Raw genomic sequence first — 144,179 nt, forward strand, 5'->3', positions numbered from 1 at the left:
TTTATAATTGTTTAAGTGAATTTATCAATCAAAATCCAAAGGAATATTGGAAAATTTTAAAATCTCTTAAGGTTAAAACAGAAAAAGATGAAGAAGTTTTAATAAAACGTTTTCAAAATCAAGGTAAACCTTCATCTATAGATAATGCTTTTATGATAGACATTGAAGCACAATTAAAGCTATTAGAAAATAATATAGACTTCAAAGCTTCAATATCTTGTTCAGAAGTAAATCAGGTAATCAGAGGACTAAAACTTCAAAAGTCTGCTGGACCAGATATAATTGTAAATGAAATAATCAAAACCTCAAATCAAGTAATAATGAAGTCAATTGTTAAAATATTTAATTTAATTCTAAAAACGGGTATATACCCAAAATCATGGAAGGACTCATATATAATCGCACTTCATAAGAAGGGAGACAAATCTGCTCCCAATAATTACAGAGGTATATCTTAAATCATTAATCTTACTAAAATATTCAATACTGTACTCAATAATATACTAATCACAAGTGTGGATAAACAGCTGAATAACTGTCAATTTGGCTTCAGAGAAAATCACAGAACTGCTGACAATATTTTCATATTAAAATCTTTTAATTGATAAATATATACACAAAAATAACATAAAATCTATGCATGCTTCATTGACTTAAGAAAGGCATTTGACTCTGTATGGAGGACAGCCCTTCTATATAAATTATGCAAAATGGGAGTGGGAAAGTCTTTTTACATATAGAGTAATAAAACAACAATATTTAAATACAAAATCCTCTTTAAAATATAAAAATCACATTTCTGACTATTTTGACACTAGAGGTGCAAAACAAGGGGACTCATTAAGTCCTAATTTGTTCAACATTTTTATAAATGGTATCACTAAAGGTTTGAAAGATGACAACTCAAGTCCATTTGAGCTTATAAATAGTAAACTAGGCTCCCTCTTGTTTGCTGATGATCTGCTTTTACTATCAGAATCTAAAAAGGGTCTCCAAAATAGTCTTAATAAAGTTTCCACGTTTTGTGAAAACTGGCAGCTTTCTCTAAACATAAATAAAACAAAAAGTATGGTCTTTTCAACAACAAACCAAAAGCCTGAAAAATACATATATGTAAAAAGAAAAAAAAATAGAGAATGTTTTGGAATATCCTTACTTGGGTCTGCTGATTAAATCAAATAGTAATCTCTATCATAGTATAGCTGAATTAACAAAAAAGGCAAAAAAGGTTTTGTTTTCTATTAAAACATATATACTAATTATCTTTGCAGCCTTCCTACAGTGAGACCTATATTGACTTATAATTCTGAAATAACATATTTAAACTCATACATAACGTATTTCAAAGCTAAAAAAAGACGGCTTTGGTTTCTGGAAAAATTGTGGACCCATTTAATTTTATTGACAAGACTCCAATAGAAAACTTGCATCTTGGTTATTGCAAGTTTACCCTTGGCACTAACAATAGTGTCTCAAATTTTTGTACAAGGAACGAATTTGGAAGACTGCCTATTGAATGTCATATAAAAACCCTAACTATAATTATATTTAGCAAGGCTGTTCACCTCAAATTTGAATCCCTTATTACATGAATCTTTTCAATTTACTAAAACTTTGGATTCTAGTGGCTCATGGTTCACTTTTGCAAAAGATATTCTTTCTGAATCTAACATTGATATAGATAGACTAAAATCCTGTGATCATTTAAAACAATTAAAAAATCATAAAAGCTATATTAAACCCCAAATAAACTCATACTACAACAACCTGTTGATGGCTAAGTTAAAATCTATTGATGGTAAAAGTAAATTAAGCTTTTTATAAAGGACTTGAGCCTAATCTATTGATCAAACCTTACCTCTCTAACCCAAACTTTGAATTTAGAAATCACTTAGAATCAGTGACCATTCATTATTAATTGAAAAGGGAAGGCATTTTAAAAATCCTCGCGAAGAGAGACTTTGCAAAAAATGCAAAGTACTAGATGATGAGAAACATTTCTTAATACATTGTTCCCATAATTCAAATATTAGATTAACATATTTTGATTGCATTAACAGAGAAAGTAATTCATTTGCTAATCTCACGGACAATGACAAAGTTATATATATACTTAACCCATCAACACCAACACAAGTGAATAGACAAGAATCCTTTATAAAAAAAATCAATGGAACTGCATGAGGACAGGGGACCCTTTAATATTTACCGGAATTTGTGTATATATATTGAGTTACTTAGATATTGTCTTTATTTGTTTTGTTGTAATATATGTCACAAACTGTAAACTTTATATGGCAATACAACTTCAACGGAGTGAATGGAATTGAATTGAATAAATGTTGGTCAGCGATGTTATTCGAAATAGAATTTTACTAACACATTTACGATTTTCAGTGGCGGATCCAGAACTTTTCCTAAGGGGGCCCCGCTGACTGACCAAAAAAAAAAAGGAGTGCTCCAGTCATGCTTCATTGATTCCATATATAATCAACCCAATTTTCCCACGAATCCCTGGATCCGCCTATGCTGCTTGTGCTTGGACACGGACTAAAAAGTGTCAGTGTCAAAAATTGGAAGTTTGCCGTGATTAGATACGTCGTTATATTTTTTGTAATTAGTTTATGCATAGAAAAAGTGGATAGAAAAAGGGAATAATATACTATATAATTCTTTTAAGTTACTTTTTATGCTCAGTATGCTCCCCCACGAAATTGACCGGTCATTATTTTCTAATTCATGACGGGGGCTTGACAGGGGGTAAGTTTCTCCCTGCTCCCGCCCTTCTTCTCCCTTCTCCAAGCCTCTTTTTCCCTTTAATCGGAAATAGTCCTGTCAAGGACGGCAGTAAAAATCGTGAATGTATGACCCCAGCCTGAGACTACTATGTTATAGTAGTCTCAGCCCCAGCTTAACTCTGATGCACACCGTTTCTCGATGATTTTTTTAAAAGTATAAATCCAAAGTAAAGTAACACAGGCAGGATAATGTGAGAAAATACGGGGAACTTTTGTGACACTATTAGTGCAGTTTCGTAAGAAACCAATTCGTTTTAATGGTTGCAGAAAAACGCTGCTTGCAAAATAGAAAAATAAAATTCTTTTGGAAAATAATACGAATATCAAAGATATATATATACATAGTTCAAGAATTAACAAATAAGAATAATAAAATTGTCCTTGAACTTGGTTATTTTGGCGCACAACTTTCCCTTTATGTTCCAAGTGTAAAATTGAAAATGAAAAAGAGGAATGTGTCCAAGAGACAACGATGCCGACCATAAAACAGACAACAGCAGAAGGTCACCTATATATATATAGGTCTTCAATGCAGCGAGAATTTCCCGCACCCGGAGGCGGCCTTCAGCTGGCCACTGAACAAATATATACTAGTATTAGTTCAGTAATAATGGACGTCATAATAAACTCCATATAACAAAGAAACTTAAATTATACATCATATATACAAGACTATAACCAGTTTTGGAATATTTTTGGACTGAACAGAAAATATGGTTCCGGAATCTTGTAAACAGTTTTAAATGTGCACCCGTTGGGTTGAAATAAAAAAAAAATCCGACCACGTTACATATTTTTCTTTCAATTCCTTTTTTTCAAAAACAGGGCAATGCTTTGAAAATTTTAGGGGGTGCACGCCAGTCACGCCCCGCCTAAATCCGCCCCTGTAATGCTTTGTAAAATAGAACAAAATGATCATAAAGGTTAACGCTTATCATATATTTTGGTCACTCAACAAAATGCTGCGAGCATACTGTTTTACTCGTGTCAATTTTTCCGCTCGTCCACCACTTAAGGAGACTCACGGGTATAAGATTTAAAAAAAAATTAACACTTATTTTTCCGTACAAATTGTTTAAATCACCTTTAGTAGTTCTTACTTTATCATATTATACAAAAATCATTTTGCACTTACATTTAGGGCTTTCCGTTTTTAGATTTCCTCTGAGTTTGTTTTTTTCTTTTTACTTTTTCTTAGCACTTTCTTGAATCTTTTGACTCAGTTAACTCATTTAGATAATTGTTTTCCTGCTAAAATAATTCAAATACATACATATTTTTCTCCTTTTGACCCCCCTTCTCTCCTTTCTCCCTTTTCCCGCCCCTCCTCTCCCTTATCCCCTCTCTCCCATGCTCCCAATACCCTGTCCAGGCCCTCATCCTTTTTTTGCTGCTCGAACGGTTATCATTTTGCTCACTAAACCCCTGTTGGAAACATGTACATATAGTCTTCAAGTCAGTGTCACAGAAATCCAATCCTGGCCTCATACCACAAGCTTTCTTCCCATTGGTTACAATGCATTTTTTTTTGTTAAAGGTCAAATTGAATTTAAAAATTTGCACCGCCTCAAACATGAAATAAATGTAACTGCTAATTAGACCATTGTTATTTGAACACAATATGCTTGTCACAGGACAACCCATAACTGCTTTTTCTTTAGAAAGCCGTATTAAAATGTCAAATGTAGGATTTGAATCTAGAATAAATTAAAGAGGCTAGTGTCTATCCTACTTTCATTTTGGCCAAATCACAATTTTCACGTTCATTCAAGAGGGCTCAGGCCCCTCATGGGAGGGGGGGGGGTCCTAGTAATCACATAATCACCATTTTTTTGCCAATATAATCACAGAGGGGGGCAAGGGGTTTAACTGTTATGGTGTTATGGGCCATTTTAATTCTTTGTTATCTGTTATTCTGAAAATATAATTACTTTTAGCTGTTATTGTCTAATTCTTTGTTAGCTGTTATAGGACTTTTTTCTATTTTGTTATCTGTTATTGTGAGAATCTATTTGCTGTTAACTGTTATTGAAAATTTGAATGTTAGCATATTGACAGCCAATCTTCCGTAGAAATTGAAGATCATTGAAAATTGTGATTTGAATGGATAATAGTCTCATTGGCACGCTTACCACATCTTCTTGCAATGTATATCTATTGGCAATAGATATACATTGTAGTTGGGGTCTTTCTATTGGTGATACCAGGTGGCCCTGTAGTTGCAGCAGAATTTCAGTAACATACATCACATAAACATATATAAAATCAATTGGACCCAGGACCATACCAGTATATATTATTACTATCCTTTGTTATAAATTCCATTGTCTGTGAACATGTAGCATTTTGTACAAATTATAATTCACTTATAATTTGTACAACAACCTATAGTATGGATTTTGTTATAAAAAAGCATTGGTACACCCTATAGATTGTTTTATTCAATGACCACGTAATAATCTTTATGTTGTACTATTACACCACTGTCCCTGATTAGGGAAGGATTGGACACCAACTAGCATGTTAAAGTTGACGTAGTCACATTCTGTATGTGCCTATTTCCAAGTCAGGAGCCTGAATTCAGTGGTTGTAGTTTGTTACTGTGTTACTAAGTTTCTCGTTCACTTTTTTGTGGATAAATTTAACAGTTAGTTTTCTCCTTTGAATTGTTTTACATTAATAAGTGGTGTGGGTTTGAATTATTGCTTTGGGAATTAAACAACATCTTTTTCTTTTAGCATTTATATTATAAGTGCAACTCCCTCTATTTTCATTTACACGAAAGAGAACCCTGACCACCATATTTTTAAAAGCTTTTAAACTGCTTCACATGGAGAAAATTGAAGCTCAGAAACCATTGATGCAAATACAGATATGTCTTCAGTTTAATCTTTCGACAAATACCCTTTTTAAACAGCTTCTCCAATGATGTACCCAAATTTTCCATATTCTATGATTTCACATAAGATAAATGATTGGTGTTTCACTTGGTGTCATCCAAATTTTCACTATGTCCAATTTCTATTATACTATCAGAATTGTCACTTGAGTCAATTTCTATTATCAGAATAACCATAACCGGCATGCATGTTTCAGTTACATGTCCTGTCTCCACTGGTTTTGGTATTTTTGTATTTAATAAGCAAGTTTTATCATGAGGTCATTAAATAAAAAAAAATGTTTTGCATCAATGTTTTTTTTAATACTTGTATTAAAAGTATATATATTGCTTTTCAGAAAAAAAATATCTAAAAATCAAATTGATAACGAAGTCATTGAAGTGTCACTGGCTGCACTTTTTTTTCAAAAATTGAATAAAAAAACCCTAAATCATTAAAAATCTATCCCTCAAACATTTTGTCAAATGCCCTAGATAAAAATATCCCTATATCAAAAACAGAAACTAGTAATTTCGTTCAGAAAATTCTGAACATGCATATTATAACTTATTGTACAAGATACGGACAAAAATCAACCAAGGCAGAACTGCCTCGACTTTGTTTACACAAATTACAATTTTCTAGGTCCATACCACAAGTTTAATTGTAAGATCTACGAGAAATCTACTGGATTGGTCCTGAAAAGATTTATTTTCATATTTCATTTACTGTTATCTGTTATTGTCCCTTTTCAATTCTTTGTTATCTGTTTTTCACCAAATCAATTCACTGTTTTGCTGTTATGGGGACCCCCCTTGCCCCCCCTCATCACATAATCATTAAATATTTGCTTATCTTTAGTAATCAAATAATCATAAACTAAAAATACAGTCCTAGGTAATCAAATAATCATGAAATATTTGGCTTAATCATTAAAAAAACGGCCAAGTAATAGTGCGGTGACAGAAGTGTAAAAAGTCGTCTAGATCGCGAGTTTAATCTCCCCAAATAACACACGGCTAAAAATGGTCTTAACTTAAAGACAAATATGTCTTCTTTAGTTTTTGCCCTGTCGTCAGAATTTCGTACGGTCACATTTTTCTAAAAAGTCGTTTTAATGACTAGTAGTATTTTGGAGAGTTTCAACCCCCCTTTTTCAAAATGAAAAATTGTGTATGTTTGCTTACATTTAACTGAAATAGTTTTTCCTGACGCTATTTTCAGATATCGAAATATTCTATTTAGTATTTCATTTTTTTATAATCTATAAAATTTGCGAAGTTTAGACTGTTAAAAATTGAGGTAATTTTAATTGCAAATTCAGACACAAACTTTAGTTTCTTCTTCATCGTAGTAAAACAAATTATCCCATAATATTTTTAGCATATAGAATTTCATAAAACTAATCAGTGATAAAAATTTCGGAACCAAAATATGAAAAAAACCTTAAGAAATCAATGGAAAAAGAATGGAATAAAAAACTTCAATTTCAACACGGAACTTAATCACTTGCCTTCCGTCACATTTTGTGTATTAGTCAATAATTAGCTCTCAACTGATATATGATATTACTACCTTTTTGCTATTATATACATATGTTTGCACTGTTATATGCTACAATCTTTGTGTGTATGTGTTTATATTCTATGTTTTTTTGTTATAAAACATTAAATATACATTGTCAGAAAAGTCTTATTGTAAAATCCAAATAATTGACGGATAGTTTCAGTAAATATTCCGTGATATGTCAAGTCAGTTGCAACTTGCTCCATTAAGTCCAAAGAAAAGACAAACGTTGTTAAATTTTGTGCAGTGCTTAATATGCAAAGAAAAGAAAAAATGGACTGAAATTTTGAGTCAATTTACCAGTATAGGAAAGTCGATTTTTGTATCTGCATTGAATAAAAGATTAGATGAGGTGAACATCAAGATGTTTCATGCGAAAGCTGTTAATTTACAGAAGTCCGTGAAGGCTGTTTATCGTTGTTCATGCTACAAAAGTTACACAAGTAAACATAGTTGTTCCCCCTTTTAGAGCGAGGAAGCTTCTAATCTGATATTTAATGACGACATACAATTATCGGACTGTTGTCCCTCTGTTTCGGGTATGTGTACGCGTTCTAGAATGCAGTCGTTCAACTGGAGCGCTTGTATATTTTGTTGCAGCAAAACATTTTAGAAAGATCAAAAACTACTCAAGTTTGAATCAGATGAGCGTATTAAGAATGTTTTAACCGTGTCAGATAAAGTTAAAGTTAAAATAGTTTCCCGTCCATCTTTTAAACTTCAAACACTCTGTCATTTTGGTTGCATTACAAATTATTTGCTAAAGACGAAAAAAAAGCAGATATCTCAGATCACAATACTGCTTTTACTAATTTAATTTTGGCTATTGACAACGATGTAATGGTCATTCCTCATGACACCGTTACTAGATAAATATACTACTTAGTAGTAGATCTTTTCTTCCAGCTGATTCTGATTTAAAATATTCTACTTGTAAAATGCAGTCTAAACTCATTGATTTCTATAGAAATTCAGTTGGCAAACAACTTCAACAAGTTCAAGGCAAATATAACAATATTTTGTAGCAAAATAACCATTTGAGATGCCATATCAGCTGCAAGTCAATTGAAAACTGAACTCAACAATTTTTAATGTCAAATGTAATAGACACAAATAACGGACAGATATGTCATTCCGCTGCAAGTATACAATAGAAAAGACATATCTACAAACTCTACAGAAGTATACCCAACTTCGGAAGAATTGTCTCTTTCTTCTTCAATTCAGTCAATGCCTTCGTCTTTATTGCAATTAATTTTATGGTAACTCGATGAAACTGCATAGCCCAAACTATTCTCAGGAAATATCATCACAGAAATTGCTTAATTGCTAAGCAATTGTTGCGTCAACCGTTTGTGTGGCCATTTGTTTTTACTCCTTTTTCATTTCGGATTGGCTTTACAAATGTACCATGAGTTTGGTTCGAAACACCTTGTTGAAATATTGAATGCCAATGGATTTTATGCTTCTTAATAGAGTGCGACGCGATCTAATGTGTTGCCAACCATGAAATTGAGCGAAATGAAGACAGTGTGTACGTCTCATGCATAATGTTTCCCCATCATCTTTGTAGACAAGCATATGGATGTCACCTTAACCCCATTTTAGATCTCTGTTAAATCTTGGATGAATTGAAAGGGATGGTTTGAAGCTGGTATTTCTTTGGGAACAAATGTCTTCGGACTTCCAACAATACCTTGTCTGTACTTATAAGAAAATCTCAAAATAACGTGTTTGCTTTGAACAGAACCTTTCATGTGCATACCTGTGGCCATGAGTGAAATGTATAGAAATATTAAAAACATGTCTTGTGACTGTTGGTAAAAATGAAGATGATGGAGATAACGGTTGATTAGGTATATAGCTTGTTGAGCTTGTTGAACTGATACACACGGTCCCAGCCCCCGGGTTTGGGGAGTGTTGGCGTGCCCTTGAAAAAGTCAAACCCCGCCACATTTTGTTTGTGTCTGTTTCAAGTCACGAGACGGTAATGCAGTGTTTGTCGTATGTTTCTTTATACTATATTTTTTTGTTTCTTATTCATTTTGTACATTAATCAGGTCGATAGATTTTTCGTTTGTTTTACAATATTCATTTCGTGAATTGAAGACTATGCAGTATAAATTTTACTCATTGTTGAAGCCCGTACGGGACATATTGGTAATTTATGTCTCATTTGGATGGTTGCCTCATTTGCAATCATATCACGTCTTCTTTTTTTTATATGGAATACTTTTGAAGTTTGTGGTACGTTTCAAGGATAAAAAGGGGGGGGGGGGGATATAGGTACAAAAGTTATAATGTAATAGATATTAACTAGAGTAAAATACGCAACAACAGATAATACTATATTGAAGCAGTAATAATTGTGAAAAAAACCAAAAGCAACAAATAGTCTATAATAAAACATGAAGTATCCGTAATTCAATTTGAGGTCATATTTGACTGTAGGGTTCTATTGCTTTGATTTGATACCTCACCCAATATGATAGTTTAAAAAATAATTTTAAAGTAATGTCCTGCATGACACTTGATTTTTACCTGAAATTGAAAGTTTTCAAAAGGTTAAGGTGCTCTAAACATTTTATAGGTTGAAAACTTAATTTTTGAAGTTTTGTTTATAAAACGTCGTTTTATGATTTTTTTGATAAAATAAATCTTAATGATTAAGGTTTATGTATAATAACAAACATTAATAAAGCCAAAACAGTATCGTTTGTATTTATGTAGAGTTTAGAAATAGAAAAAAATGTCAAAATTGAAACCCTCCCAAATTTTTTAAGATTTTCACATTTGACCTTTGACCTCAATTTAAAAAGATTTTGACCATACCAAGTCCTGACGACAGGCATATTATTATAGTACACGATTTCCTCTTTCCAATGATATATTATATAGGTGTGTGTTCGGTGGGGAGATTAAATTAAAAAAAATCTACCTTCAGTCACCGCACTATAATCACATAATCAAAAACCCCATGAGGGCCCTCATTCAACAATTAATTTTACACATATTTTGCTTAAATATTTTAATATATATGCAACTTATAGGACAACTTAAATAGTAAACATTTCAAATAAAACAGTAGTCAGAATACTTGGCAAGAAATACCCCAGGCCACATAATAATTGGGAACTATATAGACCATGATTGCCGCTTCACATCGATTTGACATTGTCCGATAGAGGGCGTAGTAATTATTCGAGTGAACCCTCGATAATATCCAGTCTTTTCTTGCGAGATACTTGAAGGTAATGGTTGTGCCAATGACACGACCCCTCTAATAACATGAATAACGTTGTCTTCATAATAAGAAGTGAATTCCAATTGATTTCTAAACAAATAACAATGGATGTAGCAGATTTTGACAAAAAAAAACATCACCCCATTCGACATCATTCTACACGTGGACGTCCATGATTTTTTTTCAAATTTCGCTCTAGTCAAATTCGGGGGAGAAGTAAGAGAACCTTATACAGAGAGAACAATTCATCCCTCATCGCAACCAAAGATAATATTCCTTTTTACAATCAGAGGAGTAGCTAATAATCCTCAATCTTAAGGTTCATCATGACAAACGGAAAAATATGGCTGTATTAACATGCCGAAAATTACTCCGAGACTAGTACAGACTTACCTGTGAACTTGGAAATGTTTTAATGCCTGGCATCCACTAGACATAATAAAGTTGAATGCATTTTGTGTTTCAGAAAGATATTATCTTTTTGGGGTTTTGATGGGCATTTTTTTTTTCCTTCATGCAAAAGGTGTGAAAATTAACTAAGTTGTGGTACAACTATGAAATACTCCCTCAGTTAAAAAACCGGTTTGTTATTGTATTGTTTTGATTGTCATTAATTAACATGGACAATAGGTATCTTCACAACTATAGGTGAGTTGAAAGAGTTTATCTGAGTCAGATGTGAGTGGACAGTATCAAAGTAATTCAGGTGTTTGTTTATTTTTGCACCTTCTGCAGAAAGAAAAAAAATGCCCATCAAAAACCAAGAAAGATTTTATCTTTCTTAAACACAAAATGCATTTAACTAATTTATATCTAGTGGATGCTAGGTATTAAAACTTTCCAAACAGCACAGGTAATTAAGTCTACACAGGGTGGTTTTTAAGGTGAAAATAAGGCCATATTTGTCCATTAATTTTGTTATGATGAACCTTAAGGCCTGTTGGCACAAATTGTCCCAAAAGCGTTTTTTCTGTCTTGTGCGTTTTCCTCAACATACTTTCTTCTCTGTGCCGGTTAATATTGGGATTGTGGCAGTGACAGCAGTATTAAATCTGCCCGTTCTGTCAAAATAATGTGCCACTGTTTGTAGTTTGGCTTTTGTCTCTTCTGTGTTCCTGCCGTCCAGTCTTGTTAGCATAGTACATTTGTAGCTAAATTAAAGTTTCAGAACCCAACCTCTTTGGATATTTGATGTATCAATTACATGTATCTTCTCGTTCGTTTTCATAGCAGAGACACTCCTGAACAAAATGTTGAGGTGTTTCACTGGTGCTCCACAGTTGCAGGACTCTATGGAGTTGGTTTGGGCTACTTGGTTCTTGTAGTAATTGATTTCAGTATAGCTAGTTCTTAGTTGGGCAAATACACTGAAATGTCTTTTAGTTTGGAAATCATACATAATTGAGTGTTTCGTAGTTGGTATTTTTTCATAACAGTCCCTCGCAGCCTCTCTCTGCCTTAATTTTCCATCTTCTCTGTCATTTAATTCCGGTACTTTTATATGTTGCTTGTTTGACGTCCTGAAGTTTTAGGACTTTATTTTCCTCTGCCGCTGTTTTTGCAAGGATGTCCGCCTCATCATTACCAGCTATGTTGGCATGTCCTCATGTCCATGATATATTTACATTTAGTCCTTTTTGTCTAAGTTGTTCAATGTTTTCTTTTATTTCTCTTATTACGGTGATGTACAAATGTAGCTTCTTGGGGCCCAGTTCAGTGTAAGTAATTCCACGGCGGAAAGTCAGAAAAATTGTGATTTTTTTGTATTGCATTGTAAATATTTTCTGTAAATTTGTAATGCAGTATTCTAGGATGGTGAACTATGAGAATTGCTATGAGTTCTGCCAGAAGGATGGATCCTCTTTGTGCCACAGGTCTATGTAATCTTGCAGCAGGTTTAATGTGTTCAGCATAGGTAATTGCTCCTGCTCCACAGGGTCCTGGGTTCCCTAAGCAGGATCCATCTGTAAACGATATTGTTTGTTCTTGTGTGCAGTCTCCCATGAGTTGGTTAATGGTTTCCTGGCAAAGTTCTTGTTGCTCATTTGTCCTCAATTTTGAGTTGCCTAGTTGACTCCAATATGAGTCATTGAGTTTCTCCCAATCTGTAGGTAAACTCTGGTTCTATGAGATTGATGTTAATCTTTGTATGTTTTCCTTTTCTGCTGCTTGGCTATAGTGCTTTGCCCATTGGTGTTGGATACTTGTCAAATGTGTCATGTTCTTCATACCTCACAAGTTGCTGTTGGATGGGTTCCTGTGCAGATTTGGATTTAATCTTTGCTATCTCTTTAATGGCTATTTGTTCTAGCCTCAGGTCTATCATAACTCATGATTCTACTTCTAGTGCTTCTCTGTCCGATGTTGTAGGCATATCCATGCATAGAATAAGTGCTTTTTTCTGTACTCTGCCAAGTTTTTGCAGGTCTGTAAATTGGTTCTGCTATTTGCCATGCTGGACTACAATATTCCATGACCGATCGGACTAGATTGTAGTATAGTTGTAATAGCTTTTTTGACTCAAATCTCCCAGAATACATGTAGTTAAATTCCAGTTTGCTCTCTTCAATTGCATCAATGTGTTTGCTGAAGGTCATTTTCTCGTCCAGATGGTTTAGCTGTTTGCCAGAGTGTTCCGTCATCAGCAAATTGTGTGTAGTCTCCTAGAATGTCTCCCAGTAGGTGGTTGATAAAGATGTTGAATAGTGTGGGAGCCAGAATTGATCCTTGTGGTAGCCCTTAATGTATCTTTGTTTCAAATTCTTCACCTACATAGTTTTCAAAGATGCATCTTGCCATTCTGTTATTTAAGAAGTCTTAAATCCAGGCCCATGTTTTTTTCTCTACAATGTAATACCCAGATGGTGTAGTTTACTAGTAGTTACTAATAGTCCCTCTCGCCAGATTGAATCATATATGCCTTTTCAATATCAATAAGACATGCAAGTGTGATTTCTCCTTTATTGAATTTTTCTATTGTGTTCTGAATAAATCTGATCATGCAGTTTGATGTTGAGTGTTATTTTTCTGAATCCTTGTTTTTCTTCTATAAGCTTAATTCCTTCTATGAACTCTGTCAGCCTTTCAAGAACAATTCTTTCAGTAATTTTGCATATGACACTGGTTAAACTTATTGGGCGGTATGAACCGTATGATGATGGTGAGTAGTAATTGATTTTTCCTTGTTTCCTTAGGAATTTATGTTTTTTGTCTTCCATTCCTGTCGTAGCCAGCCATGTTTAAATGTGAGCTTCACCATAGTTCGTATTACTTCTATGAGGTTTTTTCCGGCAAACTTCTTGGAAGTGGCCGTCAGCTCCAGGTGATTTACCTATTTCTAGTAGGCATATTGCTGCCTCAACTTCATCTGTGGTAACCACATAATCCAATTTATGTTCTCTTTTTGTCAATCTTTTCTCTTAAGGTGGTACCTAACACTACAGGGAGATAAAGATAACTCTGTAAAATCAGCTAAACCTTTTAATTACGTTGTGATGTAAAGGGAATATTAAGCTTCTCAATGATCAAAATTAGTGTTTGTCAAACTGCTTTATAACCAGTGTAATTTTTGTGACAAAATGGTTGGTTCAAAATATTTGATTCTTTTTATATTTTTGTTAAAGGATCAAAGTAAATACTTTGTCAAAATTTTATGAAAAATAAACAAGCCAAATTAATTTTAGTGAAAGTGTTAGGTACCACCTTAAGTTCACATATTCTTTTGTATTCCTCTTGAGTCTGTTTGTAGAACTCTTTGTAAAATTCATCGGTCTTTAGATGTTTACCCTCAAAAAATGTTTTTTGAAAATTTTACTTTCCCTATAACAAATTCTTTTGTCCCTACAATGTATAATGCACATATTAACATTTACATTTGCTTTTTATTGGTTTTTGCTATTTTCTATTTTGTTTTATTTTTGTGCAACTAAGAGACAGAAAGCAGTGCCTATTCAAAACAGGAGAAAGAGGATAATTTGTTTGCGCTAATTTTTCACCTACATGTATTTTGTTCTTATAGAAAAATATTCTATTTTATTGGCGAGTTGAACACAATTTTTTTCTTTCCATTTTAGCATTACATAAAGTGGCAGCTGAGGGTGAAACAAATTATTTTTTTCTCCACAAACTGGAAACAAACTTTTTTTTCCATACCCCTCCTCCTAGAAAATCAAATGGTTGCTGCCTTACAATCTTTCCATGAGTGATTTTAGATAAATGTGTTTAATGCAAAGACCCTAGCTATAAGTCAATCAATATTAAAACCAAAATATGCAATTTTTAATGACCTTACAACAGTATCGTACTTTAAAAGACTTATAAATCAATATAAAATAAATAAAGGAACTAAAAGAGCAAAAAAAACCAAATTTCAGGGGTTCAAATTAACATTTGGTATTGGAAGGTAGTACTGTGACCTGTGACATGCCAAACTGAAAGGTCCACAACTTAAATTCTTTTATTTCTTTTAATTGAAATATTTCATAACTCAGTAAGGCCACACCAATTTAATTTCTTGTACTACATACTTTTTTATGTTTGAAAATTGACTGTCTTTGAATTCAATGGAACCCCAAATGAAAAAAAAATGATTTGGTTGAGTTTCTATTGTTAAGAATGCTTTCACGTCAAAAGTGATGTTTTAGTGTAGGCTTTTGAAAATATTACCCATAATGCATTAGATACTGAAACAACGTAGTGACAAATATTGTGTGTTGCTAAGATATTGATATATGACTATTATTTCAGAAACTTAAAAGATGCCTGAAGATTTGTTAAAACGACCAGATGTAAGTTGTTATTATTAGTTTCAAGGTTTAAACAGCTTTAATATAAACAGTAGAATTAAGTTTTATATTAACTAAAGTGTTTGTCTTGTGTCTTCATGACATTGCCAGATTTCCAAGTTTTTCTTGCTCATTATGACCATAGTAGAAAAGTATATCTTTTTTTGACAAGTGGCTTTTAAGCTCACCTTTCCAAAGGCACTTGACATCCCGCTGCTGTCCTCGTCAGTCAGGTGTAAACTATTTGAAATATTTTCCACTCTGAAAAAACTGAACCAATTCCAACATAACTTCAGCTGAATGATCCTTAGGGTATCTAGAAAACACATGGCGGCAATGGCTAAAAAAGAATATAGAGGTAAAATGCAGGTTATGGCTTACATCTCAAAAATCAAAGCATTTAAAGCAAATGTGACATTCGGGTGAAGTTCTTTCATGCATGAAACTTTTAGTTGAATCTGATAACCTATTGTTGGATTGCTGACACTGAATTGGTAATTTTAAGAAATTTTTCAGATTTTGGTTTCTTAAATATTATTAATGATAAATATAAATTGTAAACAGCAAAAATGTTCTACAAAGTGAGATCTACAAATAAGTTTATATGATCAAAATTGTCAATTGACCCTTCAAGGAATTTATTTTTAAATGGCCTTTAAAGATATTTTTCACAATTTGTTCATCCAGTTTGCTTATTTTTTTTTTTTTACTTCGAAAAATGTTCTCCTTAAATGAATCTGCTGAATCAATTTCAGCGAAACTTAATTAAATCTAGATTTTGTATTTTATTTCCTTGTACATTGTATGTCCGGAAAAAAATATTGGCAAAGTAATCATGGTTACATATGATTACAATGAATTTAAAAACAAAACATTTTGAATGATGTGAAGGAATAAACGTTCAATATAACTATCATAACAATAGCATTTTTGAGAAAGTATTTTATTTGGTTCAATTATAGAATGATAACTTCAAATTAAACTTCATCTATTTAAATAAACACCAAATTTCACTACATATATACATTACACTTAATCACCTGTAAATAATCTCTGAATTATTTTGAATTAAATTTAATTAAGAAATATCATAAAGAGTTTTTATGTTTGTCTTCTGACCTCTTTCATAATGTATATGTATTCCCAGTTGTAGTTTATGGAAGTTTAAATATGGATGAAATAAAGTTACTAGTTAAAAGTATGTTAAATTTTACTAGAAATGTTTAATCAAATTGTAAACAATATATGTAAGTACTAAACATCATTGCATTTTACATGTCCAGTTCAAATACATTTAAAAAAAATTTTGAACAACATATTTGTCCAACTTTTAATTTAGTTTGTGCTAATTAGATAAATTTTCATGTCTGATTTAACTTTTATCATATCAAGGATTTGTATAGTTAAACTATACAAATCCTTAATCCTTGATCATATATATTGCCCTACAGCTATACTCAATTGGTAATTGCAATAAAAACAAACCTTAATTAGTCTCCTACCTGTCAATTCAAAGTTGACAAAAATCACAAAAATTAACAAAAGAACAGTATTACTTGAATATAAAACAGATATAAACAAATATTAATATGAAGATCATTATAAAACGATGAATATACATGTATGTACAATATCTTTTACTAAGATAAAAGGTATATTGTATTAGATGTCTCTGCTTAGGCTAATGATGACTTTTCAATACTGCAACAGTTTATTTTTTACTGAAGTAGACATGCTTAACCCTTTAACATTCAAGGATTTTTAACCTTTTCTTCCCGAATAAAGGATATCTGTTTTCAATCAATTGCACATTTCGATAAAAAGCTCACTCAAAGGACAAGTTAGACTCATCTGATAGATAATTGACCAAGGTTTCAGGAAAACTTGATTTAAGGAAAATAATTCTTACGTTTGTCACGTGATATCTCTCAAAAGTCACGTGACTTGCTGAATTGAAAGTGACAAAAATGTACAATTCAAGTGGAAAAGCGATTTTACAGACATTTAGTGACAAAAATAGAACATAGTTTTAGTGTTAAATTAATGCATGAAGACTTTCGACAACATTATCGGTGAAAACTTTATACAGAAATGTGCAAAACCTGTCTGATTGGTAGAAATATCAAGACTCGAAACACCGAAAGTGGATTTTTTGAGAATTTTTGTCAGTCAAATAAATGGCCCAAGTTCGTGTTAAAGATGTACTATTCATAACTGCTTACAGAATGAGGCTTTAGGAAAGAATTTTGAGTAAATATTGAACGAAAATCTGGTATTATTGAGTGCCCAGGCTAAGAATGTAACAAAAACAGAGAGAGGGGAGAAAAAGGGGGGGGGGGGGGGGGGGTAAAATTTTCTTTTGGATGGAATCATGTATTTCAGTTGTCTTAATTGAAATTGAAAGTAAAGTTAAGTTAAGTTACATTTAATATAGGAATTTATTTTTTCATCCTCCGGCAGTGAGGTTTGAACACACGATCATCCGGGTGTAAGACTGTGCATCTTTCCACTGAGCCACAGAAACCATTGGAAACCTTATGAAATTAAAGCATATAAGTCACCTTCTCTGTAAGACTAGAAATTAATTTTGGGAGAACATAATCCAACTTTGTTTTCTTAAGAAGCTATTTTTTGATTTTTTGATTTTTTTTTTCAAGCAAATTTGTATGAAAGTTATTCAGAAATGTTCGTTTTTTCGTCTATATGTCACTATTTCTATACCTTAGCGATACGATATCCAACACCCTCATAACCAGACACTGAAGAAACAAAGATTTGTTATTGCTATTCCGACTTGGCTAACAATTTTTAACACATTTTAGGTGTTCTCATCTCTTTTGCTATAAAAACTGACAAAACAAAACATGAAAATTCCTTGTAATTTGAGTTTTGATTTAGTGTTATTTAATACTCTATGAATCAGATTGTTTGTATGTGTATGGGTTTTACTTACAGTTTTGATAGTATTCTTGTAAATGATCACGGCACAGTTATCAAAATTGTCATTTTAAAACAAAAAACAGCAACAATTTGTCTTGTGACATTTTGTGAAAATATTCTATTTTTAAAATTCTTGTCACTATAGGGCAAATTGACATAATGCATTGCATTGCATTTTGTTGGTTTCAGACACCTAAAATCAAGTTGGTGGTATACTGATCTTCAATTTGAGCCCACAACCACATATGTACGTCAAAAATTGTCAACAATACAAAACTTCATGCAAACTACTCCGCCACAAATTCAGCTTATCGGTCAGATTGACCGGTAGGAATGTTAAAGGGTTAAAGTAACCAAACCATTTTAGCATGTAAAAAAATTATCAAATATGAATAACAAAAGGTTCATTTAATGACCAAAAACACAATTTTAGATTTTTGTCATGGTAATCAGAATGTACAATGTAATCAAAAAGTAATCATGATTACAGGGTATTTTGAAAAGTAATTGATTAAATCAAATTACATGCAATCAGATTTTTGGCTGATTAATGATTACTCTGATTACTTGAGAAATTGTTATCAATTACAGCTGATTAACGATTACAATTACAATTACCCCAAGTCTGTAGTGCCAGTGGGGCAACCGTGTACTTTGGACACATTCTTGTTTATATATATTATGTGAAACAATATTTTCTTTTTGATATAGGTAGAGGAGGAGGAAGATTTCCAAAGATTCATGCAAAGTATTGGTAATCTAGAGAAAGAGTAGGTTTATAAATAATTTTTTGTTTGATATTATTGTACAATATTGAAAAAATAGGAATAGAGGGAAACTAAAAGGTAAACAAGCAAATTTAAAGGTGTAGGTTCATTAAGGCCCCTTTTTGGCCCCAAAATATAGTTTTACAAAATTGTGAAAATGTTATCTTTTAGCTTTTGACTGGAAAGTACAAAAACTAATTGAATCAATTGAAATAGACACTTAAGTGTTTAAAAAGTGTCCAATATCTCTCGTTAAATGAACCTCGGCCCTTACCAGACCTTCTACCTTACAGATTGCCTTTGTTTCACATAAACACACTGGAAAAGCTGTATTTCAAAACTAAATAATGATTTGGTTCCAGAAGAAAACAAAAGCACATTTATATACAAGACCATGCCAAATGAAAATCTTGTTTGGGATTCCCTGCTTGTTGAAAAAAGTCATAAAAAAAACAAACTTGCATCCAATGAGAGTCTAACGCATTCTGAACTTTTATTTTAATTTTTTTAAGTTAATTGTGCATTTGACACAGATCAAGAGCTACATTTTAACAATGTCTTCAAGATTATCAATTATCTGAGCCAACATATTACTGCAGGATAGTCGTTATACATTTAGAGTTCTTATTTACAGTACTTGTAATATGTTTTATGGTCCGCTATAATCAACGTAACAACTAACACATAATATTAACGATGCAGGCCACATATGTGACAGTTTATGTTTCAAAATCAATCTTATCAAAAGATACATGTATAAAATTTGCATACACTACAATTTAAGGTACCAATTATGAATTTAGATAATCATATACAGCAGTGTTCTCCCTAGAAATTTTGGATAGCATCACATTTTGTGTAAAAAAAAATAACGATTTCTTTTTAATGTCATTTGTTGCGTCGCGCTGATGCTCTATTTCCTTTATATGTTTTAGTTTATAATGTTCAATTCATAACTGAGAATACAATTAAACTATAACAACAAAAACAGTTGTTTCAGTTTATGTTTTCTTTATTCCTTTATAGTTACAGAATTATTTTTTTCCTCTTGTGCCAAATAAAAATAAATATGTGCTTTCAGTTACCCAACAATAAGTTAAATGAATGAATGGTTCATTATAGTGCAACCTGTATATATATATAAAACTAAATATGTAATACACAAAATTAACTATTTTTTTTATATTACATTAAGTAAAGATAAAGTAGCAAAAGTAGCCAAAAAAATGTCAATTTAAAAACTTTTTTTTATCATGTTTATGAAATTCATTGTTTCATGGTACTCAATGAATTAGTCCCTGTTGTTTCTTATCTTTACATCAAAATGAAATGTATTTTGTTATCTAAGTTATCTTGCAAATAGTCTATTAATGCGTAGTTTTCTCTATTGGTATATTTTTAGCATCACTTGGCGTCCGTCGTCTGTCGTCGTCGTAAACTATTTCAAGAATCTTCTCCTCTGAAACTACTAGGCCAAATACTTCCTAACTCTAACTGAATGTTCCTTAGGGTATCTAGTTTATAAATTGTATCCGAAGTTTTGATCTATCAACAAACATGGTCGCCATTGCTAAAAATAGAACATAGAGGTCAAATGCAGTTTTTGGCTTATATCTCAAAAACGAAAGCATTTAGAGCAAATCTGGCATCGTGTAAAAATGTTCATTAGGTGAAGATCTATCAGCCCTGAATTTTCAGATGAATCAAACAATCCATTGATGGGTTGCTGCCACTTAATTGGTAATTTTAAGGAAATTATGCAGTTTTTGGTCATTATCTTGAATATTATGATAGATAAATTTAAACTGTAAACAGCAAAAATGATCAGCAAAGTAAGATCTACAAATAAGTTAATATGACCAAAATTGTCAATTGACCCCTTAAGGGGTTAATGTCCTTAAATGACAATTTTTCACAATTTGTTCATCATATTTGCTAACTTTAAAAAATCTTCTCCTCTTAAACTACTCAACCAAATTCAACCAAACTTGAACTGAATGATCAGTAGGGTGTATAAAATAAAGTTTGTGTTTTATTTTCTATTTCGTCAAAAACATGGCCGTCATGGCTAAAAAAAGAACACAGGGTAAAATGCAGTTTTTGGCTTATATCTCAAAAACTCCAGCATTTAGAGCGAATAAGACAAGAAGTTAAAGTATTTATTAGGTCAAGGTCTACCTGTCCTGCAATTTTCAGCCGAATCTAGTAACTGGTTTTGCAGGTATAATGCCCCTGAATTGATGATTTTAAAGAAATTTTGCAGTTTTTGGTTATTATCTTGAATATTGTTATAGATACAGATAACTGTTAACAGCAAAAATGTTCAGCAAAGTAAGATCTACAAATAAGTCAAGTAAGATCTACAAATAAGTCAATTTGACCAAATTTGTCAGTTGACCCCTTTGGGAGTTATTGGCCTTTATAGTCAATTTTTAACCATTTTTTGTAAATCTTTATCTTTACAAAAATCTTCTCCTCTGGAACTACTGGGTCAAATTTTACCAAACATAGCCAGAATCATTGTTAGGCTATCTTGTGTAAAAATCGTGTTTTGTGACCTGACAAACCAACGAAGATGGCTGCTATGGCTAAAAATAGAACATAGGGGTAAAATGCAGTTTTTGGCTTATAACTCAAAAACCATAGCATTTAGAGCAAATCTGACAAGGGGTAAATTTGTTTATCTGGTCAAGATCTATCTGCCCTGAAATATTTAGATGAATCTGACAACTCTTTGCTAGGTTGCTGCCCCTAAATTGGTAATTTTAAGGAAATTTTGCTGTTATGGATTATTATCTTGAATATTATTATAGATAGAGATAAACTGTAAACAGCAATAATGTACAGCAATTTAAGTCTCAAAAATAAGTCAAAATGACCAAAATGGTCAATTTGTCACGAATAGAAGTTCCTTCATAATGTAAGTTCCAAATGGAAAAAATATTTTGGAATATAACTTCCACAGAAATAAATATTACAGTAGATATTCCTTAAGGAATAAATAGTATAGAATATTTATTCCATCAGGTACAGGTATTATGCCATTGTAACGATTGTTTATAATAAAGTTTCCGCTGGAACTTCTGTTAGGTGGAACAAATATATACGTTGACAAATTGACCCCCTAAGAAGTTATTGTCCTTTATGATCAATTTTTAACAATTTTCATAAAATTTTTACTAACATTTTCCACTGAAACTACACGGACAAGTTCATTATAGATAGAGATAATTGTAAGCAGCAAGAATGTTCAGTAAAGTAAGATGTACAAACACATCACAATCACCTGAACACAATTTTGGCATGAACTGTCTGCTTCCTTTGTTTGATTCACATATACCAAGGTGAGCGACACAGGCTCTTTAGAGCCTCTAGTTTCATTTACATCTAATACATCTAAATCAACATTGTCTGTTGTGTAATCCCTTGTCAGTAAGTGCCAAAATTATTTTGGTGTCAACTTCCTTTTACCTCTTTAATGCGAACACCTGTAAAAACCAAACAAAACGCAAAGTCTTGTGGATGTTCAGTTTGGGCAGGTGTCACTGTATATATATTAAAAAAAGATGTAGTATGATTGCCAATGAGACAACTCTCCACAAGAGACCAAAATGACACAAAGATTAACAATTATAGGTAACTGTACAGCCTTCAACAATGAGCAAAGTCCATACTGCATAAATCAGCTATAAAAGGCCCCGAAATGAAAATTTAAAGCAATTCAAACCAGAAAACTAACAGCCTTATCTATAAAAAAGAAATCAATGAAAAGCAAATAATTATGTAACACATAAACAAACGACAACCACCGAGTAAATGGCTCCTGACTTGGGACAAGCACATTCATACATAATGTGGCAGGGTTATAAACATGTAAGTGGGATCCCAACCTCCCTAATCTGGGACAGTGGTATAACAGTACAACATAAGAAGGAACTATAAAAATCAGTTGAAAAAGGCTTTACTCATCAGATGGACAAAAATACAAGCAATTTCTTTATTTCAGTAATATGTTTTAATGTCAATATGAATTACAATGTATGTTGATTTCATATTCAGAATAGAAGAAATAGATAATGAGGATCATTATAAACAAACTATTAAAGAATTAGAAGAAAAACTTAGGAAAGAACAGGTATACTTCTTATTCTATATCCTTACTAGTAAAAGATCATTGTATACTTATGTTGTATTAATAACCTTACTTTTAACTTGAAATTATAACATCCATAATATATCATTGTTTTGTGTTTTGCTGCACATGCTTGTTTTTAGCATTTAGAGTTCATAGTTAGGCTATTGAGGATCAATACTTAGTCACATTCAAAAAGAAGACGATGAATAAAGTCAACAACTTTGTTATGAAAAAGTTTCTTTTTAGCTCACCTTGCCCTTTAAAGTGAGCTTAGGCCACGGTTTTTTTATTTGTTGGTTTACAGATTTTCCCCATGAAAAAGTCTGGTCGGTCGGTCGGGAAAAAAAAGAAAAAAATATCTTTCAAGACAGAAAAAAATGCAAAATAAATATACATTTCACCTTTCTAACAAAATGTTTTTTATGCTATTTTGTCATCATTTCAAATTTAAGTTCGATGAAATATTCTTGCTCAGCTGTCATAAATAACGCATGACATTGTCTGATGATTTGCCGTAAAAAAGGGGGGTGTTCACAGACAAAGACGAAATTAAATCGTCATTTCACAAACAAGAAAACAAATTTGCGTAGCTCTTAATCAATTCCAGAAAACTTGGTGAGTTTCTTCAAAAACAAAAACTGATAAAGAAACAAATGTTAAAAACGTCGTACGAAAATAAGTTTCAACACACGTGTCAAAAATGTAATAGACTCATCCGCGGAAAAAAACGAGAATATCGGGTTATCTGGTGCCCATTCCCATTTTTATCCAAATGGACGATATTTTTTTTTTTATTATCCATGAAACAAGAAAATTCTAAATGACTTGTTGATATTCAGAACTTTTACTTCCAAGGTGCTTTCCACCTGTCCACATTTGGACAAGTCTATTTCTATGAGATTATGCATCTTACAGACTGATGACATATAAGGGAAACGAACTTATTGTGTTATTGGTTTTAAACACAGATTTCGTTCCGCAAAATTATTTGCGTAAACAACATTTCAAGGTCAGTTATAATTGATTTGTCTATTTTTAGAAACGTAAACTGGAAGTTTTATTTTTTCACAACAGAGAGTGTTATCAATCTTGTTAGTGATTCATGCATTTCATTTCATAAAAAAAGAAGAATTTAATTATTTTTTAGGGATAATGCATTTGTTTGGGTCAGCTGGAATAAAAAAGCATGGAAAGTCAATTTTTTTTTTTTCTAGGAGTCAGCAAAATCGGGTCGGCGGATCCGTAAAACAACAAATTAAAAAATCCTGGCCTTATCTCGTTTCTCAGCATTCTTATCTTATACAAAAATCTTCTCTAAAACTATTATGGGCCAAATATACCAAACTTTGTCACAATCATCATTGGGGTATATAGTTTAAATAAAATAGTTTTTGTCTGGTGATCTGGCAAACCAACCAAGATGGCCACCATGACTAAAAATAGAACAGAAGGGTACAATGTATATTTTGGCTTGAATCTCTGAAACCAAATCATTTAGAGCAATCTGACATGGAGTAAAGTTGTTTATCAGGTCAAGATCGATCTATACTGAAATTTTCAGAAGAATCAGATACTTCAGGCATCCCATTTTGGGGTTGCTGCCCCTGAATTGTTAATTTTATGAAAATTTTGCAGCTTTTGGTTACTATCTTGAATATTATTATATGGCCGTCTTAGACAGGAGGTTACTTTTTATCATATTATGGTATTCCATCTGTCATCCACAATTACAAAAAAACCGCTTTTAATAAATTTTATGAGACTTTGTTGAATTGTTTATAATCTATTGACATAAGCTCCCTTTCGATTTTTCATAAATATCAGATTTTTAGTTCTTTGTTATGAAGTTTTATCCTTAAAAAAAAAGAGGATTTTTCCCGTTTTTGAACTAAAAAATGCTTCCATCAATTTGAATGAAACTTTGGTGAATTGATTGTTTATTTCGGGGTCAGACCTATAGATATATTTTTCATAATCAAAACTGTATGACTTTTGTAGGGTTTTACCTGGCCTTTCAAAAAAATCTTGTTTCAGGGTACGGTTTTCTGCTCCGAAAAGAGCTACAGTGGCTGCAAATAAGTTTTCAATTTTCACTGCTAAAAAAACTGTTTACAGTGTTGTCTCCCCTCGAAACATGTATATTTTATATAATTTTTAAAATTATTTCAATCATACAACCTGTTTTAATTGAAAGCTAATTAACTAATTTTTACAATCAAATACAAAAAACATGATACTTTTTCACCAAGTAAGTAAATAAACAGGGGTTTCCCTCCATGGTTATTTTTAGTTGGGGAATAACCCCTAGTTTTTAGTACGAAACTGTTTATAGCACCCTATATAGCAGTTTGACAAACACCAATTTTGATCATTGAGAAGCTTGATATCCCGGTCCTACTAAAAAGCGCCCAGGAGCGCCCGAGAGCGCCCGGGAAAAGAAAAAGCGCCCGGGGAAGGAAAATTAGCGCCCGGGGGAATAAAATAATAATATTTTATAACAATATTTTTTTTCCTTAAAAAAAATCATTGCTTGTTTTGTCCTTAATATAAATTGGGATATGTACGATGCTACATCGAAAGTGTTGTTTATAACTTTTTATGATTTAAAACTAAAATTTGACAGTTTTAATGTCTATATATATGCTTATCAGGAATTTAATGCATAGTTTTGAATTAAACCAAACTCCTGCATTTTACCCACTTCATTTAACTACTGTACATGTATAGTACTGCTTTATTTGCTGATTTATTATTTTTACTCTTTTAATTTTGATTAGATAAATATTTATCTGTGAAATTTAAGTTGTTTTTTTACATTTTTGTCGAGCCTTCGACTTTAGTCGAAAAAGCGAGACTAAGCGATCCTACATTCCGTCGTCGTCGGCGGCGTCAACAAATATTCACTCTGTGGTTAAAGTTTTTGAAATTTTAATAACTTTCTTAAACTATACTGGATTTCTACCAAACTTTGACAAAAGCTTGTTTATGATCATAAGATAGTATCCAGAAGTAAATTTTGTAAAAATAAAATTCCTTTTTTTCCATATTTTACTATAAATGGACTTAGTTTTTTCTGCGGGGAAACAAAACATTCACTCTGTGGTTAAAAGTTTTTAGAATTTTAATAACTTATTCCAACTATCCTGGGTTTGTACCAAACATGGACAGAAGCTTGATTATGATCATAAGATAGTATCCAGAAGTAAATTTTGTAAAAAAAAAAATCCATTTTTTCCATATTTTACTTTTAAATGGACTTAGTTTTTCTGCGGGGAACCATTACATTCACTCTGTGGTTAAAGTTTTTAAAATTTTAATAACTTTCTTAAACTATCCTGGGTTTGTACCAAACTTGGACAGAAGCTTATTTATGATCATAAGATTGTATCCAGAAGTAAAGTTTGTAAAAAGATTACTCAGTTTTTTCTGTAATTTACTTTTAAATGGACTTAGATTTTCTTACAATCATAAAATAGTAACAAGAGGAATATTTTTATTGATTCTTTTCCTCATTATTGTTGAGCCGTTTTTTACAGCAAAAATAGGCGAGACACTGGGTTCCGCAGAACCCTTACAAATTTTTCATTTTAATATTGTTTTTGAAAAACATGTCTTTTGAAGTTTCACATTTTATAAATCTTCCGCATAAACTGTGATCTATTATTATCTGTCTTTCGAAATAGTATTCATATATTATTGTAAACTTTGAAAAATTCATACTTGTTTTAATAGTGCTTTATTTTAAATGTCTATTATCTGAATTTGCAAATTAATTGTCTAAAATTTAAAAAAAAAATCAATGTACATAACTTATTTCATCGACACAAAGTTGTGTCTGGCCAATAAAATATCTATACATTTTCCCCGGGCGCTATTTGTTCTTCCCCGGGCGCTTTTTCTTTTCCCCGGGCGCTTTTTCTTCACCCGGGCGCTCCCGGGCGCATTTTAGTAGGTCCCTGATATCCTTTTTACAACACAACTTAATTAAAACGTTTAGCTGACTTTACAGAGTTATCTCCCTGTAGTGTTAGGTACCACCTTAAGTCACCTTTTAAGTAACTGCAGAAAATGTTATCTTTTTACATTTTCTTGATAAAAAAACACTTCCAGCCATACATACCATTATGAAACTTGCTTTTTCAACATTTTTTTACAGTTTGATGAAGGTATTGAAATTTTTATGCCCCATTCAAAGCTCCAGATAAGAATTATCAAATTGGAGTTTTTACCAAACATTTTTTATTTAGAGTGAAATAGTTTTTCAATTGCATTAATAATTTCAATTCACCCCTCGGGCAAATATCAAATTGGATTGCTCACCACCATTAAGCTCCCTCAAGAATTGTTTTTTTTCATCAACACAATATTTTTGTGTTCACTCATCAACTAAAAGGAAATATATATATATATGTCTAGCGGGACGTCTGCAGTGCAGGCGATTTTGTGTCACAATATCACAGTAGCATGGGTTCGAATCCCGGCGAGGGAAGAACCAAAAATTTGCGAAAGCAAATTTACAGATCTAACATTGTTGGGTTGATGTTTAGACGAGTTATATATATATTTCTCTATTCTATGGAAATTTATCCCTTTCCCAACCCATTGTATAAAAAAAATTTAATCAACGTGTGGTTGCTGCTGATCTCAAAAGATCATTGGATGATTTTAAGGGTCATGACCTTTTTAGCTAACTGGATGAATCAAAATATGCTAACAGGTGTTAATAAAATTGACAACTTCGTGCAATGTGAAAGGCACTCGAAGGGAATTTTCAGTTAACAAAAAAGAAAATGTATTTTTTAATCATTAGAGAAACAGATTCTTACATATTTACTCGTGGATTATCCGATTTATCAAATCTCAATAGTTAAACTATAAATTTTAAAGTCCTCGCCGAGGCGGCTCGGACTTTAAAATTGATAATTTAACTATCTCGATTGGATAAATCCAATAATCCACTGGTATCAATGTAAGAATCTATATATATACTCTTAACTAATAATATAAAATGTTTTTGTCTTATTTTATTTGTACCTGGATTTACTTGTCCTTTATTAGGACATTTGGTTTCCGATGCTGACTTCATATAAGTGATTCGGCCTTTTATGTTCCATTTGATTTCATTCTGCAAGTTCTAACCCTCGTTCTTGTTCTTGTTTAGGATTGCAAACAGTCGAACGACCCCATGCTATCATCATAAATCCTCAGCTCTCAAAAAGAAGCTAAAACATGCTTCTTTTTGATAGTTTTACCAGAAATTTACTTTCTTTTAATTCATTGCTAAGTGTAATTAATGTTAAATCCCGAGTAGTACAAAAAGAATTATGACGACATGGCTAATGCAAATTTGATATAGACACATAAGATCGAAGTGTTTTCATCACCACATGAACCTTTAAGCAACGGAAAATTTCAACAGGGATCCTTTCAATTCTCTATTTTTAGAGCAAAATGGTGGGTTGAACCTGGTTTTGTGGCATGCCAAACCTCACACTTTTATGGCCATGTGAAATATAACATCAAAATGACAACACAACACCACAGGACTACAATATGAATAAATTGGAGAACACAATTGACAAAGAATCACCTGAGCAACAGCCAACAAAAGGCAACAAGTTCAAAATTTTGATACACCAGAAGTGCAAGAATGATTCTATTCATCAAACACGTACTAAGCTGTACACTGATATTTTTTTTCATAATTTTAAAACCGGATACTGAAGGAGATTTGAACCGTTTCGTAGTTGACATTAACAAAAATACGGTATCACTCTGGTCCATATGATGTGCTCTTTTTTTTCCATCATTTAAACTGCCGTTATAAAAGCATAAAATCTTTTGTAAGACCCTTATGTTTGTATCTCTTGCAAACATAGTGAGAATGAATGTTGAATAGGGTGTTTAGGGACATGCTATTTTTGGTTATTTTGAAATGGTGTTAAACAAAAACTAAACCAGAACATTTTACCAGGTTTTGGACGTTTACCTGTGTATGTAGATTCTTAATTTTTGGTCCCGTTTTCAAATTGGTTTTCATTGAGGTCCAAAGGAGCCAAAATTAAATTAAGTTTGATTTTAACCAAAATTGAATTCATGGGCTTCTTTGATATGCTGAATCTGAACATGTATTTATATTTTTAACTGGATTTTTGTGACAAAAATGTCGGTTATTGAATTGGGGATGTAGGGCAGATGGGCGGCAATCAAATGTTGTCTGTGCATTAACTCATGAACCGTTCAACCAAAGCTCTTCAAATTTAAAATGTTGTTACTGACAACTAAATGAAGGTCAAGTTCAATAATGGCGATTTTGATTTAACCGTTCAGGAGTTATGGTTCTTGAAAGATTGAAAAATGGAGTTTCCAGTCATGTCCCTGCATTTATGCATGAACTGTTCTACCAAAGCTTCCCAAATTTTAATATGTTGTTACTGATGACAAAATGGAGGTCTAGTTCAATAATGACAATTTTGACTTTTACCGTTCAGTAGTTATGGTTCTTGAAAGATTGAAAAATGGAGTTTCCAGTCTTGTCCGTGCATTTACACATGAACTGTTCTACCAAAGCTTTTAAAATTTTTAAATGTTGTTACTGATGACAAAATAGAGGTCAAGTTCAATAATGACGATTTTGACCTTTACTGTTCAGGAGTTATGGTTCTTGAAAGATTGTAAAATGGCTTTTCCATTCACGTTGTTGCATTTACTCATGAACCATTCAATCTAAGCTTTTCAAATTTTAATATGTTGATACTGATGACAAAATGGAGGTCAAATTTGATATTGACAATTTTCACTTTCACCATTCATCAGTAATGGTTCTTGTGATATTGCCAGGACACAAATAAATGTTAATAAATCCGGTTTGCTGTCGTTGTGACAGCCTCTTGTTGATTTTGGGCCCAGTTTTCAAGTTGGTCCAAATCAGGATCCAAAATTATAATATTAAGTATTGTGCAATAGCAAGAAATTTTCAATTGCACAGTATTCAGCAATAGCAAGAAATCTTCGATTGCACAGTATTGTGCAAGAGCAAGTCTTTTCAATTGCACAGTTTTGCGCAATAGCAAGAAATATATAATTGCACAGTATTGTGCAAGAGCAAGTCTTTTCAATTGCACAGTATTGCGCAATAGCAAGAAATATATAATTGCACAATATTGTGAAATAGCAAGATTTTTTTTAATTGGAGTTATCTTTCTTTGTCCAGAATAGTAGTTGAATCAACTTAAATCATTGTTTTATACAATATACTGTGGATTCACTTTTATTCGTGGTATACCAATTTTCGTGGGTCACAGCAAACCACAATTTTAAGAATTCAACGAAGAATAATCCCGATAAATGTGTATGGAGTCTGCTGTTTATTTCAGGTTATGTTATGCAGTTCTAGTAAAGTGTTGACTAGCAATACATATTGTAACATAAAACATGTGACTTTCTCTAAAACGAATCAAATTTGTTAAAATATACAAATCAATAATGTATTCCAATATTTGAGCAAAAATGTGAATAGTGGTAGATTTCTATATTTGAGCAAAATGTGAATACTGTTACATTTCAATATTTGAGCAAAATATGAATACTGTTACATTTCAATATTTAAGCAAAATGTGAATACTGTAACATTTCAATATTTGAGGAAAATGTGAATACTGTTCGTGTCACAATATTTGAGCAAAATGTGAATCCTGATGGATTTCATATTTGAACAAAAATGTGAATTAATATTGTTTCATATGCAGGATGCCTTAGACAACCATGCCAGAGTTCTGAGGGAGAAAGACAGCATGATTAAAAGACTTCAAACTAGTTTGGCAGAGAAAGAGAGAAATCTTGAGGTAATTGTTTATATGCCATGCCATGAATAGTAAGAAAAAACGATTTGGCTAAAAACAAGTTCAAAATTGATTTAATATTCCCTGTAAGTTTTTTTTTCATATAATCAAATTCACTCATTTAAGTTAACTATTAATTTTAATATTATGTGTACCAAGTATTTCATCATTTATAAACAATCATGTCTGTAATTTATTGTTATTCAATTTATTACAAATCCTGCAAACCATTGAATAAAATATTAACATACACAGTGTAACTTTTTTTTATCTAGACTTCACAGTGGAGTGTCAATTCCAGTAATGAAGAGTTAAATAGATTAAAGAAACAGTTGAAGGAGAAAGATGATTTATTGCAGGTACAGTAGTTATACTCAAATTATTGCCATTATGGTGTAAAGTTGTTAGATCAATCAGATTGGACTATATTTATTTTTTGCAAGAAATTATTTATTTCATTCTATTTCCTCCATTGTACTAGTTCTACTTGCTATTTATTTTATTCTTTTTCCTACAAGATCTACTCCCTGAGTCTTAATATTAAAGCTGACTATTTTGACTTCAAGTTGACTACAGTCTTTAATCTTCCTCATTAATTTTGCATTCTTAAAGGTAAATTATCTAATACCGAATAGATAAAGCTCTTCAATGATATTTGCCAAAAACCACACAATTCAACTGTCAAGATGGCCACAATAAAATTATTTTTTAACTAAAAAAATCTTAGGGTATGAGAACAAGCAGATAAAGTTTTCCAAAATTGTGTTATTAAATATATTTATTCCTGGATAGAATATTGTGGTGAATGTTTTGTAAGTTTCCTGAGGTGTTACCCAGAGAGTTAGTTAAAAGGGTCCTTATTTTCACCTACAGGATGTGATGTCTGAGCAGTCTAAGGCAACAGCAGCCAATGCAGAGGCTCTGAATAATCTACTGAAGAAACTGAAGTCTAAAGACGAGGACATACGAGAGTTGATGGAGAGATCTAATAAAGAAATGTCAGATCTCCATAACAAACTTCAACAGTTACAAGCAGAACTTAATAGAAAACAACTAAGTTCAAAGGTAGGTCAAGTTTTCATGAATTATTTATAAGTTTTTTCAACTGTTTGTCAATATATAACAGTCCAAAGGCATTTCATAGTTTTGTTTAGGTCTGAGAATTTTCTTTTTTTAAAGAATTTGGTATCGGCAAATGGCAGAATTGTCAAAATCTTCTAAATTTATTCACATATTGTTGAGTCTGGTTGATTTTGAGCCAGGCATTATGATATAGATACTTTTAAAGGATGACTGAATTATAAAAAAAAAAGAGACTATTATAGCAACTCAGATTTATATCTAATGATTATATAGAAATATTAGCTAATAAGTCTTGTACTAATAAAATATCAAATTTATCGAAAACTTTAAACTGATTTTGTTTTATTTAGAGTTCAGAAGACCAACTTATTGATATTGAACAGGATCACAGACAGGGCATAGACAAACTTGCTGAAGCACTTAAGGATAAGGACAAAACTATTGAGGTAAGAGGGAGAATGTAACCAAGCTTTTTAAAATTGTTTGTGTGTGAAGTTCATAAGTCGTTTTCATTTCTGTTATTTGTTGATGCCCATAGTTGTCTCATTTTGATCTGAGTCACAAACAAGTTTTCTCAAACACTGATTTGAACTGAATTGGATTGATGATTAAAAGTTTCAATATGCATCTATAGTGTACCATACCAGTTCATTTTTTTTGAAAATTGTTGAAAATATAGGGGTCGTGTATTTCAAAGATGGCTTATATCAAAATTCTTGAACATGTCCTGGATATATTAATATTAATTTGGGTTCGACGACTTACAGAAAAGAGCGACGATTTACAAAAAAGAACCGAAAAGGATATTGTTTTTTTTTGTAATAGAAGGAAATAAGCAAATTGCATTTAATCATTGAAAATTTTTTAAATCATATATAAAAAATTATGTGGAAAATTAAAGGTAGGTTCGGATGCCTATCTTATAGAATAGAAAAATAGAAAAGATTTGTTTTATTCACCAAATAAGGGCCCCTAGGAGGGCATATAGCATACAAACAATAACATATGCAATACACAGACAATAGATATGTTATATGAGTAATAAAAAAAATACTACAGGAAACACGCAAAAAAATAATAGCAATATACTATAAATCAATTAATACTAGTGTTGAGCTCCAAGTCTATTAGTGTATTTTACCTATAAAAAGAAAAACAAGAAGTATAAGTAGGTAGTGATGAGAAATATATATACACATATAAATACATTAAATTACACACAGGTTTTTTTTTAAATAAATTAATTTACTGCACGCGTTGCTGTTTTATCGTAGTTGTCCTATCAGCCAGTTTCCTTTTCCTCTGACCTTTCTTCTTTCCTTTCGACCTAGCTTTATTGACCACTTGTCTACCATCTGTTGACTTAACCAATTTGTTCTTCATACGGTATCGTTGGAACCTGGCAAAATATTTGTACCTTTCCATTAAAGTTTTGTTTGCCCAAACATGCCTGTCAATCTTATAATGTTTGTGTGTGCTCGCAAGCGTATAAGGTCCTCTCCCTATCACTGTTCACTATCGTCTGCAATAGATATACCATTTCTTCCAAAAATGCGTTGCTCCGGCGATATCTAATCTGTCCTTTCTATGCATCCCAACTCCATTTTTCATCTTTTCTGAAACTCAAAGGTTTAGTTTCAAATGCCGTGTACATAATACATGAGTTGCTTCAGGAATACTTTTGACAATGGATTTAACTAAAGATCCTTCTTGATCGGAACCAATGACCAATTCCGAGGTTTCCACGGGCAATATGCTGACATCTTATAATAAACAAACAAAATATTTTTTCGCAAGGATAAACATTTATAGAACGATAATATTTACTTTTCATTTATTTTTACTGCATATTATTAAAATCATGTAAAACGCTCAATTAAACGTTTAAACCCGATACATGTATATGGATCTTCTTTTCGGTCCTTTTCGTTTCTTTTTGGTCCTTTTCGGTTCTTTTCGGTTCTTTTCTGTAAATTTGCTCTTTTCTGTAAATCGTTGGACCGATGTTTTAGTGTTGGCTTAAGAAAAAAAAGTCTGTGTTACTATTAACATAGAGTGTATATGATTTTAATATGTTTTGCTTGTCAATTTATGCCAGAAAAGATCAGGAAAGATAATAGCAATTTCACAGGCAGTCGTATAAAATGACAACAAATAACTATAGATCTTATTATTTATGTAGACCTTGGTAGAAAGTTGGCAGGAAAAAGACAAACTAATCAAAAGATTACAGCAGGTAACTGCAGCTTCACGTGGAACTATAATGGATAATAACAGGCTTAGAGATGAGGCTGATAAACTTAGGAATCAGTTAGCTAAGAAAAAAGGTATTCACAATATAGTTTTAGTCTTAGTGGGTTTTTTAAAAGAAAAACTAAATTAAAAATGTCCTATTATAGGACTTTCATAACTGCCTATAATATTAATTAAGGTATGGGTTTTCCTCATTGTTAAAGGTTGAACAGGTTGAACTTATAATTTTTTTGATCTTCATCATTTTGATTGCTGTCTCATTGTTATATATATATAATTATATCACATTTTAAAGTAAGATTTATTTTATGGAGATCATTGATAATTTTTACCATAAAAATGAAATAGAATGTTTAACAGTTGAAAGACTTGCCATTAAATGTTATCATTGAAAGAAACTTAATCAAATACTATCATTTCACAGATGAAATTAGCGAATTAAAGCTTCAGTTAGACAGAGATGGATCAAGGAGTCCCAAAGCAGGATTTCATGTAGTCTTGGAGGAACTGAAACTTCAATTGGCAGTTAAAACAGAGGCTCTTAAAGCTGCTAAACAAACAGAAGAAGACTTCAGGGAACAAATTGTAAGTTGGAGTGAAAAACTTTGTTAAACCTATATGTGAAGCTTTAATTTTTGACAGATGGGGCATTTAGTGTAACCATTGTCTGTTGTATGTATGTCAGGACGTCCCAAAATAAGTTTGTGTTCACTTACTTAAGTTTGCCTTTACCAAATGTTAGGAAATTATACACAATGCTAATTCCCATAAATTTTATAAAACACAGTTCAAATTTGGATGGAGTCACTTTTACAGTTCTCAAGTCACAAATGTATGTCTTTATAACAGTATCAAGATCACTTTTAATTTTATTAGCAAAAAGTATGTTATCTTTCATTTTGTTTCCCATTTTATAGAATTCTTTACGAAAGCAACTTGAATCGGCTCACCAGAGTATGAAAGAGGTACACACAACAGAAAAACAAGTGTACTACATGAGAGACAACTCTGATGGAAATGGACATTCTGACCAGGTTAGAATTATCTCCCTTGGAATATGTATTTATTTATTCACTGAATAGATCTTTAAATTTGGTAGAAGATTAAAGAAATTATCCAGGATGTCAAAATATTCAATGTGTTTTTTATATATAAAAATAATGAAATTCTTAATCAACTTTCCTTGAAATATTAAGTATGGTTGAACTAAATTACAAAAAAAAAATAGGTTGTTCAAGGATGATATGTGTTTTCTTTTCACAGTACCAGGACTTCATACAAAGAGAATTGAATGAGTTGCACAGGATTCAGGAAGCTGAGAAACAAATTCTGTTGGATCTAAAGGAAAAATCAATGTTGTGAGTACTTTATTATTTTTATTGCTTTCAGACCCCTCTATAATGTAATTGTTACATATAGAGCCCATGTAAGTCAAACATATTCTTTTTGAAGGAGACAATTTTGAATTCCATATTCCCAAGACACACAACTGATAAAAAACTGATTTTATTCCTAAAAGTTTATTAACTTTCAAATAGAAAATAATATGTTTTTGACAATATTTATTATTATAATTCTTAATACTCAATGTAAATAAAAAAGTAAAACAAGATTACTGTTTGTCTAAAGGAACAAATATTCCACACACAGTACACTTAAAGGGGATTAATTATGTTGATATTTAATGGAATATTTTCATTTAAATCATAATTTGAATTAAAATATAAAATATTTTAATTAAAAATGAATTCAGCTTTGTAGTAGTCAATTCACTATTGTGAGAAATTAATTAACTGGTTTAATTAAATTTTACAATCAAAATAAAAACTGTATCACAATAATTTAACTGTTATAGAGGGGGTAGACCTGACAAACTTAAAGGGAAAGATAATTTGTCTATTTAGGAAAATAAATTATTATACTAAAATAGTTTTTAAATGCATCAATACAGGAAAATTATTTATTAAAAAGAATCAAATATTAAAACTTATGTAGATTTTAAAAGCAGCAATTTTATATTCTATAGTGAATAATTCTTAGTACCCTTCTGAAACCCCTAATGATTTATAAATGAGGGGGAAATCTAAATTTGCTATTAAGCCAAATATGTGGTGAACTGTCCATTGGTCAATAGATTTATTCCAATTTTTCTAATGCATGTCCACCTGATTGTGTCTGAGTTTATGGATAAAATCTTGAAAACTAGGAAATAAATATTTTGATAATCCAAAAATTTCTTATTGACAAATGTTTTCAACAGCTGGTATACATTTTTAGAGAAATGTATTATTTTTCAGTGAGAAATCACACAATCTAGAGGCTGAATTAGCTGCAATACAGACACTGAAAAGAGAATTAGAAGCCGGAATTCAGAGGAATAATAAACTACAGCAGCAATTGGAACAACAGAAATCCAGGTCACCCAGGAAAGGTAACTCTTCCCTTCTCGTACATTTCTGGATTGTAAAATATGTGGTTTTGAGATATTTTTATTGACAAGTTATACAGATATTTTTTTTTTGTTATTGTCGAGTTGATTTATTATATTGAGGACTGAAATTGATTTGTATTAGATGCTGGTTAAAAAAGTGGAAGAAACAGGATGTCACCGTTGATATGGTTACTGTTCATATTACTATATCTTTGATTGCTATTATATTCTTCTATGCAATTTTTATGCCTCACCTACGATATGAGAGGGGCATTATTTTTTCTGGTCTGTGCGTCCGTCTGTTTGTCCATACGTTCGTCTGTGCATCCTTCCGTACGTCCGTCTGTCCTGCTTCAGGTTTAAGTTTTTGGTCAATGAAGTTTTTGATGAAGCTGAAGTCCAATCAACTTGAAACTTAGTACACTAGTTGCTTATGATATGATCTTTCTTATTTTAAAGCTCAATAGGACTTTTGACACCAATTTCATGGTCCACTGAACATATAAAATGAAAGTGGGAGTTTCAGGTTAAAGTTTTTGGTCAAGGTAGTTTTTGATGAAGTAGAAGTCCAATCAACTTGAAACTTAGTACACATGTTCCCTGTGATATGATCTTTCTAATTTTAATGCCAAATTAATTTTTTACCCAATTTCATGGTACATTGAACATAAAAATGATAGTAGAGTGGGGCATCCGTGTACTTTGGACACATTCTTGTTATGAATACTTCAGTAGAACATAATTGTTTGATTTTTTCAAGGGAAACAGAAGACCTAATTATGTTTATTCTTCCTTGAAAGGAGTAGGTCGGGTAAGGACCGATTTTGGCCTCAAATTTCAGTTTCATCTGACGAAAGATTTTGACCACTTTTTAAACACTTACGTGTCTATTTCATTTGATTCAATTATTTTTTGTGAAAGATTTTAACTCATTTATTCATAAAAAACAATCCGATTCAAGCTAAAATATAAAAAATCTATCAAATATGCGAAAAAGTGTCACTTTTCAGATGGTTTTTGTCAAAAATGAAAGTGGCCTCATCCGTGTTCATCCTCAATCTTTATACATGTTATGTATTATCATCAAATACAACTTCCATTTCAATATTTTGGATGAACACGAATGCGGCCACTTTTGTTTTACACGGAAACCGTCTAAAATTTAACTAAAATGCTTGAATTTTGATGATTTCAGTAATTTAGCATGTCTTAATGGTGCTAGTACTCAATATATGTGCATTGTATTGCCAAAAACAGCCAATATTTATGTAGCAGAACCATTCTACTATCCAATAAATAACTAAAAGTTTACATTTTAACAATTTTGTAAAACTGCTATATTTTGGGGCGAAAAAGTGCTCTTACTGGACCTACTCCATTGAAATGAATACTGAAGGGGAACAGATTTTTTTTAATTTTTAGCTCACCTGGCCCAAAGGGCCAAGTGAGCTTTTCTCATCACTTGGCGTCCGGCGCCTGTCGTCTGGCGTCAGTAACTTTTACCAAAATCTTCTCTGAAACTACTGGGCCAAATTACACCAAACTTGGCCATAACCATCTTTGGGGTATCTAGTTTAAAAAATGTGTTCGATGACCCGGCCAACCATCCAAGATGGTCGCCATGGCTAAAATAGAACATAGGGGTAAAATGCAGTTTTTGGCTTATAACTCAAAAATGAAAGTGTTTAGAGCAAATCTGACAGGGGTAAATTTGTTAAACAGGTCAAAATCTATCTGCCCTGAAATTTTCAGATAAATCGGATAACCAATTGTTGGGTTGCTGCCCCTGAATGAGTAATTTTAAGGAAATTTTGCTGTTTTTGGTTTTTATCTTGAATATTATTATAGATAGAGATAAACTGTAAACAGCAATAATGTTTAGCAATGTAAGATTTACAAATAAGTGAACATGACTGAAATGGTCAGTTGACCCCTTTAGGAGTTATTGCCCTTTATAGTCCATTTTTAACCATTTTTCGTAAATCTTAGTTATCTTTTACAAAAATCTTCTCCTCTGAAACTACTTGGCCAAATCAATCTAATCTTGGCCACAACCATCTTTGGGGTATGTAGCTTCAAAAATGTGTCCGGTGACCTGGCCATCCAATCAATATGGCCGCCATGGCAAAAAATAGAATCTGGGGTAAAATGCAGTTTTTGGCTTATAACTCAAAAACCAAAGCATTTATAGTAAATCTGACAGGGGTAAAATTGTTTTATAGTCAATTTTTAACCATTTTTCGTAAATCTTAGTTATCTTTTACAAAAATCTTCTCCTCTGAAACTACTTGGCCAAATCAATCTAATCTTGGCCACAACCATCTTTGGGGTATGTAGTTTCAAAAATGTGTGCGGTGACCCGGCCATCCAACCAAAATGGCCGCCATGGTCGCCATGGCTAAAAATAGAACATAGGGGTAAAATGCAGTTTTTGGCTTAAAACATAAAAACCAAATCATTTAGAGTAAATCTGGAGTAAAGGTGTTTATCAGGTCAAGATTTATCTGCTCTGAAATTTTAAGATGAATGGGACAATCTGTTGTTGGGTAGCTGATCCTGAATTGTTAGTTTTAAGGAAATTTTGCTGTATTGGTTATTATCTTGAATACTATTATAGATAGAGATAAAATGTAAACAGCAATAATGTTCAGCAAAGTAAGATTTACAAATAAGTCAACGTGACTGAAATGGTCAATTGACCCCCTATGGAGTTATTGTCCTTTATATTCAATTTTTAACAATTTTTATAAAATTTGTAAACTTTTTTTTACATTTTTCACTGAAACTACTGGGCCAAGTTTAGTATAGATAGAGATAATTTTAAGCAGTGAGAATGATCAGTTAAGTAAGATATACAAACACATCACCATCACCAAAACACAATTTTGTCATGAATCCATCCCCTTCCTTTGTTTAATATTCATAAAGACCAAGGTGAGGGACACAGGCTCTTTAGAGCCTCTAGTTTTTAAATTTACAATATGTGAATATGGGAACAGTAGAACTTTTTTAATGATTTCAGGATCCAAGGATAGTTCACAGGATGACCATAGAAATAGTCCAGATATTCTCAAAAGTCTTTTGATGGAAGCTAGAGGCAGATTGCAAGCCCTAAAGGGCACACTCGAAGCTACTGAGGGCACTGTTAGACTAGCTAGAGGCAGATTGCAAGCCCTAAAGGGCACACTAGAAGCTACTGAGGGCACTGTTAGACTTCAGACCAAAAAGATGAAATATTATCGTAACTTATTAGAAGAAAATGGACTAGTATTTAAGAGTCCTCTAGGAAGTCGCTCAAACAGTGAATCAAACATTGTCATGGCTCTTGGAGGTAGAAACTTGTGTAAGAATAACCGGACTCTTTCTTACAATAACATTCCTGAATTACTGGTGGACTCACAGACAGAATCTTCAGAGTCTGATTTCTCAGAAAAATACAAAAGTTACGGAAATACAAATAATGTTTCTGAGTTGAAGGACCAGGTCAGACAATTGAAGATAGCCATGGATAAATATAAAGCTGTAATAAAATCACATATGTCACAGGTACAACTATTTATTAAGTCATTGTATTTTAAAAAAAAAGGATATGTCAATGGCACTGTGCCAAGGTTTTTTCAATTTCTAGTTGTATATGTTTAAAAGATTTAGGTTTCTAGAAAAAAAAATTGATTCAGATAAAAATTTAAAAGAGTAATATGCCTTGAACAGGGTTACTTTTTTATTTAGGTTTTGGTAAATATGGCTTCATAAATACTTTAGAATCTTATATAAATTGTAAAGAAAACAGGATTCTGAAGACACTTTTGAGTGGTTGCGAGACAAAGTGGTAAACGGTTAAAACAGCAATGTCAAGATATTTGTAGCTGTAAATTTTCAACATTAGTATCTTAATTATCATTGTGCATAATAACCTGTTTGCTTGCAAGAGGAACAAAAATGTTTTGATTATATTTTCAGTCTTAATACTTTTAAAGTATGAGAATGATGCATTGAATTAAATTAAATATTCAAACTAAAAGACCTTGTTAATAAAAGGTCTTCACCAACAATTATCTGATTTGATGTCGGGTATACTAATATAGTCCAGTCAATCTAGCACAAATTTGACCCTAACCTGAAAGTAATTGCAACAGAAGATTTGTAAGTTTTAATCTTAAGCATTATACCCCAAATATACACTGAAAAAAGTCCCATAAAACTTACTTGAGGAAGACTGAAAAAAATCACCATTTAACATTTTTGTGGAGATTTGCATTGAAAAGGGAGATAATTCTTGCAAAAAGACAGAAATATCATTTAAAATTTATACAAAATTATAACTTTACCGCTTCTATTCATCAGAATGTATTGATTCTTGATTTTGTAGCGGTCTTTAGAGTATAACAAACAATTCTAAAGGTGTTTTCATATATTTTATCAAGCTATAATCTTGATTTCGTAATTCATTAGTTGACCATTTCATACCTGTCAACTGACCCGTATTCTGCGGGTGTGACCCGAGATTTTCACAATTCTGAGGGATCACCCGGGACACCCGCCGGGTCATTGAAATAACCCGGGAATTCCGAAAATGACCCGATTTCACCCGTATTTCTTAGCCTTGAGATTGATTTCATAAGTAATATACCGGCAAATTCGTAATTTGCCCATGAACAGGAAGTTCATCTAGCTATGTAAACTGTCAAATTAAGTGACCCATTAAGTGCATGGCTTCATTTGACAGCTTTGGTGTCAAACACACTGTTCATGAACACCAATTACCTAAGCTTTAGGTCGTAAATAAATTGCACTGTAAACATAAACAAACATATTTCAACTAGTTACTTCCCCTTATTTGTCACCATTCAAAATTATTCCTTATATTTACGTTTTATGTGTGAAAAAGATTAAATCATTATAATATAAAATTCAAATACATATTGAAAAATAACTTTTCATTATTTATATACCCTTATACAATATTTTTAAAAAAGTTGAAAATTATTTTTTACATTTATACTTCCTTTACTTGTATTACTGCATTTTATCATAGTCTAATTTCCTAAAGAAATGAAAGTTGAGAGTAAAAGGCTACATAGCCAAAAGTCTCAAACTTTTTCAAAATCCACTTGAAAAATAAATTGTAGTGTTTGATGATTTCAAAAAGTAAAGAAGATTTTAAACAGTGCAATGAAATAATAATTAATAAGATTTAAAATGACTGAACCAAGTGAACATGCATTGATGTTTTGGTATCTTTGATATACATTGTAAGAAAATGTACCATAAATACTGAAATTCAGCTCGAAAAAGTTCGTACGCGTTATGACCTGAGATTTGATTCTTCAATGCAGGTCATGACCTGTATTTCATCGTCACAGGTTGACAGGTATGCCATTTATTGAATTTTTATACGACGACAAAATTTGAAAAAAATTTTGTCGTATATTGCTATCACGTTGGCGTTGGCGTTGGTATTGATTTGGGGAGTTGAGATCCCAACAGTTTAGGAATTTGGGGCCAAAAAGGGGCCCAAATAAACATTTTTCTTGGTCTTCACATTATAACTTTGTATAAGTGAATAGAAATCTATGAAATTTAAACACGAGGTTTATGACCATAAAAAGAAGGTTGGGATTGATTTTGGGAGTTTTGGTCCCAACATTTTAGGAATTTGGGCCCCAAAGGGTCCAAAATTAAACTTTGTTTGATTTCATCAAAAATTGAATCCTTGGGGTTCATTGATATGCTGAATCTAAAAATGTACTTAGATTTTTAATTATTGGCCCAGTTTTCAAGTTGGTCCAAATTGGGGTGCAAAATTAAACTTTGTTTGATTTCATCAAAAATTGAATAAATGGGGTTCTTCGATATTCCAAATCTAACTGTGTATGTAGATTCTTAATGTTTGGTCCAGTTTTCAAATTGGTCTACATTAAGGTCCAAAGGGTCCAAAATTAAACTAAGTTTGATTTTAACAAAAATTAAATTCTTTGGCTTCTTTGATATGCTTTATGTAAACATGTACTTTGATTTTTGATTATGGGCCTGGTCCAAATCAGGATTCAAAATTATCATATTAAGTATTGTGCAATAGCAAGAAATTTTCAATTGCACAGTATTGCACAATAGCAAGAAATATCTAATTGCACAATATTGTGAAATAGCAATTATTTTTTTCAATTGGAGTTATCTTTCTTTGTTTAGAAATAGTACATAGGGGTAAAATGCAGTTTTTGGCTTATAACTCAAAAACCAAAGCATTTAGAGCAAATCTGACATGAGGTAAAATTGTTCATCAGGTCAAGATCTATCTGCCCTGAAATTTTCAGATGAATCTGAAAACCCGTTGTTGGGTTGCTGCCCCTGAATTGGTAATTTTAAGGAAATTTTGCTGTTTTTGGTTATTATCTTGAATATTATTATAGATAAAGATAAACTGTAAAAATCTATAAATGTTGGCAAAGTAAGATCTACAAATAAGTCAACATGACCGAAATTATCAGTTGACCCCTTTAGGAGTTATTGCCCTTTATAGTCATGTTTTAACCATTTTTTCGTAAATCTTAGTTATTTTTTACAAAATCTTCTCCTCTGAAACTACTGGGCCAAGTTAATTATAGATAGAGATAATTGTAAGAAGCTAAAATGTTCAGTAAATTAAGATGTACAAACACATCACCATCACCAAAACACAATTTTGTCATGAATCCATATTCGTCCTTTGTTTAATATTCACATAGACCAAGGTGAGCGACACAGGCTCTTTAGAGCCTCTAGTTAGTTTTATGCGAAGCATGTTACGTCAAAAAATTTCGATTTGCTTTTCAGAATATTTTGAATACCATTTCAAACTCACATTCTCACAGTTGTGATCTTATACCAGCATTAAAAAAAATTGATTTGAATCCAATAAAATCCACACTGAAAGAAATAAAAAAAAAAACCCTGCTTGTATGCCCTTTATTTTGGTATTTTCTTCAAATCAGGAAAAAGTTCAAAGTATACATACTAATTCTTAGAATTTTGATACAGTACATTTAGAAAATTCCCCTAAATTTGGATATTATCGTTTTTGGCCATGTGATTATTATATTAATGAAAATATTATTATACTTAATCCATTGATTTCATAATGTTATACCATAATATGCTAATTTATTTCACTTGCTTGATTATTGTGCCACCTAATAAAAAGATATGAATACCTATAAATTCATGAAGAAAAAATAAAACTATAAAAAAAAAAAATCTATTTCCAGATTTAATAGCTGACTCTCCCCTGGATGTAAGACCTCAACTTTTAAATGAGAGGATCAATAATGGTATATTTATCAATATTACTTGTATTTATTACAGGCCCAGCTTAAAGTTAAAGAAGATGAAGAGGCTATGAGGAAACTGCTATCCTTAAAAGTTAAAGTGAATGTAGAACTCCAGGATAGACCTAGAGGAATGTTATTGCATACAGCACAGAGATGCCATTACATCTTTACCACAAGGGATCTCTCCATTATATTCAAGTTAGTTAATAGTCACATGATAACATATAGATACCCCTCATTTAACTTTTAAAAAAAAGGAATTTTAACAATAGTATGGATTGATCATGAATTCATAAAGGAGGATTACCTCTTTAGATCGTGTCAAAGTAGTTGTCACTTTTTTGTTCAGCCAAATTTAATCCATGATAATTGCTTTTTGTCGAGCCTTCGACTTTAGTCGAAAAAGCGAGACATAGTGATCCTACATTCCGTCGGCGGCGTCGGCGGCGGCGTCCACAAATATTCACTCTGTGGTTAAAGTTTTTGAAATTTTTATAACTTTCTTAAACTAAACTGGATTTCTACTAAACTTGGACAGAAGCTTGTTTATGTTCATAAGATAGTATGCAGGAGTAAATTTTGGAAAAAATAAATTCCATTTTTTCCGTATTTTACTTATAAATGGACTTAGTTTTTTTGCCAGGAAACATTACATTCACTCTGTGGTTAAAGTTTTTGAAATTTTAATAACTTTCTTAAACTATACTGTATTTGTACCAAACTTGGACAGAAGCTTGTTTATTATCATAAGATAGTATCCAGAAGGAAATTTTGGAAAAATAAAATTCCATTTTTTCCATATTTTACTTAAAAATGGACTTAGTTTTTCTGCCCATTCACTCCATGCACTCTGTGGTTAAAGTTTTTGAAATTTTATAACTTTCTTAAACTATCCTTTGTCTGAACCAAACTTAGACAGAAACTTGTTTATGGTCATAACATACATGACATAGTATCCAGAAGTAAATTTTGTTAACAAATAAATCCATTTTTTTGTGCATTTTACTTTTAAATGAACTTAGATTTTCTGCCAGGAAACAATGCATTCACTCTGTGGTTAAAGTTTTTAAAATTTTAATAACTTTCTTATACTTTTTTGGACCTGTACCAAACTTGGACAGAACCTTGTTTATGATCAAAAGCTAGTATCAATAAGAAAATTTTGTTAAAATTTTTAACTGTGTATCTGTATTTTACTTATAAATGGACTTAGTTTTTCTTCCAGTTTACATTACAGACAGTCTGCAGTTAAAGTTTTTAAAACATACTGTATTTTTACCAAACTTGGACAGAAACTTCTTAAAATCATAAGATAGTATCAAGAATAATATTTTTATAGATTTTATTCCTCTTTTGTTGAGTCTGTGATTAACAGCATAAGTAGGCGAGACACTGGGTTCCACGGAACCCTTACAAATTTTTTTAATGAGCTATTTTAAGATCCCAGATGTATGGACTTGATAGGGAATAATACAGAGTGTATCTATTTAATGGGAAAGTTCACTTTGCCATCATTTAAATTACCAGGCAAACAACAACTGATTCTGAGAAAAGATTATATTTAAGGGGGCTCCTGGGTATAAATGAATTTTTTTTTCTAATATAGGATTTCGCTATATTTTTTCATAAATGAACTTTATCATATACTTAAAAGAAAAATGAAATAAAAAAATGGGGTCACCGTTCATTTAAGCTAAAATCTGCCTCTGGAAAAAGCATACATATTTGTTAATGTCCTTTTTTTCTGTTGAACTAATAGGAGAAAAAGAAGAATATCGAAATAAAAAAATAACCTAATATAAGAAATCGCTTAAATTTTACAATAATTTAGTTTATGTACAGCTTATTTGAAAACAATAATAAAAAATATAGGTCACCGATGAGTAAAAAAAGATATTTCAAATTTAAGGTCAAAAAATGGCATTTTCGCACCAAAGGGAGATAATTTGGAGCTTTTTAAATTTTTAAAGTCATCTGGGGCCAAACCAAATCATTTTTGTGGGTTGTTTTTTGTACCATATTTATATAATAGTTCTTGAAAAACTGGTCATTATCGGGATATATGGACTGCCCACAGGACAGTGGTATTGACTAAGATAGTGATAATGACTGAGCCGAAGGCGAGGTCATTATCGCTGTCGCAGTCAATACCACTGTCCTACGGGCAGTCCATGTATCACGATAATGACCAGTTTTTCAAGAACTATTATGTTTATTTCATTGAGAAACCATGTTTGGGAAAATTCTCATAAATTCAAAACGCCTAAAGCGAACTCGAGTAGTTGTACGATTTCTTTAGCAAAGAGTAAAGACCAGTAGAAATAATACTGCCATCCGTTTTAGTGCATCTTTTCAGTATATAAATTCTTAACTAAGTTCTCTTTAATTTTACCATTAACGAAAACATGTATAAACAATTCAACATCTTAAATGTAATATTAAAAACAGGAACATGTTTTATAAAAGGTACATCTTTCTAAACAGAGAAACCGCGCCCCACCGGTCATTAATAGAGAAATCCCGCCCCAACTGTCATTATCAAACGGAAACCACGCCCCAACGGTCAATATCAGACGTAAACCACGCCCCACCGGTCCATATCATGTAAAAGTTCATTAACGACCGGTTTTCTGGTCCATATTGTTCTTTTAATGACCGATGGAATTTATTACTGAAGATTAATGAATGTCATGTGACCCCTTTTTATCCAATAAGAGAATCTTATTCTCAACCGATATGAAATAACATAAAGTAACAACTAATATTGTAATAAATAAAATTTGTAATGAAAAAATAAAGGTTTAATTTTTTGCTAAAATTTTTGTACCCAGGAGCCTCCTTAAGATTACATTTCTTTATTATATGAACAAAGAAACATTTGCATAAAATTGTATTATATTAAAGATTTTTTAAACTATAAAATTTTATTATAGGAATTTATGCCTTTCACTCCAGCCAGATTGTGCCCACAGAGATTTATTGTTACTATGGCAACATGAATGCGCCTGGGTATATGGACATCGTTTAGTGACAGAAGTGGATCACAAAAGATATAAACAAGCTTTTGTAAATGCTGTCAGAAAGGAATTCTCTAGTGATGAACAGGTAAGTTTGGTAGATATAATTCGCTTGATATTTCATGCACATTCTGGAAAAGATAGATTAGACCTTTAGTTTTCCTGTTTGAATGGTTTTACGCTAGTTATTTTTGGGGCCCTTTATAGCTTGCTGTTCGGTATGAGCCAAGGCTCTGTATTGAAGACTGTACTTTGATCTATAATGGTTTACTTTTACAAATTATAACTTTGATGGAGATTTGTCACATTGGAACTCTGTATATAACTTAAAATATCAATTTATGAAATCTTAAAAGTTGATCAGCCAGGAAGTCACACATGTTGACTACTAGTGGGAAACAATAAGGTAGAGGGTAGGGTCAGAAATTAAGTATTTAAACAGATTGTCATGTACATGATCTTTAGGTTGAACTTCTCAAATGATATCTAACAGGACTTGATACTAATACTTTAACTACAAAATCCATCAAATGTAATGTCACTCGAAATAATTTCAATTTATGTTTGAATTATTCAGTAAATTATATATCATGTTATTTATTTTTTAGATTCGCCTAGTGGTATCTAATAGACAGCCATTATTCAGTAACTTGATTGAACAAGACAGTGGTGTAGTTACAGCTGGTATGATTGATGCTCGACACATCTCTAACATCTCGGAGGAGGAAGCAAAGGCAGATCTTTACAAACCTAGGTTTAATATGAAAGATGTGAAAGATCTAATGATCAAAGGAGTGGAGGAATACAACAAAATACATCCCAGGATCAAGTTAGCTCTTTATAAGGTACAGATCAAAACAAATAGATAAAAAAAAACTGTTTTAGCTTTTGTTAAATCTTGATTTCTTTAGTAACTATGATAAATAAGGAAAGATGTTTTCATTCTGATTGAACTGCTAAATTAAGCAAGACTTAGTTTGCAGGGCTGTCAAGTTTTCATGAAGCAAATGCGTGAGATTTGGCAAACATTGTAAAGATTAAAGAGAAAAAACAATATAACTAAAGAAAATGCTGCCAAATAAGCATGAAAATGCATGATTATACTTTGCAGTACTGATTATATATATACTCATGAATATGTTTTCTTAATGTAGAAAATGATTTTTTAATGGTATGCCACATTAGTAGGGCTTTGATTTTTCCAAAGTGTATTTATCACAGTGTTCAATTTATTTTAATATAATTTAATTCATGTTTTTTAGACTGTTGTTGAACAAGTATGTAGATTAGCTCGTACTATAGCTTCCCCTCAAGAAAGTGCCCTCACAGTACCAGTAGTTGAGGGATGTGCTGGTCGCTGCACTGTCATTGCTAAGTTAGCCTCTCATCTCTGTGGATATACCGTGTTCCAAGTCAGTCCATGCTCTCTACAGAGTTCAGGGGAATATAAGATGGAGCAGTTCAAATCAGACTTAGTGGAGTGTTATACCAGAGCAGGTTCCAGGGTTAGTATATACTGTTTTTTAAAAGTCAGTTTGTGTTCTCCATTTAGCTCAAGGAAGTATATGATAGCACTGTTATTAAAGCCAGATTGCGTAGACATGTTTAACCAGAGCAGATTTACATTATTCTATGCTTTATACAGAGGTCTGAGATGATCGACAGAATTGTCAATGTAGAAGATCACTTATTGGAAAATTATATGCTAGCATGGAAAATATATTCTTCACTTAGTCAACATTCTTTATTGAGCTCCAAGAATGGAAGTGTGAGCATTTTAAGTCAATTTTTGTGAAAATGTTTAGCTACAGCATATTCCAAGGTGACTTAGTATGTACTAAACTATTTCAGCTTTTATTATTTTTGTTCTGTCATTTTAGTGTGAGAAGATTCTGTTACTGTTAAATGAAGAAGAGCTGATGGAAGAAGATTTCTTGGTGTTTTTGATAGAATTTATTGTCTCAGGATCTATCAGTCATTTGTTTACTTATGAAGAACAAACAACAATTATAAACTCTATAAGGACTGAAGTGACCTTAGCTGGTCTGACATACACTCAGGACACAGCTTGGAACTTCTTCCTGGATATCGTCCGAAATAACTTCTGTGTTTGTATGATTGCATGTGATGGTGGTCAACAGTTTCAAAGACGATGCAGAGAATACCCAGAATTTACTGAAAATGTTAACTTCCTGTGGTTCCCTCATTGGTCCAAGTCCAGACTCATTGAGCATGCATTGTACCATCTTAAGGGTAAGTAATGGATAGAAGATATTATGGTTTTTATGCCCCATTTGTGGCCATTATGTTTTCTGGTCTGTGTGTCTGTCTGTCCATTCGTCCGTTCCTCTATTTGTCTGTCAGTCTGTCCCTCTTCGGGTTAAAGTTTTTGGTCGAGGTAGTTTTTGATATAGTTGAAGTCCAATCAACTTAATACTTAGTAAACATGTTCCCTATGATACAATCTTTCTAATTTTAATGCCAAATTAGAGATTTTATCCCATTTTCACAGTCCACTGAACATAGATAGTCTTTTCACTTTTTCAGTTCTAATTAACTTTAATGTTTCTCCAAATTGTGCTTTGAATTTTGTCTCACCAGATTAATTGACTTGAATTGGGTTTTTTGTTGATTGCTAGTTCATGAAACAGAAAAAAAATCTTAATTTCGATTGGTTTGTTTGACAGATGTTGAATGGATGAATGATGTTCAGAGAGAGAATATAGCTCACATGATGGCTTCTATGCACCTCATCCTCAGACAACAAGATGGCGGTGAGAAAGATGCAGGGGAATACAGACATGTGACTAATACATCTTTTGAAAAGTTTGTTGAAAGGTAAATATAAGAGAATTTAAATCAGTTCAATAAACAAAGTAATATCAATAGTGCTTGTCTAATAACAAATATGGTTCATTCATATCACAAAAAATGTTCCAGTATGTAAAAGTGAAATGGATGGTTGTGACAATACAAAAATTCAATGTTAGACCAATATATTGCTTAACAGAACAAGCAGGCTGGTAGTCAATAAATTAAAACCTTAAAAAGAATTACTCTCAAAAGAATATCTTTTATATAGCTCCATAGCAAAAAAAGGCTATATTCTTGGAAAGACATGTATTATGAATTTTGGTTCTCAATGCTCTTCAACTTTGTACTTTAATTGGCCTTTTAAACTTTTTGGGATTTGAGCGTCACTTATGAGTCTTTTGTAGATGAAACGCGTGTCTGGCGTTTATACTAAATTTAGTCCTGGTATCTATGATGAGTTTATTTAAAGTGAACGAAAAATTGTTTTCTCAATCAATACAGAGGAAAATTTGAATGAATATGCATGATTGAAGCCAAAAATTGTAGAAATTTTAGAAATTATCACATTTTTGTTAATGACATATTTTCAGTTAATGACATATTTTCAGTTAATTTAATTCTCACAATCGTTGTATTTGTAGATACATCTCCTTGGCTAATACCAAACACTTTGAAATCAATGACATTAATATAGCTGTATCTAAATCATTGAAGCAGATCAAAAGTGAAAATGAGGTTGCTGTCAAATTGAGGAAACAATTGGAGCATGAAATGGTATTTCTAGAGGAAAGGAAAGCTGTAAGTTTTGCATTCATTAATTTGGTATATAAAAATCATCTGACCTGGTATTAACAAGTTCACTTTTAATTTATGATTCAGAACAATTTTGCTGTCATAAGGCTTGTAATGTATAACTGCCCATACTGTTAATTCACAAATTACTGTGAGGTTTTTATTAATATGAATAGGTGACTGGAGTATTTTAGTAAATCGACCAGCTCTCATTCTGAATTTAATACACACATATCTGTATGGAAAACTTTAAATAGTTAACCTCACAATGTTGTTAGGTCTTCAAAATTGAAATAATAGATTCACTCAATAATATATATGAATTTATCACGTATTTGTTACGAATAGGTTGGGTTTTGCATATGCAATAACCTCAAAATTGCCTGTGGCAAAAATGAGTATATTGATATAGTGCCCTGATTCCAAATGACGTCACATCATTGCGTGCTTAACAACACTTTTGTGATACAAAATTTAAGATTTTACCTGTTATGTTTTATAAAATTGTAATAATTGAACTTTGTGTTTCTATTCTGCAGAATTTAAATATGTGGTAAATAGATTATAACATGTGTTTTCCATATTGGCCCTGGTATCATCCCTCGACCCATATCTGGATGATTCCAGGACCAATATGGAAAAGGCCATGTTATAATCTATTCTTACAGTATAATTTTTCAGATGTTACCGAAAAATGTGTATTTAAATGAAAACATGATTTAAAGAAGTATATGAATAAATTTTCTTGTTTCAGAGTGCTGTGAAATTTTTATGTCAAATTGGACAAGATACAGCCATCACGGAACAACAGATCAAAGTTGTCAAAGCACAGCTGGAAAAAATATCTAAACTTAAAAAGGTCGGTACTATCAGCATTAGAATTGTATGTATTTAACCTTAGTATGTTTATGGGGGAAAGATGATACATAAATATTTTTTTAAGTTAATTAAAAATAGTTTTCTGTTCAAAAAGGATATTTATTTTAATTCTTTTTGACTCTTTGTATAGACCTATGATAGTGATTTTAAATGTGAAGTCAAACCTTGAACAAAGTTTTTCATGACCATCATTTATTTTTCTTTATGCAATTAATTACTTGGTTATAAACGCCTATCTAATGCCAATACAAACACAGACATTTATAAATGGTATATACATTCATAAGTTGTATGAATAAAGTAAAACTTCAAAATAATTGTTTTTTCTGACAACAAAAGGGGCTAAATTTAAAATAGTGTGTTGTAAATAAAGATGTCTAAATAGTATTACTACATTTTCCCTTTTTCGCTGGCTATATCTAATATATATTTTTTTTCATTTCAGTTATTACCAGAGTATCGGATAGCAGAACAGAGAGCTGTGTTTAAAACAACCCAGATTTATGGTGACACAATGAAGGAGGTAGAGAAAATGAACCTAGACAAACACAGTCTGGGAGAACTGAGAGGGAGGAGTAAATCACCTCTAGATATTGAAGATCTAATGGCAGCTGTTATTATGATATGTAAGTATTAAATTCAGTTGCCACAATTTTATCAGGCAACAAAAGGTTTTTCATAGAGAAAAAAGGAATATTGGGTATATTCATAACTCAAGATCAGTAAATGCACAGCAAAACACACACAAGCAAAGGAACAGCACTTTAATGCTGAGATTCGTCTCAAATTTTTTGATTACTTATCATATTAGCTGTCACAAAAGCTCATTATTTATCTATTTCATTGTTTATTGCAGTGAAGTCACCATCAGCTGATCTAACTTGGCAGAAAGGTGCAAAGAGACAAATGGCAAACTTAGAAAGGTAGGTATCATGTCAGATGGTGGTTATTAATTTTCTGTTACTACATGTATATAAAGCCAATAAATGAAATTATAACTTTATATTTATCACAGCCTCCTTAATTATGTTTGCCTTTCTCTTTTCCTATTTATGAAATTGTCTTGACACAACAATAAAAGCATTATGCACATGTTTTTACACAAGTCATTGTTGGGGCGCTTTTATAGCTTACTGTTCAGTCTGAGCCAAGGCTCTGTGTTGTGGACAGTACTTTGACTTATAATGGTTTTCTTTTACAAATTGAGACTTGGATTGAGAGTTGTCTCATTGGCACTCATACCACATCTTCTTGTATCTAATAATGTACAATACAAAATAATTTATAATGATATATTTTTTTTTGTAGATTCATTGATGAAATGATGGTATTTGACAAGAATCAGCTACCAGAGTCTACTTTGAATTTAGTAGAACCTTACCTGAAAAAGGCCTCATTTGACCCTGATACTCTTGAGAAAAAGACTGGAAACCCAGCTTGTGGATCACTCTGTAGATGGGTTAGAGGTGTTGTATGGTAAGTTTTAAAAAAATAATAATGACGTCTTCATGTTCATGAAAATATATCTATCGTTTTTATTATCCAATAGAAAAATAAAACAAGACCTAAACATATATAGGGCCTCGTTACTTCTGTAATCACTAGACAGTCAACACTGAGGTTGTGAGTTCAAATCCTGCTCGTGCAGATGCACTCGACTCAAATCTAAATTGATTAGGAATGTCAGTTTTCCTATCGAAGGATTTGTTTTTAGCCGGCACTCTGGCTTCCTCCACCAATAAAAGTGGCATTAAAACGCACAAAATCAAATCAAATCTAAACATATATAAACTAAAGTTTTTAGTCAAAATGTATCATTATTGTACTTTCTTGAAATAGAGTTATTTATATCAATATTGGTTTCAAATAAAGCCCCCCAAAAATCAGGAAGTCTTAAGGAATATAATTTTGTTTATCAGGTACAACAGAATGATAATATCCAAGATGGAACCACTTCATAAGAAGGTCAAGGAGACTGCACAGCAAGTCGATGATGCAGAACATAGAATGGCAAACTTAGAGAAGAAAAGAAAGGTAGGCAACTAAGTATAAATATATCTCAGAAAAACCTGAGAGAAGTAGAGAAAGGAAGGCAACTTTGTAAAAATATATATCGTAAAACCTTAAGGTGGTATGGGAGTCTAAAATAAAAATGATAGAATTTGTTCATACTTTGTCAAAATGTAGTATCTATTGATACATGTTCAAAAATATTATAAAAATGATAGGTCACCGCGCATTTTCTCAAGCTACAGGTTGTGACAAAATGACAAATTTTGTATGGATTATACAGGAAAAAACAACATTTTGTGAGAAAAAAAATAAACAAAATAATAGAATTGTAAAATAAATTAGGAAAAGATTGCTTTCAGACAATGCTTTTAGAATATCAAAAGAAAAGATAGGGTCACCGTACCTTTTTTCCGGCTAAAAGACAAAATGGAAAAATTTCATGTAGAGTCCTTCAGAAAATGCACTGTTTTAGAGTTACCTCCCCTTGAATTGCCAATTTGAAAATATTAAAAAAACAACCAAAAATAATCTACACTTGTAAAAATATTAATATTTATAAGTTATATTCTTATAAATCGGTTCTTTGAAATGAAAATTCACATTAAAAATCTGCATTCCTGCATCAAATTTTGCTAACTTGATAGAAAATATGGACTGTAGATTCTCTGTTTTTTACAATCCAAGATGGCGAAAGACACCCATACCACCTTAAGAGTAGAAAAAGAAAAGAAAAGTATATCTGGTGTATATACATACTTGACATAGTTTCATAAACCTAAGATTAGAAATTTTGTAATTTGACATCATGCTAGGGCATAGAATCTTAATCTACAACAAAAAATTTAAAGCAGAGCTCAATCTGATAGAATTTTTATAGTGTAACCAGTTTTATTAGAAACACTGAGGGGCCAATAAAAATGTCTTTTTAAGCAGGATGTTGGTATACTCATGTTTGTCCAATCACTTTGCATCCGTTGTCCCTTGTCATTAACTTTTACAACCATCCAAGATGTCCGCCACAGCTAAAAATAGAACATAGGGGTAAAATGCAGTTTTGGGCTTATAATTGAAAAACCAAAGCATTTAGAGCAAATCTGACATGGGGTAAAATAGTTCATCAGGTCAAGATCTATCTGCCCTGAAATTTTCAGATGAATCTGAAAACCCGTTGTTGGGTTGCTGCCCCTGAATTGGTAATTTTAAGGAAATTTTGCTGTTTTTGGTTATTATCTTGAATATTATTATAGATAAAGATAAACTGTAAAAATCTATAAATGTTGGCAAAGTAAGATCTACAAATAAGTCAACATGACCGAAATTATCAGTTGACCCCTTTAAGAGTTATTGCCCTTTATAGTCATGTTTTAACCATTTTTTCGTAAATCTTAGTTATTTTTTACAAAATCTTCTCCTCTGAAACTACTGGGCCAAGTTAATTATAGATAGAGATAATTGTAAGAAGCTAAAATGTTCAGTAAATTAAGATGTACAAACACATCACCATCACCAAAACACAATTTTGTCATGAATCCATATTCGTCCTTTGTTTAATATTCACATAGACCAAGGTGAGCGTTACAGGCTCTTTAGAGCCTCTAGTTAATGTGTGTATTAAATGCTCCCACTGATCCGAATAGACAGTCACGCCCTAGAGGCGTGGTTAAATACTGAAGTGCAAATAACAATTTACCTTTCAACAAGCCATCTACGAGTATTGCCACAGAACCGTGAATACACACATCGTATAAACCTAGTCATAGCAGAGATAGTAAAAGGTCAATGATAGTACACGTCCATATTGTCTTTACAGATTATTGTACTTTAATTTGTTCACCTTATCAGTCCGAAATTTGCATTTATTAAAAATAAATTTATAACTTTTTGTGTTGTCTACAAAAATAATTTGAATATATATGTTTAACATAGATAATTAATCTCACGAATGAGTACAATTGAATGTCTGTGCGTTTTATCTTCTTATTATCCGATGGTTATTAGATAAAGCATAAGTCATCGGCGCGCTTACGATTACGTTAAAATATGATTAAAAACCAAGACTTTTAATGATTGTATTTTAAATCCTGGCATGCAAAAATCAGGAGAAAACGTCATGACCTACAGGAAGTAGTCGATATTTTTTCATTAATTATTGAATTTCTCCTTTATTACTGCACATATAGCGATAAAACTTTGTGAATATATATATTATGTCATAATGAACATATTTAAACCATAAGTAAAAAATCGTGAATTTTCCCTTTAAGGTCCAAAGGGTCCAAACTTCAACTTTGCTTGATTTTGACAAAAATTGAATCCTTGGGGGTTCTTTAATATGCTGAATCTAAAAATGTACTAAGATTTTTAATTATTGGCCCAGTTTTCAAGTTGGTCCAAATCGGGGTTCAAAATCAAAAATTGAATAAATGGGGTTCTTTTATATTCCAAATCTAACTGTGTATGTAGATTCTTAATTTTTGGTCCAGTTTTCAAATTGGTCTACATTAAGGTCCAAAGGGTCCAAATCATAATGTGACATAAACCTATGTTGTGTCAACTATTTAATCACAATCCACATTTAAAGCTGTATCAAACTTAAAAGTTGTGTCCACACTTGTCCCATCTGTTCAGGGTTTTACATCTGCGGTCGTATAATGCTGCGCCCTGCGAAGCAACTGGTCTGATATTGACATGATATTTATATTTATTGCAGATGCCAGAATTGTGGGAAGACATTAACGTTGATGTTATTCTCTCACGGACAGTTGACCAGACAGGACCATGTGCCAATCACAGACCTGCAGATGATAAAAAAACTACAGTGTTACAACCTGGTAAATACTATCTTTGAGTATGAAAACAAGGCTATGTTGTATGATGGACAATGAGACAATGTTTGGTCTTAAACCTTATTGCATTCCTACAAATTTCAAAGAATATTACTATGTTAATTATAAAAGACTTAAAAACAAAGAAGGAAACACCTTGATACAAAATCAGAGTTTTTTTCTGAATTTTATTCATATTGGTGGTATAAACTTTTTGGCTTTTAGAAAAAAGGATCACTGACATTAATTCAGTTAAATTATTGTTAACATTATTGCGGCGTTTTACGTTTCGGCAAATTGGCATTACTTTTCTTCGAAAAAAAGATGACGTTTCTGGAAAAAAAAGTTTACGTTTCCGCAAACAAATATTTTACTTTTCCGGAAAAAAAGTTACTATTCTGAAAGAAAAAAATTATTACTTTTCCGCAAATAATTAAGGAATACCTATTGATTGAAAGCAAATTAAGCTATAATAAAAAATAAATATGTATTAAGTTTAAGGTCATCATTACATGTAAGTAAAATACATTATTAAAATGTATGAAAACGTATGTTCAAAGCATGCGAGTTCATAAGTCAGTTCTGGCAGACTATTTGTAGCCAACACATCGTACAAAGTTCATAGTATCACATTCACCGTTTACAAATTTTGTATTTTGTTCAGAAAGGAAGTCCATCTTCTCCTTTTCATATTTCCGAACGGGTGCTTTTACAGTTAGAGTTCTCATCTTTATGTAAGATGTTGTCTTCAGTTTCAATAACACATCAACAAAGACAAATATGGCTAGTGTAAAACTGCTCGTTCAGGTAGGCAGGAAAAGACTCAACACCATTCGTTGTTCTCTTTTCCTCAGGGTCAAAGGTGATGCCCAAATGGTTGTTGGAAATCTCAATTGCCATCTATATAAAATTCCAATATATAATCGGCAGACCTCATGCATTAATCATCAGATGGAGCATCGGCAATTAATTCAACAAAGCATTCTTCAATCATGTCAGTTGGCAAGTAACCAAACCAAAGATTTCTCAATGAAGTTTAACTCATCTTTACCGAGTCTGTAGTTATATCTAGCATCTATCTTTATTAAGAATAAAAAATAAATAATTTATCATATATGTACATTCAAATCTTCATAATTTACCAGGTAAATTTTGCGGAAATGTAATAAATACAAATTGCGGAAACGTAGTATTGTGACTTTGAAAAATTAGCGGAAATGCAATACGCCCCATTATTGGCATGCTGGTTGAAAAACAGATAATGTTAAGAAGATGAACATTGAAAAGTAACCTATTATAAATTTGCAATTCAAATTTAATTCCTAATGGAAAATACATTCATACATATTGTTGATCAAACTAAAGATTATATATTATATCATTAAACTTGAATTTAATGGTTTCAAAATTTTCTTTCTTAGTTATGATGTGTAGAAATAATTTTTTACTTGACCTTTATGCATATATTTTCAGGTAGTAGATACTCAGTAGTCAGTCGAGCAGCTTGCTTAGAACCAGAGAAAGAATATAAGATAAGAATTGAATTCAATAGTTACAAGACTAACCAGGCTACACCTGATGCAACTACACTGATCGATTCTGTAAGTATCTGGCTTTTTGGAGTTCAAAATAAAGTTCAAATTATTTTGAACTCAACATATGAAATATGTTATCAAAATCACATGCATACAGGAATCTGGTATCGCAATAATTCATAAAATTATATATCTACAAAAACTTGTTTGTCATCATCAATTTTGTTATTTGATGTCCAGATAGCAGTGAAAACACATTATTCCAGATAGACCTTTACACATTTTATTGTCCCCACTGGACAAATAATCAGAAAATTTCTAATGATGTCTTCAAACCAGAATATAAGTAAGGGAAAATTAAGTCGTAATTCCATCACTCCAACTTTAGAAAAATGGTTTAACAGTTAAAAAAAATTTAATGAAATTATTTCCAGATTTCCTCTTTAACATATTTGTTTGTTTTTGTTTACTGAAAACTAAGTGCTATTGTTATAATTGTTAATAAATTCATTGTTTTGTGATTGCAGATTGTTTTGACTCCAAACATAGATAGTATTCCAATGTTTCATGGTATTGGTTATCCAGAATACATGAAAAATGAATTTATTCGTTACCGATGTCGTGAATCTCAATTGTCAGTCTACCAGCTAGAACTCCAGGACTTCTGTAGACAGCTCACTTTCAGTATTTCTTCCATTATTCACCAGAAAGCTCTTGGTATGTTAACATTATATCAGTCTTAAAATCTGAAAAAAACATCTTCTCTGGAAACAACTTGTATTACCTTTTTAAATGAATTTTGCCGAAATCATACTCATACACCATACAACCTTTTAAGTTTGTAAATGATTTCATGGAACCCTTACAATAAAACAGTATTTTTTATTGATTATTAGGTGAGAAATATCTCCTTCTTTTATATAGGTATTATTTTCACATGGACTCAAATTTTATGGTTTATAAAAGATGAGAAGAACCAGTAGTGTAAAAGTAATATGAGGTCCCAGAAAAAGTTAAATATTGACCATTTTTCAAATGTGTTAAAAGGAAGATTGTATTTCAACAAAGGAATTATTATATTTTACAAAATCCTACTTTCAATCAATGCAATATTGTGATAATCAAATGTATAACATGAGAAATCGATTCTAATGTGTATAAATATTGTTTATTTTGATTATAGAGTGTCAATGTGATCCAATGGGATCTTTAAGTAGTGAATGTGAATATGCTGGTGGTCAGTGTAGATGTAAACCTAATGTTGTTGGTCACAGATGTAACAAGTGTGCTCCTGGTACAGATGATTTTGGACCAGATGGATGCAAACGTAAGTAATCAAAGTATTAGCAACTTCAAAACTACAGATCTTCCAACATTAATGGAAGTAGAAGTGCAATGCTTTCACTTTAAAAGTTGACAGTAGGATAGTAATTTTACTTGCAAGGAAACAACCATTAAAATTTCTGGGTAGGTTAAGGGTGACTTAATATCTTCTAAACTGATACCTGGTGAACTAGCAAGTTAAAAAAACAGGCAAGCAAGGTCCATATTGATATCATATTAGCATGTTCTCCTGATATACATGTACATATTATATTTTCTACTGGATGTTAACAACATTTTGCCCTCGATCATTATAAGATGCTATAAGTATACGGTGAACTGTATTTGGTGTGTAGAATGATTGTAAGACATGGATCACCATTGCCTTGACTATTTCCATGGAGCATTGATAAAGACTATTCTTCATTATACATGTACATGTAGTAAAACCTTGACCATGGAATACTAATCAGTGAAGTAGGCCAAACATTTAAGTGTATAATCCTTTGATTAATTGTTCAAAAACAATTTATTGAACATAAGTTGGAATACTTTCATCAATGAAACTTTCTGAAATATTATTTCTTATAGCTTGCATCTGTCATGAATATGGTGCTGTAGATAAATTCTGTGATGCCAGGACTGGACAGTGTAATTGTATAAGTTATGTTGGAAACAAGATATGTGACCAATGTCAGGCTGGATATTGGGGATTCCCTCGCTGTAGACCATGCCAATGTATTGATAGGAATGCAGATACGTGTGATGATTTAACAGGCCGATGTGATAATTGTAATGACTTCACTGCTGGTGACCAGTGTGATAAGTAAGATTTGATAAACATTCATATATAATAGTTCACCTTTATTTCCTTTTTAAGATTAAGTTAAAAATTACACCATGACAAGTTAAAGATCAAGTAATACAAGAACTGAAAGTTCAAAGACATTGAAACCTTTTCAAAAAATGAATAAGACGAATCGTAATCTGTTTACTTCTGTTTTTCATTTGAACTGTAAAAACTCTTTGTTTAACCATGTCATTTTCACTTTAAAACATTTTGGATACATCATGGAAATTTACATCTGTGTGTTTATACATTTTATTTTAACTGTGAAAAAAAAAATGATCACTTTAAAAAATTTATTGACAAACTAAATCTTACATGTTTTGCTCAAATTAATTGCAACCAACTTAAACAGGTTAACAACGAAAAATGTTTGATTGAAGCCCAGTATTCACTTTGAAACAGTGTGCCTGTACATTCTTAGGAAAATAGGTATTCAGTGTTCTACAATCTAATTAACTATTACCATACTCTAATAACATAATATCAAGGGTTTGTAGTCACATCAAAGGTCTTTATTATTTAAATCTATATACTAATGTATGTTATTAAACAAGTTATGCTGTGGAAAGGATTACATAATGGTGTGCACGTAAGGACATCTAACATATTACTTCTACTGCATGGGGTGTGTAACCAAGTATCTTATCAATGTATGGTATTATTGGTCCCTAAACAATATTTCACTTATTTTTATGCCACACTTACTTTTGTTTGGCATATCAGTTTGGTTTTGAACAGAAAGAAGAGATTGAGTTAGGAAAATTAGCCATTCCTTAAGTAGGTGAAAATGCAGCTTGATTTTATCAGTATGATTCTATGCAGTTTTTATTTACACAATCAATAATTTGAAGATTCCAAACAATAAGATTTTTTAGGGGTTGCAACGTGTATATATTTAAATGTAAAATACTTTTTATAGGTGTTTGGATGGAAACTATGGTGATCCTCGTATAAATTACGGCATACCCTGCAGACCTTGTTTATGTCCTGGAGGACCAACTAGTGATGTACAGCATGCTGATTCCTGTTATGAAGATCCAAGACAGCAGTCAGTAGTCTGTAACTGTTATCTAGGTTTCAAAGGTATAATACATTTTGCTATCTCACTACAAAACAATTTGAAATTATTTTAATCTAATACTCATGAACCAAAACTAAAGAATTATGCTATGTACCAGATTACTTTATGGCAATCGTTTTACAAACCAATGCGTTCACAGTTAATACATTTTCCTATAATTTCTTCTTGATGATACAATTATTCTAGTTCTAGTAAACAGTTTCTCAAAAATTTTAACAGTAAAAAAAGGCTAAGGGGAGTCAAAATTTGAACACTGCTAAGTTGACAACAATTTGTATATTTTCGTACAATTTCATGGCTGTCAATATTAAAAGAAGATTTGGTGAAGGCCAGTGGGACAACTCTTCACAAGAGACCAAATGACACGGAAATTAACTAACTATAGTTCACTGTACCACCTTCAACAATGAGCATAGCCCATACCGCATAGTCAGCTATAAAAGGCCCAAAATGAGAAGTGTAAAACAATTCATATGTGAAAATTAACAGCCTAATTCATGTTAAATTTTTTTAATGAAAAACAAATCTAACACACACACATCCACAACCACTGTTTACAGTACAGATCTGAAGACAAAACTGGGGTATTAACAGATTAATAGCACAGACTAGGCCTTTGACATGTAACTGACAAAAATCCTCACTCATAACAGTATATTTAGAGTGCTTTGCAACTTATCCAAATATTTGTAGGAAATGTTAAGGCCGTACTGTAGTGATAATTGATTAAATTATTTTTAGGACCAAACTACTTTGGAAATCCAAAGGATGTGAATGGTACATGTGAACTGTGTATCTGTAATAATAATATAGATCCAAACATTGGTGGAAGTTGTGACACCTCATCAGGGGAATGTCTCAAGTGCATGTTTAATACTGAAGGATTCAACTGTGAGCAGTGTAGTCCTGGTTACTATGGTGATGCAACAACCCAGAATTGTAAACGTAAGCATATGATTTCACCCTTGTTACATTATTTATTTTATATACTTTTATTTAAAGTATAAAGTATTATTTTTAAGACACAAATAATATCTTCCTATGATTTACTCCAAAACAGACATTAAAGGAGTTAAAATGGCATTTAAGCCCACATTTAATACCACAAAATATTAAAAAGTGAGTCAATAACACATTTCTGTCACATTTTTGTCGAGCCTTCGACTTTAGTCGAAAAAGCGAGACTAAGCGATCCTACATTCCGTCGTCGGCGGCGTCAACAAATATTCACTCTGTGGTTAAAGTTTTTGAAATTTTAATAACTTTCTTAAACTATACTGGATTTCTACCAAACTTTGACAGAAGCTTGTTTATGATCATTAGATAGTATCCAGAAGTAAATTTTGTAAAAATAAAATTCCATTTTTTCCGTATTTTACTATAAATGGACTTAGTTTTTCTGCGGGGAAACAAAACATTAACTCTGTGGTTAAAGTTTTTAGAATTTTAATAACTTTCTCAAACTATCCTGGGTTTGTACCAAAGTTGGACAGAAGCTTGTTTATGATCATAAGATAGTATCCAGAAGTGAATTTTGTAAAAATAAAATTCTATTTTTTCTGTATTTTACTATAAATGGACTTAGTTTTTTCTGAGGGGAAACAAAACATTCACTCTGTGGTTAAAGTTTTTAGAATTTTAATAACTTTCTTAAACTATCCTGGGTTTGTACCAAACTTGGACAGAAGCTTATTTATGATCATAAGATTGTAACCAGAAGTAAAGTTTGTAAAAAGATTACTCCGTTTTTTTCTGTAATTTACTTTTAAATGGACTTTATAGATTTTCTTACAATCATAAAATAGTAACAAGAGGAATATTTTTTTATTGATTTTTTTCCTCATTGTTGTTGAGCCTGCGATTTACAGCAAAAATAGGCGAGACACTGGGTTCCCCGGAACCCTTGCAAATTTTTCTGAACTACTACATAATAAAACTTCTTGATATATTAGTACCAATATTCATATTGTTAGGTTTTACTATGTGACCCTTTTCTTCCTATTTGCATAATTACCACGCTTTCTACATTTGATTCTCACAAAAGAAATTTTATCATTTCTTTTCTTAGCCACTACAAATAAGGATATAAGAGGATCCATCATATTGTGCTGTTTTTATTTCCCTTCAAGACAGATGCATTTCTTTATCAGTATTTGTATGTGATTTATAGAATGTATTTGTGATCCCTATGGAACATTTATTTCTTTGTCAGTATTTATATTTTGATTTATAGAATGTATTTGTGATCCATATGGGACATTTCTTTCTTTGTCAGTATTTATATTTTGATTTATAGAATGTGTTTGTGATCCCTATGGAACATTTATTTCTTTGTCAGTATTTATATTTTGATTTATAGAATGTATTTGAGATCCATATGGGACATTTCTTTCTTTGTCAGTATTTATATTTTGATTTATAGAATGTGTTTGTGATCCCTATGGAACATTTATTTCTTTGTCAGTATTTATATTTTGATTTATAGAATGTATTTGAGATCCATATGGGACATTTCTTTCTTTGTCACTATTTATATTTTGATTTATAGAATGTATTTGTGATCCCTATGGAACATTTATTTCTTTGTCAGTATTTATATTTTGATTTTCAGAATGTGTTTGTGATCCCTATAGAACATTTATTTCTTTGTCAGTATTTATATTTTGATTTTCAGAATGTATTTGTGATCCCTATGGAACAGACCCAACTGGTGGAGACTGTGATAGAGTCACAGGACAATGTCTCTGTCTTCCAAATGTTATTGGACAACAATGTGACTCCTGTGCTGCTGGTTTCTGGAATATAACAAGTCAAATGGGTTGCTCTTCGTGTGGCTGTGATATGCCTGGATCTACTAGAGTAGAATGCAATCAGGTAAAATAATTTCAAAACGATTTATCCAAGCTTTTATTTTAAAGAGGGTCACAGTCCTTTGAAAGTCTACAGTATATATTTATTAAATGTTTTAATCCTTTTTTATCTATACTATTAAACGAGAAGACCTCATTTTGGGTGTCGCTTCTCTTCTTTCCACAATAAATCAATTATCATGCCTCCTATGGGTTCAGTGCGTAATCGCATTTGTCATCCATTCATATGATTATTCAGATTGAGTTATTTTGGGTGAAAAAAGAGAAAAAAGACGTCCGGATATGTTTCCGTCATTGGGCGAAATTTTAAGTCAGATTAGACTTCCGGTTGCGTTTTTCTGTATACTTTGAACATACATTAATACTACGTACACAGTGTATTTTCTGTCTTATATCCGTCATTGGACGAAATTTAAGTCAGATTTGACCTCCGGTTTGCGTTTTTCTTTTTACTTTGAAACCAATACATATACTACGAATAAAGTGTATTTTCTGTCTGATATCATTTTCAAGCCTTACTATCCACTGCGGTCACAGAGTTTATTAAATAGAGAGGGTCTGAATAATATATTAATGACCGCTGTGGACCAATTATTAAACTGAGAATTGACTGTAAAAAGAAAATACACTTTCGGGACGTCTGGAACGGGTGTTTTTAAGATCGAAATTTCAGGATTGACCATTTCGGGATCCGGGATTTCTTTTTTCGATATTTAATTTGTATAATAAATTCAGAACCTCGGGATTTCATGTTTTTAAGCCCGGGATATTGGGATCAGGGCCCCTCCGCAGTGGCGGATCCAGAAATTTTCATACGCAGGGGCCCGTTGACTCCCTTAGAGGGTCCCGCTCCGCTGGGTAATGCTTCAGTGATTCTCTATACAAGCAACCAATTATTTTCCAGAAAAGAGAGGGGGCGGGCCCAGTAAATCCGCCTCTGCCCCGACCCCCTTTAATGAATGTTCATAATATACAGATAAGCGCTAAAATTATTCATGTGTTATTAAAATTAATAGAGAACAAACAAAAAAAAAAGATTTTTTTTTGTGGAAAAAGGAGGAGCCGGGCTAGAAAAACAATTATCCTGTCCCAAATTACCTTTGACCTTTTCTGAAATTCTCAAGTCACTAAATGTTTTACAAAAAAAAAGATGTGGTATGAATGCCAATGAGACAGCTCTCCACAAGAGACCAAAATGACACCGAAATTAACATTTAAAGGTCACCTTACGGCCTTCAACAATAAGCAAAAGCCGATACTGCATAGTCTGATATAAAAGACCCCGAAATGACAATGTGTTGATGAGAAAACTAACAGCCTTATTCATGTACAAAAAATGAACGAAAAACAAATATCACTGAACCACTGAATTACAGGCTCCTGACTGGAATGTTCATAATACATGTACACTAAATGTATGTTCAAAATGAAATAAATAGAAAACAAAAAATTGGAATTTTGGAAATAAAGGGGGAGGGCTAAAAAACATTTTCCTGTCCCCAAGTACCTATGACTTTTAATACTTTTCCTGAAATTCTCAAGTTATTAAATCTTTTACAAAATTCTTAACATCCTTTCAAATACGCTCTGAATGCCCGCGATTTTGGGGGTGTGTTCTAGTAAAAATTAAGTGGACCAATGTCTGACTCGGATAAAGTGGACCAATGTCTGACTCAGATAAAGTGGACCAATGTCTGACTCAGATAAAGTGGACCAATGTCTGACTCAGATAAAGTGGACCAATGTCTGACTCCGATAAAGTGGACCAATGTCTGACTCAGATACCTATTTAACTTGGTGAAATGCTGATTGATTAATTGCTTACTTTTCTTTATAGTTTGATGGTCAATTTAATTGTGTACAGGGAAGAGGAGGAAGAGATTGTGCCTCTTGTGAAGATAATTACTGGGGAGATCCTACTGTGCAGTGTTATGGTAAGCTGATGTTTTCATTATTCCTAATAAAAACTCCAGTTTGTAAGGCTTTTTATCTTTGAAATTGAGTAGGGAGTAATGAAAGTTTAAAGATAGAATGTTTGTGTTTCAATTTGTAAGGTATTTTTTTTATTTAAATCTTTCTCAATTGAATATTTTAATTCCCTTTTTTTTTTTAACTTTTAGCATGTGACTGTAACTACCAAGGCTCTGCTCAGACTCAGTGTGACAGAAGGTCAGGTCAATGTGTATGTCTGACAGGAATCAGTGGTTACAAATGTGATCGTTGTGATAGAGGCACCACAGGAGTACTCCCCAACTGTAAGCCTTGTGGAGATTGTTTCAACAACTGGGACAGAGTGATCAGAGACTTGTCAGGTAACTTTTTAGAATGGTTAAGTTAGTTTAAGTTGAACATACACTTAAGAGATTTAAGTGATAACCTTTTACTCAGATCATCTTAAAGTACCATTATCAAATGAATATTCTCAAGTTTGAAATATTATTACATACTGTGAAAGTACTTTTATTCGTGGGGTACCAATTTTTATGGTTTTCGTGGATGACATTATCCACTAATTTAAATGTCCAACGAAATAAAACAACCATTGTCTAAATCAAGACATGGTAAATTTGACTACTTATGATCTAAAGAGTATATTGAACAACGCCAAATCTGAGAATACTTTAATAGCAGTCACAGAACTCCAACCGCATTCATCTATTTAATCTTTAATAACCTAAACTGTACACTTTTTGATCTTTTTATTCTCATGAAAAATATTTTTGATCGATGAAAGTCTAATTTTCGGTATTGATATGCTAGTATGATAATGTGTACATGTTATATCCTCATAGTTCTCGTACATATGGGAAATAATAATTTCATGCTGTGCTTGATTTTGATCCGAATTATTTCACAACTCAAGATACGTTTATAGTATTTGTTTATCTTACTGTTTTTTTTATGCGATGTGTTTATAGCCTAATTTTAAACACCTGTGATAGTCTTTTATCTGTTGATCACTTTATCATGGGTTAATTAGTGTTATCACTATGATTTACATGGGACAATGTTCACTTTGCAATTTCCTTCAATCTAGACTATTTGTAACCTTTGTTTTTAAAGGCTCTAATTTTTAATTTTTAAAAATCCAGGAATTTAAAAACCCACGAAGATGTAAATATTGCTCAAACCATGAAAATTGATAGCCACGAATTGAAGTACTTTCACAGTATCTTCATAATTATGTCCCTCAGAATTTTTGCCAACTATAAGTTTGGATGGTGAATGTAAAATTAGAATACTGTAACTGGAAAAGACAGAAATCATCATCAATTTTCATACTTGCTGAAAGAGATTATTCCTCACTGTTGATTACACTTATACTAGTATTTACTGTCAGATGGATTTCCCTTGCTTCCTCTTGATTACACTTATACTAGTATTTACTGTCAGATGGATTTCCCTTGCTTCAGCAACACTTCTTACACAAGTTAGAGTTTTTGCAGTGTTATTAACTACCTCAAATAGTGTTCATCTATCATATATTTTGATTTCATCAATTAGTTTAAACATATTTATTTATAGTGGATTGGGAAACAAGTTATGGCTCTCTCTTAACACGGGTCAGCCATGTATCGTCCCCTTCCGACGGACTATCATTGTTTCCTTAAGACCATACTCGCAAATGGTGTCAAGGGAGAGCCGAAAATTGAGTTCCTGAAATTTTCATCCCGAACGGGAATCGAACAAGAAACCTTTGTGTTAGTTGTCCAATGCACTAACCACTACACCACGGCTCTTTCATCAATTGTTTGTTGTGTTTGAAGCAAACAAGGATTTTTCAGTTGTGTATTAATCTGCTACATGATCTGTAACTACTCTTAACACATACGAATGGATTTCAGTGAACTTTTTACCAAATCTTCATTTCTTTTAATTCCAACTGAAATATTCTGAATATATTTCATTTTTTGTTCAGAATGACATTCTATTTGTAGAAGAATAAACACCATCTTCATTCTGTTTGATAAACACAATTGAATAAAATGTTATTTCCACATGCAAACTTTTTACCAAGCAATATCCCGTATTTGACAACTCATCTTTTCATATGTGTGATAAGATATATGATGAAGACTTAGATATTTTTTACATTTCGTTTACTGGAACCTAAAAGTTTCTGAAAAAAAAGCACAAAAAATTTAGTAGCTGAAAAGAAGTCACCAAAATTTAGTATTAACATGAAAATTAGACATCCAAAATTATGTTACTAACAAGTAGGAAATGGAATACAACATGGAATCTAAGGAAAACTCAAATCTTTAATAAAATTCATGTATCACACATTTTTTCAGCCCAAACAACAGACTTGATTAAAAGTGCAGTAGACATTAAAGCAACAGGTGTAGAAAGTGCCTTTAATAAAGAATTTCAGCAAATGGAGGAAAATTTGGATGAAATAAGACAGATTGTTAGAAATGCCAACATTTCTTCAGAAGATATCAGAAATTTAGATAGTCTGCTAAAATCTCTCAGGTAGGCTTTTATTTTGGAAACATTGGGAATTGAATAACAGAAATACATACAAAAGAATTTTTCACCCTTTTATTATTGACTTCAAAAAGTACTAAAGTTGAAAATCTGAAATATTAATAAATTGGAATCATTTGATATTTGAATTTTAGTACTCAAATATGAATGCACAGATTTATAGTATCAAAAATTAAGTAACAATGGCAAGATGATAAATTGTTGCATGCTAAAACCCATCAGAAGAAATGTCCTTCATATATCAGGAAAAGACATTTAACCTGTTGCCCCATAGAAAGCCTTGCACTTAGCGTAATAAAGGCTTGAGATTATTGTCCTGCTTCCAACTGTAAACACTGCTTTGGTGATCTCATGTTTGCATGTTTGACTGGAATGCAGGAGATTTGAACCCCAGCCAGGTCAATGCAGGAGATTTGAACCCCAGCCAGGTCAATGCAGGAGATTTGAACCCCAGCCAGGTCAAATTGAAAACTGAAATAAGTATTTGCTGCTTCTCTGCTAACTGGCGGTATTTAGTAGTAAGCACAAAACTTATCAGCTCAGAGTCCAAATAATATGTCTTGGTAGAGTGACATGAAATACCACATCAGAAAAAACATGCTCTGCGTGTTGTTCTAATACAAAGCAGGGTTTATTCTTATACTGTAAACCAACTTATTTTCGCATATATTTTTATTTCGCGTTTTACCCTTTCTTGACCACTTTGCGGCTATTTAATTTCGTGATTTCCTTATTTCCTTGATGAAGTTTAATATGGAGAGACCCAAGGTTTACTTATTCGTGACGATTTATATTTGCGTTATTTTTCTACTCGCGAAAGTCGCGAAAATAAATCGCTCGCGAAAATAAGTTGGTTTACACTATTGCATCATCATGTTCTCATCCTAAATATGCATTTAATTTGTCAGTGGACAAAAAAACAGCCGTCATTCCATTCTGACATGACAACATAATTATGCATATGCTTTAAGAAGGTGCAGGTAGAACCATTGTTTTATACCCTAGTCGACCCTTGGTGTACAATGGAAAAAATAATGTGTCTGAATATAAAATGAATTCAAAGTTTTGAGAGAAAGGTTAAATCCCAATGTTCAATCATTCAGAAATACAATCATAACTTGTATGCTTTCTTTTTATTATTTTTTCATTCTTTTATCTTATTTACATAGGCAGCTTTTATCAGATGAGTTTAGAAGATTGAATAATACAGAAAGTCAGTTCAAAGCAAGAATGGATGATATAAGAAAAGGAAATAATGATATTTTATCACTCAAACAAAGAGTGGAGGAATTAAAAAAAAAGGCTGATGATTTGAGAAGAAATGCAACAGACATTCAGGCCAGAGATGTAGAAGGTAATGTTCAACAGTACAGTGACCAATTAATGAACTCATAGCCATAATAAACCTTTTAAAAATCTATCAAGCAACAGAATTAAACATACCGAAATCAATAGAAATTCATGATTTGACAGTATAGTATAATGGGGACTTGGAAATTCTCTGTTTTGCAGATATTTACTGAACTCGGAAAAGGCCTTGTGAGCTATTGCTATTACTCAGTGTCTGTCGTCCATCAATTTCTCACATTTTGATTTCAAGTTATACCCTTGTCTGTCCGTAATTAGTTTCCATTAATAATATAACTTCTTACTTTTACATAAGGTGCCTTCAACATAACAAAGGAGGCACAGCAAAAGTCGAGAATGGCCCAATCTAAAGTTGATGGAACCCAGGGAATGCTGAATGAGTCTATGAAAACAAGAGCTGAAGTGGAAAAAATGCTGGAAGAAAAACGTAATGCATTTAATCAGAAAATACAGGAAAACGAAGCTGAATTAAATGAAATGGATGACAAAGTTTCAAGTCTTGGTAGTAGAATAGCTGATCTAAATGAAATGGTAAAGTTTATTCTTTTTTTTTAAGAGCAACACTGTTTGAAACATAAGCAAAGGATAACGTACAGTTTTTCAGAATTGAATGTTCAATGTGTGTATATAAATGAGATGTACTTAAATTAAACCATGCTTTTCAGTTAAAAATATACTCTTTTCTTAATGTTTCAAATTTAGATCAACTGTATGATATTTAGAATAATAAATATTTGATAATCATAAAACCTTTGATTTTATTTCATACTTTGTTGATTATGGATTGTTTTTTAGCAATTTGTAAACTATGGAAAAATTCATATATATGTCCAGGTGCTAACATTTTAATGTATATATCTTGAAAGACAAGCATCTGTATATAAATAAAATTTGACTTGTACATTACAGGTTTGTGATGGAAGAGGAGATCCTTGTGATAGTGTCTGTGGAGGTGGGGGATGTGGCAAGTGTGGAGGAATCAGTTGTGATGGAGGGGCTCTTACCAAAGCTGACAATGCCATTGATCGGGCCAACCAAGCTAAACTGTTATTAGACATTAAAGAAGTAGATGCCAATACAATGCTTACAGAGGTACATAAAGAAATAATATCAATGATTTTGTCTCATCCTCTTTGGCCCTATGAAAGCTTATATGGTTATTAGCAATATTTTCTTGGAAGGAAAATTTAGCTCAGCTTTGAAAACAACTGAAGTGTCAGTCATACTGATTATAATTTTGAAACTGAAGCTGACATCAACCAATGAATAATCTGTATACTTAGGTGACATGAACCAAAAAATCAAATAGTTATTTCTTGAATAAATGTCTTGAACATTTTCAAAAATCAGATCCAGTCAACAATATTCAAAAAAATTAAACACATTGGAAATAAGCCTACATCTCTCTTAGATATTTAAAAAAAAGGGTTTGGAGGACCCCAAAAGTTTTATTTGTGTTAATGAAATGAAATATGTCCAATGCAGTGGACATACAAATTCTGTTCTTTTGTCACTTGTAAGTTACATTTTACAACCTAAACAACATAAAATTCTCCTTGAACATATCTACTCTCTAACATAATTATATCGAACTACTGTGGATTCATTTTTATTCGTGGTATACCAATTTTCGTGGGTCACAGCGATCCATGAATTTAAGAATTCAACGAAGAATAGTCCCAATAAATTTGTATGGAGTTTGATGTTTATTTCCGGTTATCTTATGCAGTTCCAGTAAAGTGTTGACTAGCGTTAAACATTGTAACAAAACACATGTTTTTTATTGAAAGAAGATACAAGTATTTTAATTAAATCAATAATAAATATATCGAATATCAGTGATAATTTACTTTTTAAAATTGATTAAAACTTCATAGAAAATAACTGCAAGTTGTTAATTACCGTGGTTAACTAGTGATTGAAAATCAATGGGTTTAAGTACGGGGATATTGCCCGTAGGTGATATTGTTTATGGCAGGAACATTTATTTTCACACCATTTTCTTATGACTGTTTATTAAATCGTGATTAAGGAAATGAGCTTTCAATCATAAAGTTTTGATTGCATTATAGAATTCCAACAAGCATTTATAAATTGTAAAACAAACAAATACTTAGTTGTCTTTTTCCATTATTGTTATAGAAGTTTTTAATGAACACTTTAACCTAAAATGACCAAGCGAGGATTTTGACAATTCAAAACTTTGTCAATGAATTCCTCCTTTTTAGTTTTTTTTTATTATTGATCAAACCAAGGAGGTTATATGATCTCCTTAATCAAAAAGAAATCCATGAATTACGTATCTGATTTTTTTTTGTAATCAGCATTCCACGAATTTACGTATACCACGAAACGTCTTTTTAGCTCACCTGGCCCGAAGGGCCAAGTGAGCTTTTCCCATCACTTTGCGTCCGGCGTCCGGCGTCGTCCGGCGTTGTTGTTAACTTTTACAAAAATCTTCTCCTCTGAAACTACTGGGCCAAATTGAACCAAACTTGGCCACAATCATCATTGGGGTATCTAGTTTAAAAAATGTGTGGCGTGACCCGGTCAACCAACCAAGATGGCCGCCACGGCTAAAAATAGAACATAGGGGTAAAATGCAGTTTTTGGCTTATAACTCAAAAACCAAAGCATTTAGAGGAAATCTGACATGGGGTTAAAATGTTTATCAGGTCAAGATCTATCTGCCCTGAAATTTTCAGACGAATCAGACAATCCGTTGTTGGGTTGCTGCCCCTGAATTAGTAATTTTGAGGAAATTTTGCTGTTTTTGGTTATTATCTTGAATATTATTATAGATAGAGATAAACTGTAAACAGCAATTATGTTCAGCAAAGTAAGATTTACAAATAAGTCAACATGACCGAAATGGTCAGTTGACCCCTTTAGGAGTTATTGCCCTTTATAGTCAATTTTTAACCATTTTTCGTAAATCTTAGTTATCTTTTACAAAAATCTTCTCCTCTGAAACTACTTGGCCAAATTAATCCAACCTTGGCCACAATTATCTTTGGGGTATCTAGTTTAAAAAATGTGTGGCGTGACCCAGTCAACCAACCAAGATAGCCGCCACGGCTAAAAATAGAACATAGGGGTAAAATGCAATTTTTGGCTTATAACTCAAAAACCAAAGCATTTAGAGGAAATCTGACAGGGTTAAAAATGTTTATCAGGTCAAGATCTATCTGCCCTGAAATTTTCAGACGAATCAGACAATCCGTTGTTGGGTTGCTGCCCCTGAATTTGTAATTTTGAGGAAATTTTGCTGTTTTTGGTTATTATCTTGAATATTATTATAGATAGAGATAAACTGTAAACAGCAATTATGTTCAGCAAAGTAAGATTTACAAATAAGTCAACATGACCGAAATGGTCAGTTGACCCCTTTAGGAGTTATTGCCCTTTATAGTCAATTTTTAACCATTTTTCGTAAATCTTAGTTATCTTTTACAAAAATCTTCTCCTCTGAAACTACTTGGACAAATTAATCCAACCTTGGCCACAATCATCTTTGGGGTATCTAGTTTAAAAAATGTGTGGCGTGACCCAGTCAACCAACCAAGATGGCCGCCACGGCTAAAAATAGAACATAGGGGTAAAATGCAATTTTTGGCTTATAACTCAAAAACCAAAGCATTTAGTGGAAATCTGACGGGGTAATAATGTTTATCAGGTCAAGATCTATCTGCCCTGAAATTTTCAGACGAATCGGACAACCCGTTGTTGGGTTGCTGCCCCTGAATTAGTAATTTTGAGGAAATTTTGCTGTTTTTGGTTATTATCTTGAATATTATTATAGATAGAGTTAAACTGTAAACAGCAATTATGTTCAGCAAAGTAAGATTTACAAATAAGTCAACATGACCGAAATGGTCAGTTGACCCCTTTAGGAGTTATTGCCCTTTATAGTCAATTTTTAACCATTTTTCGTAAATCTTAGTTATCTTTTACAAAAATCTTCTCCTCTGAAACTACTTGGCCAAATTAATCCAACCTTGGCCACAATCATCTTTGGGGTATCTAGTTTAAAAAATGTGTGGCGTGACCCGGTCAACCAACCAAGATGGCCGCCACGGCTAAAAATAGAATATGGGGGTAAAATGCAGTTTTTGGCTTATAACTAAAAAAACAAAGCAATTAGAGCAAATCTGAAAATGGTCAATTGACCCACTAAGGAGTAATTGTCCTTTATAGTCAATTTTTAACAATTTTCATAAAATTTGTAAATTTTTATTAACATTTTCCACTGAAACTACTGGGCCAAGTTCATTATAGATAGAGATAATTGTAAGCAGCAAGACTGTTTAGTAAAGTAAGATTTACAAACACATCACCATCACCAAAACACAATTTTGTCATGAATCCGTCTGCTTCCTTTGTTTAATATTCACATAGACCAAGGTGAGCGACACAGGCTCTTTAGAGCCTCTAGTTTTCTCTATCCACGAAAATTGATACCCACGAAAATAAATGAATCCACAGTATATCATACAGTGTAATGAACTGGCCATTACTGTTTTGGCCTTGATATAGAGTCTTATTTATGTGTTTACTCAAGCAACATAATTCTATTAAATTGTTTCCTATTTACATAGTGTATTGAAATTTCAGATACAGCAAGCACAACAAGAAGCAGAAGAAGCTAAAGATCAAGCCCAGATGGCTTACAATAAAGCTATGAAAGCTAAAAATCAAACTGAAAAAGCTAAACTCATGTTGCAGAATGTTCTTTCTGATGTACAAGACTTCTTGGGATTAGGTAGAGCAACACCAGATGATGTTAAAGAGGTAAGTATCATAGTTTTATTTATGTTGTTTTCAGATTTATTTCAGACTCTTAGGAAACGAATTTAAACTTATTTGATGAGCTAAATATGAAATGGTACAAAATAAAACAGATATTCTTGCATTTAAAGCATTCATCTATTTTAACATTTGGAAGACAGTTGTCTCTTTATATGCTATGCATTGGGGTAGCTTCCCCTGAGTAGAAATTTATTCTAGAGAACTTCTTATTTCATTTTATCAAAAATTTAACAATTATTTTACACTTTTGCTTTATATGTTACTATATTGTCTTGTCAGAATGATGATGGTTTAATTCTTTGTTGTTGAAATCTGGTAAAATTTACTGACTCAAATAACAAGTTACTTACATCATAAAAAAGGTATACAGATTGTACCAAAAAGGAGTTGACATTAACTCTAGATTGGCAAGATGCATTTGTATTTCATATGTTCATCCTATCATATCTACTTAAACCCTTAAAAATTTATATGGTGACATCAATGGAGGTCTTGTTAAATAGGCACAGAATCATCACAAAATCTTGATATTACAGCTAGTGAACATTGTTGTTACCTGACCTAATAATGACTTCACAGTTCAGCTAGAAAGCAAACTAACCAAAGATATTACCTTTGCCTACACACTCAATACAATTAGCAGTAATATACGTTTCAATATTTTTGCTAAGTCATTAACATTAAAAAATTTTGTAGATAACTGAAGAGGTACTTGGTATGAGTATATCACTGACTCCAGACCAAATCATTGAGTTGGCACAGAAAATAAATGAAACCATTTGGGGTTTACAGAATATTTATTCCATTCTCAATGCCACAAGAGATGATTTAGATAAAGCACAGAAGCTGAAGGAGAGGGCAGAAAATGCAAAGTAAAAACTTAATTCAGACCATTACTGTTAAGGGTTCTGTCAACCACCATGGGCTTCAGTAATTTAAATATTCAAAGACACTGGGATGATATTATGTTTGTCAATTGTAAAAAAAAAATATCTTTATTATTGTGATGTTACAGCTTAAACTGCATCATCATTTTTCTATGTCACAAGTTTCAATTTAAAATACCATCCTCGGGTATCAATGAATATGTCTGGCTGAAGAACACAAGGTTTGTGAATACAAAAGGAAGGTTGGGATAGATTTTGGGAGTTGAGGTCCCAACAGTTTAGGATCAGGGGCCATAAAGGGGCCCTAATAAGCATTTTTCTTGGTTTTCGCACCATAACTTGAGTAACGTATAAGTAAATAGAAATCAATGAAATTTAAACACAAGGTTTATGACCATAAAATGAAGGTTGGGATTGATTTTGGGAGGTTTTATCCCAACAGTTTAGAAATAAGGGGCCCAAAGGGTCCAAAATTAAACTTTGTTTGATCAAAAATTGAATAATTGGGGTTCTTTGGTATGCCGAATCTAACTGTGTATGTAGATTCTTAATTTTTGGTCCCGTTTTCAAATTGGTTTACATTAAGGTCCAAAAATTGAATTCTTGGGGTTCTTTGATATGCTGTCAGAATCTAAACATGTACTTAGAGATTTTTTATTATTGGCCCAGTTTTCAAGTAGTTCCAAATTGGGGTCCAAAATTCAACTTTGTTTGATTTCAATAAAATTGAATTCTTGGGGTTCTTTGATATGCTGAATCTAAACATGTACTTAGATTTTTGATTATGGGCCCAGTTTTCAAGTTGGTCCAAATCGTGGTCCAAAATTAAACTTTGTTTGATGATTGGGGTTCTTTGATATGCTGAATCTAAACATGTATTTAGATTTTTATACGACCGCAAATTTTGAAAAAAATTTCGTCGTATATTGCTATCACGTTGGCGTCGTCGTCCGAATACTTTTAGTTTTCGCACTCTAACTTTAGTAAAAGTGAATAGAAATCTATGAAATTTTAACACAAGGTTTATGACCATAAAAGGAAGGTTGGTATTGATTTTGGGAGTTTTGGTCCCAACATTTTAGGAATAAGGGGCCAAAAAGGGCCCAAATAAGCATTTTCTTGGTTTTCGCACTATAACTTTAGTTTAAGTTAATAGAAATCTATGAAATTTTGACACAAGGTTTATGACCACAAAAGAAAGGTTGGGATTGATTTTGGGAGTTTTGGTTTCAACAGTTTAGGAATTAGGGGCCAAAAAAGGGCCCAAATAAGCATTATTCTTGGTTTTTGCACAATAACTTTAGGTTAAGTAAATAGAAATCAATGAAAATTAAACACAATGTTTATGGCCACAAAAGGAAGATTGATATTGATTTTGGGAGTTAAGGTCCCAACAGTTTAGGAATTAGGGGCCAAAAAGGGACCCAAATAAGCATTTTTCTTGGTTTTCACACCATAACGTTAGTATAAGTAAATAGAAATCTATGAAATTTAAACACAAGGTTTATGACCATCAAAGGAAGGTTGGTATTGATTTTGGGAGTTTTGGTCCCAACAGTTTAGGAAAAAGGGGCCCAAAGGGTCCAAAATTAAACTTTGTTTGATTTCATCAAAATTGAATAATTGGGGTTCTTTGATATGCCTAATCTAACTGTGTATGTAGATTCTTAACTTTTGGTCATGTTTTCAAATTGGTCTACATTAAGGTCCAAAGGGTCCAAAATTAAACTTAGTTTGATTTAGACAAAAAATGAATCGGTTGGGTTCTTTGATATGTTGAATCTAAAAATGTACTTAGATTCTTGATTATTGGCCCAGTTTTCAAGTTGGTCCAAATCTGGGTCCAAAATTAAACTTTATTTGATTTCATCAAAAATTGAATAAATGGGGTTCTTTGATATGCCAAATCTAACTGTGTATGTAGATTCTTCATTTTCGGTCCCATTTTCAAATTGGCCTACATTAAGGTCCAAAGGGTCCAAAATTAAACTAAGTTTGATTTTAACAAAAATTAAATTCTTGGGCCTCTTTGATATGCTGAATCTAAACATGTACTTAGATTTTTGATTATGGGCCCAGTTTTCAAGTTGGTCCAAATCAGGATCTAAAATTATTATATTAAGTATTGTGCAATAGCAAGTCTTTTCAATTGCACAGTATTGTGCAATGGCAAGAAATATCTAATTTCACAATATTGTGAAATAGCTAATTTTTTTTTAATTAGAGTTATCTTTCTTTGTCCAGAATAGTAAGCAAGAAATATCTTATTGCAAGAATTTTTTTTAATTGGAGTTATCTTTCTTTGTCCAGAATCAACTTAAATCTTTGTTATATACAATATACAATGTATATTCACTTTTTACTACCAACTGATAAATTTAAATAATCTTTACCATTCAGTGATAACAAGCAGTTTTTTTACATCTTAATATTTTATGATGTATTTAAATGAGTAGTTATTGTTGCAAACTCCATTAGAATATTTTAATTGAGATTAGTTTTGGAATAAGGGAAAGGGGGATGTGATTAAAAAATTGGGTTCAATTTTTCTCATTTGAAATTTCATAAATAAAAAGAAAATTTCTTCAAACATTTTTTTGAGAGGATTAATATTCAACAGCATAGTGAATTGCTCTAAGAGAAAACAAAAATTTTAAGTTCATTAGAACACATTCATTCTGTGTCAGAAACCTATGCTGTGTCAACTATTAAATCAGAATCCAAATTTAGAGCTGAATCCAGCTTGAATGTTGTGTCCATACTTGCCCCAACCGTTCAGGGTTCAACCTCTGCGGTCGTATAAAGCTACGCCCTGCGGAGCATCTGGTTGATTATATGCCCAGTTTTCACGTTGGTCCAAATTGGGGTCCAAAATTAAACTTTGTTTGATTTCAACAAAAATTGTATGTATGGGGTTCTTTGATATATGCTTAATCTAACCATGTATTTAGATTTTTGATGTTTGGGACCGGTTATCAGATTGGTCCACATTAAAGTCTAAAGGGTCCAAAATTTAACTTTATTTGATTTCATCAAAAATTGAATTCTTGGGGTTCTTTGATATGCTGAATCCAACAATGTATTTATATTTTGGATATTGAACCATAATATGGGTAATGTCCAATTTAAAATTAAAAGTTACCACATTCATTATGTGTTAGAAACCGGTGTTGTGTCAACTATTTAATCACAATCCAAATTCAGAGCTGTATCAAGCTTGAATGTTGTGTCCATACTTGCCCCAATGTACAGGGTTTGACCTCTGCGATCGTATAAATTGCACCCTGTGGAGCATCTGGTTTCATTTGCAATTATTTCACATCTCCTTATTTTTATATTATAATAAAAAGATAATCTTTTTGGTAATATCTAAACAAATTATTGCTTGGTTATATTTGAAAAAAAAACTTAATTATTGTAGGGGTGATGCAAATACTATCCTAGGAAAAGCCCAGGATGTTCTTGACAACTTGAAGGGAGCTACATCTGCCCAGGAGTTAGCTACAGTTGCCATTAATAAGTCTGACACAGACATAACCAATGCTGAAGCAGACCTCACACAGGTAAATAGAGAAAACAGGTTCAGAAGGAAATACTTCTTCTCTGGATAATAGAAATGCAGTCACTTTACAAAGTTGTGCACATAGATTATGGTCAACATCATTTTATTTGTTTAATTGTTGAGAAAAGACCAGAACTGCATAACTGACTGCAATGTCTGTGTATATGAACAAAACTCTACAATATTAACATGGCCTGGAGTCATTGTTGTACCATCTTCCATTGTTAAAATTGTACTGATTATCCAGTATTTGTACATGTATCGAAAATATCTACAAACTGTGTTATGGAAAATTCATATAATCCTATAAGGGTTTAGAACTATTTGACATGAGAAAGATTTTTAAACCTTCATAGATTGTAATGAAACTTAAGACAGAAGCTAGCCTTCAAGATCAAGAATTAGTATCTGAAAAAAAACTCTAAAATTATTATATTAAGTATTGTGCAATAGCAAGAAATTTTCAATTGCACAGTACTCAGCAATTACAAGAAATCTTTAATTGCACAGTATTGTGCAATAGCAAGAGATTTTCAATTGCATAGTATTGTGCAATAACAAGAATTTTCAAAGACACAGTATTGCACAATATCAAGAAATATCTAATTTCACAATATTGTGCAATAGCAATATTTTCAATTGGAGTTATCTTTCTTTGTCAAGAATAGGTATTTGAATAAACTTAAATCATTGTTTTATTCAATATACAATGTATATTCACTTTTACTACCAACTGATAAATTAAAACAATATTACCATTCAGTGATAACAAGCACTTTTTAATATTTTATGATGTATTTAAATTAGTAATTATTGTTGCAAACTCAATTAGAAATTTGAATTGAGATTAGTTTTGGAATAAAGGATAGGGGGTGTGAAAAAAAAATTGGGGGGGGGGGGGTCAATTTTTTCTCAATTGAAATTTCATAAATAAAAAGAAAATTTCTTCAAACCTTTTTTTAGAGGATTAATATTCAACAGCATAGTGAATTGCTCAAAGGCAAAACAAAAATTTTAAGTTCATTTGACCACATTCATTCTGTGTCCGAAACCTATGCTGTGTCAACTATTTAATCACATTCCAAATTTAGAGCTGAATCCAGCTTGAATGTTGTGTCCATACTTGCCCCAACCGTTCAGGGTTCAACCTCTGCGGTCGTATAAAGCTGCGCCCTGCGGAGCATCTGGTTGTTAATTTTAACAAAATATTTTCCTCTGTAACTAATGGGCCAAGTTCATTATAAATTGATATAATTGTAAGAAGCAAGAATGTTCAGTAAAATAAGATCTTCAAACACATCACAATCACCAAAACACAATTTTGTCATGAATCTATCTGTGTACTTTGTTTAATATGCACATATACCAAGGTGAGCGACACAGGTTTTAAAATTAGACTGTTGGTTTTCCCGTTTGAAAGGTTTTACACTAGTAATTTTGGGGCCCTTTATAGCTTGTTGTTCTGTGTGAGCCAAGGCTCTGTGTTGAAGGCCATACATTGGCCTCTAATGGTTTACTTTTTTTTAATTGTTATTTGGATGGAGAGTTGTTTCATTATCACTCGCACAACATCCTTCTATATCTATTTAACTTTAAACAGTTAAACATTCTGTTATTTTTCAGTGGAGAGAGTTGGAGGCTGAATTAGAAGATCAGAGAGCTAATGCTCTCAACAGCAGAAAGAAATTAGAAAATGACATTAAGGATCTTCGACAACAAGCAGAGCTAGCTGTTTTTGTAAAGGAAGATGCTGTCATTCAGCTTAAACATGTACAGACTCAGATGAATGACAATCAAACAGAACTTGATGAAAAGCAAGCCTCCATGAAGGATATAGAAAGGAAACTTGAGAATTATAAAGGTGATGTACTGAAATTACAAGAAGTTTTGGCTGCTTCTGACAGACAGAGAAGAAATGCTGAAGCTGTAAGAGATGAGCTATATATATTTACACTGTTTACAAGTTTGAGTTTTGGTGGGGTTATTTTAGCATGCTAAAATGTAAAACAATGCAAAATTTGTAGTTTCCGTTCTCTTACTTAGAGATGCCTCAACCAAATGTTATGAAACTTATACACAATTTTTTTTACGTACCACAAAATACAGATCAAGATGAATTTGGTGGCGACACTTTAATAATTATCAAGTTACGGCCCTTTATCATTCCAAATGTATCCTCGTGTGCATACCAAATGTATCCTTAAGGATAATATTCTCCATCATGTATCTTGTCTTGTAACAGAGGATTTTAATGGTCTGGTTCAGCATACAAAAATTTTAAAAGTTCTTATGAAAAACAAATCTGTCATGGCTGTTGACAGAGAAAAAAAAATGATGATTTTTTTTATTTAACAAATTGTAATATTGTCAAAGAAGGAAGTGGGGGAAAAATATGTGATTTAGAACAACCATTTTTGACACTAGGAAACATCTCTTTTGTGTACAAAAAGAGACTTTAAATGGTATTTAAATTGCTGCTTCTCTCAGAAGCAAAGCATATATATAGGAGTATAGAGTAAGAGAACAGACTGCTGATAAAATTTGAGTTGGAACAATGAGACCAGAATAATCACCAGATTAGGGACTTGTGACTGTTATCTTGTAAGTCAGCTTCTTAAATTTACACTGTTTATTGGACTAGTACATGTAAGCAAATATCTCCTTGCCATGTTAATATATAGGCTTATATGTTAGAACACTTGCTGGTGGATGTAAAAGATTGATCAATAGACTGGTACCAGTGGTTAAAGTATAACAACCTCACTCAAGTGATTATATGTCTCATTTATGGGCATTATGTTTTCTTGTCAGTCTTTTTGTTCTGACTGTTTGTCTGTCTGTCTGTCCCACAGGTTAAATTTTTTGGTCGAGGTAGTTTTGATGGAGTTGAAGTCCAATCAACTTGAAATTTAGTACACATGTTTCCTATGATATGATTTTTGTTGAGCCTTTGACTTTTGTCGAAAAAGCAAATTAAGCGATCCTACAAATATTCACTCTGTGGTTAAAGTTTTTGAAATTTTAATAACTTTCTTAAACTAAACTGGATTACTTCCAATTGTGAACAGAAGCTTGTTTATGATCACAAGATATAGTATCCAGAAGTTAATTTTGTAAAAATAAAATTCCATTTGTTTCGTCTTTTACTTATAGTTTTTCTGAGGGAAAACATTTCATTCACTGATCTGTGGTAAAAGTTTTTAAAATTTTAACAACTTTCTGAAACTATCCTGGGTTTGTACCAAACATGGACAGAAGCTTGTTTATCATCTAAAGATAATATACAGCAGTAAATTTTGAAGAAGAAAAAAATCTGTTTTTTCCGTATTTTACTTTTAAATGAACTTAGATTTTCTGCCAAGAAACAACACATTCATCTGGTTGAATTTAAAAAAAAATTAATAACTTTTTTATAGTACTTTTAATTTGTACCAAACTTAGATAGAAGCTTGTTTATGATCAAAAGCTAGTATTTAGAAGGAAATTTTGTTAATATTTTGTACCTGTGTATCTGTATTTTACTTATAAATGGACTTAGTTTTTCTTCCAGTTAACATTTCATACAGTCTGTAGTTAAAAGTTTTTAAACATTTATTAGATTCATAAACTATCCTGGATTTTTACAAAACTTGGACAGAAGCTTCTTACAATCAAAAGATAGTATCAAGAAGAATATTTTTATTTTTTTCCCCTCATTTTTTTTTTATCCTGTTATTTTCAGCAAAAGTAGGAGAGAAAATGGGTTCTGCAGAACCCTTACAATTTTTTCTAATTTTAATGCCAAATTAGATTTTGTCCCATTTTCACAGTCCACTGAACATAGAAAAATGATAGTGGGGATGGGGCATCCATGTACTGAGGACTCATTCTTGTTATTTACTTTTTGACAAACCATTCCATGAAATAGCCCAACAATATAAACAAACAAAAATAATAGTTTCCATTGTCCCCACTCAATTTGAAAATTAGTTTATGATATGAATCCTATTTAACACAGCACAATAAACTGAAAATAACACAAATTCTATCCAATTCTACAGCTTCAAAATGTTATTACACACTATCAGCACCTGGATGTAGCTTTCCATAAAACAGATAATTTTATGCAGGGTTTCTGCTAGGATTTTGAGGGCTTTAGTCACTTTTGCACGTGATAAAAATCAGCCTTATTTTTGTCGAGCCTGCAACTTTTGTTGCAGAAAGCTCGACATAGGGATAGTGAGGCGGCGGCGTCGGTGTTAGCTCACTTCTTAAAAGCTTTATATTTTAGAAGGTAGAAGACCTGGATGCTTCATACTTTGTATATAGATGCCTCATGTTACGAACTTTCTGTCAGTCACATGTCCAATGTCCTTGACCTCATTTTCATGGTTCAGTGACTACTTGAAAAAAAAGTTAAGATCTTTTGTAATGTTAATTTCTCTCTTATGATAAGTAATCGGATAACTATATTTGGTATGTGCGTACCTTGCAAGGTCCTCATGCCTGTCAGACAGTTTTCACTTGACCTCGACCTCATTTCATGGATCAGTGAACAAGGTTAAGTTTTCGTGGTCAAGTCCATATCTCAGATACTATAAGCAATAGGTCTAGTATATTAGGTGTATGGAAGGACTGTAAGGTGTACATGTCCAACTGGCAGGTGTCATCTGACCTTGACCTCATTTTCATGGTTCAGTGGTTATAGTTAAGTTTTTGTGTTTTGTTCTATTTTTCTTATACTATATGCAATAGGTCTACTATAATTGGTGTATGGAATGATTGTAAGGTGTACATGTCTAGCTGACAGGTGTCATCTGACCTTGACCTCATTTTCATGGTTCAGTGGTCAAAGTTATTTTTTTTAGTTTTGGTCTATTTTTCTAATACTTTATGCATTAGGTCAACTATATTTGGTGTATGGAAATATTTTATGATCATTTTCATGGTCCATTGCTAAGTTTTAAATGTTTGTGTTTTGGTCTGTTTTTCTTTATTAATTAGCAATAAGTCAATTATATTTGTAATATTGAAGAATTGTTAGCTGTACATGTCTGTCTGGCATGGTTCAGTAAGTTGACCTCATTTTCATGGTTTATTGATCAATGTTTCATTTTCCTTGTCAATGTTGAGTTTATGTGACAGTTGTAATAAAGCTTTATATTTAGGTCTATCAAGATAGTATCAAGGATAAGTAAAGAAGGCGAGACATTTCAGCGTGTGCACTCTTGTTTATAATAGCCAGGGGTCTAGGATGTTTATCAAACTAGCTATACATATATGTCCAAGTCCTTCAAGGACTAGTCTAGGATCATTGAAGACTAGGATTGCTAATGTAGGCAGTTATTGGCAATGTTAAATGAATTGACTGATGTGATGCTAAGATATGAAGAAAAGAACAGGGATCTGGTAATATGGTTCACAACTTCGCTTCAGTTATTTTCAGGGCAAACCCCTGATCAACAAAAGTTGTGTGCCTCTATATTTTAAACCACTACTTTTGATTTTCAAACAAAATGAAATGAAAACGGGAAGTGACAATTGAATAATAATTTCAGAATAAAACCGGATTCATCTACAAACTTTTACGCATGCGCAATACATAGAACAGGAAGCACCTGTTTGCAATTGAAAATATTTACGTTTTGAATAAAGTTCATTCTTTTTAATTGAAGTTGTCGAAAGTTTTTAATGAATATTTATATAAAGTATGACGAAAATACGTTAAAATGACGAAACTACAACAAGCAAACTGCAAATTATGATCGTAAGGGAAATATTGAAATTAAAATAAAGTTGAAATGTCCGGGAAGATTTTCAATTTTGTTCAAATGAAGAAAACACGACAGAATTGTGGGAAATGATTAAATTGAAATGCTGACTGACTGATTTAACTTAAAAAGATTATTATGATGGTCATTTATGAGGTTTTATAATAATAATTGAGGGATTAGTGACCCATCTGATTGGCGATAGGCTGATTACTTGTCATCACAACTTTTAACACCTTTGGTAAACATTAATTACCTGAGGGTCATAAATTTGTCAGAAACATAAATACAGGTAGAATTCAAGTAATTTGATGTGTAAATATTTTTACACTTTCCAAATTTAAGTGACGAAATTGATATGAAATATTTTCGTCATTTCGAAAACCTTTTTGTAAATTACGAAAGTGACAAGTGCTAGCAAAATCACTGTTTTATGTTGTCTTATACATCATTAAGCCATCATATTCATTTAGGTTAAAAAAAATAATTTAAATTATAGTTCACATTCATTTGAAATTTCATGGAATTAATCACTTTCGTGTAAATTTGCTTTTATTTCTTAGAAAGCTTCATCTCATTTCCATGTCAAAGCATTGAGGCATTACTGGAGTGATGTCAAAAGGTAATTTAAGAAGTCCCATCGATTATTATTGAAGTTAAAAAAAATAATTTCATGATCGCACATCAACGCGGGGGATATTATACAACTTGTATTTCTGGAAGAGTTAATTGTCCGTTATTGAACCAGAGTTGTCCTCCTTCTTTCGAAACTACGAACAAATGGTGGCAGAAAAATATGTGAATTACTCGATTTACAAGTATTTTTGCTAAGAAAACAGAAATGGAAACGATTTTTTGAGGAAATTAATTCAGTGGCTCATACTATAAATAACAAAAGATATCTTCCTAGTCAATCAATCTACGTTATTGATACACATTTTTAAAGTTAACTGCTTCTTTCTCTATAAAAAGTTTATGGACACTGATATTTATCTTCATTTTATCAAAATTTGTATGCACAACTCGCTACAGTTTCAGCATTTTCATTAATGACCCTGCAAGGTGCAACAAAAATAAACGGTAAGGGAACATACATATAAAAAAAAAAAATGACATTCCAACTATAAATTACTGTATGGCCATATTGTAGAGTCTGCTAAAAAAAAAAGGCCCAAAAAATGACAAATTTGAATACCAAACAATTCAAAATGGGTTAAACAAGTTTGACGGTGCCAATGTTCCCTTTACCTTTCAAATCTGTAGTATTTTTTTTACATAGAGCTCTCTTAAAAAAAGGGATAAAATAACAAAAAATAATATGAAACCAAAATTGTAAAACAAAAAATATATATAAAAATAAAATACCCCAATTAATAAAAAAATATCCAAAATAATATTGAAAATAATAAATATATAAAAAAAAAAATGTGAAAAAATATAAATACCAAAAAAATAATATGAAACCAAAATTGTAAAAAACATTTAGAAAAATATAATAAAATGAGAAAAATTGTAAAAAAAACATGAAAAAATAATATGAAAACCTATACTAATAAAATAAATAAATAAAAAATAAATAAAAAATAAAATGAAAAAAAAATGTGAATAGAGTTCTATTTGATTAAAAGACAATAATTGTTTCGTATTAAGTCACATGGTATCTCTCAAAAAGTCATGTGACATGCTGAATTAAAGTTGAAAAAATGTGTCAGTTTAAGGGGAAAAAGATGTTGTGCAGACATTTAGTTAGAAAAATAGAACATAATTATAGTGTAAAATGAATGCATGAAGACATTTGGAAACGTACTAGGTGAAAACTTTATACAGAAAGATGTAAAACATGCCAGATGGGTAGAAATATCTATGCTTGAGACACCGAAAAAATATTGGATTTTTAAAGAATTTTTGTCAAAGTCAAATATATGGCCCAAGTTTATGTAAAAGATGTGGTATTCACTACTGCTTACAGAATGATTGAACCTTTAAGAAAGATTTTTTTTCAGTGAACAAATTTAAAGAAAATCTGTTATGGTTTAGTTCCCAGGCTAAACATGTAACAGAAGCAGAGAGAGAAAAAAAGGGGGAGAGAATTATTTTCTTATAAGCTTAATAATGCATTTCAGTTGTAACTCTAATTGAAAAATAGCCGTTATATTACACATCTTTTGGTGGTGTGGCAGTATATTTCAGGAAAATGAAAAAAAATTGAAGAGAACTGTTAGAAAAAATATTATACTGCTGAAAACTTATGTTATCCCTTCTGGTGAATTGTTGCGGCAGATCTGCCGCAAACTATGCAGTAAGGTTGCTGCAAATAGGTTGCTGCAACTCGTACCTACCAACTTTTGAAAGTGCTCATGGGATTTAAGTGCGTGACAACAATTTCAAAGGTTACAATTCTTTGCGACGACTATTTTGCGCTTGCTGTTTTGTGGTCTAGAAAAAGTGTCATATTTGTAAGATGAGCTTACATGCCATGCCTTCTTCAGTTTATTTGCATGATTCTATTTATTATAAATCAGTAGAAAGTATGAACATGTGGCTGCAAAACGAGGAATTAATTTCATGTGTAAGGATATTAAATTATTGTTGACTTTTCCAATTTAAAATTATGCACAAAGAAGGACCATTATCAGGTTGGGAACAACACCTAGGGGTACCCCTCAATGGATGGACATTAAAAACCACTTTTAAAGTGAAAATGAGCACATATTCATATTATTTGAAGAAACTTTTCCAAAAGAACTATACATCTTAATTACAGTTAACTCTCGTTGTCTCGAACTGGCTTAACTCAAAATTTCGGATGAGTCGAAGTTTTCATGTGGTCTCGAACTTTGTTCCATATAAATGTATGTAATTCGACTCAAATGTTTGAAACAAATGTATATGATCTATGTGGTATTATATGGTCAACATATGTCCAACAATTTGATATGTTATTGGCCTAAAATCTACTATATTTTTCAAAATAATTGGACCCTTCTTTTAGAAAAGTTGTTCTAAATATAATGTCAGAATTTCTCATTTTTAAGTTAAAAAATCTACATTTAATGATTTTTCTATTTTATTTTTTACAAGAGTAAAATGACCCCTTGACTAAGATATGTCCCTCATTTAAGAGATTCCTCATGTGTTTTTTTTTGTTTTGTCCATGTGAAAAATAAAGAACAGTACATTTTACTTTAAATAATTAGGTAATTTAATTGTAATTTGAATATATAAATTTATAGCATTTGTTACAGCACGTGTAATATATCAATTAATTAGTGAATAAACTACTATTTATTATCTTTATGGTAGTACTGCATCATTGAAGTTTGTCAATCAGTCAGGCTTTTATTCTTATTCTGTGTAAGAACCTCCTTGCAGGTAAATAACAATTTGCCAGGTTGACGATTTTTAAAACAAATTAGAGGAATACAACAAATCTAGGATGTTAGAATATTCTTGAGAGAAAACGTTTTTGATTGGCTGATTAATTTGATCATGAGAAACCTAGAATTTGATTGGCTGAACACAATTGTATTCCATTGTACACAGTTCAAAATCAGGAACAATCATATTTTTCGTGTAGATTTTCACAAAATCGTGTTTTGGAGGGCTTTTCAGGATCACAATCGTGCCATCGTGACAAAGTGTCAAAATCGTGTATTACACGCCTAAATCGTGAAAGTTGCAGGTATGCAACTACTCTGCGACCTTTTACCATGCAAATTAAGGTTGTGGCAGACTTGCTGCAAAGTTTTATATCTTTATATAGTTTGTGATGAACTTCTAGCGACTATTTGTGGTGAACCTCTTGCAAACTTTGATAGCCTTATATAGTTTGTGGCGAACTTCTGGCAATTTTTGCAGTGAACTTCTGACAAACTTCCAAAGCCTTATATAGTTTGCAGTGAACTACTGGCAAATCAAGTGACTGTGGTAATTTGTGTACCAATAATAGCAAATTTACATGCAAAAACTGCCAAAAACTATTAACTACAAAGTTGAACGATGATGTATGGCCTGTTCAAAGAACTAATTGAATCATAAATAATCTATCATATATAACATCCTTTTACTTTTTATATAAAAACACCAACATTAGAACTTCCCTCCTATCATCAAAGAAACAGGGAGATTTTAGTACAGGGATCATGCTCAGTATGCTATAAAAAAAAGAAAGAAAAGGTTTGTGTAGAATGTGTAGAAGTTCCAGCACACTTTAGGACTGCTTTAAAGTTTGTTTGCAAAGTTCCTTTAAATTTAAGAACATTTAGAGTTTGTGACAACCTTGCGGCAACTTTTAACACACTGGTGAACAACTTTCAGGTCTTCTTTCAGGTTGCAGCAATGTTTCTGTTTCTCTTTTTATAAGGGATGTAGAGGTTTTGAGTTTCTCTAAATTTGAGTTAAAAGAAATTGATTTGTTATACAAGACATTTATTTTTTAAAGTGTTTTATAAGGCTGAAGATCTTCTTATTTTTTAATAATATACATGTCCTCAGAAATGAAGTCTGCAGATGATTTATTGCAGTGAAACTACACCCTGAATGTTAGTTTATGAATCATGAAAAGACTTGACTTGAAACTTTATTTTTAAACTCTAATTGTTCAGTAGAATCTTTTTAAGCAGCCATTGAAATTAAGGTTAAAATTTTGAAAAATACGAAATATTGGATTGGAGTCAAATGCACCCGCACAATTGCATGGTTATAACTCACAACCTCAGTGTTTACTGTCTAGTGATTACAGTGATAACTTCTTAGACCACTCAGCCACCGAGGCCCCCTATTAAATTTGAATATAAAGATCTAAGTATTAAGGACCATGTACAGTCAAGTCTGTTTTAAGCATGTCACTCGTAAGAAGTGTCAAAAGTGATGGCTGGAGAAAAGTTACCTTTTAAAAGAGGTTCTGAAATATTCCCAGTCCAAAAAAACACATGTTGTGGAGGTTAAAAGTAGGATATTTTCGCTAATATAAACAAATACGTCTGTTCAGCCATAACTTTTAATAACAACTCAAAGAGCCCACGGCGACGTCACTGAAGTCGCCAATGGTAATGTACAAAAGATCTACAAACTTAGGAACGTCGTAATCCCGCGGTAATCTGGACATAACAACGTCGCCAATGGTAATGTACAAAAGATCTACAAACTTAGGAACGTCGTAATCCCGCGGTAATCTCGACATACTGGGGGCCGCAAAAAGTGCAAATTATCTTAAATTTCACATTAACTGTCCATATTTGTAAATAAATCAAATTAAAAAAGTCTATCTCCATGAATGAACTAAATTGAATTAACTGAGTTCTTGTTCACATAAATGAAAAATTTGAATTAACTTTGAAAGTCCTTTTGAAAAATTGTTAATCTTCTTCATCATTTTCGTCTACATTGGTTGTCCACTTTCGTATCCTCTCCCTGGCCTTGATGCTCGCATTTCGTTTCGGTCTAGTACTTCTTTGCGTTGTGTCTTGATGTTGCTCGTCAGTGTGATCGCTTGTAACATCCGAATGTGTCCCCGATACTTCCAACGGAAATAGTTTAACGATCGGTCGGGAAGTCTCACCATTGCTTGTCTGTATCCGTGCTGCTCGTACATGTCCATCATTGCCTCTGATAAGTTCATTAACTATACCTAGTTTCCAATTGACTCTAGGTGATTCATTATGTATTTGAACTATGTCTCCAATTTGAATAGATTGTTCGTTTTTTCCTAAAGTTTTGTGAAATTCGCGCAATGAAGTTACGTACTCGGACTTCCATCTGGTCCAGAAGTGTTGTATTAATAAAGTTTGTCTTTGTGCACATTTATTGAGTTCTTTGTGATTCATATAGGTTGGATCGTTGAATTCCTCTATGCCTATTTGCGGATATGGCAGCGTTGATATTCTTCTACCATACAAAAGATGAGCGGGGGTTAACGTCTTGCAATCTCGGATATCTGATGAAAGATATGTAAGTGGCCTGTCATTTAAAATTCTTTCTTTTTCTGTCACGACAGTCTGTAGAGTTTCCATACTAACTTGAGTTCGTCCAAGTGTCTTTTTCAAGCTTGTCTTTGTTAGTGCAATAAGTCTCGCCCAGAATCCACCATACCAAGGTGCGCGTTTTGGTATGAACTTCCATTCTATTCCTCGTGTAGACACCGTTTCTTTTAGTGTTGCCGATTCACATAATCTTTTTAGTTCCTCTGCTCCTGCAATGAATGTAGTTGCATTATCTGATACAAGTGTCTTGGGTATTGATTTGCGGCTTACGAAACGCCTAAAAGCTTGAACAAACGAATGTTCGGTTAGGTTCGGTACCACCTCTAGATGAACGGCTCTGGTAGAAGCGCAGGTAAACAGGCATATATATGCTTTTGTTAAAATTCTATTTTCGTCTCTTACAAGTAATGCTCCTGTAAAGTCCACTCCTGTGACTGTAAAGGGGGGTGCTTCCTGTAATCTGATTTTCGGTAAAGGTGGTGGGTCTGGTGCAACGTACGATTTTCCATTCACTTTGCGGCAAATAACGCATTTTCGGAGTAATTTCTTTGCATACTGTCGAATAGTTGGTATCCAAAACGTTTGTCTAATATTGGTGACTGTAGCATTCATTCCACTATGAAGTAATTTTTCGTGTGCGTCCAATACAATTAGTCTAGTTAACGGATGATTTGCCGGTATAAGGTACGGAAATTTCGCTGATTCTGGTATTGGTGCGTTGTGTATTCTCCCGTTACATCTAATAAGACCGGTTTCGTCTAAGAAAAGTCCCAATTGTCGGACTCTGGGTACTTTATTTGTGTTTCTGTGTTGTGCTCCTCTCAGATATGACATTTCATCTGTATACGTAGACTCTTGACAATCTAGAATCCAAGTATTTACTGCTGTTTGAATTTCATTTACCTCCAGTGGTCCACTTTTTCTGGAAATCCTATCCCGTATACAGTTGCGTATAAAACGGATGACATACGCGGTAATACCTAATAACTTCATGTAAGATCCATAGTTCGAAATATCCAATATGTTTGTTATACTTCCTAGACTCTTTTGGTGCGTCATATTCAAGTTGTCCAATTCCTCTTCATTTTCTCTGTCATCTACCAGTGACGTCAAAACAGTGTTTTTTGCGCTGTTTAGTTCCGGCCATTTTGTACTATCTGTTAACCAATGTGGTCCTTTCCGCCAAAGTATACTCTGGTCAAATTGTTCAATTGTAAGTCCTCTTGTTAGAAGATCTGCCGGGTTGTTATCAGTAGGGCAATATCGCCATTTGTATGGATGCGTCAATTCTGTTATTTCCCTCACTCGATTAGCTATAAAACGTTTCAAAGTCTTCGTAGATGTTAGCCAATGAAGAACGATGCTGCTATCTGACCAAAATACAATTTTTGGATAATTAAGTGTTGAATGAAGATGTGCAGCTAGTCGTGCGCCGATGATTGCTGCCATAAGTTCAAGTTGTGGGAGGGTTAAGCATTTGACTGGTGCTACTCTGGTTTTCGCCATTACTAAAGTTGTTTCGTTTTCGTTACTCAAATAAGCTGCTGCGCCGTACCCCTTTGGACTTGCGTCTGTAAATACATGAAGTACTAATTCTGTTGATGTTGATGGCTTGCTAAAGTAATATCGAGGAATAGTGAATTGTATTGCCTTTTCCAAATCTTTGGTCAAATCTATCCACGTAGTCTTTAAATTATCTGGTATAAGTTCGTCCCAATCTAATCCACATTTCCATAACTCTTGTATCATGATTTTCGCTCTAATTGTAATCGGACTAAGTAAGCCTAGTGGGTCATAAATCTTTGAAGAATATTTCAAAACTTCTCGTTTAGTTACATGTTGAAGTAGTTCCGGTGTAGGAATATCACGCTTAGGGTAAAAAATCTTGTCGCTACGACTGTTCCACAACATTCCAAGTATTTTGGTATACTTATCCGTATCTAGGACGTTTTCTTCTTTAGCTAATTCTAGTAATTTAGCACTGTTTGAACTCCATGATCTCAAGTTGAATCCAGCTCCAGCCATCAAGCTTCTTGCTTCTTTGAAATACGTAAGTAAATCTTCCTCTTTGTTCATACTAGACAATATGTTATCAACGTAAATATCTCTTTCTAGAATTTTAGCTGTTTCACTGTTTCCGAATTGTTTCAAATGTTTCTGTATTGTGGCGTTGAGTATAAAGGGCGAAGACGTCGCTCCAAATAACACTGCTTTGAACCTATAAGTTTTCAGCTGACTTCCTGGATTTGTAGGGTCACTAAGCCATAAAAATCGGGTAACATCTCTATCTTCTTCGCTCAATCCAACATGTAAGAAAGCTTTCTCAATATATTACATGTAGCAAACTGGTTGGCTCTAAACTGTACTAGGAGTTTTGTCAAATCATTTAATTTTGGTGGTGTGTCCATAAGACAATCATTTAGACTTGGATGACTTGGTGATTGACGACAACTGCAGTGGTATACTATTCGTATAGGAGTTGTGCTAGATTCCTTGTGTATAGGGTGGTGTGGAATGTAATGAATTTTCCCGCCTTTTTGTTCATTTTCATCTACTGTCTCAACAAATCCTCTGCGTTCCTGTTCGGCGATTATATCTCCATACTTCTTTAGTAGTTTAGGATCTTGACTAAGTTTCTTAATAACGTTCTCTGTTCTTCTTCTTGTGACTGTATAGTTTGATGGTAGTTCGTCATGTTCCTGTTTCCATGGCAATTTTGCAAAGTATTTATTACCTCTGAGTTCAATCGAAGTGTCTTGATATGTTTCCAAAAAATCTGTATCGTCTATGTCTGTTTCCTTCGAGTTAATACCAATCGATTCCAATCTCCAAAATGTTTCTATATCATGCTCTTCCGTTTTATGAGAAATAAGAATATTAAAAATGCTAGTACCCATCAATGAGTTATCCCTCTTGTCGCTTACTGGACCGGAAAGTAAAAAAACCTAACTTTGACCTCACGGCGGTTGGACCATTCCCCCGTATGACTTCATCCTCGACTAAGTCCCAGTAGTAGTCAGCTCCGATCAATAACGATATTTCGAAAGACTCGTCCTGTGTTACCAGATGTGCTAACTTAAGTCCCCGTAAATAATTCAGTCCTCTGTTGATGTGGCGAATATTGTTCTGCAAAGGTACGGCAATCATTGGTACAATTAGAACGTTTATCGGTATTTTCTGTCCTGCATCTGTTTCTACGTACACTGTCGATTTATCTAAATGTCTTACGTTTTTGTTTCTATCTCCAAATGATGATAACTGTAGAATTTAACTGTAGAATTTCAGTTCCCTCTGACTGTAAATTAAGTTTTCTGGCTAAATCTTCGGTCACAAATGATCTCTGTGCTCCCTCGTCAAAAAGTATATGGGTGTCTCTACATGAGTTGTCTGACCATACGGGTGCTACTGCAGTTTTTAAGAGAACATTTGTACGTACCTCGACTGACGATGAGTATAAAATTGACGTGTCCTCTTCCTTCCGATCCGTGTCATTTACCAAATGTACAGATGTCTGATTAGCTTGTCCACTGTTACCATGAAAATTCATATGTTGTTGGCTGTAATTTGTATTTTGCACGCTTTGTCTACTTCTGTCATTATCGTAGTTCTTGTTGTTAAATTGGCGTACAGTACACAGACTTGTGTGATGTCTTTTGTTGCAATTTCGACATAAGTGTTTTGACTTACATTCATGTATACGATGTGTTCCAAGGCAGTTGAAACACAATTTCTCCCGTTTTACAATGTTCATGCGTGCTGCTGGATCCGATATGTTCGCTCAATGTGCTGGTGCGTGTACATCGCGGCAGAATACACAAGGTTTAGTGTCTAAATTCTGGCGTATATTTCTTGTATTTGGAGCTTGATTTTGGCGGGGTTTTGTTGATTTAGTTCCGGTAAAGAAAGATGATGTACTTGGTAAATTGTCAGAAGTTTCAGTGTCTTGTCCCGCATCAATTATGTTAATTTCATTGCAAATACTTTTCCGGAGGTCTCGTAATGACCAGTTTTCTGTTCCATGTTCACGGGCAAGGTTTTTTTTAATTTCTCCCGGTAATTTTTTCAAAATAATTGGTACAAGTAATGTTCCATACGAGTCTTGTGACTGGCCCAAAGATTCTAGCCCTCTGACGTAAGTTTCCATTTGATCATAGAATTGTCTCAAACTGACAAGATGGTTTCGTGGTGATGGAATATCTAATAATGCTTGAATGTATGCTTGCGTGATTTTGTGTGTTTGTCCGAATCTCTCTTTCAATAAAATAATGGCGTCCGCATAGTTTGCATTGGTGAGCGCAAAACCAGCTATGGTGCGTAAAGCTTCATTTTGTAACTGCGCTTTGAGGTAATTAAATTTCTGGACATCGGTCAATGAAGGGTTTAAATGTATGGCGCATTCATACGAATCCCAGAAAGTTTGCCACTCTAATATATTCCCTGTGAATATCGGAAGTGAGAGTTTGGGTAAGTAGTGATTCTGACTGCTTGCGGATGTATACGAATTTATATTAGTACTCACTGTGTTACTCGCTTGAGAGAAAGGATTTTGTGACGACTGCGTGCATGAGTTTTCTGTGAGGTTTGCTGAGACGAACGGTTGAGAGTCAACATTTAATATCTGGGATGAAGTTTCACTCTGACGTGTCTTTGGTGTGGTATGAGTATCTCTAACAAAATTTCTTATGTGTCTGATTTTGGTTTCTAACGTAATACAATACTCATCTGAATCTAGAATTTCACTTTCAATATCTTCTGCTTCCGCTAGCTGGAGTATCTGCTCGTTCAAATTGTTCAATATCTTTTGCTTCTGAAGAAGGTTTTCAAATGTTGCGTTCAACTCTTCTGGATCGAAATCTGTTTCTTGCTTCGCTGCATCTATCTTCCGAAAAAGTTTTGTAACAGCACTTCTGTTCCCGGATCTTATCGCTTTGAGCTTGCTTAAATCCATTGGTCACGGTACCATAAATGTGGAGGTTAAAAGTAGGATATTTTCGCTAATATAAACAAATACGTCTGTTCAGCCATAACTTTTAATAACAACTCAAAGAGCCCACGGCGACGTCACTGAAGTCGCCAACGTCGCCAATGGTAATGTACAAAAGATCTACAAACTTAGGAACGTCGTAATCCCGCGGTAATCTCGACATAACAACGTCGCCAATGGTAATGTACAAAAGATCTACAAACTTAGGAACGTCGTAATCCCGCGGTAATCTCGACACATGTGGCTGGGATTGAAACTGGGTTAAGTGTTTCAGCTGGAAGATTTATTGTTCTGACATGTGAGCAGACAAATATTGAATGGTGGATTCTTGCTCTGTAAATTTAAAGAAGACATTTAAAGGTGTTGATACAATTGGCTTAATAAATAGGTTTAACACTTTCAGTGGTATTAATTGAAGGGAGTGGAATACAAGGAGTCACAAATTTACTAACTATTTCTAGATCCATAAATAAGATGACTACTGAAATGTATAGAGAAAATTCTTGATATGGTATCCAAGAGACCATTAGAGATAGTTGACTTAAACAAGTGTTGACCTTAAGGCAGGTTTGACTATACTTGATATGGTATCCAAGAGACCATTAAAGATAGTTGACTTAAACAAGTGTTGACCTTAAGGCAGGTTTGACTATACTTGATATGGTATCCAAGAGACCATTAGAGATAGTTGACTTAAACAAGTGTTGACCTTAAGGCAGGTTTGACTATACTTGATATGGTATCCAAGAGACCATTAGAGATAGTTGACTTAAACAAGTGTTGACCTTAAGGCAGGTTTGACTATACTTGATATGGTATCCAAGAGACCATTAAAGATAGTTGACTTAAACAAGTGTTGACCTTAAGGCAGGTTTGACTATACTTGATATAGTATCCAACAGACCATTAGAGATAGTTGACTTAAACAAGTGATGACCTTAAGGCAGGTTTGACTATACTTGATATGGTATCCAAGAGACCATCAGAGATAGTTGACTTAAACAAGTGATGACCTTAAGGCAGGTTTGACTATACTTGATATGGTATCCAAGAGACCATTTATAGAGAAAGTTGACTGAAACAAGTGATGACCTTAAGGCAGGTTTGACTATACTTGAAATGGTATCCAAGAGACCATTAGAGAGATAGTTGACTTAAACAAGTGATGACCTTAAGGCAGGTTTGACTATACTTGATATGGTATCCAAGAGACCATTTATAGAGATAGTTGACTTAAACAAGTGATGACCTTAAGGCAGGTTTGACTATACTTGATATGGTATCCAAGAGACCATTAAAGATAGTTGACTTAAACAAGTGTTGACCTTAAGGCAGGTTTGACTATACTTGATATGGTATCCAAGAGACCATTAGAGATAGTTGACTTAAACAAGTGATGACCTTAAGGCAGGTTTGACTATACTTGATATGGTATCCAAGAGACCATCAGAGATAGTTGACTTAAACAAGTGATGACCTTAAGGCAGGTTTGACTATACTTGATATGGTATCCAAGAGACCATTTATAGAGATAGTTGACTTAAACAAGTGATGACCTTAAGGCAGGTTTGACTATACTTGATATGGTATCCAAGAGACCATTAAAGATAGTTGACTTAAACAAGTGTTGACCTTAAGGCAGGTTTGACTATACTTGATATGGTATCCAAGAGACCATTAGAGATAGTTGACTTAAACAAGTGATGACCTTAAGGCAGGTTTGACTATACTTGATATGGTATCCAAGAGACCATCAGAGATAGTTGACTTAAACAAGTGATGACCTTAAGGCAGGTTTGACTATACTTGATATGGTATCCAAGAGACCATTTATAGAGAAAGTTGACTGAAACAAGTGATGACCTTAAGGTTTGACTATACTTGAAATGGTATCCAAGAGACCATTAGAGAGATAGTTGACTTAAACAAGTGATGACCTTAAGGCAGGTTTGACTATACTTGATATGGTATCCAAGAGACCATTTATAGAGATAGTTGACTTAAACAAGTGATGACCTTAAGGCAGGTTTGACTATACTTGATATGGTATCCAAGAGACCATTAAAGATAGTTGACTTAAACAAGTGTTGACCTTAAGGCAGGTTTGACTATACTTGATATGGTATCCAAGAGACCATTAGAGATAGTTGACTTAAACAAGTGATGACCTTAAGGCAGGTTTGACTATACTTGATATGGTATCCAAGAGACCATCAGAGATAGTTGACTTAAACAAGTGATGACCTTAAGGCAGGTTTGACTATACTTGATATGGTATCCAAGAGACCATTAGCGATAGTTGACTTAAACAAGTGATGACCTTAAGGCAGGTTTGACTATACTTGATATGGTATCCAAGAGACCATTTATAGAGAAAGTTGACTTAAACAAGTGATGACCTTAAGGCAGGTTTGACTATACTTGAAATGGTATCCAAGAGACCATTAGAGAGATAGTTGACTTAAACAAGTGATGACCTTAAGGCAGGTTTGACTATACTTGATATAGTATCCAACAGACCATTAGAGATAGTTGACTTAAACAAGTGATGACCTTAAGGCAGGTTTGACTATACTTGATATGGTATCCAAGAGACCATCAGAGATAGTTGACTTAAACAAGTGATGACCTTAAGGCAGGTTTGACTATACTTGATATGGTATCCAAGAGACCATTTATAGAGATAGTTGACTTAAACAAGTGATGACCTTAAGGCAGGTTTGACTATATTTGATATGGTATCCAAGAGACCATTAGAGATAGTTGACTTAAACAAGTGATGACCTTAAGGCAGGTTTGACTATACTTGATATGGTATCCAAGAGACCATTAGAGATAGTTGACTTAAGCAAGTGATGACCTTAAGGCTGGTTTGACTATATATGATTATTTTTTTCACATTTAGAATTTTTGTTAACAATAAATCATGTAAAGAATGACTTTCAATCCACACAATCATTAACAATCCTTGTTTCAAATTTCTTTTTAAGCAGCAACTGTTTTTTTAAAAGAAAATATCCACACAAGATGCATTGAGTGGAATAATTAGAAAGGAGACATGATTCTCATTAACAGGTATATTTGGATTGCTGCTACACAAGAAAAGTTCACAATGGGGGAAATTGAAGTCTCTTTTGTCAAATTATAAGCTCTCAGCTGGTCCTTGCTGATGGCTTCTAGGTGGAGGCAAGTATTGAAGCACAGCACCATATCAGTGTTGTATCCTTCTTCTGGTACAGTTTGTTAGATGTGGTCAACTTTTGAGTTATCTATTTAAAAAGATTACCTACATTGTTGAATGTGAAGTTAAGGGATAATGCTTGATTCTTTTTATCCTTTATAAGTGCCTGTATGAAGTCTGTCTTAAAAGGGGCAGGGTTCCCATAGCAATGTCAACATTTTTTATTTTAGTTCTCTTTTAAATTTTTTAATAGTTCTTCTATGCCATTTTTTCCTTTTTTCAGATTTAAAATTACTCCTTCTTCAACATTATTTCATTATTCAATTAGTTTTAACCTTTTTTATGGCCCTGCAACAAACTTGTAGATGCCATATAGTGATACCCTTGTCCTTAATTCTGTTTTTCCGTAATTCCTTCATTCCACAACAAACCATTATACAGAGTTTTTTTCTAACACCTTCAGATATTGGGCTGATTTTTGGTATGTGAGTTATAAATTAACCATGATGAGTTACAGATCAAGTTAAAGTTTCATTCCACTCCACTAATTTTTGCCAAAATTACAGGCTTTGAGAAATTATTGAAAATCAGTTATACAGACTTTTTTGTAAACACCTTCAGATATTTGGCTGATTTTTGGTACGTGAGTTAACCATGATGAGTTATAGGTCAAGCTTAAGTTTCGTTCTGCTCAGCTAATTTTCGCTGAAATTACAGGCATTGGACTTTGATTAATTATTGAAAATCGGTTATTTGGATTTTTTTCTCTATTCCCCTCCAGATTTTGAGCTGATTTTTTATATTAGGCTACCATTATGTTCGTGTCCACATGTGTTTATTTTAAAATTGCTGATTATTCAACTTTTTGGGACCAGGCCATTGTGTCGCTTTGACACATCTTATTCTCATTCTGAATTAGTATTAAGGTCTGCGGTAATGTTTTTAAAAATTTGAATTATTATTTTTATTCCTCTAAATTTCCAGTTTATTGATTTTGAAATATTATATCTTTTTTTGGCTTTTTAATGATCATGAAAAACTTTGATTTTGGATCCACAAAGTTTTGGTCTCTGGCAGTCTCAATGAAGGTTATTCAACTAATCAGTTAGCTACTTTGAAAATTGTAACATCAATTCAAGTTTATGCGATATTTTAATTTCTTTAAAAAATTGTACTTATATCCCTCCATATCTAGTACTTCATTTAAAAATCTTTTCATTCTTTGAAGTATCAACACTAACCTAGGGGGTTTACTAACATGATACTTCCTAAATAGGTTGTTAGGTATTTAAGTGGCATAATAGAGTGGCACAAGGGAGAGAGAGATTGGTGTATGACATTCTAGTAAGGGTTTGGGGTACTAATCAGATGGAGGGATATGGTTGCTTTTTAATTCATTAAGTATGTGTGCAGAATAGAATTTATTGGGTTGAGAATGACTGTCATTAGTAAATAACTTTCATAAGACAGAAAATGCCATAAATTTCATCTTGCATAATTTATATATAACTTCAGATAAATACCTTATACTAGTACCTGAAATTCAGAATGGGACCCTTCTGGAGCACCTGAGATCACCCCTACATATTGACAGGGCTCATGTTGTTTATTCTTTAGTTTTCTATGTTTCATGTGTTCTATTGTTTGTCTTATTCATTTTTAGCCATGGCGTTGTCAGTTTATTTTAGACTTATGAGTTTGACTGTCCCTTTGGTATCTTTCGTCCCTCTTTTAAATAAGGAATCTCTTTGGGGTGATGAAATGTAAAATTGGAAAAATGTTCTCTCTTCAGACCTATTCACGTTTAGAATTTTGTTTACATTTGTTCTATTCATTTCAATTGACCATTATTTTTATATTCCAATTTTAATTTAATGGGGAACAGAATTAAATGACCCTCTTCCTTTAAAAATCAATTTATCACAAATTTAATTTCCTTATTTTGTAACGCATGCAGTTGACATTTCTATAGGAACCAACTACTGTTAACCAACTTATTTTATGGACCTTTGAATTGTGTTGTCATTTCTATAATATTTCGCAGCTGATTTTTTTTTCGTGTATCGCTGATTCTATCATAAGGATTTTTCCCCTTGTAAATATAAGAAAGACGATGTGGTATGATTGCCAATAAGACATTACTCTCCTAAAGAGACTTAATGACTCAAAAATTAACAGCTTAGGGTAACTGTACGACCATCAACGATGATCAAAGCCCAAACTGCATTGTCATCCATACAAGGCCACAAAATCACATATGCAAAATAATTCAAACGAAAAAACTTTTTTTTTGTGTATCTCCATTATATTGTCACTTAGGATTTTTTTCGCCATATATTTATATAGAAGGAGATATGATATGATTGCCAATGAAATAACTCTCCACAAGTGACACAGAAATTAACAACTATAGGTAACTATATGGCCCTCAATAATGAGCAAAGCCCGACCTGCATAGCTATATAGAAACAGAAATCACATATGTAAAACAATTCAAACCACAAAACTTGCAACCATACAGACATTTCTATCATATCTCAGCTGATGTTTTGTTTACGCATATTGCCATTTCTATCATATTTCATAAGACTTTTTCTGCCTACACATATAAAAAAAAAGATGTGGTATGATTGCCAATGAGACAACTCTCCACAAGAAACTTTATGACACAGAAATTAACAGCTATATGTAACTGTACTGCCCTCAATGATGCGCATAATCAGCTTTGATAGACCCAGAAATCACAAATGTAAATTAATTCAAACCAACACACTTGAGGACCATAAAGCCATTTTTAGCATTTTTGGATAAATATTGTGATTATCTAATTTTTCGGATTATTTCGAAATTCTATTTTGAAGTACTCGTGATTTATATTTGGCTTACTTTTTTTCTTTGAAGTCTTCTTAATAAATTGTCCAAAAAATGAGTTGGTTCACAGTATACTCCTCTTCTAGTCTTAGTTTCCCCCTCCCTTCCTCCCCCTTGCAGCAGTCTCAATAATCTTTATTCCCCGCCCCTGCTGAGTCAAAGTAAGGGACTTCAAAATTGGTATTGCTATTCCTTTACTACCCAAAGAAACCTAAAGAGAAAGAGCAAAAGTTGGCTTTGGTAAAAAAACTACCGTAGATGAATCTTCATTCTATCTAGTAACTTTTCCAAAAATGACTCAGCATATGTTTTAAATGATATATGGGGTAATTAACGTCAATGAGATAGCAACTTACCAAATTTGGCCAAGACACCTAGTAACTAAGTTAACATACTGTCTTCAACAATACAAATATGGAGATCTGATATGATTGCCAATTAGACACTCTTCATGAAATCCAAATGTCAGAGATTGATGCCGGGTCTTTAACAATGGAGCAATGACCTAACATTTCATATTTAAATCACATTTACATATAAACATCAGATGTGGTATGAATGCCATTGGGGGTTGTATGTTGCTGGTGTTAGATATCCATCCTATTGTACATCTTTACATATGAAGTAGACTTGATTTAGGTGCTTCTTAGGGAAAACAGGATCTTGCATTGTACTTTTGCTTCACATTCCCCAATTTAGGCATTTCTTATTTCAAAATTCAAAATTACTTTTTTATTTTTTTTATTATTGGTTTTCATTTATATAAAGATAATTCAAAGTTTGTTGACATTATTGATTCCTTCTGTAATTCATATATAGCTAGTTGTAAGGAGCACTCGATATAGGAAGACTGGCCAATATCTTGACCTAAGCCTGGGGGTTGTTGGTGAGGTCAGTTGGGAACTATAAAAAATTACAACAAAGGAGACTTCTTTTTTTCTGATTGTGAACCTACTATTATTATGTAGCAATAATCCAGGTATACTTGAATACATGGTTTTTGTATCTCCATGTTGATTATTCCACTCTTTGCATTTGCTACTTGTTTCCTTTATAAAATGTCTCCACAAGAGACCAAAATGAATAGACAACAGTAGTATATATACCACATAAATTGATTGAGAGAAAAATAAACAAATCTGGGTGACAAACTAAAACCTGTGAAGGGAAATACATAAACTATCAGAGGAAAACAACAGAACAACAGAAACACTGAAGTGCAACGGTAAGGGAACATACATAGAAACAACAAAAAATGACATATATGTATGCATTCCAACTATAAGTTACTGTATGGCCATATTGTAGATTCTGCTAAAAAAAGGCCCAAAAATGACAAGTACCAAACATTTCAAATGGGGTTTAAACTAGTTTGACAGTGCCAATGCTCTTTATTTTCAGGCCACTGCCCTGTTCATTGTTTATTTGAGACTTTTAATAGTTTGAATAAATGTTAATAAATCAAATATATGAGAATTTGATTAAAATCAGTGACTATGAATTTGACAGCTAGTTCCCCTTTAATTTATAAGCAACAGGTCAACTATATTTGTTGTATGGAAGAATTGTTAGCTGTACATGTCTGTCTGGCATGGTTCATTTGACCTTGACCTCATTTTTATGGTTCATTGATCAATGTTTAGTTTTCTTGGTTAGTGTAAAGTTTATGTGACAGTTGTAATAATATGTTATTCAGGTCTTAGACAAGGTATATACTGTGACATTCCCGGCTTAGAGTTTATATCCCCTGAGACAAAGGCGAAGTGGATATAAGCCCTAAGCCGGGAATGTCACAGTATATACCCTTTCTGAGACCTGAATTACACATATATTACGGATTACCCCTGACTCAATGTTATTTTCCAGTGCAGGTTTTTGTTCACAACACATGTAAGTTGAAAACCCTGATATGTTCGGCATACTTGAAGGATATTCTAAGTTTGCTGCGATCATAAATTTATTAAATTTAAGTATTAAAAGTGTAAATTGCGTGTTTTTGTATCAAAAATGTATTTATCATGATTATTGACTGAAGCACGTCATTATTTTCACTCTGTGAGCCTCTGACAATCTGATAGCTTTTGACTACGTCACATAGTAACCGTCACATAGTAACCGGTGTTATGATGACGTTTTTGAGGTTCCAATTGGGGATAAAAACGTCGTATATACCCTGGCAGTTTCCTGAATATACACTGACATCTCTGTGTTGTTATCCAATCACAAACCTCGACACATTTGTAATTCGTAATATAGCTTGATATTTAGGACTTTCAACATAATATCAATGGTTGTTAAAGAAGGCGAGACATTTCAGGGTGTGCACTCATGTTTTAGACATCACAAGCTTTCTCAAACCCTCACTAAAAATCTTACCTTGAAAATATCGTTAAGTAGCTCAGGTAAACAGTCCTACATTTTGACTTTTGGTTACATTGAAAAAGACCGATAAAACCAAAGGTCGTATTACTTCTAAATACTGGAAACAATTCCGGTCAGAAATCCGGGTGAAACGGGTAATGTTAGAAATTCCCGGGACCCGCTGGGTAAAGAAAAACTCACAGGTGTCACTCGCAAAAAACGGGTGAGTTGACAGGTATGGACAGGGATATTTGGTGTTTTAATAATTTTTCTGGACAATGACACATTCTGATTCCCAGGATTTAATCTGCCAAATTACTTTCAAAATTATGTACAAAAGTTATCTGCCAATTGCAATATACAGTCGACCCTCATTATGTTGAAGTCAGCCGGACCAGAGAAATATTTTGAGATACACGTAGTTCAACTCAAACAAACACCAAAAGTTCAACAATCTAAGTGACACAACTTGGTAAAGCTAAAATAAATCCAGATAAATATGGCAAGGGGATCAATATTCTAATATCAGATTGATGTATTTGTATGTCACAGTCTTTTATTATTATAATAACATTATTTTACTTAATTGTTTCAATTTAAAAAAAATCCAATGGCTTTTCCAAGAGAGTAATTTCCAATCGATAGTTTTGTTATTCAGGTTGGTTATAGCTGACAAAATAGTTTATTTTCGGATACAAGAGATTTAAGAAATTTTGATTTTGAATTATTTGGTTTTATCTTGCTCTTTCTTTTCAAAAGAAAATATAACAAGATTAAAAAGACACCGTTTTAGTAGTTTTTAGGTGATCATCAACAGAAAAGAAGACAAACTGTTGATGATGCTGACCTTGAATCAGTAGTTGCTCACTTAAGGTGTAACACCACTAATTTGTGCCGGCCAGAAAGTAGTACATATTTAACACAAAATAGTTCCTACGCATGGACATAACTTTCAAAATATTTAGAATATTTTATTAATTTTGGTATCAAATGAAATCTGCATGACTGGTCATCATTGTAGAACATTTTTTGACTGATAAATTTGAATAATAAAAAAATGGCATGAAATTTTAAAAGGAGGGTTAACATTTTGCCTTTTTGTCAGATCAGAAGTACCTGTTTTGGTACCTCCCAAGTTCCGGAACCAGTTCTTTCTTATATGCCATGTAAGGTATGTTGATTTTTTCAGTACAGGACACCAGAAGGTGTTGCTTTGACATGCAATGATTGTCACTTTATTTGAACTTAAGATAAAAGAGGTGTGACCACTCGAAATTGAGGAATTTAACATAGAAAGCACTGGGGCCATTAATTAGTGTTGTACTTCCTTAAACTCTATGGAAGCAATTGAAATTATCAACTAGAATTGCCATTGCAATCAATTGCGGATGTCACCCTTCCCCCATTGCCACTAAGTGGCAGCCATTTCAAAAGAATTTTACAGTCAATGCAGATCTATGAATTGCGATATATCTTTCTGTAAATTTTCAATACATTAAGAGCTTTGTTAAGAGTTTCATATTTCTTCTGTTTCCATGGCAACGGCAGCCATTTTGAAAATTCCAAAGTCAAAAGCCTCACCTTTACATGCCAGTTGACAATAAGAGTAAGTTTCATTAAATTTGGAGCAAATTTGAAAATATTTTACATTTTTGCAGTTTCCATGGCAACGGTGGCCATTTTGGAAATTCCATCTTCAAAAGTCTTATCCAGACTTGCCTGTCTACAATCATATAAAGTTTCATCAATGTTGGAGCATTTTGAAATTTTTGACATTTGTGATGGTTCCTATTGTTACGAATTTGCAGTTTAAAAATGTTATAATATTTCTACAGTTATATATTTTCCGATATCTCTATTAGTTTCCCATTTCATCTTTTTATCGTTGAAAACTGTACCTAAAATCATCCCTTTATCATTGGTTGCTATCAGACGCTTTACCTGTACAGTTGTTACTATGGTGCTCTCTTCCAGGTCCGCGTTAGAAGTATAAATAGTAGTTAGCTATCCAGTGTAAATTGTCATTTGTACCGAAGACAGCAGACAGTTAACATCGGATAGGTTGGAAAGAAAGTAGTGAATAGCAGGCAGACGGTTTAGTTTAAGTAAAGTGAAGTGCTTGGAACCTGCGGAAAGAATATAGAAAGGGCTGAGACTGTTGGTTCGGTACAGATTGTCCAAACAGGGCTGGTGCTAAGATTTTGCGTCTCACATCTCTCACTATTGCAGTGAGTTTTTGCTGACATACCATGCCTTAGTGCTGCCCTGTTGTTCAGACAGTTATAGACATGTTTATTAAATAAAGTTTTATACCTTTTAGGTTTCAGCCTAGTTTTATACATTTCGGTTTCAGTCCGTTTGATACATTTAGGTTTCAGACCAGGTTCCAAACATTTAGGTTTCAGACAATAGTTCCAAACCGTCTGACCCGTTTCAAACATCTAGGTTTCAGACAGGTTCCAAACATTTAGGTTTCAGACAATAGTTCCAAACCGTCTGACCAGTTTCAAACATTTAGGTTCCAGACAGGTTCCAAACATTTAGGTTTCAGACAATAGTTCCAAACCGTCTGACCAGTTTCATACATTTATGTTCCAGACCAGTTTTATACATTTAGGTTTAAAACCAGTTCTATACATTTAGGTTCCAGACTATAGTTTCAAACAGTTGGTTTTAAACAGTATCGGACAGAAAGGGTTTTAAACAGTTTTAATTCAACAAGTTCGGGTTAGGTTGATAGGTGTTGAAAATCGTTTTATGTAGTTAAGTATTTGTTTCATATTTGATAGTGATAGTGTAAACTTTTTATTGACTTTAGTACTTTTGAATTGCTTTTCAAATCCCAGGAAACTGGTACGAACCCGAGGATAAAAACATCTAAACGTCCCCGCCCGGTTACACGTTACAAATGGTGGCTTAGCGGTGGGATTTGTCTAGCATCTCTGTTGAGTTTTTTGTTATTGTCTATGACTGTCCGTCCGTCGGATGGGGACGTTAAATCCGAGGTCCCGTGTTCAGGAAGTACCACGTCTTGTGCATGTTAAAGAACCCTTTACAACAACTCTTATTGAGGGGTCCATAAGTGGCCTGTTGTGAGGCAAAATTGTTTTAAACCGGTTTTTGGCAACACAACTTTTCAAGTGGTATTCAAAATAGAATATTTGAAACGGTTTTATCTGGTCAAAATTGAATTTAAGTTCAGTATTCAGTTGCTTGTACAAATGTGAATAAAAGTATGATACTAGTATTTGGAAAATAGAAACTTAGCTTACAAAACAGAAAGAACATGCTAGTCGAACGAGGCTGACAGGAACCCCGGAACTGTGAGTAGGCTAAGGTACCCCTAGGTCTGACGCTTGCCGGCAGATTGTTGTAGGAAAGCCATTAGTTGGTTATCATGGTATAACCCTCGGTGTACAAACAGTTGCTGGGAGAGATATTCTCCGGAATGAGTGGATACATTGAGGTTTAAAGTAGAACCTTGGTATGGTGTCAGCTAGTTTTAACGAGAACAGTTTTGATTGTGTTTTGATTAAGTCAGTATAAAATTGTAAAATGGCGCACCAATAGAGTTAATTAACTGTGCAATCGCCCTCCACCTTCAATGATGATTCTAAATTGTAAATATAACCAAAAGTTCTTAATCTATAGATAGTGAATACTAATGAAAGCTAACCCACTGTAAAAATATTTCTTTGCAATTTTTTAAAACTTCCTCAGAAAAATGCTCGAGCCACTTGACTTTTGAAGCTCAAATTAACGTTTTACACAATATTTGAATAAAGTAGTTAAAGATTATTCGCTTCTCAAAGTGTAAGACGCAATAAAAATCGTATGCTTGCACCATCCTACCGAAATACGGATTTAATTAAGTCCTGAACATTTCTACATTTCTTCGTATATTTATATCAAAACCGGTTTTAACCAAATCACAAGTACGTGTTAAAATCCGACTAAATACCTATTTCCCAATATCGTCAGGTGAAGTTGCTACTACGTTCCGTTCTTGAGTAAATTTGATCTCAATATTTCATTAACTAATAATTACATATTTTAGACTTTTTTTATACTGCAACTGTGCCATTTTTAAAGTTAAATTGATGTTGTACTGATAAAGATTTATAATCTGCAATCACAGACTGTTAAACAACTTTTTTCACCTACGTTAGTAGAGGGGCATTATGTTTTCTGGTCTGTGGCTCTGTTTGTCTGTTCGTTCATTCGTTTGTTTGTTTGTCCGTCTGTTAGTTTGTTCGTCAGTTTGTTCGTTCATCCGTTTGTTTGTTTGTCCATCGGTTGTTTGTTCGTCAGTTTGTTCGTTCATACTGCTTCAGGTTAAAGTTTTTGATCAAGGTAGATTCTGATGAAGGTGAAGTCCAATCAACTTGAAACTTTAAGTACACTTGTTGCTTATGATATGATCTTTCTAATTTTAAAGCCAAATTAGACTTTTGGCCCCAATTTCATGGTCCATTAAACATAGAAATTGAAAGTGTGAGTTTCAGGTTAAAGTTTTTGGTCAAGGTAGTTTTTTGATGAAATTGAAGTCAAATCAACTTGAAACACTTATTGCTTACAAAATGTAATGTTTTTTTTTCTTTCTCAATTCTATTCTGTATGTTATTGTGATAATTTAAATGCTTTATTCTATACGTTTTTATTTGAAAAATATATAAATAAATGCCTTCAAACGACATGTGTATATGGGAATTTCAACATTTACTATTTCATTATGGATTTATAGATATATTTATCTTAATTTAGCAGAAAATTATTTGCAGAACAGGATGCAACCCTCTGGCGCACTGTGAAAAGTCGTAAGGTTGTAAGTCCCTGGCGTAGATGGAAAATGCTCGTAAACTTGGCCTGCTGCAAATCAAATCATGCACATGTTGGGTTTTTTTTATGTGAGGGTGGGGAGGAGGGAGCATTTCATTAAAAATAAGACTTGTATGCATGTCGTTTTGTGAGGTATATCAAAAGTTAATTAATTTATTTTTCTTGTTTTTTTACTCTTCAAACATACAGACCAGTTTCAAACATTTAGGTTCCAGACAGGTTCCAAACATTTAGGTTTCAGACAATAGTTCCAAACCGTCTGACCAGTTTCATACATTTATGTTCCAGACCAGTTTTATACATTTAGGTTTTAAACCAGTTCTATACATTTAGGTTCCAGACTATAGTTTCAAACAGTTGGTTTTAAACAGTATCGGACAGAAAGGGTTTTAAACAGTTTTAAACAGTATCGGACAGAAAGGGTTTTAAACAGTTTTAAACAGTATCGGACAGAAAGGGTTTTAAACAGTTTTAATTCATCAAGTTCGGGTTAGGTTGATAGGTGTTGAAAATCGTTTTATGTAGTTTAGTATTTGTTTCATATTTGATAGTGATAGTGTAAACTTTTTATTGACTTTAGTACTTTTGAATTGCTTTTCAAAGCCCAGGAAACTGGTACGAACCCGAGGATAAAAACATCTAAAAGTCCCCGCCCGGTTACACGTTACAAATGGTGGCTTAGCGATGGGATTTGTCTAGCATCTCTGTTGAGTATTTTGTGATTGTCTATGACTGTCCGTCCGTCGGATGGGGACGTTAAATCCGAGGTCCCGTGTTCAGGAAGTACCGCGTCTTGTGCATGTTAAAGAACCCTTTACAACAACTCTTATTTAGGGGTCCATAATTGGCCTGTTGTGAGGCAAAATTGTTTTAAACCGGTTTTTGGCAACACAACTTTTCAAGTGGTATTCAAAATAGAATATTTGAAACGGTTTTATCTGGTCAAAATTGAATTTAAGTTCAGTATTCAGTTGCTTGTACAAATGTGAATAAAAGTATGATACTAGTATTTGGAAAATAGAAACTTAGCTTACAAAACAGAAAGAACATGCTAGTCGAACGAGGCTGACAGGAACCCCGGATTTGTGAGTAGGCCAAGGTACCCCTAGGTCTGACGCTTGCCGGCAGATTGTTGTAGGAAAGCCATTAGTTGGTTATCATGGTATAACCCTCGGTGTACAAACAGTTGCTGGGAGAGATATTCTGCGGAATGAGTGGATACATTGAGGTTTAAAGTAGAACCTTGGTATGGTGTCAGCTAGTTTTAACGAGAACAGTTTTGATTGTGTTTTGATTAAGTCAGTATAAAATTGTAAAATGGCGCACCAATAGAGTTAATTAACTGTGCAATCGCCCTCCACCTTCAATGATGATTCTAAATTGTAAATATAACCAAAAGTTCTTAATCTATAGATAGTGAATACTAATGAAAGCTAACCCACTGTAAAAATATTTCTTTGCAATTTTTTAAAACTTCCTCAGAAAAATGCTCGAGCCACTTGACTTTTGAAGCTCAAATTAACGTTTTACACAATGTTTGAATAAAGTAGTTAAAGATTATTCGCTTCTCAAAGTGTAAGACGCAATAAAAATCGTATGCTTGCACCATCCTACCGAAATACGGATTTAATTAAGTCCTGAACATTTCTACATTTCTTCGTATATTTATATCAAAACCGGTTTTAACCAAATCACAAGTACGTGTTAAAATCCGACTAAATACCTATTTCCCAATATCGTCAGGTGAAGTTGCTACTACGTTCCGTTCTTGAGTAAATTTGATCTCAATATTTCATTAACTAATAATTACATATTTTAGACTTTTTTTATACTGCAACTGTGCCATTTTTAAAGTTAAATTGATGTTGTACTGATAAAGATTTATAATCTGCAATCACAGACTGTTAAACAACTTTTTTCACCTACGTTAGTAGAGGGGCATTATGTTTTCTGGTCTGTGGCTCTGTTTGTCTGTTCGTTCATTCGTTTGTTTGTTTGTCCGTCTGTTAGTTTGTTCGTCAGTTTGTTCGTTCATCCGTTTGTTTGTTTGTCCATCGGTTGTTTGTTCGTCAGTTTGTTCGTTCATACTGCTTCAGGTTAAAGTTTTTGATCAAGGTAGATTCTGATGAAGGTGAAGTCCAATCAACTTGAAACTTTAAGTACACTTGTTGCTTATGATATGATCTTTCTAATTTTAAAGCCAAATTAGACTTTTGGCCCCAATTTCATGGTCCATTAAACATAGAAATTGAAAGTGTGAGTTTCAGGTTAAAGTTTTTGGTCAAGGTAGTTTTTTGATGAAATTGAAGTCAAATCAACTTGAAACACTTATTGCTTACAAAATGTAATGTTTTTTTTTTCTTTCTCAATTCTATTCTGTGTGTTATTGTGATAATTTAAATGCTTTATTCTATACCTGTTTTTATTTGAAAAATATATAAATAAATGCCTTCAAACGACATGTGTATATGGGAATTTCAACATTTACTATTTCATTATGGATTTATAGATATATTTATCTTAATTTAGCAGAAAATTATTTGCAGAACAGGATGCAACCCTCTGGCGCACTGTGAAAAGTCGTAAGGTTGTAAGTCCCTGGCGTAGATGGAAAATGCTCGTAAACTTGGCCTGCTGCAAATCAAATCATGCACATGTTGGTTTTTTTTATGTGAGGGTGGGGAGGAGGGAGCATTTCATTAAAAATAAGACTTGTATGCATGTCGTTTTGTGAGGTATATCAAAAGTTAATTAATTTATTTTTCTTGTTTTTTTACTCTTCAAACATACAGACCAGTTTCAAACATTTAGGTTCCAGACAGGTTCCAAACATTTAGGTTTCAGACAATAGTTCCAAACCGTCTGACCAGTTTCATACATTTATGTTCCAGACCAGTTTTATACATTTAGGTTTTAAACCAGTTCTATACATTTAGGTTCCAGACTATAGTTTCAAACAGTTGGTTTTAAACAGTATCGGACAGAAAGGGTTTTAAACAGTTTTAAACAGTATCGGACAGAAAGGGTTTTAAACAGTTTTAAACAGTATCGGACAGAAAGGGTTTTAAACAGTTTTAAACAGTATCGGACAGAAAGGGTTTTAAACAGTTTTAATTCAACAAGTTCGGGTTAGGTTGATAGGTGTTGAAAATCGTTTTATGTAGTTTAGTATTTGTTTCATATTTGATAGTGATAGTGTAAACTTTTTATTGACTTTAGTACTTTTGAAGCCCAGGAAACTGGTACGAACCCGAGGATAAAAACATCTAAACGTCCCCGCCCGGTTACACGTTACAAATGGTGGCTTAGCGGTGGGATTTGTCTAGCATCTCTGTTGAGTATTTTGTGATTGTCTATGACTGTCCGTCCGTCGGATGGGGACGTTAAATCCGAGGTCCCGTGTTCAGGAAGTACCACGTCTTGTGCATGTTAAAGAACCCTTTACAACAACTCTTATTGAGGGGTCCATAATTGGCCTGTTGTGAGGCAAAATTGTTTTAAACCGGTTTTTGGCAACACAACTTTTCAAGTGGTATTCAAAATAGAATATTTGAAAAGGTTTTATCTGGTCAAAATTGAATTTAAGTTCAGTATTCAGTTGCTTGTACAAATGTGAATAAAAGTATGATACTAGTATTTGGAAAATAGAAACTTAGCTTACAAAACAGAAAGAACATGCTAGTCGAACGAGGCTGACAGGAACCCCGGATTTGTGAGTAGGCTAAGGTACCCCTAGGTCTGACGCTTGCCGGCAGATTGTTGTAGGAAAGCCATTAGTTGGTTATCATGGTATAACCCTCGGTGTACAAACAGTTGCTGGGAGAGATATTCTGCGGAATGAGTGGATACATTGAGGTTTAAAGTAGAACCTTGGTATGGTGTCAGCTAGTTTTAACGAGAACAGTTTTGATTGTGTTTTGATTAAGTCAGTATAAAATTGTAAAATGGCGCACCAATAGAGTTAATTAACTGTGCAATCGCCCTCCACCTTCAATGATGATTCTAAATTGTAAATATAACCAAAAGTTCTTAATCTATAGATAGTGAATACTAATGAAAGCTAACCCACTGTAAAAATATTTCTTTGCAATTTTTTAAAACTTCCTCAGAAAAATGCTCGAGCCACTTGACTTTTGAAGCTCAAATTAACGTTTTTACACAATATTTGAATAAAGTAGTTAAAAGATTATTCGCTTCTCAAAGTGTAAGACGCAATAAAAATCGTATGCTTGCACCATCCTACCGAAATACGGATTTAATTAAGTCCTGAACATTTCTACATTTCTTCGTATATTTATATCAAAACCGGTTTTAACCAAATCACAAGTACGTGTTAAAATCCGACTAAATACCTATTTCCCAATATCGTCAGGTGAAGTTGCTACTACGTTCCGTTCATGTGAATTCAGGTCATTGTTTGGTCATCTATTTAAAGTCGAAATGCATCGTTTCTTTTCAAGAATAACGAGAGAGACATTCTGATTATCATTGAACGATAATATATAAGTCAAATAATATGTTGTTCAGAATCTGGAAAACGGTACCAGCTTTTGAAGTTCACTTTTCAAAGCCCATGTGGTTTTCGGAGAATCAAGGTCAAAAACAAAAGAAGAACATTGTTGACTCGTCCACAAATAAATAACATTTCCATTTAATTTATGTATCATTCTTATTGAACAGTTTACCAAACAAAAAAGAAAATCAGATGATATTTCAATTTTCTGTCAATGCTTGAGGAATAATTGTATGATTTAAATACATGTAACAGTCTTTCGAGAAAAAAGGGGGAATAATTTGTTTACAAATGTACATAGTTATATGCAAATGAATTTTGAGCATAATGTAAAGCAAATAAAGAACTGACCATAACACAAAATTAATTTTTTTACTTGAATTTTATACATATAAAATGGTCATTTGAAAGATGAAATTAGAAGTCAGGAGATTGCGAGAATGCAGGATTTTGCCCTATTAATGCCAGACCCCTGCCATAAAGCACCAAGCTGTATGGGCACCTGGCTTTGCCAAGCACATGTGACAGACCCCCTTTAGTTTTAATTTAGCCTACTACTTCAGTTTCAAGGGAAAGCCCTGGGTTTTTTCTGTTTGACTGTCAACACAATCAGCAAAATTCTGCTTCAACCCCAAAGTGATTATATCTGGTTTTCAAGGCTTAACAAATTCAGCTTCTATAAGCGTACATATGCATTGGACTAAAACAAAGTTTAGAACCTAAAATTTTATGGTGCCGATTTCTACTTGTAAACTAGATATGGCGATTCTTTTCAAATGTCCTGATTTTCAAATGTATCACAGGACTGGATTTGATTTAAGGTACCCGTTCTGATAAGGCTTGGCTGAGTAATTGTAAATTCATCACTGCCTTGAGCCTTTTTGAAAATTAGGTACAGGTTTAGTCATAACGTTATGATATCATTTGACAGAACAAGTGTTCTTACTAATCATTTTTTTTTTGAAAACCACAAAGATTGTTTCCATGACATTTGGTATATGGATGTAAAACCCATGATTTAGGAAGACTTTTGTTTGACTGATAAAATAAGATGACTCGTGTTTGCACTGTTTTATCTTAAGTTGACAAATTTTAAATTTTGGATATCATCTAAAAATGTGAATATCTTCAACAATAAAGAAGAATTGGAAGGATACTAATAATAAATCCTCACAACAAAAACGATGCTGCCATGTACAGAGACCTTAAGAGTACAAGCTGTAAGTAGTTGCTGATAGCTATTTCAAAGACAATAACAACTAATAGAAATATGCATCTAGGACTAAAATATCAATCAGTACAAGTCTACACCAATGGATTTAGTCATTGAAGAAAACCATGACCTTGTGCTAGTTCATTTCTAATTTGTATGATTTATTCATGATAAACCAAAATTATAGAAATAAAAAAATATTCAAATATTAAATCGGTTTTTTTGTAGCACATGTAAAATTAATTCCAGTCAGACAAAGGGCTCCTGCAAATGAATATGGACCAGGGAATCCCATGAAAAAAAATTCAGTAGTGAAAGTGTTCCGCCGTTCACTACTTCACTGACAAAAATATAAATTCAAAAAGAAAACAAATATCTTTTTTAAATGATTACAGGCAGTTGAGTGTGTTCCGCCGTTCACTACTTCAATGACAAAAATATAAATTCAAAAAGAAAACAAATATCTTTTTTAAATGATTACAGGCAGTTGAGATACATTTTGTTGCAAAGTCGCTGTCACGAAAAACAAGGATACAAATTCAGTTTACCTTGGGCTAGAAATAGTTCATGTGAATTCAGGTCATTATTTGGTCATCTATTTAAAGTCGAAATGCATCGTTTCTTTTGAAGAATAACGAGAGAGACATTCTGATTATCATTGAACGATAACAAAAGAAATGTTTTGATGGTCATTAACTCGTTGGTTTTGACTTTTAAGAAAGTGAAGACAATCAGATAAGATGACAATAGTATGTTATGGAATAATATATAAGTCAAATAATATGTTGTTCAGAATCTGGAAAACAGTACCAGCTTTTGAAGTTCATTTTTCAAAGCCAATGTGGTTTTCAGAGAATCAAGGTCAAAAACAAAAGAAGAACATTGTTGACTCTTCCACAAATGAATAACATTTCCATTTAATTTATGTATCATTCTTAATGAACAGTTTACCAACAAAAAAGGAAAATCAGAGGATATTTTAATTTTCTGTCAATGCTTGAGAAATAATTGTATGATTGAAATACAGTTTTTCGAGAAAAAGGGGGGGGGGGGGTAATTTGTTTACAAATGTACATAGTTATATGCAAATAAGTTTTGAGCATAAGGTAAAGCAAATAAAGAACTAAACATTACACAAATATTTTTTTTTTACTTTAATTTCATACATATAAAATGGTCATTTGAAAGATGAAATTAGAAGTCAGGAGATTGGGAGAATGCAGGATTTTGCCCTATTAATGCCAGACCCCTGCCATAAAGCACCAAGCTGTATGGGCACCTGGCTTTGCCAACACATGTGACAGCCCCCCCTTTTGTTTTAATTTAGCCTCCTACTTCAGTTTCAAGGGAAAGCCCTGTTTTTTTTTCTGTTTGACTGCCAACACAATCAGCAAAATTCTGCTTCAACCCCAATGTGATTATCTGGTTTTCAAGGCTTAACAAATTCAGCTTCTATAAGCGTACATATGCATTCGACTAAAACAAAGAACAGAACCTAAAATTTTATGGTGCCGATTTCTACTTGTAAAACTAGATATGGCGATTCTTTTCAAATGTCCTGATTTTCAAATGTATCGCAGGACTGGATTTGATTCAAGGTACCCGTTCTGATAAGGCTTGGATGAGTAATTGTAAATTCATCACTGCCTTTAGCGGTTTTCAAAATTAGGTACAGGTTTAGTCATAACATTATGATATCATTTGACAGAACTAGTGTTCTTACTAATCATTTTTTTTTTGGAAACCACAAAGATTGTTTCCATGACATTTGGTATATGGATGTAAAACCCATGATTTAGGAAGACTTTTGTTTGACTGATAAAATAAGATGACTCGTGTTTGCACTGTTTTATCTTATAACATTTTAACAACACTTTTACTTTTTTAGAATTTTGCCCCTTAATATGAAAGCTGTATCAATGTACACGAGTTCAAGATAAAAAAAAAAAGCCATTAAAGTTGTGTTTTTAGTTGACAAATTTTAAATTTTGGAATATTATCTAAAAATGTGAATATCTTCAACAATAAAGAAGAATTGGAAGGATACTAATAATAAATCCTCACAACAAAAATGACACTGCCATGGCCATGTACAGAGACCTTTAGAGTACAAGCTGTAAGAAGTTGCTGATAGATAATTTCAAAGACAATAACAACTAATTGAAATATGCATCTAGGACTAAAATATCAATCAGTACAAGTCTACACCAATGGATTTAGTCATTGAAGAAAACGATGACCTTGTGCTAGTTCATTTCTAATTTGTATGATTTATTCATGATTAACCAAAATTATAGAAACAAAAAAATATTCAAATATTAAATCGTTTTTGTTGTAGCACATGTAAAATTAATTCCAGTCAGACAAAGGGCTCCTGCAAATGAATATGGACCAGGGAATCCCATGAAAAAAATTCAGTAGTGAAAGTGATCTGCCATTCGCTACTTCACTGACAAAAATATAAATTCAAAAAGAAAACAAATATCTTTTTTAAATGATTACAGGCAGTTTAGATACATTTTGTTGCAAAGTCGCTGTCACGAAAAACAAGGATACAAATTCAGTTTACCTTGGGCTAGAAATAGTTCATGTGAATTCAGGTCATTATTTGGTCATCTATTTAAAGTCGAAATGCATCGTTTCTTTTGAAGAATAACGAGAGAGACATTCTGATTATCATTGAACGATAACAAAAGAAATGTTTTGATGGTCATTAACTCGTTGGTTTTGACTTTTAAGAAAGTGAAGACAATCAGATAAGATGACAATAGTATGTTATGGAATAATATATAAGTCAAATAATATGTTGTTCAGAATCTGGAAAACAGTACCAGCTTTTGAAGTTCATTTTTCAAAGCCAATGTGGTTTTCAGAGAATCAAGGTCAAAAACAAAAGAAGAACATTGTTGACTCTTCCACAAATGAATAACATTTCCATTTAATTTATGTATCATTCTTAATGAACAGTTTACCAACAAAAAAGGAAAATCAGAGGATATTTTAATTTTCTGTCAATGCTTGAGAAATAATTGTATGATTGAAATACAGTTTTTCGAGAAAAAGGGGGAGAGGGGGAGGGGGGGGGGGGGGTAATTTGTTTACAAATGTACATAGTTATATGCAAATAAGTTTTGAGCATAAGGTAAAGCAAATAAAGAACTAAACATTACACAAATATTTTTTTTTTACTTTAATTTCATACATATAAAATGGTCATTTGAAAGATGAAATTAGAAGTCAGGAGATTGGGAGAATGCAGGATTTTGCCCTATTAATGCCAGACCCCTGCCATAAAGCACCAAGCTGTATGGGCACCTGGCTTTGCCAACACATGTGACAGCCCCCCCTTTTGTTTTAATTTAGCCTCCTACTTCAGTTTCAAGGGAAAGCCCTGTTTTTTTTTCTGTTTGACTGCCAACACAATCAGCAAAATTCTGCTTCAACCCCAATGTGATTATCTGGTTTTCAAGGCTTAACAAATTCAGCTTCTATAAGCGTACATATGCATTCGACTAAAACAAAGAACAGAACCTAAAATTTTATGGTGCCGATTTCTACTTGTAAAACTAGATATGGCGATTCTTTTCAAATGTCCTGATTTTCAAATGTATGGCAGGACTGGATTTGATTCAAGGTACCCGTTCTGATAAGGCTTGGATGAGTAATTGTAAATTCATCACTGCCTTTAGCGGTTTTCAAAATTAGGTACAGGTTTAGTCATAACATTATGATATCATTTGACAGAACTAGTGTTCTTACTAATCATTTTTTTTTTGGAAACCACAAAGATTGTTTCCATGACATTTGGTATATGGATGTAAAACCCATGATTTAGGAAGACTTTTGTTTGACTGATAAAATAAGATGACTCGTGTTTGCACTGTTTTATCTTATAACATTTTAACAACACTTTTACTTTTTTAGAATTTTGCCCCTTAATATGAAAGCTGTATCAATGTACACGAGTTCAAGATAAAAAAAAAAAAGCCATTAAAGTTGTGTTTTTAGTTGACAAATTTTAAATTTTGGAATATTATCTAAAAATGTGAATATCTTCAACAATAAAGAAGAATTGGAAGGATACTAATAATAAATCCTCACAACAAAAATGACACTGCCATGGCCATGTACAGAGACCTTAAGAGTACAAGCTGTAAGAAGTTGCTGATAGATAATTTCAAAGACAATAACAACTAATTGAAATATGCATCTAGGACTAAAATATCAATCAGTACAAGTCTACACCAATGGATTTAGTCATTGAAGAAAACCATGACCTTGTGCTAGTTCATTTCTAATTTGTATGATTTATTCATGATAAACCAAAATTATAGAAATAAAAAAATATTCAAATATTAAATCGGTTTTTTTGTAGCACATGTAAAATTAATTCCAGTCAGACAAAGGGCTCCTGCAAATGAATATGGACCAGGGAATCCCATGAAAACAAATTCAGTAGTGAAAGTGTTCCGCCGTTCACTACTTCACTGACAAAAATATAAATTCAAAAAGAAAACAAATATCTTTTTTAAATGATTACAGGCAGTTGAGTGTGTTCCGCCGTTCACTACTTCAATGACAAAAATATAAATTCAAAAAGAAAACAAATATCTTTTTTAAATGATTACAGGCAGTTTAGATACATTTTGTTGCAAAGTCGCTGTCACGAAAAACAAGGATACAAATTCAGTTTACCTTGGGCTAGAAATAGTTCATGTGAATTCAGGTCATTATTTGGTCATCTATTTAAAGTCGAAATGCATCGTTTCTTTTGAAGAATAACGAGAGAGACATTCTGATTATCATTGAACGATAACAAAAGAAATGTTTTGATGGTCATTAACTCGTTGGTTTTGACTTTTAAGAAAGTGAAGACAATCAGATAAGATGACAATAGTATGTTATGGAATAATATATAAGTCAAATAATATGTTGTTCAGAATCTGGAAAACAGTACCAGCTTTTGAAGTTCATTTTTCAAAGCCAATGTGGTTTTCAGAGAATCAAGGTCAAAAACAAAAGAAGAACATTGTTGACTCTTCCACAAATGAATAACATTTCCATTTAATTTATGTATCATTCTTAATGAACAGTTTACCAACAAAAAAGGAAAATCAGAGGATATTTTAATTTTCTGTCAATGCTTGAGAAATAATTGTATGATTGAAATACAGTTTTTCGAGAAAAAGGGGGAGAGGGGGAGGGGGGGGGGGGGGGGGGGTAATTTGTTTACAAATGTACATAGTTATATGCAAATAAGTTTTGAGCATAAGGTAAAGCAAATAAAGAACTAAACATTACACAAATATTTTTTTTTTACTTTAATTTCATACATATAAAATGGTCATTTGAAAGATGAAATTAGAAGTCAGGAGATTGGGAGAATGCAGGATTTTGCCCTATTAATGCCAGACCCCTGCCATAAAGCACCAAGCTGTATGGGCACCTGGCTTTGCCAACACATGTGACAGCCCCCCCTTTTGTTTTAATTTAGCCTCCTACTTCAGTTTCAAGGGAAAGCCCTGTTTTTTTTTCTGTTTGACTGCCAACACAATCAGCAAAATTCTGCTTCAACCCCAATGTGATTATCTGGTTTTCAAGGCTTAACAAATTCAGCTTCTATAAGCGTACATATGCATTCGACTAAAACAAAGAACAGAACCTAAAATTTTATGGTGCCGATTTCTACTTGTAAAACTAGATATGGCGATTCTTTTCAAATGTCCTGATTTTCAAATGTATCGCAGGACTGGATTTGATTCAAGGTACCCGTTCTGATAAGGCTTGGATGAGTAATTGTAAATTCATCACTGCCTTTAGCGGTTTTCAAAATTAGGTACAGGTTTAGTCATAACATTATGATATCATTTGACAGAACTAGTGTTCTTACTAATCATTTTTTTTTTGGAAACCACAAAGATTGTTTCCATGACATTTGGTATATGGATGTAAAACCCATGATTTAGGAAGACTTTTGTTTGACTGATAAAATAAGATGACTCGTGTTTGCACTGTTTTATCTTATAACATTTTAACAACACTTTTACTTTTTTAGAATTTTGCCCCTTAATATGAAAGCTGTATCAATGTACACGAGTTCAAGATAAAAAAAAAAAGCCATTAAAGTTGTGTTTTTAGTTGACAAATTTTAAATTTTGGAATATTATCTAAAAATGTGAATATCTTCAACAATAAAGAAGAATTGGAAGGATACTAATAATAAATCCTCACAACAAAAATGACACTGCCATGGCCATGTACAGAGACCTTTAGAGTACAAGCTGTAAGAAGTTGCTGATAGATAATTTCAAAGACAATAACAACTAATTGAAATATGCATCTAGGACTAAAATATCAATCAGTACAAGTCTACACCAATGGATTTAGTCATTGAAGAAAACCATGACCTTGTGCTAGTTTATTTCTAATTTGTATGATTTATTCATGATTAACCAAAATTATAGAAACAAAAAAATATTCAAATATTAAATCGTTTTTGTTGTAGCACATGTAAAATTAATTCCAGTCAGACAAAGGGCTCCTGCAAATGAATATGGACCAGGGAATCCCATGAAAAAAATTCAGTAGTGAAAGTGATCTGCCATTCGCTACTTCACTGACAAAAATATAAATTCAAAAAGAAAACAAATATCTTTTTTAAATGATTACAGGCAGTTGAGATACATTTTGTTGCAAAGTCGCTGTCACGAAAAACAAGGATACAAATTCAGTTTACCTTGGGCTAGAAATAGTTCATGTGAATTCAGGTCATTATTTGGTCATCTATTTAAAGTCGAAATGCATCGTTTCTTTTGAAGAATAACGAGAGAGACATTCTGATTATCATTGAACGATAACAAAAGAAATGTTTTGATGGTCATTAACTCGTTGGTTTTGACTTTTAAGAAAGTGAAGACAATCAGATAAGATGACAATAGTATGTTATGGAATAATATATAAGTCAAATAATATGTTGTTCAGAATCTGGAAAACAGTACCAGCTTTTGAAGTTCATTTTTCAAAGCCAATGTGGTTTTCAGAGAATCAAGGTCAAAAACAAAAGAAGAACATTGTTGACTCTTCCACAAATGAATAACATTTCCATTTAATTTATGTATCATTCTTAATGAACAGTTTACCAACAAAAAAGGAAAATCAGAGGATATTTTAATTTTCTGTCAATGCTTGAGAAATAATTGTATGATTGAAATACAGTTTTTCGAGAAAAAGGGGGAGAGGGGGAGGGGGGGGGGTAATTTGTTTACAAATGTACATAGTTATATGCAAATAAGTTTTGAGCATAAGGTAAAGCAAATAAAGAACTAAACATTACACAAATATTTTTTTTTTACTTTAATTTCATACATATAAAATGGTCATTTGAAAGATGAAATTAGAAGTCAGGAGATTGGGAGAATGCAGGATTTTGCCCTATTAATGCCAGACCCCTGCCATAAAGCACCAAGCTGTATGGGCACCTGGCTTTGCCAACACATGTGACAGCCCCCCCTTTTGTTTTAATTTAGCCTCCTACTTCAGTTTCAAGGGAAAGCCCTGTTTTTTTTTCTGTTTGACTGCCAACACAATCAGCAAAATTCTGCTTCAACCCCAATGTGATTATCTGGTTTTCAAGGCTTAACAAATTCAGCTTCTATAAGCGTACATATGCATTCGACTAAAACAAAGAACAGAACCTAAAATTTTATGGTGCCGATTTCTACTTGTAAAACTAGATATGGCGATTCTTTTCAAATGTCCTGATTTTCAAATGTATCGCAGGACTGGATTTGATTCAAGGTACCCGTTCTGATAAGGCTTGGATGAGTAATTGTAAATTCATCACTGCCTTTAGCGGTTTTCAAAATTAGGTACAGGTTTAGTCATAACATTATGATATCATTTGACAGAACTAGTGTTCTTACTAATCATTTTTTTTTTGGAAACCACAAAGATTGTTTCCATGACATTTGGTATATATATGGATGTAAAACCCATGATTTAGGAAGACTTTTGTTTGACTGATAAAATAAGATGACTCGTGTTTGCACTGTTTTATCTTATAACATTTTAACAACACTTTTACTTTGTTAGAATTTTGCCCCTTAATATGAAAGCTGTATCAATGTACACGAGTTCAAGATAAAAAAAAAAAAGCCATTAAAGTTGTGTTTTTAGTTGACAAATTTTAAATTTTGGAATATTATCTAAAAATGTGAATATCTTCAACAATAAAGAAGAATTGGAAGGATACTAATAATAAATCCTCACAACAAAAATGACACTGCCATGGCCATGTACAGAGACCTTAAGAGTACAAGCTGTAAGAAGTTGCTGATAGATAATTTCAAAGACAATAACAACTAATTGAAATATGCATCTAGGACTAAAATATCAATCAGTACAAGTCTACACCAATGGATTTAGTCATTGAAGAAAACGATGACCTTGTGCTAGTTCATTTCTAATTTGTATGATTTATTCATGATTAACCAAAATTATAGAAACAAAAAAATATTCAAATATTAAATCGTTTTTGTTGTAGCACATGTAAAATTAATTCCAGTCAGACAAAGGGCTCCTGCAAATGAATATGGACCAGGGAATCCCATGAAAAAAATTCAGTAGTGAAAGTGATCTGCCATTCGCTACTTCACTGACAAAAATATAAATTCAAAAAGAAAACAAATATCTTATTTAAATGATTACAGGCAGTTGAGATACATTTTGTTGCAAAGTCGCTGTCACGAAAAACAAGGATACAAATTCAGTTTACCTTGGGCTAGAAATAGTTCATGTGAATTCAGGTCATTATTTGGTCATCTATTTAAAGTCGAAATGCATCGTTTCTTTTGAAGAATAACGAGAGAGACATTCTGATTATCATTGAACGATAACAAAAGAAATGTTTTGATGGTCATTAACTCGTTGGTTTTGACTTTTAAGAAAGTGAAGACAATCAGATAAGATGACAATAGTATGTTATGGAATAATATATAAGTCAAATAATATGTTGTTCAGAATCTGGAAAACAGTACCAGCTTTTGAAGTTCATTTTTCAAAGCCAATGTGGTTTTCAGAGAATCAAGGTCAAAAACAAAAGAAGAACATTGTTGACTCTTCCACAAATGAATAACATTTCCATTTAATTTATGTATCATTCTTAATGAACAGTTTACCAACAAAAAAGGAAAATCAGAGGATATTTTAATTTTCTGTCAATGCTTGAGAAATAATTGTATGATTGAAATACAGTTTTTCGAGAAAGAGGGGGAGGGGGGGGGGGGGGGGTAATTTGTTTACAAATGTACATAGTTATATGCAAATAAGTTTTGAGCATAAGGTAAAGCAAATAAAGAACTAAACATTACACAAATATTTTTTTTTTACTTTAATTTCATACATATAAAATGGTCATTTGAAAGATGAAATTAGAAGTCAGGAGATTGGGAGAATGCAGGATTTTGCCCTATTAATGCCAGACCCCTGCCATAAAGCACCAAGCTGTATGGGCACCTGGCTTTGCCAACACATGTGACAGCCCCCCCTTTTGTTTTAATTTAGCCTCCTACTTCAGTTTCAAGGGAAAGCCCTGGTTTTTTTTCTGTTTGACTGCCATCACAATCAGCAAAATTCTGCTTCAACCCCAATGTGATTATCTGGTTTTCAAGGCTTAACAAATTCAGCTTCTATAAGCGTACATATGCATTCGACTAAAACAAAGAACAGAACCTAAAATTTATGGTGCCGATTTCTACTTGTAAAACTATAGATATGGCGATTCTTTTCAAATGTCCTGATTTTCAAATGTATCGCAGGACTGGATTTGATTCAAGGTACCCGTTCTGATAAGGCTTGGCTGAGTAATTGTAAATTCATCACTGCCTTTAGCGGTTTTCAAAATTAGGTACAGGTTTAGTCATAACATTATGATATCATTTGACAGAACTAGTGTTCTTACTAATCATTTTTTTTTTGAAAACCACAAAGATTGTTTCCATGACATTTGGTATATGGATGTAAAACCCATGATTTAGGAAGACTTTTGTTTGACTGATAAAATAAGATGACTCGTGTTTGCACTGTTTTATCTTATAACATTTTAACAACACTTTTACTTTTTTAGAATTTTGCCCCTTAATATGAAAGCTGTATCAATGTACACGAGTTCAAGATAAAAAAAAAAGCCATTAAAGTTGTGTTTTAAGTTGACAAATTTTAAATTTTGGAATATTATCTAAAAATGTGAATATCTTCAACAATAAAGAAGAATTGGAAGGATACTAATAATAAATTCTCACAACAAAAACGATACTGCCATGTCTTAACAGAGACCTTAAGAGTACAAGCTGTAAGAAGTTGCTGATAGCTATATGACCCGACAATTGTTCGTTCAAAGTTCACATTTAGGATTTGTATATTTTTATAATATTTGCTTTTGATCAATTATTCCGAGTTGACAATGCGTTTTAATAATTTATTAGTTCATTGTATTTTACGCTATTCAAAAGTTACTTGTATTTTACACTTTTCTTTCATAAATTCGATACTTGAATCTATATGGGAATATAAAATAAATCAGTAATATATATATATATAAACATTGTCATTGTATTAAAAGTCATTGTTTTGTCAAATAAATCTGTTTTCATCACCAACTCTATTTCCATCTGGAATGAACACTAAGAATATCACGCAGATTCTCTTCAATCTGAACTTTGTTACTACATATTTTAAGTTTAAGGAACATTTGTCCGAACTAGTTCTGTAGCACTATATATATTTATGTACACATTTTTGTACTAATACATTGAATACATCTATGTGAATGTAACCATTTATCAAAATGTCGCTTATACCTGATATCTCTTTTCAATAAAAATGCAAAGTGTAGATCATTTCGATACTTGAAAAGGCATTGTATGAAATATCGCAATACTGATTTTAAAGCTAAATATATATATTTGCAGTGAATAAAATCAAATCATAAATAGCAAAAGTTAACTTACATACAATGTACAATCCCGTGTTTTTCTTACATCACAATTTGATAGATTTACATAATCAAGTACTTCAGATTTTCATATTTTTTACCTTCAAACGGTATTGTTTATAGTATAACAACATTTAAATTTATATTGGGTTGTCATAGTATGTTTGTCGTAAATTTGAACCAAGTGTTTTTTTACACAAGTTAATGGTCAAGTAACTGCAATTTTGTTACAAAATTGGTGTTATTTTCATGTTCTAACAATGGTATAACGGGTACAGTCGTACCAAACTTTTGGCATTTATTTCGACCCCTTTCGATCATGACTTGGACTCGTCACCCAATTCGTGTTCAAAGGAGTTTCAATATAGGAGTGACGATCCTATGCTGAAACGATCAAACCTTGAAAAATCATTTTAACTGCTTTTTGCATTTATAGAAACTATTGTTAAACTTTTATATTATTTCAAAACTTACATTTTTTCCAAGCAACATCACAACACAAGTTCATTTGCATATTTCAAAGTATAAAAAAAGGTACTTCAGATCTTTATTTAGACACAATATAGTGTCTTAAAATTTCTATCAGAACCTGTTTAGTTTTAAAATACACAGCATGTTTACACTCAGACAGAATTTTACACTTGAGTTTTATATATTTTAATTTCTATTTTTCTCAATTTGAAGTTCAACAGTTTGACCCCCCCCCCCCCCCCCCCCCCCTATTTTTTTACCAACATTTTATATCCGTACCCAAGTTATCATAATATTTTAAGAGAAATATGTTGAGATTTTATTCACTGCAAATATATATATTTAGCTTTAAAATCAGTATTGCGATATTTCATACAATGCCTTTTCAAGTATCGAAATGATCTACACTTTGCGTGATATTCTTAGTGTTCATTCCAGATGGAAATAGAGTTGGTGATGAAAACAGATTTATTTGACAAAACATATGACTTTTAATACAATGACAATGTTTATATATATATATTACTGATTTATTTTATATTCCCATATAGATTCAAGTATCGAATTTATGAAAGAAAGAGACACAGTGTTCATTTGTTATTTGCGTGGTGACAAATATTACAAACTTCGTTTTATACATATTGATTCGTGATTTATTCGTGTTGGTATTTAGACACACTTATATTTAATTACATGTACTTTTAAGATATTTTGAGAGAGAAAATTTTAGAAGACAAATGTTCGTAATAGCGCGCTTGTAAATAATGTAAATACAATGTTGCTCTTTTTCATTTTTCCTGTATGCATTTTGAAATATCATTCGTTCATAATTTACACATGCTGATACGGGAGTATCAGATAACGAGCGACGGGGTAATATGACCCGACAATTGTTCGTTCAAAGTTCACATTTAGGATTTGTATATTTTTATAATATTTGCTTTTGATCAATTATTCCGAGTCGTCAATGCGTTTTAATAATTTATTAGTTCATTGTATTTTACGCTATTCAAAATTTACTTGTATTTTACACTTAACTATAATCCTTTCATTTAGAGTAATTATCAAAGATTTATATCCGTCTTTAAGATAAAAGGTTTTGTAACAAAAGAATATAGATAATTTGACACTAAGTGATAACTGCCGAAAGCCATTCTTGACAAACTTATGTATGATTTAAATACATGTAACAGTCTTTCGAGAAAAAAGGGGGAATAATTTGTTTACAAATGTACATAGTTATATGCAAATGAATTTTGAGCATAGTGTAAAGCAAATAAAGAACTGACCATAACACAAAATTTATTTTTTTACTTGAATTTTATACATATAAAATGGTCATTTGAAAGATAAAATTAGAAGTCAGGAGATTGCGAGAATGCAGGATTTTGCCCTATACATTCCAGACCCCTGCCATAAAGCACCAAGCTGTATGGGCACCTGGCTTTGCCAAGCACATGTGACAGACCCCCTTTAGTTTTAATTTAGCCTACTACTTCAGTTTCAAGGGAAAGCCCTGGGTTTTTTCTGTTTGACTGTCAACACAATCAGCAAAATTCTGCTTCAACCCCAAAGTGATTATCTGGTTTTCAAGGCTTAACAAATTCAGCTTCTATAAGCGTACATATGCATTGGTCTAAAACAAAGTTTAGAACCTAAAATTTTATGGTGCCGATTTCTACTTGTAAAACTAGATATGGCGATTCTTTTCAAATGTCCTGATTTTCAAACATATCGCAGGACTGGATTTGATTTAAGGTACCCGTTCTGATAAGGCTTGGCTGAGTAATTGTAAATTCATCACTGCCTTGAGCCATTTTGAAAATTAGGTACAGGTTTAGTCATAACATTATGATATCATTTGACAGAACTAGTGTTCTTACTAATCATTTTTTTTTTGAAAACCACAAAGATTGTTTCCATGACAATTGGTATATGGATGTAAAACCCATGATTTAGGAAGACTTTTGTTTGACTGATAAAATAAGATGACTCGTGTTTGCACTGTTTTATCTTAAGTTGACAAATTTTAAATTTTGGATATCATCTAAAAATGTGAATATCTTCAACAATAAAGAAGAATTGGAAGGATACTAATAATAAATCCTCACAACAAAAGCGACACTGCCATGGCCATGTACAGAGACCTTAAGAGTACAAGCTGTAAGTAGTTGCTGATAGCTATTTCAAAGACAATAACAACTAATTGAAATATGCATCTAGGACTAAAATATCAATCAGTACAAGTCTACACCAATGGATTTAGTCATTGAAGAAAACCATGACCTTGTGCTAGTTCATTTCTAATTTGTATGATTTATTCATGATAAACCAAAATTATAGAAATAAAAAAATATTCAAATATTAAATCGGTTTTTTTGTAGCACATGTAAAATTAATTCCAGTCAGACAAAGGGCTCCTGCAAATGAATATGGACCAGGGAATCCCATGAAAAAAAAATCAGTAGTGAAAGTGTTCCGCCGTTCACTACTTCACTGACAAAAATATCAATTCAAAAAGAAAACAAATATCTTTTTTTTAAATGATTACAGGCAGTTGAGATACATTTTGTTGCAAAGTCGCTATCACGAAAAAACAAGGATACAAATTCAGTTTACCTTGGGCTGGAAATAGTTCATGTGAATTCAGGTCATTGTTTGGTCATCTATTTAAAGGCGAAATGCATCGTTTCTTTTCAAAAATAACAAGAGAGACATTCTGATTATCATTGAACGATAACAAAAGAGATGTTTTGATGGTCATTAACTTGTTGGTTTTGACTTTTAAGAAAGTGAAGACAATCAGATAAGATGACAATAGTATGTTATGGAATAATATATAAGTCAAATAATATGTTGTTCAGAATCTGGAAAACAGTACCAGCTTTTGAAGTTCATTTTTCAAAGCCCATGTGGTTTTCAGAGAATCAAGGTCAAAAACAAAAGAAGAACATTGTTGACTGGTCCACAAATAAATAACATTTTCATTTAATTTATGTATCATTCTTATTGAACAGTTTACCAAACAAAAAAGAAAATCAGATGATATTTCAATTTTCTGTCGATGCTTGAGGAATAATTGTATGATTTAAATACATTTAACAGTCTTTCAGCAAAAAAGGGGGAATAATTTGTTTACAAATGTACATAGTTATATGCAAATGAATTTTGAGCATAATGTAAAGCAAATAAAGAACTGACCATTACACAAAATTATTTTTTTTACTTGAATTTTATACATATAAAATGGTCATTTGAAAGATGAAATTAGAAGTCAGGAGATTGCGAGAATGCAGGATTTTGCCCTATTAATGCCAGACCCCTGCCATAAAGCACCAAGCTGTATGGGCACTTTGCTTTGCCAAGCACATGTGACAGACCCCCTTTAGTTTTAATTTAGCCTACTACTTCAGTTTCAAGGGAAAGCCCTGGGTTTTTTCTGTTTGACTACCAACACAATCAGCAAAATTCTGCTTCAACCCCAAAGTGATTATCTGGTTTTCAAGGCTTAACAAATTCAGCTTCTATAAGCGTACATATGCATTGGACTAAAACAAAGTTTAGAACCTAAAATTTTATGGTGCCGATTTCTACTTGTAAAACTAGATATGGCGATTCTTTTCAAATGTCCTGATTTTCAAATGTATTGCAGGACTGGATTTGATTTAAGGTACCCGTTCTGATAAGGCTTGGCTGAGTAATTGTAAATTCATCACTGCCTTGAGCCTTTTTGAAAATTAGGTACAGGTTTAGTCATAACATTATGATATCATTTGACAGAACAAGTGTTCTTACTAATCATTTTTTTTTTGAAAACCACAAAGATTGTTTCCATGACATTTGGTATATGGATGTAAAACCCATGATTTAGGAAGACTTTTGTTTGACTGATAAAATAAGATGACTCATGTTCGCAATGTTTTATCTTATAACATTTTAACAACACTTTTTAGCTCACCTGACGTCCGTCGACGTTAACCTTTACAAAAATCTTTTCCTGAAACTACAGGGCCAAATTTAATGAATCTTGGCCACAATCATCATTGGGGTATATATACTGGTCAACAAAAGAAACGATACAAGACTTTTTTTCAAATTAAAGATAAAGTTTTCCATTCAATAGACCAATATTGAAGGTAGTAATACTTAATCATTATGGAAATATAAATCCGTTAAAAATTTTTATTTTTTTTTCCTTTCGTGACGTTTTTTTCGCGATTTTTAGTCTTTTACAAAATTTACATAAAACGACAATTTAAAATAAAGAAGTTCCAAATAATGATGCCAACCTCTTATTTAAAGGTAAAGACAGTGTTTGCCATCAAGTTGTTTTTAAAAATCATACAGTTTCTTCGTTTATTTGTTAAGTAAAGTTTGTCCCCACGAGAAATTGTTAAAATGTATACATTATCAGCTGATTTACCATAGACAGTATGTGTAAAGTGATATTCAAAAAGCGGTAACAATCTTAAAACTTATCCGAAAGGTTCCAAATTTACTGCGTGTTGTTTTCATATCTAAAGCATTGATTTGAGACGAAAATAAAAAAAAATATTTTTGCATTTTTTGAGGTTTCAAAAAATACTTTTTTTCCCAACAATTTGAAAAAATTAATATTTCAACTCATTACTTACAACATGAACATTACTTGATTAGCATATTGAATATTTTTAAACAAATTTGAAATTTTATTTAGAACTTAGAAATCATGTGTCGATTTTTTATTCAACTTTCCGCAAAACTAATTTGCACCCTACAATCGTTCACACTGAATTTAGATGCTTTCCGACAAGTTTTGATTTTCATTATCACATGTGAATACATTGCAAATTAAAGCTTTTTAAAATAGAGTATCTAATTTTTTTTTATATTTAATACTTTTTGATAAATTTTATTTCAAAGTCATGTATCGTTTCTTTTGTTGACTAGTATAGTTTAAAAAATGTGTCTGGTGACCCAGCCAACCATACAAGATGGCCGCCATGGCTTAAAATAGAACATAGGGGTAAAATGTAGTTTTTGGCTTATAACTCAAAAACCAAAGCTTTTAGAAAAAAATCTGACATGGGTAAAATTGATATTCAGGTCAAGAACTATTTGCCCTGAAATTTTCAGAAGAATGGGACAACCCTTTGCTAGGTTGCTGCCCCTGAATAGGTAAGTTTAAGGAAATTTTGCTGTTTTTATGCCCCACCAACAATAGTAAATAGGCATTATGTTTTCTGGTCTGCTTCCATTCGTCTGTCCCGCTTCAGGTTTAAGTTTTTGGTCAAGGTAGTTTTATGATGAAGTTGAAGTCCAATCAACTTGAAACTTCGTGTACATGTTCCCTTTGATAACATCATTCTAATTTTAATGCCGAATTAGAGAATTTATGCCAATTTCACGGTCCACTAAACATAGAAAATGATAGTGCGAGTTGGGCATCCGTGTACTGTGGACGCATTCTTGTTGGTCAATAACTTTGGGGTATATAGTTGAAAAATTGTGTCCGGTGAGCCTGCCATCCAACCAAGATGGCTGTCATGTCTAAAAATAGAACATAGGGGTAAAATGCAGTTTTTGGCTTATAACTCAAAACAAAAGCGTATAGAGAAAATCTGACAATGGGTAAAATTGTTTAACAGGTCAAAATCTATCTGCCCTGAAATTTTCAGATGAATTGGACAACCTGTTGCTGGGTTACTGCCCCTGAATTGGTAATTTTAAAGAAATTTTGCTGTTTTTATATGCCCGGAATGGGACATATTATGGTATTCAGTTGTCTGTCCGTCTATCTGTCCGTCTGTCTGTCCGTCGTCCACACTTCGGACAATAACTCAAAAACACTTTCACCAATTTCCATGAAACTTAAGTGAATTGTTTATATCTATTGATGTAAGCTCCCTTTCTGTTTTTTTTTAATTTCAGATTTTAAGTTTTGGATTTATGGGGCTTTATTCATAAAAAAATTTGTAAGGGTTCCGTAGAACCCAGTGTCTCACCTATTTTTGCTGTAAATCGCAGGCTCAACAACAATGAGGAAAAAAATCAATAAAAATATTCCTCTTGTTACTATTTTATGATTGTAAGAAAATCTAAGTCCATTTAAAAGTAAATTACAGAAAAAAACGGAGTAATCTTTTTACAAACTTTACTTCTGGTTACAATCTTATGATCATAAATAAGCTTCTGTCCAAGTTTGGTACAAACCCAGGATAGTTTGAGAAAGTTATTAAAATTCTAAAAACTTTAACCACAGAGTGAATGTAATGGTTCCCCGCAGAAAAACTAAGTCCATTTAAAAGTAAAATATGGAAAAAATGGATTTATTTATTTACAAAATTTACTTCTGGATATTATCTTATGATCATAAACGAGCTTCTGTCTAAGTTTGGTACAAACCCAGGATAGCTAGAAAAGTTATTAAAATTCTAAAAACTTTAACCACAGAGTGAATGTTTGTTTCCCCAAAGAAAAAAAACTAAGTCCATTTATAGTAAAATACGGAAAAAATGAACCACAGAGTGAATATTTGTTGACGCCGACGACGACGCCGACGGAATGTAGGATTGCTTAGTCTCGCTTTTTCGACTAAAGTCGAAGGCTCGACAAAAAGGGGGATTTTTAACACTTCGGACAATAACTTTAAAAGGCTTTCACCAATGTCCATGAAACTTTGGTGAATTGTTTATATCTATTGATGTAAGCTCCCTTTCAATTTTTATTAATTTCAGATTTTAAGTACACCAGCAATTTTTTTGTTCTCCATTGAGTGACCCTCACAATTGATGTGAATCATACTTTTTTTTATGATGCATGAAACATAAGAAAGACAAGTCTTAAGGATAATGGAAGCCACTCCTAACCAAACTGGAAAACCATATATTGGATCAGGGCGCAAATTGAACTTCAACTTTGTTTTATGGTACTTAGCATTGTGTATAAGTTTAAAAACATTTGGTTGAGGCAAACCTAACTTGGAGAACAGAAACCGATTTCTGCAAATTATCAGGAAAAACGGGTTAATTATTACTCTTACCAAAATTTTAACTTGGTTTTATAAGCATAAACTTTTTGATTATTAAACATATATATATATATATATATATATATAAATATTTGTATTTTTTTGTATTATATTGTATAAATTTGTTGTATTATATTAAACTGAATAATTCAGTCCCTCCCTGTAATTGATCTCTCCTACTTGCAAGGGCCTGAATTCCTAACACGATTAAAACTCTTCACAAATCCTAGATTTTGATTGGTGCCCTTTAGAAGAGGTGACCAATCAGCAATCAGCTCAATTTTATCGAGATGGGTAAATCCCGAGCTAATTCTAATGGAATGGTTGATGGAAGATTTTTAATTGTCTATGCATTCAGGTGTTAATGTAGTGATTGTAGATCAGCCGAATATAAAAACTGAATTATGACGGGTTAGTATTATATTGTTAATATTTTATTACTCTTACCAAAATTTCAACTTCATCTGATAAGCATGGTATTAAACTTTTTAATTATAAGATATATATATATATATATTTTGTACTATATATTATTGTATATATTTTTTTTGTATTATATTAAACTGAATAATTCAGTCCCTCCCCGTAATTGATCTCTCCTACTTGCAAGGGTCTGCATTCCTAACACAATAAAACCTCTTCACAAATCCTAGATTTTGATTGGTGCCCTTTAGATGAGGTGACCAATCAGCAATCAGCTCAATTTTATCGAGATGGATGAATCCTGAGCTAATTGAAGATCGAATGATTGTTTGAAGATTTTTCATTGTTTTATGCATTCAGGCATTAATGTAGTGATCGTAGATCAGCGGAATCTAACAACTGAATTTTTCAGGTTAGTATTATATTGTTTATTTTTTATTACTCTTACCAAAATTTCAACTTCATCTGATAAGCATGGTATTAAACTTTTTAATTATAAGATATATATTTTTTTTGTATTATATTAAACTGAGTAATTCAGTCCCTCCCCGTAATTGATCTCTCCTACTTGCAAGGGTCTGCATTCCTAACACAATAAAACCTCTTCACGAATCCTAGATATTGATTGGTGCCCTTTAGATGAGGTGACCAATCAGCAATCAGCTCAATTTTATCGAGATGGATGAATCCTGAGCTAATTGAAGATCGAATGATTGTTTGAAGATTTTTCATTGTTTTATGCATTCAGGCATTAATGTAGTGATCGTAGATCAGCGGAATCTAACAACTGAATTTTTCAGGTTAGTATTATATTGTTAATATTTTATTACTCTTAACAAAATTTCAACTTCATCTGATAAGCATGGTATTAAACTTTTTAATTATAAGATATATATATATATTTTTGTACTATATTGAATAATTTTTTTTGTATTATATTAAACTGAATAATTCAGTCCCTCCCGGTAATTGATCTCTCCTACTTGCAAGGGTCTGCATTCCTAACACGATAAAACCTCTTCACAAATCCTAGATTTTGATTGGTGCCCTTTAGAAGAGGTGACCAATCAGTAATCAGCTCAATTTTATCGAGATGGGTGAATCTTGAGCTAATTCTAATCGAATGATTGAATGAAGATTTTTCATTGTTTTATGCATTCAGGCATTAATGTAGTGATCGTAGATCAACGGAGTCTAACAACTGAATTTTTCAGGTTAGTATTATATTGTTTATTTTTTAAACTATTTATATTTTTCTTTTTACCTGCAACTGTTGTACAGATAGCAGGTATATGAATACTAGTACATGTTTACTTAAATTGTACCGTACCAATAATGTCCTGTTTTATACTTCTATGTTTTACAAAAATTTCAAGTTCACAAGTTGCCTTGGTAGTCCCCTTTTTTGCCTTTTGATTGCATAACAAAATTAAGACTAGCAGTTGAAATTTTAAAAAGAATGTGAAAGGGTCAAAGTGAAAAATGCATGCTAAAAATAATTTTCGTACATTTTCAGTAATTCTAAAACATTAAAATTTCTTGAACATGAATATTTCTTTCTTTAATTCTTTGACAATTACACCCTTTTTTTACCGTATAAAAAGATTTGATCAGCGATCAGCGTGTGGTTCGTGATGATTTTGACATTGTTGGCTGAGTTTAAGGGTCATAATTTGATCAGCTCCCTGGATGTATTGAAATGTGCTAGCAGGTGTTGGAGAAATTGGCAATTTTGTCAAAAATAGGATTTTTCATTTATCAAAAAAGAAAATTTATTTGATAATTATTAGAGAAACAGATTTATACAAAGTTATTTGTGGATTGTCAGATTTATCCAATCTCATTAGTTAAATTACCAATTTTAAAGTCCTTGTCAAGGCTCTACCAAAACAAAATTGAAAGTGGCGATTAAACCAAAAATAAATCAATGAATCATACATTATAGAATGTAAAATAAAAAGGTATTTCTAAAAATTGCTTTAATGAATTTTTAATTTGCCGACTTATATTTCTTTCAAATTAAAACTTAATTTTTACCCATATATATGCGGGAACAAAATTAATATTGACTATCAATTAAGTAATACTTTGTGAAAATATTCCACATCTTGTGTGAATTTTGGATTTTTGATAACAAATTGTTGCTCATTTCTGTATATTGTTTTGTTTATTTTTTCCACTGTTTGTAATTAAAATATTTCTGAAAATTTTCATTTTAAAATGTAATATGTAATGATGAAATATATCAAATAAAAGATTTTTTTTTTGAACATTTTATCCTAATGATTATTAATTATCTCTGGTTTTGGAAACAAGAGGGAAATTCTTGGATGCAATCTCATCGAAGGGTGTAAGGCGCCAACCCCTGCGATGAAACTAGAAGCCTCCTCTCGTTTCTAAAACTGTAGATAATCTATAATTGTTAGGAATGAAAAATTAAATAGACAGAACTTTTCAAAAATATCATAATTATTGTGTTCATAGCTTTTTCCAAAGCAATGTTAATGACACATGATATTGTCTCATTCCCAAATCTATTTCACGGAGAGATAAAAATTCTGAGTAAGCTGTTACATAAAATGATTAGCAAAATTCAAAGATTTATGAAAATAGCAATATGAAAGAAATACATTGCATTTTATATAATGATAATATATTAGTAGATATGTTATACTTTGTATTAAAGAAATAATTTTGTCACTGTTTTTATTTGTTATTATCATGATTGCAATCTGTTTCATATACAATCTTTAATAGTACAGGTAACCCAGTGTTTGGACCTTGTTTATTTGCTACAGATTGATGAAAAGGAATTAAAACCCTCAATGGTACTGACTTGACACACAAAATATGGTGCAGAAATCTTACAAAATCTTAATTTCTTAATCTAAAAATATCAATATGTCATTGTTAAGGAATATGTGGGATAAAAACAATACTAGTTGATCTATAAGAGTGAACTAAGTCTTTACACCAATTCCATGTGATGGTCTGCTTGGCAGCACAGTGGGTGAATTTCTGTTCTTAGTTTACAGGCACATTGATAAAAGGAGATGCGATAAAAAATCTGAACTAACTATCCCCTCAGTCATGTAAAAAAAAGACTATCCCCCTCAGTCATGGTCTATTGACTTTCAAACTTTTACAAAGTTGACCTGTTGAAGTTTGTTTTTTAGGCCCCTTTTTTGGAAGTATTATGGTTTTATTCTGTCCGTCGTCAAAATGAGCTAAAAAAGAACAATTGGCATGAAACTTTGGTGAATTGTTACATATATTTTTACTTGAGCTCCCATTTTTTGGTGAGCCTTTGACTTTTGTTGCAGAGAGCTCAACATAGGTAAAGTGATCCAGCGGTGATGGTGTTATCTAACTTCTTAAAGCTTTATATTGTAGAAGGTCAAAGACCTTGATGCTTCATACTTTGTTTATAGATGCCTCATGTTACAAAGTTTCCGTCACTTACATGTCCAATGTCCTTGGCCTTATTTTTTATGGTTCAGTGACTAGTTGAAAAAAGTTTTTTGGTAATCTTAAACTATATTTAGTAAGTGGGTATCTTGCAAGGTCCTCGTGCCCATCGGACAGTTTTTACTTGACTTCGACCTCACTTCATGGATCAGTGAACAAGGTCAAGTTCATAACTCAGATACTATAGGCAATAGGTCTATAGATATAGGAAGATGTGGTGTGAGTGCCAATGAGACAACTCTCCATCCAAATAACAATTTAAAAATTAAACCATTATAGGTTAAAGTACGGCCTTCAACACGGAGCCTTGGCTCACACCGAACAACAAGCTATAAAGGGCCCCAAAATTACTAGTGTAAAACCATTCAAACGGGAAAACCAACGGTCTAATCTATATAAACAAAACGAGAAATGAGAAACACGTATATATTACATAAACAAACGACAACTACTGTACATCAGATTCCTGACTTAGGACAGGTGCAAACATTTGCAGCGGGATTAAACGTTTTAATGGATCCAAACCTTCTCCCTTTTTCCTGAAACAATAGATTAACATCACAACATAGAAAAACATATGATAAAATATCAATTGGCAGACTTAACTCAATCAAAAAATTTGGTGTATGGAAGGACTAAGGTGTACATGTCCATCTGCCTGGTTCCATCTGACCTTGACCTCATTTTCTTTCTATAGTGGTTGTAGTAAAGTTTCTGTTTTTTGGTCTGTATGCAATAGATCTACAATATTTGTTGTATGGAATGATAATAAGGTGTACATGTCTAGCTGGCAGATGTCATCCGACCTTGACCTCATGTTCAATGGTCAAAGTTCAGTTTTTTGAGTTTTGGTCTTTTTTTCTAACATTATATACAAAAGGTCACATATATTTGCCAAATTTTAGTGTGGAAATATTTCATTATCTATATTTCGGTTGTAGATATCTTATATAGTTCATGTGATATCATATATAGTTTATGAGATACCTCATATAGATAATGAGATATCATATTTAATTTATAAGATATCTTATATAAGATATATTTATAAGATATCTAATAAACTAGGAGATAAATATAGATTCTTACATTGATACCAGTGGATTATCGGATTTATCCAATCGAGATAGTCAAATTATCAATTTTAAAGTCCGAGTCGCCTCGGCGAGGACTTTAAAATTTATAATTTAACTATCGAGATTGGATAAATCCGATAATCCACGAGTAACTATGTAAGAATCTGTTTCTCTAATGATTGAAAAGACACACATTTTCTTTTTTTGTTAACCGAAAATCCCCTTCGAGTGCCTTTCACATTGCACGAAGTTGTCAATTTCATTAACACCTGTTATCATATTTTGATTCATTCAGTTAGCTAAAAAGGTCATGACCTTCAAAATCATCCAATGATCTTTTGAGATCACCAGCAACCACACGTTGATTAAATTTTTTTATACAATGGGTTCGGAAAGGGATAAATTTCCATAGAGTTAGAGAAAATACATGCTATATCTTATATACTATATAGGATATCTTATAAACTGTATAAGATATCTAATATCTTCTATATCACATAAGATATCTTAGAAAAAAACATATTATATAAGATATCATATTTGCTATATGAGATATCTTATCTATTATATGAGATATCGTATATAATATATAAGATATCTTATTTGTTATATGCGATATCGTATATAATAAATAAGATATCTTATTAATTATATGAGATATCTTGAAATTCAAATAAATAGTAAAACAGCTTACCATATAAAAAACTTCATTATTAAATAGATATAAGAATATGTGTCAGGTATGAGTGTCAATGAGGCAATTCACCATCCAAGTCATATCTTTCTGGTTTTACTCTTTAGTTGAGTTGCTGTCACACTGTACTGTATTTACTGGAATGCAACATCTTATTCAATCCTTACAAAAATCATCAAGGATATCAAAACTAGATATCTTGTATAGAAAAGTTATTTCACTTCTTAACACAGGCAACTTGGATTCAAGGATTTTGTTATTCTTTTAGTTGTTACATTTAAAAATTATTTTCAGTGACTGAAAATGAAAAACATGACAACATTATGTATCAGTTAGCATTAGATACTTGTGTACACGTATGGGAAGTTAAGTCGCCATCTGTGTTTAGGGTTCACAGATACTATACCTCTGCTCTGGGTATAGTAACGTCCCCTACCATACGTATCAAGTATCCATTCTTACTGAGAGTGAGGAGGCTCAGATCGACCGAGAGTGAGGAGGCTCAGTCAAAAAATATTTGCTTTTACGGTACAAACTGAGAGTGAGGGGGCTCAGTCTGCATGTGAAGCTCTGTAACATGTTTTTACGATACAAACTGAGAGTGAGGGAGGCTCAGTCTGCATGTGAAGCTCTGTAACATGCTTTTAAGGGGAAGTGGGTATTTTAATTGTTTTTATCAAATTTTATTGGGGACATTTTACTGTTTTTATCTAAATTTTAATTGGGGGTATTTTACTGTTTTTACTGGTACAAACTGAGAGTGAGGGGGCTCAGTCTGCATGTGAAGCTCTGTAACATGCTTTTATGGGAAAAAAGGGTATTTTATTTGTTTTTATCAAATTTTAATTGGGGGTATTTTACTGTTTTTACTAGAACAAACTGAGAGTGAGGGGGCTCAGTCTGCATGTGAAGCTCTATAACATGTTTTTACGATACAAACTGAGAGTGAGGGGGCTCAGTCTGCATGTGAAGCTCTGTAACATGCTTTTATGGGAAATGGGTATTTTTATACCCCCGCTTTAAAAAAGGGGGGGTATACTGTTTTACCTCTGTCTGTCAGTCCGTCTGTCCGTCAGTCTGTCCGTCTGTCCATCAGTCCGTCTGTCAGTCAGTCCGTCCCACAAAACTTTCGTCACATTTTTCTCAGGAACTACACATCCACCCTTTCTGTAATTTGGTATCAACATTTATATTTGTCAGCCTTACTGTGTGATGCGTTTTCAGATTCATCACTTGACAACTTCCTGTTTACCGAACACTTGTATGATTTTACACATGATAGCCAAATTGAAAAATTTCGTCACATTTTTCTCAGGAACTACAATACAAGGATTTCTGAAATTTGGTTTCAGGATTTATATAAGTCAGCTTTACCGTGTTATGCGTTTTCAGATTCATCACTTGACAACTTCCTGTTTACCGAACACTTGTATGTTTTTACACATGATAGCCAAGTTGAAAATTTTAGTAACATTTTTCTCAGGAACTAAAATACAAGGATTTCTATTTCAGGATTTATATAAGTCAGCTATACCGTGTGATGCGTTTTCAGATTCATCACTCGACAACTTCCTGTTTACCGAACACTTGTATGTTTTTACACATGATAGCTAAGTTGAAAATTTTCTATTTTACTGTTTTTATCTAAATGTTAATTGGAAATATCTTATTGCTTGAAAAGGGACTGAGTATTTTATTTGATTTTATCAAATTCTAATTGGGAATGTTTTTTCCAAATAGGGGATGTTTTACTTTTCAGCATGTGAAAGCTCTGTAACATGCTTTTAAGGGGAAAAGGGTATTTTATTTTATTTTATCAATCCATTTTGGGAATGGGGGACAGTGAATATTTTACTTGTACAAGAGACTTGTTTTTTTTTTGTTTTTTGTTTTTTTATTTAGTAAAAATGTTAAGCCCTCAAGTCAAATCAAAGACTTAAAAACTGGTACTCCGAAAGGAAAAGATAGTGACCTAACTGTGGGCATTTGTCTTGGTGAACTAGCACCTTAAAGTCCAGCTAACCCACAGGCCAGCTGGCTAGTTCAAGCAGACAGGTATTTTTAATACCATTTGGCATTTTTAAACTTTGGCATTTTTCATTTGGGTTTTTGCTTTATGTGTTTTGAACTATTTGGATTTTTAGAACATTTGGCATTTTTCATGTACTTTTTTTTCAACACACCCAAAACACGTAAATTGAGAGTTAAATATACACTTTTGGCATTCATGATGTTTATCAATCAAGGTAGCATTCTATTTTTAAAATTTACATTACACAATTTGGCTTTCTGTAACTTTGGCTGTTAATCTTTTGTACGAATGCTATGATAACCATTATGTGTAGAAAATAAGACTACATATCAAGTACTAAGTTTCCTTCTTATTTCTAAAATTTAAGTTCTTCCATATCTGATACATCATAAAATATCGTATTCATCTACTAACCAAATTTTCTCTTAGGGACTTAACACGAAGCAGAACTGAGGGGTATAGGTGGTAGGTGGTTTAGGGTGTTATAAATAGATGAAAAGGCGAGGAAGGGAGGGAGAAAAATAAAATGATTGAGAGGGTGAGGGTATATGATTGTGAGTGGAATTTAGAGAGGGAGGAAATCTGTGAGAGAATGGAATTTCATGGTAAGGGCAGGATGTACTGGTCTGGAAGTTCAGTTTTCTGTTTTGTCTCGTGTAGTTTCTATTTTCTTCATCAATTCTATAAGTTTAAATATTGAAATTGCTGCCCTCTAAAATTTAACAAACAATCAATCAATCCAAAATCCAATATGATATAATCTGAAAGTGATTCATGTATGAAGGGTTTGGTTTTGATAAATCACAGAATAAAATGATTTATAAGAACAAGATTTTAGGGATTGCTGAAGTGATTTGATAAGATAGACATAGTTTGGTATCTATGGCACCTTCATCAGAATTAAAACTACAAAGGTTTACTATAGCCTGAAGAAAAAATTAGTATTTTACAATGTCACCATCGGGAGAAATTATAAATAGGTAGTGAAAGTAGATGTGAAAGATAACTTGATCAAGAATGTTAAATAAAATTTTTTTTTTTTTATAAATTTGGACGACAATTTACTTGCAATTATGTATCATTTCCTACATTGGAAATAGTACAGACTTGTAGTCCCGTACCAATTCAACACTTGAAGAAGTATGTACGGTTGTCTGAGCGAAGCCAATTGGAAGCATGTACCTCTTAGTGAAGCTAATTGGGAGTGTACCCTCTGTCCTTGCGAAGCCAGTTGGAAGCAGTGCATGTATATCTCTGTCTGCTAACACTAATTGGAAGTAATGTACCACTGGCAGAGCGGTCCCGATTAGAGGCATGTAACTCTGAGCGAAGCCAATTGGAAGCATGTACCTCTGCAAAATTAATTAAACACTTTTAAACAAATTTTGTTTAACATTCTTTTTAAAGTTTACTTTCATACCTACTTTCATTTTCTATTTATGATTATTCCCCCTGTTGACACTTTGAAGTGCGAATTATTACTTCACCATTTTGAACTCATCTGTAGTACTTATTCTGATGAAGGTGTCCTAGGAATTAAAACATGCAAACATCGTTAAATACTCCAACAATCGCTGACATTTATTAATTCATATGAATAAATTGTACAACGATATCAGTTTGTTTATGAACATTTGTAATAATAAATAATCATAATATCCTTGAAATAAAAGTAATTATAAGGCACCTAATAGAATTTACTAGGAACAAAGAACTTTTAAAATGTTGCACAAGTAGATTTGAACAAGCCTAAAATACTTAATATGACACCAGATAGATTTTACTATTTATAAGTTCTTGAAATAACACCTTAAAGTCCAGCTAACCCACAGGCCAGCTGGCTAGTACAAGCAGACAGGTTTTTTTAATACCATTTGGCATTTTTAAACTTTGGCATTTTTCATTTGGCTTTTTGCTTTATGTGTTTTGAACTATTTGGATTTTTATAACATTTGGCATTTTTCATGTACTTTTTTTTCAACACACCCAAAACACTTAAATTGAGAGTTAAATATACACTTTTGGCATTCATGATGTTTATTAATCAAGGTAGCATTCTATTTTTAAAATTTACATTACACAATTTGGCTTTCTGTTACTTTGGCTGTTAATCTTTTGTACCAATGCTATGATAACCATTATGTGTAGAAAATAAGACTACATTTCTAAAAGTGGCTCAGGATCAGATTTTTATGTTTAATATCAAGTTCTAAGTTTCCTTCTTATTTCTAAAATTTAAGTTCTTCCATATCTGATACATCATAAAATATCGTATTCATCTACTAACCACATTTTCTCATAGGGACTTAACACGAAGCAGAACTGAGGGGTATAGGTGGTAGGTGGTTTAGGGTGTTACGAATAAATGAAAAGGCGAGGAAGGGAGGGAGGAAAATAAAATGATTGAGAGGGTGAGGGTATATGATTGTGAGTGGAATTTAGAGAGGGAGGAAATCTGTGAGAGAATGGAATTTCATGGTAAGGGCAGGATGTACTGGTCTGGAAGTTCAGTTTTCTGTTTTGTCTCATGTAGTTTCTATATTCTTCATCATTTCTATAAGTTTAAATATTGAAATTGCTGCCGTCTAAAATTTAACAGGGTTAACAGCCTTTCTTGTTACTGTTTATGTGCTGCTTATTTATAACTATTGTAGCACTTCTCAGTTACTAGATAGAGTTGTAGCTTTTCAACATTTGTAGCAGCAGCTAAGTGTATCCTGTCTTTTTCTGAATGACACCAGAGTGACCACGGGTTGTGAGACTACAGTGTTTTCTTTGATTATGGAGAAATGTTTCTTTTCTTCCCATAAGCTGATAAGTTTCTATTTTAATCTCTGTTCCGCAATAGCAAATCCGGGGGTAATACCGTATAAGAATAAGAATATTTTATTTCCAATTAAAGGGCGCTATAAAGAGCTTTCATGACATTACATACAAGTACATATGATTAGACATAAATTAGAGACATATAATATAAGAAAACAACATTGTTTAGTACTATTAAAAATGGTATAAAAAGCCAGACAATACAATTTAGATCTTTTAAATATACCATTTAAAATCATATACCACTCGAAATATGTATATTTGTGGCTAATTTGTATTCATTATTTTTGAACTTCTCCTTATCTCTAGATTTTTAGATAAATACTTTCCTAAACATTTATACACATTTAAAT

General features: G+C 32.5%; 5 protein-coding genes and 1 long non-coding RNA gene across 6 annotated transcripts; 3 read left to right on the plus strand and 3 right to left on the minus strand.

Moving 5' to 3' along the window:
- The first annotated feature begins 15,244 nt into the window (after nt 1–15,244).
- On the plus strand, nt 15,245–34,902 carry LOC134718207 (hyaluronan-mediated motility receptor-like). The gene is made up of 9 exons (XM_063580700.1): nt 15,245–15,274; nt 18,923–18,981; nt 23,038–23,113; nt 30,862–30,957; nt 31,230–31,313; nt 31,828–32,019; nt 32,388–32,483; nt 34,220–34,364; nt 34,715–34,902. Exons 1-9 carry the CDS (start codon nt 15,245–15,247, stop codon nt 34,900–34,902), a joined length of 966 nt encoding a protein of 321 aa, XP_063436770.1.
- Nucleotides 34,903–35,255: 353 nt separating this feature from the next.
- LOC134719083 (uncharacterized) lies at nt 35,256–36,653 on the plus strand. The gene is made up of 3 exons (XR_010107501.1): nt 35,256–35,324; nt 35,554–35,648; nt 36,588–36,653. It is a non-coding gene; the product is annotated as an uncharacterized LOC134719083 (long non-coding RNA).
- Nucleotides 36,654–44,121: 7,468 nt separating this feature from the next.
- On the plus strand, nt 44,122–81,142 carry LOC134718208 (laminin subunit beta-2-like). The gene is made up of 30 exons (XM_063580702.1): nt 44,122–44,226; nt 46,962–47,133; nt 47,654–47,890; nt 48,308–48,550; nt 48,926–49,298; nt 49,733–49,883; nt 50,501–50,657; nt 51,406–51,510; nt 51,976–52,156; nt 52,387–52,453; nt 52,839–53,006; nt 53,450–53,564; nt 56,254–56,374; nt 57,842–57,969; nt 58,431–58,620; nt 59,087–59,230; nt 59,818–60,052; nt 60,996–61,159; nt 61,899–62,102; nt 63,832–64,031; nt 65,865–65,961; nt 66,148–66,339; nt 68,323–68,503; nt 69,688–69,872; nt 70,182–70,417; nt 70,796–70,978; nt 74,501–74,677; nt 75,392–75,567; nt 79,004–79,145; nt 80,768–81,142. The coding sequence occupies exons 1-30, from the start codon at nt 44,159–44,161 to the stop codon at nt 81,140–81,142; spliced, it is 5,367 nt and encodes a 1,788-aa protein (XP_063436772.1). The 5' UTR covers nt 44,122–44,158.
- A 9,109-nt stretch (nt 81,143–90,251) lies between these two features.
- On the minus strand, nt 90,252–92,951 carry LOC134718209 (uncharacterized). The gene has a single exon (XM_063580703.1). It carries the CDS (start codon nt 92,949–92,951, stop codon nt 90,252–90,254), a length of 2,700 nt encoding a protein of 899 aa, XP_063436773.1.
- A 221-nt stretch (nt 92,952–93,172) lies between these two features.
- On the minus strand, nt 93,173–93,772 carry LOC134718210 (uncharacterized). The gene has a single exon (XM_063580704.1). The coding sequence runs from the start codon at nt 93,770–93,772 to the stop codon at nt 93,173–93,175; it is 600 nt and encodes a 199-aa protein (XP_063436774.1).
- An 881-nt stretch (nt 93,773–94,653) lies between these two features.
- Nucleotides 94,654–95,823, minus strand: LOC134718211 (uncharacterized). The gene has a single exon (XM_063580705.1). It carries the CDS (start codon nt 95,821–95,823, stop codon nt 94,654–94,656), a length of 1,170 nt encoding a protein of 389 aa, XP_063436775.1.
- Nucleotides 95,824–144,179: the final 48,356 nt, after the last annotated feature.

This window comes from Mytilus trossulus, chromosome 5 (assembly GCF_036588685.1).
Source record: "Mytilus trossulus isolate FHL-02 chromosome 5, PNRI_Mtr1.1.1.hap1, whole genome shotgun sequence".
NCBI classification, from domain to species: domain Eukaryota; kingdom Metazoa; phylum Mollusca; class Bivalvia; order Mytilida; family Mytilidae; genus Mytilus; species Mytilus trossulus.

Coding starts and splice junctions, on each gene's coding strand:
- LOC134718210 (XM_063580704.1), bottom strand. CDS start 93,772: ATGGGTACTAGCATTTTTAATATTCTTATTTCTCATAAAACGGAAGAG.
- LOC134718208 (XM_063580702.1), top strand. CDS start 44,159: ATGTTATTGCATACAGCACAGAGATGCCATTACATCTTTACCACAAGG. Junction 66,340..68,322: donor AGTGATCAGAGACTTGTCAG/GTAACTTTTTAG, acceptor ACATTTTTTCAG/CCCAAACAACAGACTTGATT. Junction 74,678..75,391: donor CACCAGATGATGTTAAAGAG/GTAAGTATCATA, acceptor AAAATTTTGTAG/ATAACTGAAGAGGTACTTGG.
- LOC134718209 (XM_063580703.1), bottom strand. CDS start 92,951: ATGAACAAAGAGGAAGATTTACTTACGTATTTCAAAGAAGCAAGAAGC.
- LOC134718211 (XM_063580705.1), bottom strand. CDS start 95,823: ATGGATTTAAGCAAGCTCAAAGCGATAAGATCCGGGAACAGAAGTGCT.
- LOC134718207 (XM_063580700.1), top strand. CDS start 15,245: ATGCCTGAAGATTTGTTAAAACGACCAGAT. Junction 15,275..18,922: donor ATTTGTTAAAACGACCAGAT/GTAAGTTGTTAT, acceptor TTTTTGATATAG/GTAGAGGAGGAGGAAGATTT. Junction 23,114..30,861: donor AAAAACTTAGGAAAGAACAG/GTATACTTCTTA, acceptor TTTCATATGCAG/GATGCCTTAGACAACCATGC.